The 144,179-nt window shown below is 42.8% G+C and overlaps 1 protein-coding gene across 2 annotated transcripts; it reads right to left on the reverse strand.

Moving 5' to 3' along the window:
- Positions 1-1,745: 1,745 nt before the first annotated feature.
- Positions 1,746-118,586, reverse strand: znf609a (zinc finger protein 609a). 2 transcript variants are annotated; one of them, XM_072672231.1, is made up of 9 exons: positions 118,162-118,586; positions 82,197-83,059; positions 24,108-24,333; positions 11,047-11,134; positions 6,905-9,308; positions 6,361-6,802; positions 5,936-6,271; positions 5,514-5,583; positions 1,746-5,265 (listed from the first exon to the last, which is right to left on the reverse strand). In XM_072672231.1, the coding sequence occupies exons 2-9, from the start codon at positions 82,926-82,928 to the stop codon at positions 5,256-5,258; spliced, it is 4,308 nt and encodes a 1,435-aa protein (XP_072528332.1). In that variant the 5' UTR covers positions 82,929-83,059; positions 118,162-118,586; the 3' UTR covers positions 1,746-5,255. The 2 variants fall into 2 exon arrangements, with proteins under 2 accessions (XP_072528332.1, XP_072528333.1); XM_072672232.1 differs by having other exon boundaries at positions 5,505-5,583.
- Between the last annotated feature and the right edge of the window lie 25,593 nt (positions 118,587-144,179).

Genomic DNA, 144,179 nt, shown 5'->3' on the forward strand with positions numbered 1-144,179 from the left:
ATGCCACATACGTGGTAGCATAACACCACTGTCAAAAGGAAACCTCTATCTGCTCTGTAGATTGGGTGAATTCTGTTTATTCATTCTGATCAATCATTGGGCCAAAAGAACTGGTGCAAAATGACTTGCTTAATTAACAGTTAATAACATTTCCCTCTCCTGTGAAGTTACTAGTGGAGATGTGAGGTTATACTAATACATTTGGCAATCTGGACAATGTCCGACAGTGTCTGCCACTTTTAGAAGTCTTAAGTGAAAGAGAGCTGGATAAATGTAGAGAAACATTATTATAAGAAAAAAAAATATATACAGGGTTTTAAGAGACAGGTTTCAACATAGTAGTCTAGTCTTGGGTCATTCAGAGTTTCATTTTGGCCATCCTTTCATGACAGATTCCTATAGTTAGATCATAATGATTATCTTTTTATGATAGGCGCCTATGAATAGAGCCTTCTGATTACACTTTGTTAATGGGCTCCTATGGATGGTGCCTTCTGGTCACCTTTTGCCAGATAATTTACAGGAATCCAAAAGACACATTTTAGCATAGTGGTCTAAAGTTGAGATTTCCTTTGGGTCATATTTTAATGGCAGCTTCCTATGGTTATCTCTTTCTGGCCATCTTTTCCTTATCCTTTCTCTGTGTGCTCCAATAGGCTCCTTTATAACAGACTGACATCTTTAACAGTGTGGGTTCTGCATCAAACAAGCTGTTTGTCACACAGAGATGTATCATCAGAAAGAAAGGTAACTGTCTACAGCTTGTGTGAATCAGTGTCCTGCATTGTTCATCCAGCAGTCGATCATTTTAAAGCCTTCTCAAAGCCTTTCGGCAAAACAAGGGTAAATGGGTATAAGTCCGTGCTGGGGAAGCGCCCATCATTCCTGTACATCAGTAGTGCTGTAGATTACAACCAGTCATTTAGAATTTGCTACAGATTTATTCAGGTCATCAAAATATTGCACCATCATTAAAGCAAATGACAACCAACAAACAGATTGATTATGATGGGCTGTTTTTAGACCAATCTAGAGTACTATTGAGTGTTATTCTTACTGACATTTCATTATAATCCACTGCATTCATCAGGAAACCCCTCATCATTTGAACACACCAGCTGCTTCCCACATTGTGTGAAATGTCAGGATGAATAGATAGGATGAATAAATAAAATCTCTTTACCTTAATGCTTGTGTCTGTGAAGATGCTATTTTGGAGATTAGCTTTAGATTAGCACTAGGCTAGTGTATTCAACATATGCTTTTCTAATTCTTAAACAAACTGGAGCTGAAGGGATTCTTTTAAAAACCTCAGAGTTGGTTCCCCCAGGTCAGTAAGCACAGATTTGACTCTATCATAACATTCACTTACAGAACGCCTGTCAGACATTATGAAACGCTTTGTACCTTGCTTTATCAGAACATGCGTCTCCATTTTTGTCCATTTTAGTTTTCTCCATGGTTTAAACTCTGTAGCTGCTACTGTACACTGTGTCAATAACTCTGGATGAACGGACCAATAGAAATGCCTTAAATGACTTCATAATAAACTTATTTTACATTTACGGTCATTCAAAATTCAGAACAGTTTTGTGTTCTCCTGTAAAGTCACTGTTTTGAACATGTACGTTTTTCGTTGGACACTACAATATCCTCAAAGCAGATTCTGAACCAACAAATGGATTATTCAAACAGGGCATCGAAATCCAACTAAACCGGATACAGACCAGGCAGAGCCACAGGAGTGATTGTCTCATAAAAAGATTTATTTTCTGCCTAAATGTACAAAGGCAAGTTACAATATTGTATAAAAAAAAGAAAAAGAAACAAAAAAGAAATGTGGCAATGTACACTTTACATACGACAACCCCAGGAAGAGAGTGAGGGACGGAGGCAGAGGAGGAACAATACAGAGCTCAGAGACGAGGGGAAAGAGGGCGAGCCAGGTTTTACGAGAGAAATGCATCCAAACATAGACATGAACAAAAGCTGTAAACATCTGTCTTTCAAGTACCAATGAGTGATAGTGAGCCACAGCTCTCAGACTGAGAGAAACAGGACAAAAACACTCCATGTGAGAATGGGAGAGGCCCAAAAAGATCAGGAAGTAGAACTGAAGGGGGGGGAGGCAAGCACATTACATCCTCCCTTCGAGGACTGCAAGGGGACCAGCCATAGTAGCACCGATTGAGACAAACATTAATGTCAGGGGAAAAAAAAAAAAACAACAACAAAAAAAAAAAAAATCGGCCGACGTGCCTCACTGGGGACGAACACAGAAAATGCCTAAAAGAGAATAACTTAGAACAAGCGCTTTTTCCTCAGTATCATGAACCATGTCACCAGACAGCACAACACTACTGGTTATACGTTCAAAGATAAAATAGTTATGTGATATTACTACTATTTATGAAAAATCCCTCCCCATATTTGACCCAAGCGTGTACGCACAAGTCCCCCTTTTATGCTGATCTAAGTCCAGTTTGCTGGTTTCTTCGAAAGGGTTAAGGTTAAGCTCTGGGTTTGGGACAGTGGTCCTACATCAGCTCAAAAAGGAACACTTCTACCCTGAGCCACAGAGCATGTGGGATCAAAGTGTTCTTCGCAATCGTCTCCTGATTGGGTTCAACAGAACATTGTATTTCTCTGCGTCGGTGTAGCTCGTTCTATTCAAAACAGACAGTAAGCTTTAAAAGGAAACTCCAAAGAAAGGGAATATAATGCACTACTGCCAAAACTGCATGTCCTTTAGTGTTTAAAATGGGACTGAAACAAAAATGCAGACTCTGCTAAACTGAACCTCTGCCTGTGACAATGGTTTCACCACGTTTCACCTGTATACTGGTTTAGATAAAAAGAAAAAGCTACGCAAGCTGTGATTTTGTAATGTTGTGCACCTGAGGGATGCAGGTAGCAATGAAGAGCTATGGCGAGTTGGATTAACTACCTGACATTAAACAGGATGGGCAAAACAAACTGGGGTGGGTTGAGGGTAGCAGAAGCCGAACGCCTTTGAGAACATGATTCCTGTTAATCTATTCGAGAACCTCTGATCTGGATTTACCTCTTATGCTAGTGCAGATTGGGACAAAAAAAGGCCCTCCAAGTAAGCAATTATGCTATGATTTGATATATGTTTTTAGTAGAAAGCTCACCGAATTGAAACCGAAGTGTGACATGCTTGAAAAAAAGATGGTGGTTGATGGTTTGGGAAGAAAAGACACCCAAGTAGAGAGAGAAGTGGAGCAAGAGAAGAAGGGTAGCATGGGGCGGGGGATATATCACAACACTTCAATTATAAAGCCGTTACACCAGCTACATATTCATATTATATCAACAATAGTAGAAAAAAGGCTAACAGACAAAAAAAAGGGGGAAAAAAGAGTAGGAAATTCCAATAGCATCCAACAACCTTTTTAAAATAATTCCTCTGTACAATATATACAGAAACCACATAGTGAGTGCATGTGGGAGAGAGAGAGAGAAGGGCAGCAAGAGGAAGTGAGGCAAACGTGCACAGCTTGCCTTACTCTCTGTGTTAATGTTTTTTCTTTTTTTTTTTTTCTTTCTTTCTAGTGCTATAGTACACCATGCAGATACACATGACAGAGTGGAAGGGAGAGGGAGTCGGGAGGACATCCGGAGAAAGGAGCTCCAAAAGTGAACACCGAACAGCACATGTACTCCACTGTCAGGTATACAGTAACTCTACACATCAATGTATTCAGACTGGGATCCAACTAGGGAGCTTGCACGGTGGGCCACTCTTGGGCCTCTGCGGGGGCTAAAGTGCCCGTAGAGATCTTCTACCATAGAAACTCTTCGTGCCTTAATATATGCACTTACCCCAGGGCTTAAACTCTGATCCATGCAGATTGGCATGAGACTCTCAAGCAGCAGCATGTTGGACAAAAAGCATGGGCGTGTGTCACAGTTTGTGACCAGGCAACCTCGGTTCAGAAATTCTGGTCGACCTCATGTCACACGCACCCGCACGAACATACACCCCTCACACAGATGACCCCCTGTCGCAGTTACAGAAGCGAGGTCTGGGGAAAAAGCTCCAACGGGAGTACCCACATTCCTTCCTCCCAGCATGGCTGCTGAAGGGGTATTGGTAGTATTGCCACAAAGAAAGGCACTACTCCAGTCCAGCCTACAAGCAGTACAGAAACACTCCTTCCTTATAGGGAGTCCTTTGCAGCATGTTTGAGCAACCTTCCAAAGCAGCCTGTCATTAGTAGTCCTGTTAAAGATCCAAACCATGGTGTTGAATATGGAGCAGGTGTCTCAGTAATGCTGGAGAAATGTGTAACCCCTCAGAAGACCACTTGACCGTGCTGCTACTTGTACACACAAGCCAGTGTAACGTTCCTTGCATGAGCCGTTGATGGAATCGCAACGGGAGACGTGTTTGCTAGTCTTCTTTTAAGAAAATATTTAATAATGACGGCGTCTTACCAACAGTGAACGACACAGGCTGATTGTGGGAAGTGCGTTTTAAATGCCTTTAACAAAACTACTACTATGAGCTCAAGTAAGTGGATGTCAAATGTTCACGACTGAAATCATCAACAGGAACTCTAGCTACTCCCCTGAATCTGAACTGAGTGAGAGAGATGGGCATCATCAGCTTGCATAGAGTCCAGAGTGTGTGTTTATGTGGATGTGTGAGTCTGGACAAAGAGAAAGGAGATCAGAAGAATCCAGAAAGAAAAAAAGAAAAAAGAAAAAATATCCACCAGTATGTGTAATCCTTATGGCACGTCACAGGAACAGTTCTGTGAAGTAACTGTTAACCCTTCTCGCCAAAGCCCAGACTGGTCAACAAAGCAATGTAGTGACATGACGTTTCCATACTGTCCATAATCTCAGTCCATCATCCACCATCTTCCTTAAACCAAGGTTGTCTAATAGCTAGCACAACATTTGTAGTCTCTCGAGACAGGGCTGGAGGTCCTCCTCTCTCGCGAGTATGTAGCCTACGGCACTGAGGGGCTGGGGTGGTCTAACTGCGTGCTTGCAGGGGGGCTGGCGAGGGTTCCGCACCCACTATCCATCTCCGGTGACGGGGAATGGCAGGGCAAAGACTCCGGGATATCCGGGAAGAACAACCAAAAATTCAGGAACACCATTGAACTGATGTCATAAACTGCACACACTTTTCCTCATGTGATCTAATCACATGGCTGCAGGCAAGCTCGAGGTCCACAAGTCACCTTTTCCCTGTTGGAGAAAAGAAGGGAGTCTTCACGTCACGTGTGCCTACAAGAAAAACAAAACGAAACAAAGAGACTGATGTAAGATATGAGCAGACACTGTCTCAGAGAAATAATTAAGATCTGACATTGTTCTGAGCCATGTATTCAATATTTAGGAAAGAAAATGAACAAAGAGCTATTCCACTAGAGGGCAGCAAAGACCACATCATATTCCTGAAGAATTCTGTCTACTAAATATTGGACAAGTTTTGTGCTTGAAGCTATTAGAGAATAATAACTTACCATTCTCACCTCCGTGCTGGGGGGTACAGTGAAGGGGCAGAGGCTTGCTGACTGGCAACAATGGCTGATGATGAGATTCCTATATGGAGAAAGATAACTGGTCAAGAATCAAATTTGAGACATCACAACTGGCAGAAGATTTACATTTAGGACTGGTTTAACCCCACACTTCTGTCACTCCTCTAATGACACTGCTATCGTGAGTAACATCGGCCCCAATAGGCCCCATCATAGGCCCCAAAATTGAACCCTGTGGGACTTTACAAGATATGCTAAAGCTAATGACCAAAATACCAAATCATTTACAATGGTTCACACATTAGGATTAATAATTGAATAATAAATCTAGGGTTCAAGGGGTTAACAGAGAACCAGTGATGGCGAGTATATTACAGCATTTCTGTTAACAAGCAGATGGTTCATTCACTCACCTGTGGCGTAAGACAAATCATACTGTCCAGAGAGTAGAGGGTACCCCAAGTGGTGATGGGAAGGCATAATTCGCTGTGAAGGCGAAGATCGCGGCCGGTCGCCTTCTCGCTCTCTGTCATTTCCACCCCGCTCTCTCTCATGGGATGTCTTCTCACCCACTGTGGGTGATTTGCTCTTGTATTGACTGGCATGCTGATGCAGGATGTCCAGGGCTTTAGACTCAGAAGCAGACTTGCCAGTCACTGTAGGACTGGCGCGGGCCTTCTCACCTTCCTCTCCCGGGGGAATCTTACTTCCATATGGTGAAAAGGAGTAGCCTGCTGACAGGTAGGACCCTGGAGAGAACATTTGAAATTATGAATATAAATCCTTTATTTTCAAGTAACATCAGAATTCTGTATATTTGACCTCATCATCATCTTACCTGGGTAGTTTTGCATCATGACTGAAGGCATTCCTCGGTATCCTGGGTGACTGGGGTCATATCCCTGGCCATATGGGTATCCATGCATGTAGGGCATGTAAGATTGGTGTTGAGGCAGAGCTGAGGGGAACTGCATATGGGCTCTGGGATCCTTACTTACTCCCCTATGCTCCTCAGAGGCTGTTGATGTGCGTGGCTCAGCCCCCTCTTTGCTTTCTTCCTTAAGAGGAGTGTCTTTGGGACGAGGCCTTTCCTCTTTGCCTTTCCTATCTCGCTCCCGGTCTCGATCTCTCTCTCTGTCCCTGTCCCTGTCACGATCCCGGTCTCTCTCTCGGTCACGATCGCGCTCTCGTTCATCTTTCCACCTCTCTTCATCCAGCTGTTTTTGGGTTTCAGGGTACTTACTGGGGTAAACATAGGGCCATAGTCGAGAATCAGGTTCCTGTAAGAGAAGAACACTTTAATTTAGAATTCATACAGGAAAAAGGACATTTATATGATTTGCATATTTAAAGGAATGGAAGAACAGGTATGGTGTCCTAACCTGTCTGTACATGTACATAGCCTGCTCCATGGCAGATGGCCTCCCAGACTCTATACTGGACTTTTGTTCCTCTTTCCCATGGTGTCCTTCACTTAGCTTCATCTTTAGCCCTTCTGTCTGCTGGCCTAGTGGCTTTCCATCTTCTCCCTTTGGGATGATAACGGATTTGGCCGGCTCTGAGGGTGGATCTTTGGGCTTGGTCTGAGGCAGGGGCTTACCGAGGTCAGAAAGGCTTGGAGCTTTGGAAAGGGTAGGGGGAACTGATGCCTTTTGCTTCCACTCCTCTGACTTCATGGAGGCTTCTCTGTCTTTCTGAACAGCCTCGGATTTCTTCTCAGCTGCTCTGTGCTGCTCAGCAGCCTGCCGCTGCCGTTCCTCGCATTGTTGCCTGTAAGCTGGATTAGTATTTAGCAAATGATTATGATAAGCCTGGTCTGGTGAATAGCCATAAGGGGGCACATAGGCATATTGATTGTAATACAGCGGCTGCATATACATATTGGAGCGTTGCTGGATGACCGATGGTTGCTGCTGCTGCTGTTGTTGTTGTTGCTGCTGCTGTTGTTGTTGTTGTTGTTGTTGCTGCTGCTGCTGCTGCTGCTGCTGCTGCTGACTAGAAGTGCTAATGTCTGGTTTGCGATCTTCAGACTGTTCTGATTTACCCTTCTCATCCCCTACTTCCTGTTCTTCTTCTTTCTTTACCTTTACAGTACCGTCTTGCAATGGCACACCAGTATTTGAGACCCCTGGGCTGGGGTTAGGATTGGCGTAATTGGGTGAGTAGTATGTTTCGTAATTGGGATAGTATGGAGATTCTTTATTAGGAGGTTGATTTGGGAACAGAGCCTTTTTGGCCCCTTCCCTGGTAGCCTGATCCTCAGACTTGACCTTCACACCTTCCACTTTGCCCTCCCCATCTTCACCTGCATCTGAAATGTCAGAGTAGGCTGGACTGTTGGTTTTAACCGAAGAGTTATCGGCTCCATTCTGGGTTACCACATGTAGAGGGGTGAGAGGTTGGGCCATCCCTCCACTGTCTATCCGGCTGGCTACGCCAATAGAGGGACTGGGAGCATTGTCAGTGAAGCTGTAGATTTTGTCAGCTTCAGCCTTGATACTGGCCAAGCGACTCTGGTGGGGGTCTGTTGAACCATTGAGTAGGCCATCACTTTTGCTCCCAGGGTCTGAGGATTCAGAGTAAGGACTTTTTCCTTCCTCTGACTTCCCTCCCTTCCCAGGGGCTTTCGGGCTGTCGCTCTCCTTTCCACCCTCCTTCTTCTTTTTGTCTTTTTTCTTCTTGTCCTTGGAACCACTTAAGGCTGGGTTCATAGAAGGGTCACCCATTACTACAGGCTTAGGCTGGATGGCTTTCAGCTGGGGGCTTTTGGGAATAGACTGCACCACTGTGCTCACACCCATAGAGGAGCTTGAGTTAGGGGCTGGGAAGCTGGACGCTTGTAAGCTATAGAGCTGCTGTGGTGGCATGGAAGGCACAACAGGTCTTCCGGATTTCACACCCTTCTGAGACAGCTTATCTGCTTTGGAGCCACCTCCAGACTTCTTTGCCTTGTCCAGACTTTTCTTATCATCAATGCCGTCATTGCTAGCCTCATCTGTAAGACATGGGCCATCTTCACAGCCGTCTAAGTGCACTCCAGAATCATGGTCAGCCTCTGGTTTCTTTTTGGACTGCTTGGAGGCATACTTGCCTACTGAAGGCTCTGGGCTCTGGGCATCAAACCCCCTGCCTTTTGGGGTAATGGATCGAGCTGGAGAGACGCAGCCCTTTTGGGCAATAGAGGCTCCATTGCAGCTGCCTGGTTCTGGATGCAAAGTAGAATCCTCCCCATATTCACTGTCCCCATCCATGTCCAGTTTGATGTCGTCATCATTATGGGCACGAGCCTGGTGGTATTTTAGGCCATTGATGTGCTTGTATTTCTTGTTGCAGTTGGGATGGGGGCAGTCAATGAGCACTGGAGAGGGGCAACTGCGGTCTAGGGAAGGGGGCAGAGGCTCTGCTTTGATTGTGGGGATGGGAAGCACAGCATGAGGCATTCCGCTGTTTGAGTTTGTACGCATACGTTTGCTACCTTTTGTGTCCTCTGAGCTGGAATTAGGCTCCATGTCTGAGGCAGGTTTATTCTTGCGTTTGTTCACAGATGAGGGGCTGGCCTTGACATCTTCAGTGTTGCTATTGGGTGGTGTGCGACGTTCAGAAGAGTTCTGACTGCCCCGTCGTCCCTTGCTGTTAGATGCTGCTCGGGTCTTGCTGCTGTTGCTCCCCTTGTTATCGGAAGAATTGCTGTTCTCATTTACTGGAGTGTTGCTGTTGGGTCTCATTCTTTTACCCCGACCTCGTCCATTCCTCATCTCCAAATCACTTGTGGGCGACTCACAAAACCTGTAAGAACAGAAAAGAAGTGAAAAATAAATGATCAGCTCGCGGTAGAAATCACATGGAGAACTGACCCAGCAATGCAAGGTGAAACTCTCAGTCATTCATCATCCCAATTGTGGACAAATCTGCAAAAAAGCAGATTTGCTAGAGTGCAAGCCCTTTAAGGTACATTGAATTGTCTGCCTAAACTCTTGCACACTTATCTGCACCCCTCACAGGACACTAACGGTGCCAAGAAAGACACTCAGATGAGTGATGGCCTCTCCTGAATCATGCCCCTCCATTCTGATTCCATAAGTGCCTCTCCGGCGGCCCCGAGAGAGACGTGCTATGGGTTTTTATCCTCTTGTTATCCCTGATCTCGACAGCAGTGCTTGTTCTGACGGATGGCGCACAGCAGCACAGTCCTGCAGGATTAGGCCAGGGTGACCTGGCTGCTGATTAGATATGTGGTGATAACATCCTCTAACAGACAGGGCATGAGCTTAGGGGGGTAAGAGAAGCCAGAGAGCTCAATCAAAGAACAGGTCACACCCCTGTCACTGGCGAAGGCATAAAACAATGTAGTGTCTGCAAAGCTCTGTAGTGCTACTGAATCAGAACGACCGGAAAATGCTGTTAGTGAGGCTGAGTGCATTCAAGACGACGGCATGCAGAACACAGAGCTCAAAAGAAACACCCAGCATTTGAATCTGTGCCCAGTTCTGCAGAAAAATATGCATATCATATGCATAGTCTTGCCAGCCATACTGCTAACGTATTAGTTTAATCAGAGAGCTGGATGTAGCGTGAAATGCTTTCCGTTATCACACCTGCCATACAGTGGAAGCAAAGCATGAGTAGCAAACTGAATTGACTGAATTCTACACGGACAAGAACGCTAGTCGGTAAAGCACAACTCTAAACTAGACACTCCTATATAAACCCATAGCGCTCTCCAAGGACAGCTGTTATATGTGTATTGTTAGCTTGCAGCCTCCTGTAGGCCTCAGATAACAAGTTCCACAGCAATGCAGTCTTTCCCAAAGCTGTCAGAATAGAAAATACACGGATGCCCTTGTGGCAATGCTACTCAAATGTATACAATAACATTACATATGGATGGCTTGTTACATGTGACCTTGCACAGGACCAATGAAGTGCTAAGTCAAAGAGAGTTTGTACAGTGATGGGGAAAGTATTACAGCATACTGTAGCTTCCTCAAAACCTTCACATATCGCCAAAACAACCTGAAATGTGGGTCAAACTGAAAAACGTGCAAGGCACTAGGACCTAAAAGACACACGACTGAGCAGTGGCTCCCTAACATATGCTGAAAGCTTCAGCTTTTGATGCCTTGGATCGATGAAGAGGAGGAAGAAAAGAAAAATCAATTCCTCCCTGATGTTGCCTTTCAAAAGCACAATGTCAGCATGAGAAGGGCTCTGAGATATTACCCTCCGCTACATCATTCATAATGACGAGAGTGGCACACTTGCAGAATGGGAAAAGAACACACAGCCAGTCATTTGTTGCTTATTTTCTCGTTAGTTAAATTAAACGATGATTGGGAGAAAGCAAAAGCAGAAATTCCTCAGCGTACAAACCACAAATCACCAATTACAAACAGCACAAACTGCAATGTGCAAACATGATTAATTATATCAAATCCTGCATTAATGAGAGCAAATGTTCATTAGTCATGAATTCTTACTATTTTCACATTTACTTGCAATAATATTTGAGTGCTGGCTTCCTTACCGTGGAGGCGCCCAGTCGTGCCGAGTGCAGTCTAGAAGAGTGCCCACATAGGTTTTATTCCTCCAAGTGACATTTACTACCAGCATACCTGTAAAACACAAAGTAACAGAAAGGTTTATGAGATACAGCAGAAATAAAGGCTCAGCTTTCAAGATGACTTTTTCATCATTTTCATTTTTTGATATTATAAACCCACACTAATGGTTGCAAACTGCTAATTTGCTGGTTTATAAACGGAGTCAAATTTATTTGCATTGTGATTTTTACAACCTGATACTGAGACAAGACAAAGGTCACAGTGGCAAGAAAAACTCAGGAAGATCCAAAAGTCAAAAGGGGAGGCCTATTCTCCTCTGGTCAAAAGCACTTATAAATGACTGACAAACTGCATGGTCACCTTTATACCACATATATCATTGTTACACATGTTTGCACTGATATGATCATTGTATTGAATGTGCTTAGCAGAAAAAGCAGCAATAATAATCCTCAATCTGTCCCTAGTATATCTGGTATATCAGGATGACACAGAGATGTAGGTGTGGAGTGTAGCAGATGCCTGGAATTAAGGGTAGTCTATAGGAAGAACAATCGAGATAATCAAGAATTTTTATTTGACCATTTGAGCATCCAACAGATTAGCTTTTTTCACATTTGGGATGCCAGTCGAACTCCTTTCTCACTTCCCAGTGAGCAGTCATCAAGTGTGCAGCAGCAGAAAAGCAACCAGCCTTCAGTATGTGTGAGAGTGAGCGAGAGCAGAGTGACAGAGTGAGAGCGAGAGAAAGCATTATTTTTCATTGGTCTGCGTATGTCCTCCACCTGACATTGCTGCAGCTGTGAAAAAGCCCTCTATTTTTCAAGTCAGGCACGAAATAGCTGAGGCAAGTAGAAGAGTTCCTTCACTCCTGAGTGCTCCAGTCTGTTGACTACAATTTATCTCTCCAGTGATTCGGACGTCACGTGGCCGGCACCACTGCTGCGCAAAGCAGCGGAGAGAGAGTGCTACAGCGAGACTTCAGATTGAGAAAGGAAAGCAACAGGGAACAGGGAAGTGTGAATGTGAATGAGAACGAGAAGGACGAGTAGAAAGAGGGGCAGAAGAGAGGTGGAGGGGGACTCGAGGTTAAACTGAGCATAGCTAACACAAGGTGGCAGCAGTCTTCACTTTTGGAGATTCCTTTCTGAAGATCTTATCAGTCATGTTGTATGGCGCACAGTTTCAGGGGATTCCACTTCTTACTCAACCACCACGCAGCTGACCTCCCTTACAGTCCCACTGAAATTCCTTCATGCTGCTTTGACATTCCTGTCTACATGATGCCACTGGCCAAGCTAGCAAGAGATAAATGATTTAATGTAGCAAGGTGCTATTCATTCAAAAAGTGCTTATCAAAAAGCACCAGGCAATAGAATCCCCCAGCTCTTACAAGCAGCGAAGCAAGCAGTTCAGTGTTTGGCCCTGCCTGTCACGCTACGTTTCCTTGACAACCAGAAATGTCTGCGAGCCACCGCAACAAGCCTCATTCCGTTTCTGTGACACAAGTGGGGGAAATTGAACAGATCACTTGAATCATGCACCCGGATGGACAGCATTGTTGCTTAGCCTGCTGTGGGATAGACACACACACGCACACACACACACACAGAGAAAACCCATTACATCTGCAAACAATTAGTATGACATCAGATGTTGTTGGAACGGTAATTGTTAGTCCTGAAATTAGACCCGGGACCACCAACCGGGCAAGGTGAAAGAAAAACTGAGCAGGCTGCCAATTCAATTTTAGTCCCTTAAGCTTAATGCTATTTCCAATGGCACACACCACCCATGAGCTGGAACCTCATGCCTCATAAAAGAAGCCAGAGTCTGAGCCAAGGCATTTTAGTTTGAGTCTCTTTCAGAGACCATTAAAAACAGCTCAAACAGTCCTCAGCAAACCAGTGCTGTACGTGCCCTTCCAGAAATTATATGAACTGCTACAGGTGGGTACCCTGGGGCATGAACCAGCTCGCTCAGAGATGCCTTTCAGCTGAGCCATCAAGTGTGCAAGTGTACATGTCCCCTAAATAGCCTCCCCTGACCATGACCTCTACGTGTCAGCCAAGCCCTTAGGGGTAACCAGAGCATGAGTCATCGGCTTTGAGGAGACATGTGCACCTCAGCACAGGACAGCGGTCTACAGCAGACTAATTCACTCTTCATAGGTCAACAGGGAGTGCGGGAGGCTTCTCGGCTTTCACGGCAAAAAGGAACCACCCAATCTCCCTCTTACATGCAACAAATACACTCTCTCTCTTTTGGTTATTCTTGCCAAGAAGAGCGGAGGCTTGCCTATCGGGCTCGGAGCGCTTCTATATCGCCTCCCTTCCGGCTCCGATTTCTACAGCAAACAGTGCGGAGAAGAACTGGAAATCGCAACGTGCTCAAACCAGCTGTGTTCCGACGGCTGATGTTTACCAAAACGCCTCCCCACCCACAAGCCAAGTCAACAGTCTCCGTTTGCAATCGCACCAAAAACATCTCCATTCAAATGAACAATACTATGATTACCAAACGTTTTTAAGACTGTGGTTGACAAGAGGCCTGCCACAACACACCATGGCCTTTCCCAGGCTTCCAAGATCTAAACAAACGCCTTAGCAACAGTTCGCTCTACACCACGTGTATTCGTTTAGACGCGGTTAGTCACAGCAAACATGAATCAGTCCGTGGCCTAAGCTTTCTCGCAGGTTCAGACTTAGCCAGATTAAGAGCGTGTTCCTCGCTGATGCAGTCAGGGTGGTGAGATGTGGTTGGGGGGTGGGGATCGACTGTTTTGTTGGCAGCCTGCAGACAATAAGACATAAACCAAAGCGTATTTCCATCTGCTCATAAGGCAGTCGTTTACTCGGAGGAGGAAAAAAAAAAACAAAAAAAAACAAAACACACAAAACAAAAAGAAAAAACAATCATTAACCAAACTCGCAATCTATTCTTCTCTCTCCAGAGAGCAAAGCCTGAGGCAGTTGGTTCCACTTATCTGAAGACATTGCTTAGATGTTACATATTTCCTAGGTCTCTGGCACATGCGGATCGTTAAAACGTAGGCAATCTGTAACTTCGCAAACCGCCAATCTACAATGCAGCCATAAGAGACACGCTGAACACACATTTACTGAAAGATCAATTTTTAAGCTTTATTAAAACCCATTTTTTACCACAATAGGCTCTAAAACTCTGTGTTCTGCTGTACTAGGTTATCAGCATATTCTGGCTCTACCACCATTAAAACCCCACCAACACCACTAATGAATAAATAAAGGATCACAACAGAACAAACCTCAGCCTCTCCAAACCTAAATATTTCCCAAAGAACTACAAAGTCCTGCAAGTGCATGGATCACAGATCCCTAAAAGCCAGCAATGGAAAAAATAAAAAAAAGAGAGACGGGCTAACCCACTTGCTTTAGTAAACCCCACTGTGGAGGGTGGCTCATTGTGCTAGTCTTGGCTGTTTTTCATGCTTGCGGTGTGGGACTCTCCACGGCTGTTTTGCATACCTCTGTGCAGCCTGGCTGCCAAGAGCAGCAAATTGGTGCAGCAGACAAGCCCAAACTTAGACAGAAGGCTGAGACGCAGAGCTCAGAAAAGAACTAACTAGCACACAGCTCTTGGCAGCAGACACAAAAGAAAATGATTGAAAGCTGAAGCTCTCCCCTTTCCTTCCAAAGGGCATGTCACATTCTTTTAATAGTTTACACAAGCACAAGTGCTTCATGTATTTTTATTAACAAAACTGTCCCCGGAGAAGAGGTGGTGTAAAAACAACAAGGCCTTTATCCAAATGTAGAGAAAAAAAGGAAGATCTTTGACTCAGTCCAAAACAACTTTTTAATACATCATAGTGAAGATAAATACTTAAAATAAATCTACCTGACATAAGTGCTGCACTTAACTGATTTTCTTAGTGAACACTTACACTTACAGAAATGTCCTGATGTGATGGAAAGGATCGCACATTAGGATTCCACTGTGTTCACAGGCAAGTAGCTGCCAAACAATTGGATTGTTCAATCAAACTGGGCCATAAGTATAATTCTGTGCAGATTATAACATTGATGAACCAAAGAAAATCTACAGTGCTGCACTAAAACCTAGCACTAATTGGTAGAGCGTCATGCGTTACCCCAGTTGTATCGCAGCGTTTATAAAACTCTGCCATTATCAAGATCTAGATGGGGTGGGGACTTGAACACAAGTGGCCACGGACGTCACAAAAACACGCACACCAAAAAACCCCCCCACAAGTTTGCCAACCAACCAGCAACTGTCTCAATGTACTACTAAACCCAGTCTAGCCACACTTGTCGCTTAAGTGAACTTAAGTCATGCTGGTATTGGGGGATGGGGGCAGTCACTCTCAGCCTCTTTCCTTCCACAGTGTATTAGACATGTCATCTCATATTCCTTTTACACCCACTGCCTCTTCCACCGCCAAGCAACAAAGGGGCCACCTCCATCGCCATGGGGCCTTTAGTTCATCTTCCCCCTAAACCCCATCAAAGAATACCCTAATGGCAACAAAGACCTGACAAGCAGGAAAGAGGAAGGGGGGCAGGTGCCTCCCTCCCCGTCTGGGTCACCAGTTTAATTTTCCCACTGAAGAGTTGCATTAATGGGCAAGCTTGGCCTCAGTAATCTCCCCCCTGGGGGTGAAGTCTGCAGGGCTGAGGGGCCCACAGGCACTGACCTTGCGCCTCTCGCCCATTCTCATTTAACTTGTCTTTTGGTCCAGTTCTCCCTTTCACCAGCAGAAGGTCAAACAGGCCGAAGCAATGGGGAAAAAGCCATCTCAATGCAATGATGGAGACAAAGGGCCTGCTATGGTTTCCCAGTGAGTGCACTGGCATTGCTGGCAGTGTGTCTCTGCCTTTCGTTATATATATTTTAAACAAATTACTGAGTCAGATTTAGATCATTTGTGGACAGGTGACCGTCACAGACAATAAAGTCAGTGGGTCTCATTCACAAACATCTTCTCAAGAACTTTCAGTTGAGAAATTGTTGTTGAGAAAAGTCCCAAAAATGTTTACGTCAGATTCAAGATGATAAACTGCAGAACTGTTCACAGCTGTGCTCTTATAATGATGGACACCACTGTCCTCATACACTGAACAAATCCCAAACAAGAAAACACTGGGGAGTGTCAGAATCTTTGTGAGGCTTAAGAAGACATTTCTTCGGTGAATGAGGCTCAATGCTTTTTACTTTGCAAAAATATTTTAGCAGAATTTCTGGCCTGGAATATTCAATGCTTGAGTTTATAATTAAAAACCACTAGAATAGTGATTTATAATGAAATACAATTGAGCTTTTTGAATCCACTCTAAGGAGAAAAATACAAATATACAAGTATACAACTGGGATCAGATTAGTTTTGGACTACAAGTACTTTAATGAGCTACGTTTAATGACGCTCTACCCTTTGCCACGCAATATTTGGCATGAAGCTAGCCTCTAAAAACGTACCCCACAAATCATAGAGGGAAAACTACTTGATACCGTTGAAACCCTAGGAGCTGAGTCCAGCCCTGCCATGACACCCATTAAAGGCAGCGAGAAGAAAACTGGCTGTTAGAGATGTGAATTTTATGAGGTTTTGATCTTCCAATGTGTTCACTCTGGTGGCCGCCTCTTCTGATTATACGGGTCACGCGAGCAAGGTGAGCACATCCCCGGGGAACGAGAGGGGCCGGGAAGAGACGGAGGCGAGGCTGAAGGCCCCTCTTTTGTAATAACCACACTAGTGATTTAGCACAGCTGAGTGACTTGTGCTCAATAGAGAGGTTACAATGCTCCCCTCCCCCCCTCCGGCCTGCTTTCTCTGGGCTCCCAGAGGAAGCAGTATGGCAGCCAGGTGGTGCCTATAAACCTCGGAGCGAAGCAAGAGAGGAAGCAAAGAAGCGATGTGAGGAGCCGAGACAGAACACACACCCTGCCATTCAGTGGTGGGGAATAAAGGGGATTTTAATGCTGGCACCCAGTTGGACACCCTTTCAAACGTTCACTCAAAATGAAACAATCCAGCAGTACAGACTACGGGTATTCAACACTTCCACAGCCTTCTATACACGTCAATACTGAGGAGAGTAGGCAGAGCAAAGCGCAATATTGCGTCGTCATTATCATCATGTCAAGGAAAGCTTTGGCATGTAACTAAATCAACTACACTGGTATTTATACGCAAAAGGAAGCATCCTGGATTTTTGAACATACTTTTGGTCCAAACTAAGGGTCATGTTTTTGTTCAGTTGAATACATTTGATCTGGTTATGCATATATAGTCTATATAGAACCATATAGATCCATATGGTTTTGGCTACACTGTAGTTTAGTGAGTGTACTGAAGAACTCTGCATATCTATCTCCCATCGCTACCACCTATGCAGGCTGAGCCACCCTATACTAGACCGCGACTGGTTTATAGAAGGGCGTGTCTGACGTCTGCATGTTGCCAATTTGGCGGATAGCCTTTCCCGGAAAAAACAAAGGCAAAGATTTATCTTGATGCCACTTATGACTCGAATGAACGTGCTCGTCGTGCAGCAATTAAATCATTGCCGGCAGATATAATCATTCCCATGTGCTCATTTTTTACTTCTCTGGTTCTGTTTTTGCTTCAAATGTGTAATTGGTGATGACACCCTGATTTAATGTCCTGCGATTGGTCTGAAACAATCCAAAACACTAAAAAGGAACTAAACTATGGTTTCCCAAACTTGGTCCAAAGCACATTTTAGTGCTTTAGAACCAAAAAGAAGAAAAAAAAAAAAAAAAAAAAAAAAAGCACCTTCAGTTCAGTAGGTGGGAGCAGTACCTTTCACTTGTGTACACTGTGAGATCATAAGGCAGGCGATGCAAGTGTAAAAGATGAATGGGTGTCAATTGATTGATACCTTTATTAGACCTCAGTGATGTCACACTGGAGGACTGTTTGCAAAGCTTTGGAACAGGCAGCAAAAGCTGGTGCTGCTAAGCACTTGGATAGACACAGTGCAACAAACACATGGGTGTAACCCCTGCTAAATTGTGTGCATTTCTGTTTTTGACAAATTTGCCATGAATTTCTGGATCTAATAACTGCACCAGTAATGATGAGACCCTTTCCATCAACAATTCCTTGGGATTTTAGGACTCTCACTGGCTTGCCATGTTTACAGCTGTTTCAGTTTTTAACATGCATACTCTCACGCACCAAAACCAGGCTTTCATGGACAAGCCAAACACCTTGGGTGGTTTTAAAGAAACAGAACTGGATGTCAAAGAAAACCATCCTCATGGCCAAGAAAATACACATTTTAATTCCATGGTTGCAGAGTGTTAGTAAGGTTTGAAGAGACAATTTATAAAGCTCAGATATTTGACAGTTTACATTTGCACTTGGTGAAATCAGAGGTGTGGTAGTAAAACACCGCTTAAAAAGAAATCAGTGGCCTGCGTTTACAAAAAAACAACAACAAAAAAACAACTTATTGCTATGAAAGAGAGCTTTTTCTTTAAAAATTAAATAAATAAATAGGGTGTTTCTACAGTTATTTTTTTATAAAGAGAGCAAAGTTTTCCTTAAAAAAAACAAAACAAAAAAAACAACAAAACTGAGTGGCCCTTTCGTGTACTAAAGAAAAATATTTTGATTACTATGAAGCCACTTGGGCAGCAAGTGTGATCATTACTGTTCAAACCTGTCTCTAACAGATAAAAATTGTTACATCAAAAAATAACAAGCCTGACAGTATTAAAATGGACGCTAGCCAGACTGGCTAAACACAAATCCAGCTACAAAAGTCAGTCAGTCTGTGCCTGAGTAGTTCTGCCACCACAGCTTTGGCACAATAACAGTGGGCCATCAAGGGTTCAGCCCTGGCACAGGCTCTGCTGCCTCACCCAGGGAGTGTCGCGCCAGCCTGCTATGGGGGAGGATTTTCTGGGGCGGCACTTCAGGAGCAATAAACTTTTAGAGGATTTGGAGCTGACATTTCCAACTGTCAGCATGTGGGAGAGCCGCGAGAGACTGCAGCTCTGCTGGCCCGACCCCCGGGTCACTGCACTATCACCAAGCAGGGATTTGTGCCCCTGCGTCACCTTCAAAATGCCACTCATTTTTCCTGCGAGTGTATCTCGCTCTCTTTATCCTGCTTTCTTCAATCAACCACTTCTCTTTTCTTGTCATCCTTCACCCAAACCTCAGTCTCGCTGCTTTCAACAAATCCTCTGGCTGAGCCTCGTTGTCATTGTGGCTCCCTGTGTGAGCATGGTGAGCTGTCAGGCATCCTGGGCTACTGATTGAAGGAGGTCATGGATGGCAGGTCAGGGGTGCTTTCTAAACCCTCCTCAAACTTCCCCCATCCCCCCACCGCCACACTTCACTCCGACTGCCCAGCGTGAGGGCGTTCATCGATCCACACAACTCTCTCTAAACACTCCACTGCGAAAGGTCAGCATTTGGTAGTCAAATTGCACCATAAAAGGTTGCCCTGCCTTTGGGTGCAAATGAACACGACTTCAATTAAGGAGGAAAACAGTTCTGGGTGTGATGTGTGACAACATCCCAGTAATAAAGCAGATGTAAAACAGGCCATCAATACAAATGTTGTATATCAACACAACACAACCTCTGTTGACTGGCGATCACTTATAACCAATACCATAATCTTGACCCAGGAATCATATATGCCTGATTAAAATATCATATGTCAAAGGTCATGATGTTCAAATCAATTGAGAACGGATTATGCCATATATTTCTCTACTCCACATACATCAACATAATTAATCACAATTGTAGCACCCAAAACATCTGCTCTTGCACAAAATTAGAAATCTATTTTTATGCCAGCAAATAGTCCAGCTGTCAAATTCAAACTCTGAATTTGAATATATGTAAAATTCACAATTCACATCATAATGAAGGGGTTTCGATTCAAATAAAAAATGGAATATGAGGAAAACACAGAGTTTAAACACATCATATGCATACGATCAGAACAGTGGGATCTAAAGACAGTACAACACTGCTATCTAGCGCAAAATGAACTGCTGTCTGCCACCAATCTTTACATATAAACTATTAATTAAAATCAATATTGTGTTTATTGTATCATTTTGCAATATTTAGGCCTGTTGCACTATTTTTTGGGCGATGTATTGTCCCAAAAATAACTGCGATAAACGAAAGTCATTATGTGACTGATACAATGATCATCTAACAACAGAACACAGTTATAAAAGTTAACCCTGTTAAGGAGCAATGAACTATAATTATTAAGAATATTATTAAGCAGCACTAAAATTATTATTGGTTATAAATGAATGAATGAAGATTTGAGGGAGAACCACAGCACCACCATTTCTAGGACATTTTGCATTACCACATAATAATGCACTTTACACCCTTTTAAAGAGCAATGAACTTCATTATTAAAAATATTATTATTAAGCAGTATTAGACTCATCTCCATCAGAGAGCAGACGAGGGAACAGAACAGCAACTAGCTAAAATCAGTGTCTCTGACAAAATACACAATACAATTTTTTCCAATATATGAATCTTTTCTCACACACTGAAACTGAAAGTATTAAGTTAAAATAAATATTTTGCAATTGTCCTATTTGTGTATAAAATGCCTCTAAAAACCCAAAATCTGCCTGTGTTTTTGACTCATATGTGAGTAACACACAAGACGTTCAGAAAGCTTCGCAGCGAATGCACTCGTACTCACAACAAGCCTAAACCTTAAGCAAGCCCAACTTACTAACAAATTGAGCTGCTCCAACACTGTGATGGCTCTTGAGATGATTGCGCTACTCTGACAATTTCATTAGTCAGTTTATGGGCACGCAAACACGTCCATTTAGCCACTGTGTGAAATAGGGCATCCATTATGTTTATGACTTGATAGCTGAGATTGAATAACTGCCTAGACCTGGCCCATTATACAATCCTCAATTAGAAGCCAAACCCAACGAAATCTCAGCAGCCCCGACAGACTTGTCTGCAACAGCTCTACAGCTCTGGGCTTCCAGTGGCGAGGCAGCTCTGACAGCGCCAGCACACTCTCTGGCTATTGCTCATCTCCTCCGTGCTCTCTGGAGGCTGCTTTAGACTTTTCTCTGGCTTATTTTCTGCATTTGTCAAGCAGAGGCTGCTGCGCCATGATGAGACCTCTGGGGCTCAGGCACTACTAACACTGCATGAGAGGTACTGAAGTGCCAGAAACGAGGCACTGAATCACCAAGGGGCCACAAAGCAGAGGCGCTAGAGCAGGAGAAGGAATGGGTAGGAGAGAGGGAGGGAACAAGAATGCGAGAGAGAGAGAGAGAGAGAGAGAGAGAGAGAGAACGCTAGTCATACATCCTCCCCGTGCCACTGTCAGGTTTGCCTAGAGGGGTTGAAATGTAGTGCACTGCAGTTAATGGGATGCGTGGGAGCCTGTGAGTATGCAGGCTGCATAATGTTTAAAACCGTAGCCATTTTAACCCGCGCAGCAATGTGAGCAGTCATTATGGGTTCCCACATGAAGATTTGAGGGAGAACCACAGCACCACTGTTTACCTGTGTTAACCACATAAAAATGGGCTTTACTTGCCAAAGAAGCAGTGAGTGGGTTAACACAGCCGCTACAGTAGATAATTGGAATTTTCTAGGACATTTTCCATGATTTCCATACATGACCCCATATGAATAACGAGCATATTATAAACCCTGCAGTACAATATATATATATATATATATTTTTTTTTTTGAGCTGCCCTTGGAGATAAGACAGACTAGTGGTATTTTAGTGGAGTCCAAACATGTCCAGATACCATTTAAAGCATGGCCTTGACCCATTTAGGTGACTGAAAACAACCTTTTTGAACACTTTTTGAGAGCTCTGTTTTCAGTGTTTTTGTGTGGATGGGCAAAATGCAGCTGCTTAGAAAACATTAGGCATGTTTGTGATCTATAAATATATATATACTTTTTCATTACACTTTGACAGAAAATACTTCACATGCATTTGGGAAAAACTACAAAAATAGTTCTCTCTCTGTCTAACTCTCTCTGTCTAACTCTCTCTGTCTAACTCTCTCTGTCTAACTCTCTCTGTCTAACTCTCTCTGTCTAACTCTCTCTTTGTGTGTCAATTTCAAGTTTTTTATAGAAAATCTAAAACAGCTCTGACCATCTTTGTAAAGCTTTAGGGTCCTATAGTGGGCTGGCATGCTTATGCCAGAGTTTTATGGTAAGATAATCACTCATCCATGTGAATTAACTAATAAAGGGACTAAAAATAATTAATCTTCTCTTTTCTCTTGGTTGGTTTGTGTTGTCATGTGGACAGAGAGATTTTCAGAAACACTGCTTGAGATGAAATGGACAAACCTGTGTTTTCAAAAATATCCAGATACGTGTATACGGGTCTCATCCAGAAAGAAAGTCAAGCTGCATGTTAGATAAGTCATGAACACAGCAAACATTTTTTTCTATGCCTCATTGCTGATAAATGTGCATAAACAGTGCCTTGCATCCTCTTTATTTGTACATCCGTCATCAATTTGGGAGCCTGGCCCAGTTGAGCCGACTGAAGCTAGCTACGAAAAACAGTTGTTTCTTACGATTAACAAGAGTGTTAATGTCCTATTCATCAGCGGCAAGTATTTGTACACTGAGTAGTGTCATACGTATCCATATATAACATTAAACACAAAGACATGATGGCAGTGTAATATATGTAGTAGGGCTTGGCAATATGGTCATCAGCAATGTGAAGGAGCCCACTCATCCCTCACATGGACTTTTTTCACTGCCGCTGTCCGGCAAAAGGTACAGGAGCATCTGTGCGGTCACGCGCGGTTCTGCAATAGCTTTGCCCCACAAGCAGTCAGACTTTTAAACTCACAGAGACTAAACTAACCCCCTCACCCACCCCCTGACCCACGTCAAAGCATGTTAATTTCTCTGCCCCTTATTAATCTTATTTATATATTCTATACTTTTGCATATATGGTCATGGCATGTAAAATGTCCATGCACCTTATACTCACTACGGTAAACATTTTATATCACAATATTTAAATACGTTCATCACATTACATGAAATGTATCACAATATTTAGTGGTCTCTGAATTCCTAGGATGCGTGGGAATCCTATTTTGGCTCTCTAATTTAAAAGCTGGCTCCCCATACTCATTTCTAATCTTAACCATAACATGAAGCACAACAACAACAACAAAAAAAAACATGAAACTGATTGCAGAGCGGCAGCTAGAAGCAAACCTCCACTGGAAATCGGGAGTGGGCTGCTCGCAGCAGCCCTCGTTTGCGGCCTTCCAAAACCCCATGCTGGAGGCTGACTGTAAACAACACTGTTTACGCTTTCATTACTGTTAGCGCCCATCTCAGCCTCTCTCAGAGTTGAAGCAAATTAACACCCCTGCAGTGGAATCATGTTTGAGCATGCATGTGACGCAACACAGTGGAGTCTAGTGGAGGTTTTCTTCCAGTTACCTATCAGCATGAAATGGAGGATGAAAAGCAGCACAGCACGGCTGCAGGTTTTGCGGACATACTGCCTGGTTGTTGCCGCCACAGAAAACGGCGAAAAAGGCAGCACTTCTGTCAAAGCCAAGTTGGCACTGCAGTAACTGTCGGCCTCTCTTGCCCCAGATTAAAAGCCTCCACTGTTATGGGAGGACAAAGGGCTGTGTAACAACCCAAACCCTTTCTTTAAAGCCTGCACATTGTCTGCACTCCAATCCTACCATGTTACAGAAGCCTGGACATGAGAAACTAAACATTGGGATAACAGTAAATACTGGACGGCAGCATTTTATATAATCAAAAATTAAACAGGCCCCAACAGATGGTTTAACACCGGTCTTTACTTACACATGATGAAATTATTAAATAATGATGACCTGCATCTGAAAGGCTATAAATTAGTTATAGATTTTTCTCTGACGAGCGTCATATCGGTAAAGCCCTAATCCAGAGATACAACTGGATGAACCACTGAAATCTCATGAAGTTCTTACCATCTTCCGTTTCTTGCCAGACAATGCCTTCCAGGTTGACGCTGGTGCCAGGCTCACACGGGCCTAGACATTCAGGCTCCGTGGCCAGAGCCACATCTGTTGTGTTGACTGCCACGGAGCGCGTACGGACCATGATCTGCTCACATGGCGAAGATATCTCACTGCTGCCAACCGGAGCCAGGAGGTGAAGAGGTGGGGGAGCCGGTGTGGAGACTGGTGACTCCATCTGTAGGAGGGGAAAAAAGGGGAATGGCTACTGTTAGGACTTCAGGGAACAAATGACAAAACTGCAGGCAAAGGCTAATGTAGCCTACCACTGTATCTACTACGGACAACCACAGAAATGTGACTGCACAACAATGTTTGCTATAATCGGACAACAGCAATGGTTGTGTTCTCACCCCTTCTCACAGAGAACACACAAGGACACAAGCTATGAAATTAAAACCAGTCAAATACGCAACATTAAGCAACACTGAGGCAACGTTAGGCTCCATCACCAGGCTTCCCCTATTCTCTAGCCATTATGCAACTGCTAAGGGTGACATTTCAAAGTCAAACGCAGACACGGCCTTGTGCATTACCTTAGATTTATTCAGCCCTGATGGCATCGTTAGCACTCTGTAATTATTATTCACGGCAGACAATGCTTAAGTGTACAGCATGATTACAACATAAGCTAGCAAGGTAAAAAGCCTCTACAGCTGTCTCCCCATCCCCCGTTTTATTTGGATTTCACAAATGTTGGTGCTTATTCTGCATTGGGGAGTCAATTTGATAATCTAATTAGAGGTTTTAATGACTCTGCTTACATTAGGCTTTGACTGAGAGATCTCCTTAGCCTCTGAATCAAATACAGAGCCGTGAGAAGCGTGCACACACACATTTATATACACACACCCCCACCCACCCAACCCCCTTTCGTATTTCACACTGGAAAGGAAATCTGTGCTAGCCTAGGGGGAGATCACATTTTCTACATGATAATTTAATTTTCCAGAGAGCCTGCAATAAAAGGTGAAGAGGTCACTTGTACCATCTGTAGAGCAATATCTCTATAATAGGACTCACAGATAACTGCTCGAAACATAACAGGTATAGTCTCAGGTCCTGCTCTTGAGATTTCAAGGGCAGCCATGCAGGATTCCTCAGTCAAGATGAAGCTTTCGGCTGTTTATTTAGAGGTCTACATAAGGACAGAATAAAGCCCGCACTCTGTAACGAACACTGACTCAAGCCTATTCCAGACATGCATCCACAGGTTCTTGACATCATTCCTAGGTTTGATGGAGCTCAATCTCCGATTTAATATTTCATATTTAAGAGCATTACCATGATGTGCCTGATATTTACTACGTCAGCGCAGATCCTCTAGAGCTGTAGCAGCAGATGGAGAGGAGCGCTGCAGCAGAGAACAGGGTCATTCCCGAGTAAGCATAAAATTTGACTCCACGGATGGCCTTTTCCAAGTCTGGACATGACAGCACGGATCTGTCTTAGATTCCAGACACTTCCTCAGAACAAGTTAATGCAAGTAACAGCCTGATCCCTGAACTGCAGCTTTCCATTTCTCTCAGCGTCTCTGAAAGATGGCTCAAGAGCCCTACAACCGTTCGGCATCCGTCACAGATACCTCAAGTGAAGAACATGATGGTAAAGGTGAAACTGAAAATGTCCCTCTTCAGCTACCTACTGAACCTTAGCAGCACATTACTTCACATCATGTGTGGTTGGTGTGGCGCAACGGATAACACCACTACCTGCCACTGAGCTAAATGCCATAAATGTAAAAGCCTGTTTCTTTGAGAACAGACTGTACCTTATGGGTAGTCTGACTCTTTTAGTGCAGTTCAGAGTAAGTAACAGAGTCAGCATTTCAAAAAGCACTGTCTACAACTGCAGGCTTCTAAGCTGTACTGCTCTTACATCCGCAATATAGATGGAGTGGACATGTTAACACTTAAAGCCATAAATGGACAAATGACACATTTATAGGGTGGCCATGATTATGAAATCAAATTTAATTCATATTCTACATCTACAGTATTTTTAATACTATAATTAGTTGGTTATTCATAAAAAAACCCAGCCCTACATACACAGATGAGCCATAGCATTAGCACCACCAGCCCAATTTTAAGTAGGCCCCCCTTCTGCCGCCACAACAAATCTGACCATTCACGGCAATGCACTCCACAAGACCTCTTAAGGAGTCCTGTGGTCTCAGGCAGCAGATCCTCAACATCCCGTATGTTGTGGGGGGGCTCCATGGGTTGCATAGATCAATGAGCTTTAGGTGCCCGTTCACGGGGTGTCCTTTCTTAGACCACTTTTGGTGGGTGCTGACCACTGCATACTGGAAACACCCCACAAGGCCTGTCGTTGTGGAGATGTTCTGAACCAGTGGCCTAGCCATCACAATTTGGCTCTTGATAATGTATCGCAAATTCTTCTGCCTGCCCATTTGTCCTGCTTTTAACAGCCTTCATCACCTTCAAGAATCGACTGATCACTTGCCGCTTAATAGATATATGGTGCTAATGTTATGGCAGATCGGTGTATAGTCTTTTAAAAAGGGTCTCCTTCCATGGCTCTTCAGGTAAAATCAATGTCGAGTGGAACCATGAATGCACAAATGGTTCCTTCTCTGGTTGAATGGTCCTTCATATAAAAGGAAAACCTCTTGGTGTGTATGACGGTTCTACGTAGCACCAAAAAGGGTTTCACAATTCACTATACAGAAGCCTTGTTGCTCAGAGAGTACGTGAAATTCTGGAGTGTCATCAAGAAAATCGATACGGTAATGATGTTATTAATAAAGTGTCAAAGCCAGGCCAGGAACTGTCAGATAGAGAAGTCTTTGGTGGTGTACAGCTGTGTAGATATTCAAGGTACTCCGGGTGAAGCCATGGAAGGGGTGGGGGGTGGGGTGGGGGGGGACGCGTGGAGGAAATGACAGTACATGTGGCTCATCAATGACGAGATCACAACAATGTGACAAAGCATGCCGGTCAGCAGTGTTAGGACAGCACAACAACAGATACTGCAGCAATTTGCCGCTCGATTGCCCATCAGATCCACTGAGCACATTTGTGTAAGAGAAGGCAGAGGAGGGGTGCTAATAATGAGGCATGCAGCAAGAGAGGCAGCAGCTTTCTTTTTTTTGGGGGGGGGGGTTGTTGGTGACTGGCTGCTTTTTCACCAGAAGCAACAAGCTCCCAGCTGTATTGAGATGAGAGAAGAGGTCTGTAATTGATGAGGCAGCTGGTGCGCTCAACAGACGGAGGATTTCTGAGAACACCTCATGAGGCTCTTACAGTCAAGGATATTATTGAGCCCATGGTGCCTAAACAGATGCCTGCACTTGCAAAAGGAGAGGTGGCCCACACAGACATACACACACACACACACACACACACACAAAAGAAGCTAAATTGTGACATTTAACAACATATGCGGTATAATTTATGTGGTGCCTAAATATAAAGGAGCACAACATGAAACTAATCAGAATTCTCAGCCTTGAACAATCAAGAGAATCAAAACCAAACCTGACCATTAAAAAGCAAATTATTATACAATCGACTTTTATTTGATTTATGAACTCCTCAAATCATTATGCCTTCCATTTCCTCTTGCCTTCCCATCATGTTGTGACAAAGCTGCGATACTGCAATCAGTAATTCGAACAGTCAGAAGGATCATGTGCACCATATAAATACACTGCCGAGCATGACTGAGTGTTGCGAAAACTTTGCTAATATGTAACCTTATATTAGTACTTTGACATTTTATATACACACACACACATACACATACATACATCATACATATATATATATATACACACATATACACACACACATACATACATATACACATATATGGGCAATATGACTATAACTGATTAATAAATTTAGGTATGATGCACAATATACTTATCTAAGCATACCGTAATGAATGGGCCAACATAAATGCTCCAAAATTACTATTATGTTTTTTCTATTTGTCATTAGAGTTCTTAGCTTGCTTTGAGATATATGTTATCTATATATAGTGTCTATCTATCTATCTATCTATATATCTATATATATATATATATATATATATATATATATATATATATATATATATATATATATATTAGTCTACACACAACCACACAAAATCCACTTTTAACATATCCAGGGTGTCGAATCTGCAACCCTGGCACCACTGTCCCTACATTACATAACCTACTCTCTCATTTTTCCAACTACATGTTCACAGTATGGATATGTTCACAACAGCACCGCTAGTGAGGCATGTGCAGATCCACACACTTCACTTTCCTATACCCGCTCTGTTCGCCTCACCACCAATCCCTGCAGGGCTCTCTATTCCTTAAAGGCACAAAGGTTTCAGTGAAGCTGAGGGATGGAGCTGCATAATGTTAATCTTGTTGAACAACAGCAGGCAGCAGTCATTCTCCAGCAGCTTTTTTGTCCACAGCGAGGTGGAGGGTGTTCCCAGTAATTCTCCAGCTAGTCAAAAATGGGATGGACACTTTGGACTATTTGGAAGGGTGATGCCCATTTCACGACTGATACAGTTAACACATGGCCTTCGTGTCAGAAACAGCACAAGATGCAGTATTATATAGTGTTTTCTCTAAATCTACAACAAACATCTCAACAAACAGCTACTTTAGAGAAAGAAAGTGCATAACCCATAACAAGCAGCTAGCTACTACTCGATCCGGTAACAAAACTACTAACAAAGCTAGCTAGCTAAATCAAAAAACACGAGTAACAGTCAGGAATAGCCCATTTAAAAAGCTATCCTTAAACTTTGTCTACATGAAGCTCTTTTAACCAATGCATGGACAATAAAGCCATTTGTAGCTTGCATTCCCAGACACCGCTTTTGGTGGAAGCACAGATAAAGGGTTGCAGTGTATAATTGTATAACTAGCAATGCTCCCAACACTAGACACAACGCAAGGACTTAACACAGCCAATTAGCATGGTCAAATACACTCACCTAGACTCCGGCCGCTGATGGCAAAGCGGCATTGGCTCAGGATTCAAACTCGCGGCCTACAGTGGCAGCGCATTAGACCGCTGAGCCCCTGACCTGTTAACACTACTACACCCATGCTGAAGAAGAGCACACGTATCCAAATTGGCTTGTTTCAGAACAGACACAGAGAGAGCTGGAGAGAGAATGGAAATGGAATTGGTGTGATTCTCAGCTTACAGAAATCAGAGGAGCCCATTCAATCCATCTGCAATAAAGCTGTTACATTCGTTTTAATTGTTGCATAAAATACAGAAAAGGAACTTGAGATGGAGTATCGGACGGAATTGTCGAGAGATTAGGCCAACAGTGCTCATTCAAACACCTGTCCCTTGGAGTACTTCTTTCAAGTAGTGTTTGCATAGGTACTATTACAAGCTGTTTCAATAGTGGAGGGCAGCGGAAAAGGTCATGTGAAATACTTGGCTGCAGGCAAGGCTTGTGAAATAAATGCAGGGAAAAAAAAAAAAAAACCCTGAGTGGAGCTGCTGAGCGCATTTGGCAGTTATGCGATATGCTACATTAAACTGCCAGTAAAAACAAAGTGGACCTGCGAACAGTAACAGCACGGACCTCCTACAATCAAAAGCACGGTGCTTGCAGAGCAAAAAAGCTAGATTGTTCCAAACCAAAAACCAATGCTAACAACAGTTAGGAAAGACCACCACACACTAACCATAAGAGAGTGTGCTCTGGAAGAGACATACCACCGAAACCCAAAGTCACTGCGTGCTTACAGATGCACAGCCAAAGGCAGTATACGGGGGAACAGCTGGAGAACAGGCACTGGAAACGAGAGCTAAATTAATACAGAACCGTAGCGGGAGCGACAGCAGCGCTCAACGAAAACAAAGTCCGCTTCCTGGCTCGGTTTCTCCTTTGTGGTTTTAAACACACCATTAGTGGTTCAGAGCTAGTTTTTCTTCAAGCAGCCTCAGTTTTGCCAAGTTTGCGTACACTGGCCTTGCACTTCATCCACACCCTGGATCTCTAAAGCCCTGCTTTGTGGTTAACACACAATTGAGATTTTCAAACAACTGACATTCGAAGCCAAAAGGCGGCTTATGATCTGGATGGGTGACAAGTCCCGTAAGCGGCCAACAGGCAGGACGTTCTGCATCGTCCTTGAAGGGCTACATCGACTTAATCAAAGAAACATCAAGTTAATACTACTGACGTCTGTCGAACCCAGCACTGCTCGCCATTGTTTGCCCTGAGGATTGGGATGTAGAACACACAGGCAGCTGACAGTATGAGTAATGTGTGGTAAATTCGATTTCATTTGCACACAATACTCTCCCACAGAGGTTTAACTTGAATTAGACCATTTTACTCTTGAGGTTGGAATGTGGGAAGATTCAGTGGGTTAATCAGAGGATTAAAACACATAACTCACCAATCAAATCTGACAGGTTGTGGTTCTCAAGGCTGGACTTTTGGCTTTTTCGAAGCACGGAAAGGTTGAAATAGCTGAGAAATGCTGACAAGCATAAACGCTCTCTTACTGCAAGTAACTAAAGCCTTGGATGCACTACAGGACTTTTAAAGTCACAGCGGATTATAAATCACTGGGTCTCTCACACTTCCACACATGGACTTTTACAAAAACGTCCATTGCACACTACTTGACTAGGGATCACCCACTACACGACTTCAACCTGTTGCTGGACTGAAACCGAACACGTCCCAAAACACATGTGCCTTGCGTTACCCAGGAGATGCAGATTGACGCCGCCATTTGCGCTAACCCTACACAAAAACAAGCGTGAAAAAGCCTTTGGGGGAAAAGATTAGCATGGTCTGTACAGACTACAGTTGGAGTTTAGTAGCACAGCACGTATTGGAGGCTACACTACGTATAAGATGGATGCTGGTTTCTTATACAAAGACATTTTTTATCTTAAATGATGCTGCGGTTTACGCAGTACGTAGTACACATATAGTAGAATGTAAATTTAACATAATTAACTGCCTAACAACTGCCTGAAAACGGCACTTTTTGTATGCACTATTAGATGACGCTCAGGTTTAAAAAATATATGTTCTGACTGATCTGATTTGTCAGCTCTTAAACAATCTGATGACTGAAGCCAACCAAACCAGCACAGACTCAACCTGACTGAGAATTGGGGCTGAAACTGGGGCAAAATTGCACTGTGAAACCCCGGCTTCATTCAAACAGCTATCTAGCTACTGTCTCAGCATTCCTGACCTTACCAAAGTCATCGAGGGTCAAGGGCATGGACCAGCACCAAAGTGTGGTGTGTTAAGAAGCACGCACAATAAGCTGCTGACTGTGTCTACTGTACAGAGTGCTAAATTACTGCACTGAATTATGCTAATCTGTGGATATTCTGTATTTCTGTATAGCACTAGTTCTCCTGGATTACTGCAATTATGCCTCAGTTCTGATAGTCCTGATATTTATTAGATTTCCTGTGTAGCTCCAGGCTGTAAGCGAGCACTGCTGTATTTAAATGCCGAAGGTCAGCTCTCTGTTCTCCACATGGATCTACAAGTCACAAGTGAGAAAACTGCGGCACTTCACACCTTTCCTGGGCAAACAGACTTCCATATCATACCATATACACCACACCCTGACCAAATACTTTTCTAGGTAAACACTATTAACCTTGGTTGACTGTCTGTTGGAAGACATACTCATACATTAGTCGTAAGTCAACAGAGAATTCAAGCACGGACTGAGCCTTTGTAAAGAAGCTAGAGGCTACTTCTCTCCAGAGCTGTCAGGATGCAGGAATAAGCCTAATTACTCAATTTTTTAATTTCCTTCTGGACAGTGACTGGTTAGTAATTTGCATGATAATACATATTTTAAACTTTCCTACTGGTACAAGGCTTTTTTCTTTTTCTCTTTTTTTTGTTGGATACACTGTGTTTTTGGGGAATTCATACGATCATTCAAAGCACAGTTTGGTAGTTTGGTAGTAGAAACCATAAAATCTGTTCAGTTTCAGTTTGTAAGATCAGAAAACAGGAGAAACAGCGGCCACTCAGGTTACTGCAGAAAGAGCGTTTTGAAAAATGTAAATTATGAGTGTGTCAAAATGACTCATTGCATTACTCATGTTAAGATCACTAATCTAACTGGCAGTGACGACCCTAAATTCCTGATTGCCTGTTTGAGGCACCAATCATTAGGATTTCAACACTCCTCCTCAAGTCTGGAAAACATCAAAACTACCACTCCTAGCTCTGTGGGGTACAGAGCCCTGAAACCCCATAGGATAGTGTTTCACCACCAGAAACTGATCTCTCCAAACCTTTCAAAAGGGGAAAGAGCAGACCTGGAAAAGTCCGGAAGCTGAGAGGGGGGTATAACCCGAAAGGAATCTTCCCCAATGGTAAGGGAAAAATAGACTTTGGCTAAGAGGTGGGTGTTCCAGCTTTGACTCCATTGAGAACATTCCTGTAGGTCCCCACACCCTCTTCTCCACAACGGAAAAATCATTTCAAGTTCAGGACTATTCCAGACATGCACTGCTGCATGAGCTCACCTTTCCAGTGCCCTGCGCTGAAGGGCAAAAGCTTTGAAAAGGGTCATTTGACCCCTCTTGGGAGTTCGAGTCAGGCCCTGGTCAGCCAGAAGAGTTCAGGTCAGGTCACATGTTTCTCTTAACCACTACACAGCTCCAGAGGGAGTGGGTGGGGGGCACATCTGCTTAACCAGTGTCCACATGTTAAAACTGAGAGACCACATGCTTTACCACTATGAAACAAAAGAAATAAAAAGCCAGAAATAAAAGCAGACCAATAGGAAGCCAAATTGCTGAGTGTTGCCCTTATTAACATGCCCAAGGAAGTGGGTGGGTTTGAAAGCTTTACTAGGCCACCAAAATATTGTTGGCGCTAATAACCATAAAACCTTGGGCTGTTTAAAATTAAACACAGAAGGGTGTGTCAGCTTTCAATCTATGTAATAATAATAATAATAATAATAATAATAATACAGCCAAAGCTGAACCCATGGTGTGTTGGGGGACGGGGGACAATACAGTCCCTATGATGTAATATCGCAATACTGATATCGGCATGCTATAATTCACAACAGAAAATTTTAAAAACTAACAAATAAGCATTGTATCCAATGTCTTTATATCCACAGGCTCTTCTTTACATGTTACCGTAAGCTTTTATGCAAGCAGTTAACAATGCAAAGTGAATGAAACCTTGGGTGTTCTGCTTTATTAGCAAATCAGAGATCAGATCTCAGGTCTCACCATAAAGAAATGATGCACAGATGTGGTTTGTTGATCTGAAAGAGGTAGGCGGTTTTTCTAGCTCCTGTGCGTCATCAGCACTCGCCATAGTCAGATGCCAATGTGCCTGAGCTAAGCTGAGCATGGCATGTTGCTTACTTGCTAATGGCTTGCAGCTTTAGGTTTCCAGGTGGAGCATTCATCAAACTACTGTGGCTCGTGTGGCTACTGTGCTTTCTCAGCATGACTGCAGTAGATGAATTATTACTACGTCAATAATCAAAACCAATTCCGAACCTCTAATCAACATCATTTTTTCCAGGTCAATTTAATATTGAAAATTTAGTTCGTACTTTCCCCGCTGTGTGTTTATGTAGTGTCCTGTAAAAAACATGCTACAGCGTGACCCCCGTGTGACCCTTCCAGTCCGCGACATAGAGGCATCATTGAGTGAACTCCAACAACGAACCAACTGAGCAACTCGGGCAGCTTATATAATGGTTGGTCAATCTTAATCGAGGTAAAATGCTCACTTAATCATAATCATTAATCATTTTCTTCCATTTCTAATGTGTAGAAATTGTGATATTAGGTCTCTGTATCCGACTACTCTGCAAAAAACCACTACATGAGCAGGTAAAGGTTATATTCTAGCTGCTATCTGATGAATCACCTTGGTGAAATCTTCAAGACAGGGCTAAGATTAGCCAAAATGGCAGACACCTCTCAGCAAAGCAGACCAGCTATTAATCAAACTCGCTCATTCAACTTCCTCCCGATGTGTGTTGGCAGAGTTTAACTAATGTCATGCTATGTTTAGAAAGGCTCCACTCCAAACAGCCTTCCAGGTTAATGTTGTTAATCTGAGCTGCATAAGCAATAGGCCACTAAAGGTTTTAAAAGGCGAGAGAAACCCGAGCAGAAGCAGGGGGGAAATGGTGTTTAGAGGACTTTAAAACATCCTCCCGTCAGACTCGTATCCTGAATAAAACAATGCTACAGGGGTCGGCTCCGAGGACGAAGGCGGCTAAAACGCTGCTTTGCTTTTGTTCCAACATTCCAGCACATGTAAAAACAGTGCCTGAAAGCCAGTTGACGGCTGGAAAACAAACCGGGGAGGAGAAAACCACTTCTTTGACCATTAAACCAAAACATTTTCGCACAGCTAGCCAAAACAGACGGCTTTAGGGGGTCGGTTCTGACTCCGTGTACTCAGATAACCGAAAGGTGTCAAGTGCACAAGCAAAGCCTTCCTCCAGTGGTTCAGAAACGAGGGAGGAATGTGCGGAAATCTAGCCAACGAGCTTGCTTGTTTTTAAGGCAGCCCATGGTGATTATAAGAGTCTGTAGTAATGCTAAAAAACAGGGAAATGTAACGATTTAGTCGAAAGTGAGCCTAAATCAAGACCAGATGTTGACCAAATTGTTCCAATGAAAAGTCAGATCTGAAGGAAAAAAAAAGGCTCATATTGGAAAATGTAAAGGAATGACCTGCGTATGGAAACACAGGCAGAAATCAGGCTTCATGCCATGTCAAATACTTTTGTCCACTTTCTAGATTACAGTAAGAGATACAGTATCAGAAACCAGAGATTACTTAACACCGTGACACAGTCCGAGTATGTGATTATTTGGACAGTCTGTATGACTGCAGCTGAATGGTAGTAAAAGGCTGCTTTAGGCCTATAGCTTGGGCGTAAACCTAAAGAAGCAAACCCCTGAGATACCCCAACCCATCCCGGCCAATCCCGAACGCTCCTGTGGAACCTAGTCTTTTTCATTAAACAGTTCTTTTGAGAACGTTCAAGGCTGCTTTGCCAGTTTTGGCGAGTAGCTGGTTCGTTTGTGTTGAGCCCTAGTTGGCCAAAGACCACAGCGCTCCGAGTACAGCAATACCTCCGAGTCATAAAACAAATCGGGCAACAAACTGGCCTGACCTATAATTAGAGAGCAGGAGCCACTGAAAATCTGATTCATGGAAACCAAAAGCTCTCTGTAATTTGAGTTCGCTTGGCCTCTGGAAGCTGCTCTGCTGACCACATTTGAGGTGCTAAATTAGTAGGTGTGGAGACGCCAAACCCTGAGCCTTACAGTTGGGGGTGGCGGGTCGGGGAGCGAGGAGTTCATGCCAGGCTATTGAACGACGTGCTGCAAACACGCTCACAAAAATAAACCACTCTCAAGGATTACACAACTGCTAACCACACGTCTCCTGTGAACCAAATGCTATGGAAACCCCCCCCACAAAGGGTGCAGGTTAATACCTCAGGAGGAAACGAGACAAACGAGTCATCCAAATAAAGTCGTCAAGCCAAAGGCCTCTTACTCAGGGAAGCCAGCACAAGGACAAGCCTTCAAGAGCCAGAAACCACGTGAGGAAATGAGCAAAAACAACAGCATTTCCACAGTCATGAAGCCAGCGAGACCAGGCTCCTGCACTGCAGAAATGTGCCAAGGATTCTTCTTCTCTCAAAAGGCAGAACAATGTGTGTGTTAACTCGTAGCTGAGGACCAGTCGCTTTAGATGGGATCTATTGGCTGCATTGAGGGAGATGGCTCACCTTGCTTTTAAGATAAACATGGCATCAGGGAAAGAAAAAGAAAAGGGTTTTTTCTAGCCGTCGACTTGCGCTCGACTCCCTGTGGATTTCTAGTTATAGTCTTGTCAAGATGAAGAGTGGAACTAGCCTTTCTAGCCGCTCGCCGCATTCTCTGACTGTGAAAGTGTGGGAGCCTGCAGCAGCAGACAAGAGCCAGACAGGCAAACAGGTGAACAGAAAGCAGTGGGCAGGAAGAGCCTGTCGAGGTAATTTACGCATCACAGAAAACCTCGTTACCACACATCAGCTAACAAGCAGCGCGAGCATACGACAACAGGCAGAGCAGCTTACTTGGTGTAACGCACATCACAAGTGTTTCACAGCTCTGCTTCAGCTCAATTTAGGAAACAACCATCTACCAAATAGCACCTGTGGAGGCTGCCGTCTGAAGAGAACAGCCAACGGAGATAAAAAAAAAAAATGTTATTCCAGATCAGATCAAATCACAATCAGTATGCTTCATCTCACAGACTAACTCGATGCCCGTTATTGATTAGCCCCGTCCCACCAAATCACATTAGGAGCTAATGATCATTTCAGTGCCAAACAGACAAGTCTTTGGCAGCCTATCAGTTTCATTCAACACCTGCTGCTGAATGAAAGGGTTGGGGAGTGAGCACGAGGCACTGTGGGACACGAGCAGGCTGAGTGCTTGGGTGGGGCCCAAAGCTTCAACCCTTAGCAACAGCCTCAGGGAGCCAATCACCTGTTGCTAAGATGAGAGCGAGCCACACATCCCAACAAGACAAAGAAACAATGGCCTGAAAACCAGCTAATAGAAGGCCTATCAGCAGGAATAAAAATAAATAAATAAATAAATAAATAAAATAATTGAATAAATAAATAAAGAACACAACCTTTACCTGAAGAGACCTCCCTGCTTCCAAGTGACGTAACAACCGTGGACCTGCCTCCCTCCACTGTCGCAATCATGACCGTTCACCTTTGAGAGGTTTTGGCATGCTGTATGTGCGTGCGCATGCGCATGTCTCTCTTTGCGAGAGAGAAAGCAAAAGGTACTGAGGGAGGAGAGAGAGTGAGAGCGAGAGAGAGACGGAGCGTGAGAGCGAGAGCGTGAGTAAACAAGGGAGAGTAAGAACGCCTGGGAGAGGAAGTAAGGAGTGGTAACCTCAGTGACACCTGCGCTCTGTTGCTAGCAACCAATCAACAGTCTGCTGTCTGCACATCAGCCAGAGCTCAGGACTACACTGAACCCGACAAAGAAAGAGAGGCAATGCGAGGTTACACTGCGGTCTACACTGATACCACCATATCTGTGTACACATTTATTAGATTAAGGAACATTTCCAAAACATTTAGAACTATCGTTTTATGATCACTATTAATATTATTAATATTACTACTCTGACTACTACATTTTCACCCTTAGTATAGTACTGCCAATTTACCCACCTATTTGCACTATCCCATCTCCCCATAGCACTAGCAACATGCTATCCGCTACATGCAAAGCCAGGCAGCCAACATGCTCGGAGGAAAGCGCCAGGTCCAGTTCCACCACACCAGCTAACAGACGCCCGCATCGCTTTAAGAATGAGAAAGAAAGAAAGAGAGAGAAAGAGAGCGAGCGAACGAGAGAGCAAGCGAGAGTGTGAGAGCGAGAGAGAGAACGTCATCTATCCACTTGGAGAGAGCTCAGCCAAGACTGATGGCAAAACGCCATGGCTCTGGATTTTAACTCGCAACCCCCAGGCCATAGCGGTACCGCACTAGACCACTGAGACCCCCCCCCCGAGTGACAAACTGATATTTGATGATTTACAGTCTTATGCAAATGTTTGGGCACCCCTGGGCAAATGACATGATTTGCCGTTGATCTAACTGACTAAGGGAGCACACTTGTGCACACTGTAATGCATGATTACCGTATTCACGAAAGTATAAACCATGTTTTAAATCAGAAAATACACTGAACTTGTGTATTTAGACTTGGCTCCTATAGAGGGTTTCTACACCTATTTTTAATCAACAAAACTTTTTTTTTTTTTTTGCCAATAGCATTATTTCTGTTGAACGTCTATGCTGGACTACTGCACTAAAACAGCTGCATTCTACTCATTTTAGCCTACAGAAATAAAAGGTTCTCTGTAATGGTCATCCAATTATACACGACATATGAAAAGTACATGAAAAATATTCTCAGAATCTCAGAATTCAATATTAGTGCACCCCTTGTTGTTGTCTTTGTCAAGAAAGATCTTTAAATGCTCATTAAATGAAATGCCTCCTTCCCTAGCCAAGCCAACATCCCACAAGAAAAGGGTTCATTTACGAGAGGCCACTGAAGAATCTCCTTAAATGACCATTCAATGAATGTGTTCCCAATTAAAGCTTTTTGCCCAGGCCAGGAACCCTTCAGGAACCTCCAAGAGAGAATATTTTTGGATGACAACTCCAGCAGTGGCCTTTCTCTTCTTTTCTCCATTTTTCACACTGAGAGGCATTATTTTCCCCTTTAGGCTTGCAAAGCAGCAACAGAGCACTATTCAGAGTTCTTGCCACGGTTTTTAAGGGGATTAAGGGCTGGACTGTTCCAACTTCCCTGTTGAAAGGCAAACCTATACTTGCAGGTTGCAGGTTCGATCAAGCATCACTCATCCGTCCATCAAACAAACATAACCATCCATTCGGCTGAAGGGGAAAAAAAAAACAACAACCAAAAAACATCACAGCATCACACCCCACCTGCCATGTGTTTCTGCAGTCAGTCTCACAGCAGCATACCTATGAAGTGCTCTTGTTGTCTGGCAACAGTGTATGATGGACTGCCCTGAGCAGAATTGTATCACAATATGTTGACATGCTAGGAAAATGAACTAGAAGTGCCAGAAAAAAAGCAGCGGTCAAAAACCTAATAATAATAATAATAATAATAATAATTTGTAATCAACATTTCCCACCCTGCACCCAGATACTGATAACAGATACTGTCTCTATCCTCAGAAATGCTTCCACTCCATCCAACAGAGAATTCAGGAGATCTATAATTGGCCACAATGATGAGCTCATCTGAACATTGTTAGTCTTGCCGTTACTCTCAGTGTTTCCGCTACATATATTTAATAAAACCTATAAAATTACTGCCTTAGCTGCTTCCGAATTGTAAAGAAATATCATGAATTCAAACGTACAAAAACCCACACATGGGTATTAATGGACGCAAGTAGCAGAGACGTATGATGATGACCAAGTCAGGGGTGTCATCAAAATCACTGACCCTTATAACAGGTTTAGGCTTATAGACTATTTTTCTCCTTAGAATCTTTCCTCGTTTGATACACATGCTATATTTTGATGTTATAGAATTTGATTATATGCAAGAGTTTAACATTTTAATCTTGAAGGAAATTCTAATTTATAATCAGAGATCATGTGAAAGTCACTGGGCCTCATTCAACTGTTCTTAAGAAGAAATGTCCTTAAAACCCACTCGCGCAGAGTTCTCTTATTTATTATATCTTATCAAATTTAAGAAACTTTAATAAAGGTATTGGTGAATGAGGCTCAAATGTATGGAATGGCATTCATTTAACATTTACATTTAAGGCATTTAGCAGACGCTCTTATCCAGAGCGACTTACAAAAGTGCTTTGCTATTTACCCAAGAAAAACCTAAGCTAGTTTGAATTGACTAATAATTCAAAGATACCTCTAAGTTTAGACACTGCTAATCACAAGTCAGTAAGGAGATCACTTTGCTATTTGCATTCTATACTATTACAGAGTACTACACCACTGTTTCGACTCATTACCCATCTCATACTCCATCAGTTCTAATCAGTTCATTTTTGGTTTAACAACAAACATACACCCTGAGTACCCAACCTTAAGCACCTGCAGATGCAGGACACAGATAACAGCACCGACTTTCCTGTTTTAATCACATGAGTGGCTCAGGAGCTAATCTTGCGTCACATCAGTCTCGTCTATCTAGCATAAAAAATAAATAAATATTACGATATTTAGACATTTTATACGATTATTTATCGCAATATTTCTAACAGCGTAAAATGATTAAAAACCGCTGTCCAAATACTCTCTTATACTGAGGACTGATTTTTACTCAAAATATGCTGCACTCCATTGAATTAAATAAGACTGATTACACTCTTTGTAATAAAATGTGCAGTTTTATTAGTGATCTTTAAGCACTGCCGATACTCATAAAAGCATATTGTGTACCTCGATAACAAAATCTATCACAATACGATAAAATATTGTCATATTGCCCAGCTCTACTTCTGACCAACATGAATTCCTCTCAGCGCAGATCTGAAGGAGTATTCATACACACATCAGACAACAGCGGTTTAGCACCAACAAAAGGCAAAAGCCCTGAAGCAGCAAACAGACTGTTAAAGAACAAAGAGGAAGCTAAGAGAGCAGATGAGAGAGCAACAATATTAATGAACTCCTGAAGTCAGTCTTCATTGCACATTACTCCACTGCAGACAGGGCAGCAAACCACACAGCGTTTAAAAATAACAGCAGGGGCAAAAAACAACAACAACAAAAAAAAGAAAAGTCAGAAAGTAGGCGACACCTTTGGCAGCTTTGCTAACTAAAAAGGGAGCACCAGACAGGTGGTAAGATTTAACTGATATGTCAAACAAGTATTTGTAGGATGCATTTATTGAACTCCAGATAAACACAAGGTTAAATTTATGCTGGACTGCTGCAGTAACTGTACTTCTAACACTTTACACATAACCGCATTTCTCTTATGTGCCGATCCAGATGACTTGGTTCCAATTTCTAGACTTTATTAATGTACAAATGTAGAGCCACGGAGCACAGAGTGAGAGCAAGAGAGAGGGAGCGCGAGAGTGAGAGAGAACAATAAACACAGTGTTGCAGTGCTGCAACTTTAACTGAAGGGCTGAAGAGCTCAGTGACCGTTATAGGATGCCACCTGTGCCAAAAGTCAGCTCGTGACATTTCTTCTGTCCTGCTAGATCTGCCCCGGTCAACTGTAAGTGCTATTACAGACCCTGATCTCTCAAATGCTCTTCAGACCAGTGGGCACAATTCCTCACAGACACACTCCATAGTCTTGTAAAAAGCCTTCCCAAGAAGGGTGGAAGCCGTTATAGCAGCAAGAGGAGTGTCAGATCTATATTAATGCCCATGGTTTGGGGAATAAAAACTCTAACAAGTTTATATCGGTGTGATGGACAGGTGTTCACATTCTCTGGGCCTATGACCAAAAGGCAGATGTCACTTTGGTCCCTGTTCCAGTTGTTGTGACTGGAGCTCCTGCCTTTCACACCCCATTTATGAATTTCTGTTTAGCACAGAGCATTGAAGGATGTTAACTGCTTTACTGGATCATGCAGTATGGCTGTCTGAAAGCATCAGCACTTAACCTGAGCTTCACCTGCGTTCATTATTTAGAATTACGCTCCCCCCTACAGTCAAGAAGTGTAGCGCTTTGAGCCACCACTGAACTCACATGCAGGACTCATGCATTTCTGGACAAGCTGAGAAACACAGCATCATCATCAGAGTATATGTATATGGTATATGCATGCAGGCGCTTCATGTCGCCAACACTCCAACACCAGCATTTTGACAGTTCTACATTCAATTAAAGCCATTTTAAGACCACAGTAGATCAGATGGATGTTACTAAATGTTACATACCGTTGCTATAAATTGAATATTTCTTATACTCATCTCTCACTCATACATGGTAATCTTAACCTGCCTCTATTTGTTTGCATATCCTGATGCACTGCGACTGTACTGCAGGTTCACACAGATTCCAGGTATTATAACAGAAGCCAAAACAATGTGTGTTTATTTTACCTGATGATCACGACAGTAGAAACAGCACTCATCCCGTTCCCCCGGCATGTAGATGAAGTGCACTTTTAAACACTCGAGTTTAATGCCAACCTGACAGCTACAATAAGTAAGCAGGGTCTTGCACAATGATGTATTCGGCCTAGTGGGCTGGCCTGTGGCTTACTGACTGTCTCTTCCACAGCAGGTGTGCTCCCTTTTCTTCGCCAGGCCACATCACACTGCTGCCTATAGACAGCTCTGTACCTCGTGTTGTCAAAGGAGGCCTGATCTCTTTCGGCCAGCTGGGAAAAACCAGCACAATGGAGCACCACAGGCTTTGTGCGGAGGCTGCCATGAAAGAGTCAGTCCATGCCTATTAAGCTATTTGACAAGAAGAAATCCAATGAACTATGAAACTGATCCAATTTGTACAAAGCTTCAGAATCCTCGAGCACCGCTGCAGAATATTTGGACTCGTTTGTCAATCTGTCACAGCTCAGCTCAACTCCTGCCATTTTATGCATGAACTTTCAATTGTAAGTGGCAGATCACTCACTACTATTACTAGCGTCGCTGTATTCCCACGACTAAGACTAAGGAGCAGGCCAACCAGCATAGCTACAGTGCCAAAGGAGAGAAAGCCATGAGGCCTAGTCCAGGTCCTAGAATGTCCAACCACTATTATATAGCAATTAAGAGAAATAGTTAAAACTGTCCGTTAAAGAAGGCATATCATGTTTTTTTTTTAAATATTGGGATAAATGTACTTACTGAGATTAGCAAAGCAATTTTTTTTTGTATCGTGATAAATTTAGTTATTGTGATAATATGCTTTTCTAAGCATATTGAAGATACTGTTAGTGCTTAATAAACACTGATCAGCTGCAGGTGTCATTACTTACAGTGTAATTAGACTGGTTTCATTAGATGAAGTGCAGCAGATGTTGATAAAAAAAAATCACTATTCAGTACAGGGAAGGATCTGCATAGAAGTACATAAAAAATTTGTCGCTACTGATGTATTTAGTCTGTGATTACATGTATTGTGATAAATATTGTGTAAATATTGTAATCTAGTATTTTTACCATATCGCCCCACCCTAACTGAGATACACAATATGCTTTTCTCATACTGAAGATATCAATTCTTAAAGAATTGAATGTTTAATTGCATATTAACATGATCAGTCCTGTTAAATGAGATGGTTTTAAAATCTGATGCAGTTTCATTGTCAACGTATCCTGATAAATAATGTCCATCATAAAACTGTTTAAAAAATATTGAAAAATATTTTTACCACATCGCCCACCTCCTGTGCCTTGTACTAAGGCTCTGACAGAAGCATTCTGTCAGTAAATGTACTGCTAAATCTTTCTTCCTATACCCAGCCTAAGATTTCCACTGGAGACTATAAATCTAAAGCTGGAGAAAATATGGCTGCCATGGTCTTTTAGAAGAGTACATAGGGGAAAACGAACCTCTCCAAAAGCTTCCAGTGATCTATACCGCAGAAAGATGCCAAAGTGTTATGGATACTGCCAGAATCATGCTTTCTCCTCTAGAAACTGAAGCTCAAATACTCACTACCTTTTCCTTCATCGCCCGTCACCTCCCCTCTGCCTGCTCTCAGGACCTTAAGTCATTCTACAAGAGCAGCGTTTATTACAATAATAATTCACATTCTTGTCAAGGTCAGCCATGGAGGCAGTGGCAGCAGAGTGGGGGAGGAGGAGGGGGAGGAGAGGAAAGGAGAGGAGAGGAGAGGAGAGGAAGCGAAGGGTAGGGTGAGTAGAGAGAGCGAGAGAGAGAGAGAGAGAGAGGACAGAGATAAGAAGTCTCAAGGACAGAGGAGAGCTTTCCTGCTCAGCTCCTTGAAGTTAAAGAGCCAAAGAATGTACAAGGCCTGATGTGATCTGAGTAGCGCAGGACAGGTGAAGAGATCACAAAGAGGCACAGAGAGGAGCCTGGTTTCCCTTCTTCTTTGGGACATGGCAATATGAAACGTCCCATTACGGTTGCGCAGCTTAAGGGGTTCCCCACCTCCTGGTGAAATAGCTTTTGCTTGGTGGCTCCTATAGTATACCAGGTGGCTGCTGTGAGGTTGCTTGGGTTTTACTAGTATATTTGGATCATTGTGACATAAGGGTGCAGGTTTGCACCCCAGTCATTCCTATAGGAAAGAAAATAAATAAATAAATGCATAAACTAATTATTAGCTACACAGAAATCACACATCCAATCAAAAAGCTATACAAGCGTACTCGCACAAACCGACCAAACAACCTGGAGTTGAAGTTAGCTGGCAGGAAAATAAAACATTGGACGGCAATGTAGTTGATTTGTTATGTGCAACTACAGAAACTATATAGAAAGGATTCCCTGAATGTCACAACCACCTAATAAATATCAATCCATTATCCAATATCCAGTCTCATTATAGCTACCCACCCCTGAGGGAGGACTGTTTGCACATCACCAATACTGGGTAAACATAAACTGGAATCCTAACACCATCGCATTACATTCCATTAAGGATTTTCCCAAAATAGCAGCTGGGTCAACATCATTTCAAACAGGGTAAAATGTGAACGGTCAGTTTTCCATGGCTTCAACCAACAAAGTCCACCATTCAGTAAAGAAAATAACTAGAGATGTGAGGCTCTATCCAATAGCCTGGCTTTCCAAGCTGATTAGAATCTTCAGGAAAACACAACCAATGGAGTCCAAGTAGTCTAGTCTTCACGCTCCAACAGCAATCCACTGAAATGAAAATTCCTGGCCAAAACGGTACCTGAATTTCTAGACACACCTGGAGAAGCAAAAATGTCCTTCATACAAACCCAGAAACGGTTCTCGCGGCTGATTTCCCCCCGTTTTTATCGGCTGCTGTCACTTTTGACCATTGCGAGTAGCGGGAATTTGGGTGCATCCCTAGTTTCCGATCTCCGCTCTGTGAGTAGAACGCCAGCCCCATCAGAGTGAGAGTGTACAAGCTGTGCTTCCTCTGAGGCATGTGACACCTGCTGCGCCATCTCTCTGAACCACCATCCTCCCTCAGATGCTCACTGCCACCACACAGCCACATTCTCACGTCCCTCAGCGCACTTGGGGAAAGAGTGCAGACAACGGCACTTTACTGTTGCGTGGGAGAGAAACTGCACAACACTGCGGAGGCAGGCCGCTTGGTAGACAAGTTAACAAGTGGACTCTAGGTCAACAAATGACCCAAGATCTTGCCGGCGGAGTAAAAGAACACTGGTAAGCAGCAATACAGATATACCCTCTAGGCTCAGTGCTGATGGATAGAACAGACAGGTCTTACACATTGGTCATAAGAAGCAGCTTCTCTCTGATGAGCAATATGTGAACTGAAGTGTCTAAAAGCATCCTTCAAACGCAGCACTACGGTTTATGAGCAGTACCCCATATTGTGCCTTCAATATTGTGGATTCCATGCCAACAAATGGCCTAAACCCTGGCAGAGGGATCCAATAAACTACAACCTCCATCAGTCTCAGACATCCATCAAGTCTTGACGCACAGTCCGGACATGTCTGACTTGACATGAAAAAGATGGAGTCGAAGAATACGAAGTGCCATGAGGAGCCAAGGTGGTTTAGGCCAATGATGCAATCAAGGAAAAGCAGACCTTCATGCTTCCTGTCCTCTTGTCAGTTCCTTCGAGATCCAACCTCTTATTTCCACACAGCAGACACACACTTGAAAGTTCTTCATGCGAGTACAGTATTAGTCTACCCGTCAAAGCCGCCTGCAAACCACAGCCTTTCAAAATCAACTTCCTTTCTCAATCTCTCACAGTCTCCCACTCCATCTGCCCCCTCTCCTTCCATTTCGTCTCCTCCTACATCCTGAAATAACACACTCTAAATAATCCTCGAGATACTGATAACCTGCATAAGTGCAGAGGAGCACTACAAGGACGCTGATTGTCTACAAAAAGAAAAGCCTGCTGCTTGGTGTTTGTGTTCATTCTAGAAGAGACACAGAGTCCACTTGAAGTACTTCAGTCAAGGTTTGGCTATAGAGTAGCAGAGCAGTGTGGCTTGAGAGGCCTGAACCTTAAGTGTCAGAGAGGTAAGGAGGCACTGCATAGTAAGAAAGCGAGAGACGGCAGACATCCAGAACTGTCTGAGAGAGGAGGTGGAGGGGAGAGGAACCTCGAGAGACACGCAGACAGACAGGAGGCTATTTTTAATAGCTTGGAAGCTTTGAGCTTCCTCTCACTGATCAACACACCAGGTGGGCCCCTGAAAAAGGGAAGGGTGGGGGTCACAAACCGATGAAATAATAAATAATCCACCATTTCACCATTTAAGGGATCTCCACAAATTTCACCCCATTTCACACAGATGAAGCCTGGCAGAGGTCAACAGAAGGAGTTACACACTTTCCATTATTTCCATTTATCACAATTTCACAGGTTCAGGTTCATAGAATGTAGATGGAGACATAACGCCAGGGAGCCAATACATAAGCTGGAAATCGTTTTAGCCTAGGCTTTGCACGCTAATCTGGATCTGGGGAAAGTGGACACCAAAAGCTTTCTGGACAAAAAAACAACAACTAAATATTCAAATCAGGCTAGGGAGATATTGTGAATTCAACCGTTACCTGGTTTTGAAACTATGCACCCTGGCTAAGAAACTTCACCCTGCAATACTGAGCAGTAAATTTCCACATGCCTAAGTTCACACATTACATATACATACACACACACACACACACACACACACACACACACACACACACACACACACACACACACATATATTATTTTTATTTATATATATATAAACAGATGTATTCCATTGTTATGAAGACGGCAGTATGGAACTGAGGTATAAACCATTTGATAACCCATTTACAGCCCATCTAAACCACGTAAACACACTTGTAAAGCACAAAATGCAGCAGAGATGGTGGAAAATTCACAGTAGCTCTAGCTACTAGCGCTACTCGATTGGAGACACTCTTTAGCCTGTCTGGGAATGACACTCGAAATGTCATTAAAGGTCACAAAAGAAACCAAAAAGTGCTCTTGGGCAAACGGCCATTAAAAAACCACATTTTCTTCATAGGATAGTTTCTTAAAAAACGTTCTGCAACAGTTAAAGATCCACCCAGAAACAATGTCATGGGTTGGGGACGTGCTCTTAATTGATTAAATTCCACATTAAATTAAGATTCAAAAGTTGGAGAAGTCTAAAGAGATGAAATCCAAGTTTCCCTTTTAAACAACTGTGTGTACACTAGAATGATCTGAAAGGCCACCATTACAACACCGTTCTTCTCTATATAGTCTCTGATACTACAGCATCAAAACCAACCTAGCCTAGGCTACTACATTTTACAGTCATCCCTGCGCTCCTCAGCTGAATACAGGAAACACCCCAGCATGTTTAGGCATAAAGGGTTGTTCTGCCGCATGGCAAACTGCTATATTGCTACATATTGCAATTATATAAGAATGTGCTTTTGTAAAGAATTCACACACTGGCTGCTTTGAAAATTGGATCTGTGCTGCGTGGAGTGTGAATAAGAGTGTTATTAAAACCACTGCGAAACAGCCTCTCGCACCAAAAGCCCCAAGGAGACCTGAGCGTAAAACAAGCCTGGTTCTGCATCATTGTGATGTACTGAAGACACAGTTAAAAGGGAAGAAAGACAGATCGAGGCAGGAGGGGGAAAAAAAGCAAAACAGACAGCTTAAGACACCTCATTCACACCAGTATAAACTGTGGCTTATTTACACTTCAGAGTCGAGCCCTCCGTAACTGTGATGGCTTTTTACAACTATGTCAAATAAATATCATGAATAGAGGCGTCACTTCCTGCCATCTCTGCTGTTGAGAGTGAGAGAGAGTGAGACCACAAGAGTGAAAAACTGACTGACATGTAGCACAAACTGCTTCCAAGTAGGGGTTGGCAATAAGATGATGATATTTTATTGCATTGTGATATACATTATGCTTTTCTGTGCTTATCATGGATACAGTCGCTGCTATCACATTGCCTAACACAACACATTTCATTAGAGACAGTGTAACTAGTCCTGTTTAACTGGATGAAGTGCAGCAGATTCTGGAGAAAATCACTGTACTCAGTATGGGAGAGTATCTGAAAAGCAGTTTTGAAGAATATGCCACTACTGGTGCAATTTGTCTGCATGTCAAAACACTGTGATAAATATAATGAGGTTGTCCACTTCCAAGTTATCTAAAAACAAGAAAATCTTATTTTTATGCTGTAATTGACCTAGAATATTTTGCGATATGTGATAAAAATGACAGGCTATTGTTTACGAGAAGCTTTTATTGGTTGCTCAAGCTGCTAAGTTAGAAATAAAGCAATATTAAAGAGGCCTGACTGATTTTTACATCTACACAGACGCCAAGTCAAGGCCAACACACCATCTAGCTTACACTTATGACACAGACATTTAACAAAAACAAGATTTCTGTTGTTTTTATGACATGATCTCATAGGATGTTCTCTCTTATAATCGACATGGTGTTTTTACGACCTAATATCTCATAATGAGAAACTCCTCATTAAAAGATGGTCTGTCCAAAAGCCATATGTTTTACATCATATCAGAATACTCTTTTGTAATAACAGCATTTTTTTTCATAAATGTCAACATAACATGTTCATGCTGCCTCTATAAAACAGATGTAGGCAATAATGACGATATTTTATATCTGAAACAATAACTCCAATCTTCATGTTAAGCGTAGAAAAGCAGACACTGACAAATGCCACGTTTTTATTACAGAGAGTTCATTAACATTTTTGAAATATCTGGCACAACTAGTGTGCTTTGATGTACAGTGAAAATATGGTGATATATTTTGTACTGTAAAATTACATCATCAAATCCATCAGATATTCATTCATTAATATGACTAATATTCCAGAAGAGCAGAATGCTGAGCTACTGCATTTCATACATTTTACATTTCAATTATTTGACTGCATTTGTAACTCTCAGTAGATATATGCTATATTTATTCAGTAATGCTAATCAAGGTGGATGTCTATATTTCATAAATATTTATTAACATGTAGATGATAAATATTGGTCATCAGCATGGGCCCAAAAATTCCCACCCACGTTCCTAGTATTCCGTCACACTGTTTCCAGACACTGAGCTTGGAGGGCGAGTGAAAGCCCAGCTACAGTTCAGCCCATAGCCAATGATTCAGGGGAACATTTTGGGAATAAATCTGTCTAGCCTTGAGCAGGAACAGTTCGGACTTGCTCAGACACCTCATTTATAAAACTTGCACGGACCTAACCCCCACAGCGGACATATAATCACACCACAAAATGTGCATATGCCTGACAAAACGATTGTACAAATGTCTTATTTATTAATCGCAAATGTCTGAAATCATCTGCATGTGAAGGAGTTTAATAGCTCTGCCCTGTGCATGCCCTCAATTATCCTTTTATGGTAGAGACTGTATCTTTCAAATCACCGGGGTACATGAACTAAATGAATAATTGATGGGTTTTTCTTCAGTGAAAATGAGCTGAGAACTATTTTCATTCCGCTAGATTCCGCTGCACTCGAAGGTACAAGTGACACGGAAACAAGTAATCCCAAGTATGGCAATAGTAGCACATAAAAAAAACGGTGGTAAAAGTTACTGACTGTGCAAAACAGCGCTGAGCGTGCGGTGCTGCTGAAGAGCCGCATACCCTGAAATCCAATTTGTATGCCAGGTTTCATGAAATGTTTAACAGACACCATATGCTCAAATATATATCTGCAAACACATCAGCCGGCTCGCGGTGAACTGATCCAACACAAAGAGTGCTTCATGGCGAGAGCCTATTCGATTGCTATGAAAAGATCACCATTTTCAGCGTTGAAGCCTTGGCTTGTGCATGAACAGCACAGCGCTTCCAGGACTTGTGGTAGTGTTCAGAACGTCCTTTCATCAGACGGTTTGAAATGGAACAAACCATAGGCCTTATGGTCAGCAGGGAAGCCAACTGCATAGCTGGCGAAATAGCTTTGCACCTCAATACTGCTCAATACATCAAGAGCACTCATCAGGATAGCGTAGATGTGTACAGGCTAGCATCCAGAGGGCTCGGAGGGATCACTACAACATGCAAATCACTGATTAGCCAGGGAACACTTCAGTGAAGAGAACATCAAAAAAAAAAAAAATCTGGATAGAGGAGACTAATCCATACCAGAGTAATGGAAAGAGTAAAGCCTGAAAAAAATGATCATGTTCAAAATAATGGCAATAAATAAGTCAGCTTGCAAAGCTTTTACAAGCACACAGCGCTGAACTGCTTAGTGGTTGCCTGAATAATTCATGTAGAAAGGAAACGGCAGCTCGGAAAGGTAAGCTGATGCATCATTTAACAAATAATTTGAATCAGAAGATGTTTTTTTGAGCACATTAGAGGTGACAAGCTAGGACGTATCTTAATTCCATAAAAAGGGGAATTCCAGCATCATTTTTAGGGCACTACAATCTCCCCCCTAAATTTTGCCTCCCATATAATGCTCCAGACACTAGGAGGGTAAGTTCTTAACTCCCGTTTCCTTTGATATGTGGGAAGCCAGCCGCCGCCTCCTCTTTTCAAATTTTGCTAGGCAGCCGACGTGCTCGGAGGAAACCGGCGAGACCACAGCTCCACCGCACCAGCTAACAGACGCCTGTGCCATACAACATCACTTAAGAGTGATGAGAGAGTGGGAGAGAGCATGGCCTACCTGGAAAGCGCATGGCCAATTCTGCTCTCTCTGACTGTGGCTGCGGATAGCAAAGCGGCATGGCTCAGGATTCAAACTCACGACCTCCGGGCCGTAGTGGCAGCACACTCAGAGCCCCTAAAACTCACTGCATGCAAGCACACTTCAAAATCCTGCTAGGAATGACGTGGCAACTGATCAGCACAGGCCCTAGCACCGCTTGCAAGAGGGCCTGTGTGTGTGTGAACGGAAGCCCGTTTATGACGGCACCGCTGAGTAATGCACTGGCTTCTGATGATGATCTTACAGTCAAGCTTTCAGTCGTTTCGAGCGGAAAAAGGAGAGGAGAGCATATTCTGTATGATTGTAGTGGCATGTCGCTCGAGAGACGTGTGTGCGTGTGGCTGCTACTGTGCAATCTGGAAAAGGGCTTCAGTGTCAACTCCTACTTCAAATGAAACTACACAGGCAATGCCAAGGGACAGAATTCGTGAGCGCTGCAAGGAGAGAGGAGTGGTAGCTTCCCGCCGAACATCTAGCGGTGGATCGCAGGGCTTGGCAGCTAGAAAAAGAGGGCAATTTCCTCCAGTGAGAAGATCCTTATGAAGAACAGCAGTGTGTCTGTATACTCCACTACAGCTAAGCCTTTTCATCCAAAGCCAAGGGATCAATTTGCAGGGCAGAGAGAGACAAAAGGAAATGAGAAACTAGACCTGCAGCTCGCACTCACAGCGAGAGGAGTGCTGGGCTGGGGGAGGGGAACTAAATGACTGGGATTTGAACCGGCTTTGTCACTTTAATGTGCTTCTGTCGAGGTAAAGAGGTCAGGACGTGTTGCACTCTGTTGCTATTTTCAACTATTTGAGCTCTCTTCGGAAGGGAAAAGCTCCCACTCTCAGGCTGCCTGTCACAGTCACTGAAAGCCAAACATTAACTGCACAAAACCTGGTTAGGGACTGAAGAGGCACTTTACAGATTTTGGCTGGTTTGCTGATGGAACGCTCTAGACCTTTGCAATTTGGTGAAGGATTTTTGACAGTTATTGGCAGACCAACAGAGACTCGGTTGCTCAATACTTGCAAGGCATTTCCTACATGATCTACGGCCTTAGGCCTAGAGCTCTTCTAACTCCTGCTCCACCATCCCCCCTAATCCACATTCTGTCTAATCAACCACTTGACCTGCCGCTAAAGCCCACCACTGAATCACTAGCAATGGGTCACCAGGGCATCTGGATTATTAATGTTTGCTTTTAAACAGAGCTTTATTCATTTTGGTTAAATATGAAATCTGGAGGGTTTTCTGTTTATTTATTTACATAACTTGAATCTTTACATAATGTCAAAATGGACCAATAGAAACGTCCCAGAAACGACTTGGAGCTCCTTTAGTGACGGGCTGCTTTACCCCAAGTGTGCGTAGGTCCTTCCTTCCTGCTGCCGTCAGACTCTACGACCACATACACACACACACACTTAAACTACACACACGTGTTCAGCGAATAGAGGTCCCTCAATGTAAATAAAATACTTTATTATTTATATTGTGTATATATTGGTAATTTATCTATGTTTTGCATCTGAGTGTCTAGCTATCCCTTTGCTACTGTGGCACTGTGAATTCCCCCCCTGTGGGACTAATAAAGGATTATCTCATCTTATCTTATGATGCAAATAAACTAGCTCCAACCAACTGGCCACAAACTGCCCTTAAAATGAGCTAGCATTAGCAAGTCCCGGGCAGAGAATGACCCTCACGCCCAATGTTGATCACATTCCACTTTCAAAAATCTGTGCATTTACTTAAACACTGTGCATCAAACGTGCATTATATTTTAGAGGAGCTTTCTCCCCCAGCCAGTGAACCTGGTTGTAGCGTAATTTCACTTTCACAACACTGCCGTAAACACAAATCGCTCGCGCGCACATTTGCATTTCTTGACAGGCTAAAGTAAAAGAACTGTATTCCGCAGTTATACAGTAGAACCAAAGTTATACAGTAGAAGATGCCACAAAGCAACAGAACTAGATAACTTTGCTTTCAGTGAACAGTGTACTTACTGAATAGAGCACTGTGCCCATTCAGGACATCTGTGAACTCATTCAAGGCATAAATGCAAACAGTGAGTGTGCGCATTGGGAAGACGTGGCAGTGCTATTTGTGATATTTAATGGAACTCATTGCTTGAACACCAGAGACATTACCAAACAACAACAACAACAACAACCCCCCACTCCTGCACGGCCAGATCATGAGTCATGCTCCTCCATCCTCCTAGCTGTAGTCTCATTCGTAGATTACACCTCAACTGGGTGGTTTCAACTGAGGTAGCCATTTCATGAATCACTGCAATTCAAAAGTGTATCATTCACATCGCTCTCCAAACAGGCCGCACGGGATTCTCTGTGATCATTTTTCAACATTACTGACTGATCACTGCAGCCCTGAAAAGCAGCACAGCGCTTTAAAAAAAACTGATGGATCCAGTGAAAGATAAAGAAAGTGATTTTTTTCAGTTCTTGGCAGAAACTGAAGAGCTGGGGAAAAAAAAGTGTTGCTCTCCTCAGGGGAGCCTTTCACCTGTCTAAGGAAAACAGTGGAGGAGAAGAAATAGGAACCATCTCTCTCGCTCGCTCGCTTTCACTCTTTCTCTAATTCGCTTTCAAGCTCTCTCTCTCTCTCTCTTTTGCAGGTAGGCACTTTGAGAGTCACAGTGAGTGAAATCACACTACCTCTGTCTCACTTCAGATGAGTCCTGATAAAAGCAGCACTTGGAGCAACCCCTTTCTGCTGCAGCGGTGCTGGAGCTGAGCAGACAGGCTTACCTACTGTGTGAGAGAGAGCGAGAGCGAGAGCGAGAGCGAGAGCGAGAGAGAGAGCGAGAGAGAGAGCGAGAGAGAGAGCGAGAGAGAGACACACACACACACACACACACACACACACACACACACACACACACACACACACACACACACACACACACACACACACACAGTACACCTTCACCCACTTCCATTAGAACTGGCCTGCAGAGAGCGGTGGAACCACAGTACTGTGATGGGCAGAGAGAAGAGCAGCACAGTGACATGCATGTTAATGCAGCAGCAGAATTGCTGGCTGTTCTCAGCAGTAGCCGGAGGGGCACAATAAGTACAGCCCACTTCCCCCCCCCCCCTTAAAACACAACAGAACATTTTACCGGTCAGCCAAAAGGTAAAGTTGTGTGTATTGGTCGTGGGACTATGTACAGTGAAATCTGTCCTCCGCATTTGACCCACCTGTGGTAGTAAACACACACACAGTGAACTAGGGGCAGTGATAACACACACCCAGAGCCGTGGCCATCCAACTCCAGCGCCCAGAGAGCAGAGAGGGTCAAGGGCCCAACAGTGGCAGCTTGCCGAACCCAGGAATCGAACCCACAACCCTGTCATGAATAGCCCGAAGCTCTAACCTCTGTGCCACCACTGCCCCAAACGGTCATATGTAGGTTGTTTTGCCTTTATGGCACCATGCCAGCAGTTCTGTCAAAGAGTTTGACTTCCATAGTTCCCCTTAACCGCCATTGTTAGTGACGTTTCAGACAGCGGAGGTTGAGAGCCCGAAGAAGTGCTTCCCTGTTTTGTAGGCATTCGTTGCCCTTATTGTGAAACCTGAGTCAACTGAGACAACCGATCATTGAGTGTTTTGAAGGGTCATAGAGTTTGTTATGCTCTGGAGTGGTCATCAGCTGACCGCTCCTAATGACAACTCTTGACCTGCCAATCCAGACCTAACAGTTCTTTTATGGCCAACAAGTTTGTAACAAGTTCTAAGAGTCCACAACTGGAAGGGCATCCAAACATTAAATATACGGTTTTACATTGGGGAGGTTGTTTACAAAATACAGTTGAAAAAAATTAAGTAATAAAATAATCATGGTCATAATGTGAGAGGGAGAGGGCTGTAGGGGCAGTGTAGGTTCTGTTTTACCAAACTCTGTATTAGACTGTATTAGAAAAACACAGTACCAGAGCGCAGCTCCGCTTGCTGTCCACATTGACCAAGAGTCCTGAGGACGTGCTGAAGAGGCCCAAATTAAACCCTGCTGAGAGGGTAGAGGAGTGGGAAAGTACTGGCCTTGCCCCATGGAAAATACTGGAGGAATGCTATGTCGGTGCGATCGCTACCATGTCAAATGGAGACACAGCACAAAAGGAAGGCATTTCCCTGCCCTGAAACACATCAACTGGCTGCATTCAAACAGTGAAACCTCTGAGGCACGCTCTCTTTGGGAGAGCCTTGCTTAATGGCAAGTAGATCGTGTATCTAAATTCCACAACACAAAGACAACGACACCTGTACAACACTGTAGGATTAACCACAAACGCTCCTGGTATTTGATGAGGACAAATCCTTCTCATACCAGCCACGTCTGATAAAACCCAGGCACGTCAGAAATGACGTGGGAGGCAGCTCTGCTGCTTTTCAAAGCGCGTGCAACTGGGGGGGTGGGGGGTTGGGGGGGGGAGACGTAGGAGCGCTTGCTTTCTTTGTCCAAGGTGGGCAGAGTTTGTGGTGATTTGTGGGGTCAGCCTTCACCTCCTGCTTGGCCTGAGGCCCAGGCAGTGCTTCTGCGAATACCTCGTTCTCAGAAGAAAGGCCAGCTCTCTTGCTTGACTTTGAGTAAATAGGAGGTAAAAAAGACTGGAGTCAGAATGCTAACATAAGCTTTTCTGTCTCACCCAGCTCTCTTCAGCGGCAGAGCCTCAATCGAGGGTTTAATTCAGGTCTTCTTATCTGAGTCCACTGTAAATCATCTTCAACCAGCCTCTACAAACTTGCACCAAGGAACAAATGTTCTAAATATAAAGTCCAAGCGCTCGATGGAACACAGCTCACTGCTGGGCTCGAGGCGGCCCATGCTTCGTGCTTGGCCTGTATTTAATCACAGGCGTGTTTTTTTTTTCCCCCTCACAATGGCCTGATAGAGTTGCTGCAGACAGATGGCTGGATATATGACGTGGTGCTGCAAGCAGGGCTGTTCGGCTGGCTGCCTCCAGGAAACAGAATTCCAGGGCTCTGAGCCACGGGCGCTTTTAGGCCCAGGAATGCCGGCAGGTCCCTTGGCAAAGAAAACTAACCCAGTGTACGTCCTCTGAACTGCTACTAGCCGGTGGTCTAAATCAGGTAGTGTGTCTATCCCCAAGGACGAGCGACTGTGCTGTCTGTTTAATTTCTCTCCGAGGTGTAATCCTCAGCCCAAAGCCCTTTTAGGGTGAATTAAAAAAGGGGCTCACATGGACACTCAGAGCTCCATGTGGATTAACAAGGAGGGGGGGGGAACCTTTCATCTCAGATTGCTACTTCCCAACCAACTGAGACTCCAACTTAATCACATACTGACAGTCAAGCCTTTGTGTCGGCAAGCCATTTTTCTTTTACAACCAACCAATTTATCCCACTCTGTAGGAACAACTACCTTGTACTGACACGACTGGGCCATTTTTATGGTAAACATCTACCATTAGATTAGATTAGATTAGATACCACCCCAAGTGTGTGAAGGAGCGGTATCGCAGGTCCTTCCTTCCTGCTGCCGTCAGACTGCACAACCAGCACTGCTCCCAGCGGACCACATACACACACACACTTAAACTACACACACATGTTCATGTTCAGGGAATACTATGTGCAATACCCCCCCCCCCCCCCCCCCCCATGTGCAATTAAGAGTCATTTGCTGTTAATAATATTGTTATTGCGCTTTTAAATTCTTATTTATATTGTGTGTATATAGTGTAAATTATTTATCTAAATTTTACATTTTTGTAACTGAGTGTCTTGCTATCCCTTTCTGCTGTTACACTGAGAATTTCCCCACTGCGGGACTAATAAAGGACTCTTATCTTATCTTATCTTATCTTATCTTATTAACAACGCAACAATACCATGTGCTGCTGTGCCGAACTGGGTCTATTGGGTTCAATCATTTTATTAGGACTAGCATGTAGCCTTGTGGCTAAAACCTTCGCCTGGGACACTGCAGTTCTAACAGTATAATAATAACTGTCCCAAATAGACACATTTTATAAGAACCTGCTGATATGATTTGCAGCATGATATAGTGGTTAATTACTATTCTGGGATACTGTAGGCTAGGTGACATTGCCTTAAAAAAACACAAAAAGGAGTGAAATCTGACATTCATACACTACTGTATTTATTTCATTCACAGAAGAAGAAAACAAAGAGAAAGGTTTCAGATCAAGGTCTTCTTAATAATAGGACGCCAGCAGCAGCAGTAGACAAGTGTTGTCCAATTTCTCTCCTTTTTGATTGATTTTCAACAGATTCAGCAAATGAAAAGTCATGGTGTGTGTGTGTGTGTGTGTGTGTGTGTGTGCGCAGCATGTTGCTTTTTGGTACCTTTTATACACTCAGAACAGTGGGATCTCCTGAAGAACTACAACACTGCTATCCAGCAGTCGGGGTTTAAACACAACAGAACATGAAGCACCCTCTGACAACCAAGCTTTCCATTGATGCAAAGGTTTCATACAGTATTAGGGGTGTTAGAAAATGCCAATATAGCAGTCACTCTATTCCTACGGATTCGGATGGTGGATCATTCAGCATAGCAGTGACACTGACCTGATAGTGTCGAATGTCCCAATACGAGGGGATAATTGCATGCAATAATTGTACTGAACCCAACACCCAAAAATGTCCAACCAAAAGCAGCCCTATGGTCAAAAACTGACCAAGATCTAGAAGATGACCGACAGCATGTGCATCGACAGAGGTGTGCAGTTAGAGATACGGTGTATCGACAAGGTACAGGTGTTTAGGTATATGATACTATGGCTAGTAAGAGAGGTTAGCTACATGGCTGGTGAATTGTCTGAACAGCCAGACCTTAACGTCACGTTCTCGTCCAACATCAGCAGTTGCTACGAAAGAGGGCATTCGTAGGCCAGGCGCCAGAGAATAAAGTATAAAACTCTTGAACCTTTCTCCTTGACAAATGCGCACTGCCAGGGTTTCACAGACTGCGGCGCTGAGCGCCAAGGTGTGAGAGTGACAATTCCGCCAGGCATTACCCAGGCGGTGACAGAACTGCTGTCCTCTCTGCAGAGTGGCAGAGCCTGAGAGCCACCTCAGCACATGTGCTGGCTTAGGTGAAGGGCGGAAGAGCAGGAACAGGCCGGCCTGCATGGAGGTCCTGACATACGGGAGAGATAAACCCTGCACCAACGACACATTCCAACACCACAGGAGCCACGGGGAGACAACTGCTAGAGCACAAAAACAGCTCACAGCCAACAACAGCCAGTCAAACACACACACACACACACACACACACCGAGGGGACAGAGAAAAGGGGGGAGGGGAGGGGTTTAAACCAACACCTCATAAATCTCCCCCGCCTCCTCTTGTCTTTATAGCCCTGCTTGTACAATTAGCTGGGCCAGGAGAGAGGGCAAATGGAGGAAGAGAGGACGAGTCGGTAGTTATCAGTTAGCAGGGAAAGTGATTACGGCCATCTTGAGACCGCATGCTTTTGCTTGCTGACACACAAACGCAGTACGTATTTTATACACATTTTTTTAAGAGCCAGGCTGCTAAAGACAAGGCTTAACAAGCCATCAGAAACCAGACACTGCGAGAGAAAACAAATCGGAGGCACGGCCGAAGTTCACAGCAGAGAAGAGAAAGTGAAATGACGCTTAGCCCCGGTCTAACATGCTGCAGTTCATCATGGGAAGCCTGTATTCCCATAGACAACCCCCCAAACCCCCACGCGGTCTGCGCTATGTGAGGGATGAGGAATTCAGCCACCCAGATCCAGACCTGAGAGAGAGAGCTGTGTTACACTGCAGGGAGAGGCCAAAGCTGATGAATTTACCATTTGCAAAACCACTCAGAATGCCTGCCTATCTACGCAAGCACTTTGTCAAAAAAAAAAAAAAAAAAAAAAAAAAAAACACATCCAAAACACAGCTCCAAATGCAATTTAAAGCTTTTAAGCAAAGCAGACACTTGGAATTTCCAACAGAATGACTACTTAAAGTACTATTTTGACTAAAACAATCAAATGTGCATAAATCTGACACAGAACAGACTTGTTTATGTGGTTTCTGACACTGTATAACATGGTCACCCATAAAAATGAAGAAAAGTGCAGAGAAAATTCTCACTTCCAGATGGCTGCCGATACTGTTTTTAGCTATGTGATGTGCTTTGGTCTATCTTGAGGGATACAAGTGTGTCAGGAAATGTCACAAACCACAGAAACAAGTCTGTTTAACTACGACAGCTTGGCAAAGTTTGGGGTAAAAGTGATGAGAACTGTTTCTTTAAACGGTTCTTTTTCTGGGATACGTCGTTGTTGTTTTTTTTGTAATAGTTCATTCTATACCCTATTTGAAAGGGCAATTACACAGTCCTCGGTTAGGGCAATGCTCACTAGCAATACCCCCAACATCAGAAGGGTGAAGATGTCTGTTGTGTGAAGCCTGCAAACCACCTCTTTTCTAACTGCACCGAGCTCCTTTGGACTTTCCTGTGTGTTGGTGAACCCAATAAGTGCTGTCAAACAAACTACGTTGGCACAGAGAAGCTACCAGCTGTAGTCAATCATGATCACTCACAGGAAGGTCAGACGGTTTGGAACCTGTGTGGATTTCAGGAAGCCCCATATAAGAAAATATAGCACCAAACTATAGTTGTATTTATTGTTGTTGATTAAAGATGTATGCTGTATACTCACGGAAAGCCCAACATTGCCATGGTATCTATATCTATATATATATGTATATTAGTGTATGCAAACTTCCCACCACAACTCTAAGTATGTAGTATGCATGTTAATAAGTGCAGCTAGAGGCTTTGTAGCACAAGTACAAAACCAAGTTGTACAAATCAGTTGTCTCTGACAGACTAATGAACTCCAGGAACTGAAGCCACACAGAAAAAGCCCAAACTACAGAAATACAGAAAGATGCCTGCATGCAGCTCCTTCTTCTTTCACTCTGCAGAAGTTTTGGGTGGCTGAAGTTTCAGGCTTGCTGCTGTCAGTGGAGTTGAGATGGGAGCAGCAGAGAGCTCCAGAAAGCCTAATCTGAGATGGCACCTGGCCTTAAACATTTATGCCCGATGCATTTTTAAACTGCTAATCTAAAATAGACATGACTTGCTTGTTTTCTCCCTACCATCGTCCAACCGTAGACACGCACACACTCGCACTGTCCCCTAGCTGTCAGCCCTGCAGGTAGTCTGTGTGATCCTCTGCACCTAACAGAAGGCTTGTTGCTCTCTGCGTCTCCGGTGCTAAGAGCAAAGCAGTGGAAGGCACTGTCACAGGATTTCCAGTACTGTGAGACGTGCACTCCTGCCACCAAATCACATCCGCTCCATCCCAGCGCTCTTTGTTCTGTCCGCTCTGCACTGATCCCTTCTAGACATGGCGTGAAACCACTCTGTTATGATACAATACCAACAGTAAGGTTGTGTCAGTATCACAACCGAAAACTGAACGGTGCTTTCCTCAGCCTCATACCTGGGTCCTGTGTTGGAAACAGTAACTTGCAGTTATCGTTTCGTGTCAGACTCAATTTTCTGTGCTGTCGATATCTGAAAACTTGGGAGGCGGAAAGTACTGACAGGGTGTGCAAGCTGTTACAACAGGCACTTCAGGTGTCAGTACTGCTTATAGCTCATTGCATTTCCTTTTATAACCTTTTATAAAAATCTGGATTTCACACAAAGGCATGCAGTCTTTTTTTAATTATTCATCTTTCATATCAGGATTACAGCTGGAATATCCTGTTGGGGACAGAAGTTTGAGCACTAGCAAAGCCAGAGATATGTGTCAGAAGTTCTGAGCCAACTTGCAGTTCATAGCTTGTAAAGCTGAAAGTTAGACAAGAACAAGAATATTAAACATAAACCTCAGCAGAGGATGTATGAACAGGGTTTGGCAATCAGGCCTGGTTGTTATCATTAATCTCTGCACTTAGATACTGCAGACGCAAAACTGCCGGTTTGCTGTTAAGACACTGTTTCACCGGTGTACTCTTTGACTCCATGAGTTCAACTGAGGTACTGCAAGCTATTAAGTAAAGAACTTTGCCTACATGCCTGATATGTTCTTTAAACGTCTGCAAACAGCATGCTAGCACCAAGCCATCACAAGATCAGCATAGAACTAACGTAGCTGCCAAAGCACTATTTTTAATATATTTTGTTTTTAAAGGTTATAAGGGAACAAGTAAACAGTACACATTCAATACAATGAGCTTCTCTGTTGACCGATAGCATACATATACCAGCAGTGAAGATTACTTTCATTCTTTTTTTCTTTTGTTGAATTATAATAATTATAATAAAATAATTAATAATTAAATAAACACAAATGTCAATTTTTTATATTATCCAACCCGTTCAGAACTCCTATATTATCCAACCCCTAGAACTAGCAACACTCCTGACACTAGGAGGGTAAGGACATAACACATGTAAAGCCAGCCACTGCCTCTTTTACAACCTCTGCCAACCTGGCATTGCTGGGCAACGGACACAAGCTAACTCCGCCGCACCAGCTAACAGGCGCCTGTGCCGGCCAACATTGCTTAACGAGTGGTGAGGGGAGAGAGCAAGGTCTACCAGTTGTGCTCTCTCAGACTCCAGCTGCTGATGGCAATTTTGCTTATTGTCACTTTTTTGCATGTTACAGAGTAACCAACACTTAGCCTCTACCCTCTTCACTGAATGTTCTGTCCGTAAGTGATAAAACTGCATCATGGAGTGTTAGAAGGAGGACAATGAAAATGTGAACACACTGAAACTACTTAAAACAAAGCATTCAATTCTATTATAAAGTAGTTCTGAATAATTAAAGTTTTCTTTGCTACCAGATCGTATACGACTCTCTTATTTTCCTCCAATATGCAAATGACCTTCCAGCATTTTCAGAAATTCAGCCTGTTCTGCTGGTATCAGCCGGTGGGATCAGTGCCATGTATAGTTCTTTCTGCTGCAGTGGTGTAATCTCATTTAATGAGTCTTCCCTAGTACACCGACTTCATCAGCGTGAGACAGGTCGACCACGTGAAGCCACACAAGATAGCCGCCATCCTGTCAGCTTACCTGTCACAGGAGCTGCGGAGAGAATGAACACGGCGCCCTGGGGCACTCTGTCCCTTTCCTGCACCTCCCCGACACATGATGGACAAACAAGTGCAGAAAGGCAGGAGAGCAGGCCAGAACGTAAGCTGCATATCAGAAAAGAATCTAGCCTGCACTGCTCCAGTAACCAAGCCTGGCCAAGGTGATCTCCAGTAGCACGACTTGGACACACTGCACCGCGAAGCTTCCATCAGCTTCTTTCAAATACACGTCAGTCGATTTCTTCGCAGGGAATTAAATTGGTCGACTACAGAGCCGTGACAGGGCGAGATTAACAGCTGCCAGTAAGCCTTTTTTCCATCATTCTTCGTGAACTCCACCAATACAATTCGCTCCACTCTGTAGTTCACAGTGAAATTACGGCAGATTCAGAAGTCCGGCTGGGTGGAACCAAGGCTACGGTCACAGACAGAAACCTTATACCAGCGAAGGGCCTCTAATAATGCAGTCCATCAACATGGACAGCATTACGCATAGCAGTGCAGATGCTCCAGCTTGTTTGTTGAGGTAATTCGCAATACAACTGAAACCAGGTCAGGTTCCGGATCTCGCATGAGGGTACTCATTGTGCCTTTGCCAATTCACAGCCTTAAGGCATTGGCTTAGAATTCCAGTACGACAGCTCCAACAATGAACCGCAGGGGGGCCACATTTGTGAACATGGACAAACCCAAAATAGCACAGTTTCCCAGCCCATACAAACCGCCAATTGTTTACTGATGTCAGATTTTCGATTTCAGGCAAAGAGGCTTGCTAATCACACAATAATCAGCTGCTTGCCTAGTTGATGGTTATTCAATGACCTGATCGGGACCAAAGTCGTTACTGGCTAACGCTAAAACAAGAGGCTAGGCAAAACCGAGCTGACATTTATGACACCACCGCGTATAAGCAGAAGTATAGCTCCACAGGGACCTTCTGCATTTGTAAGAAAAACGTGACTTTCTGAAAGAAGCTATTAAACACAGCACCATGAAATGTTAGCTACTCGCATCTGCTGAATTTAGATGGAGCTGTCACAGGAAAATCTTGCCGGGAACTACGAGGAAACCTGATTTTTGCACTGCGGCCCTCAGGCTGGTGTCACTTTCAAATTGACACCCACGATTCGGCCTATGCGGAAAGCATTACTGAGTCTCTCTGGAAGTATTTGCTCCACTTTTTAGAGCTATTAAATCTATTAGTGTTATGGCATTATGTAAGCTTGTGAATATTGCTTGAAGAGCTGATCTTTAAACTGCTTTGGGCATTTCCGTTGGGCTTTCGAGGAATTAGATTTGTTTATCTGCTTCATGGGTCTGCCAATAAAGAGTGGAAAATCCAAAAGGGTCTTGCGAGAGAAGTTACTCATACCTTTGTGAGACTACACTCACAAAAATAAAAAGGTCCTTCTCTCACTCTCCCATCTCCATCTCTACCATGTCCTGTCACTGTAGCCCAGGGCAAGGCTCACACCAGAGTGCGATAAAGCTTATGAAATAAGTGGTTTAGCCCCCCTTGTATGCATCTGCTACCTCTATGAAACAGAGAAACAGCCAACATAGATCTAGTTCCTCATATACACTCTTTAAAATAAAGGTGCTTCACATGGTTCTTTGGGAGAGACCTGTGGGCTCTGTGCCAATTTAAAGGTTCTTCACACTCTTCTACATCTCTATTGCAAGCATGCTTCTTTATGAAAGGTCTCGTCAGTCTGGCCTCTACGTCGCACTCTGGTGTGAGCCTTGCCCTGGGCTACAGTGACAGGACACGAAGGGTAGAGATGGGAGAGTGAGAGAAGGAGATGAATAAACAATTGTGAGTTCTGAAGCCTGACCTCAGTTAACACTTGCTTGTTTACAACATGAGAACCGAAAGCCAGTAATGTGTGCATACACACGCAATGCAAATTATAGCTTACGGCTCCATTCATAGTAGATAAGGACAGTTATCAGGCACTCCATCATGTATGAAAATACAGTAACAGACACAACCAGACCAAACGGTCAAATCTCACACTATCAACCACAACAGACATTTTTGAACGTACAGTAATGTGGGACAGTCTACAACCCCTCCGGATTACTGAATAGCTCCTACTACATGATTTGTTTTTAAGGCTTCGAAACCTTACTCATTTAAATACTACACTATTCTGGGATGGCATTTTTTAAAAATCTTTTTATGGGGTGCCATTTTTTACCAAGGTTTCAACAATGAAGGGCACTGAGAAATCATTTCGGGTGCAAATGTTCCACGCTATTTTGGACCACTGATCTATGCAAAGCTGTTCATGTATAATATGTGATGCTTGACGTTGTGTCTTGATTAAATTACAAGCTTTAGAGCATACCAATGCATTGTTGCATTGATTGAGCGCAGGATTAATAATTTCTTTTCTGCTCTTACTCATTCACTGATTCAGCTCAGCTGTGGCCTGATTTAAGTTCTACTACAAAGCACAGATGAATCTGAAACCCATGTATTCTGAATCCCAGGTTCAGTGAGAAAACTGCATCAACTAATGCATCAACTGATTAATCAGTATTCCTTAATTTCGCTTTGAAGGAATCTGAAGCTCTTTTAAAGACGCTATGGCTGTATGTTAAGTCAGACTCTGGTTCATTATCAGCCTTGATATTCGGTGCAATTCGTTTGCGTAGGTGTGAAAACAACCGCACAAGAGCCTTGAGAAGAGGTGGACCCTGTCTAATCAGACAAACTCTAATCAGGAAAGTTTCGTTTGTGATCTGACCTCATTCTGACCCACTAACTATCAGATGTATTCTACAAGTCTGAGCTAAACGGCTCCCGTGGCCAAGTATACTGCTCAGACAGTCGCTAAAGCTATGAACAAACACCATCTCTGCTGTTGCTCCATGTTAAACAGCAGAGAAATATTCACTAGTCCAGAACACAGGACCTTCTGCCTGTATTTACCATCACAGGTCTGATCAGTAAGGGGAGGGAACTTTCTCATGTGGTTTGTTGTCAAGCGTTCTGGCACACTTGATTTGCCCCCCGTGAAAATACAAACCAAACCAAGGGGAAAACGCTCCAGTTTACAAACTCTTTAGCTGATTCGGACCAGAGCAAAAGAACGAGGCATACGAAAGCGGCCTTAGTTAGATCATAGTGAACCTCTTTAACGTGCTTGCATGTAGCTCTTAGTGTTTTACCCATGTTTACAGGACACTGTTTGACTGTTATTCACGACTATAAATATTGCGTGCTGCTGTGATACAAAACTGGACGATACTATAAAGATTTTAGGTCCGCTAACCCTTGCATTCCAAAGCTCTGCTGCTGTTCAGCTAAGAATACATTTCTGGAGCAGACAAAGGAACCCGTAGTGAACCTTACACTGGGGTTAAGTGGAAAACTCAGCAGCAAAGAATTTAAAGTGTCTACACCGAACACAAAACACTCCACTGGAACCTTTGAGTGCAGATTCTGATTTTGCTATAATGGCCTATAATCTGCCACGGACATGCACTATATGGACAAAAGTATTGGGACACCTGCACATTCATTGTCTCTATTGAAATCAAGAGCATTACAAAAAGAGGATAACCTGCTTTTGTTGGAGTAACTGTCTCTACTGTCCAGGGAAGGCTTTCTACTAGATGTGAGGATTTGATTGCATTCAGCGACAAGAGAGTTAGTGAGGTCAGAATGTTGAATGATCACCAGCCCACCTCATCCCCAACTCATCCTAAAAGTATTGGATGGAGCACAATCACACCAGAGAACACCTTTCCACTGCTCCACAACTTAATGGGGGGGCATTATAGCCCTCAAGCCCATGCCTGACATCATGTATGGTGCCAATAGATTCATGTTTATCTATTGCGGAGTGCGCTATTCTATTGTCAGTACTTCTTTACAGGGATTAGACTGTGTGTGAGCATTTAGAAGCTGAAGAAGCTGTATCAATAAAGAGTGTCCCTTAAAGCAGCTAAATTCAGTAATTAGATGGGGTGTCTGGACACTTTTGGATATATACAGTGCATCTCCAAGGATTGCTGTATGGGGAAGGACGCTACAAGGCCAGGCAACGTCACACTTGTTCTTGTAATATATAAACTCACCACGGAGGTCAGCTTTAGGTAAGGTCTTATTTGCCGCCTTCCTTTTCAACCCTCGAACACATCAGCTCCTTCTCATTTTGGCTGAAGACAGGACAGCATGGGCGTTCCTTGGCCTGCCCACTGAGCAGAAGCTTAAAATACCCCAAAGCAGTGTTCACAAATTGTGTGGCCAGCGAATTTAACAGCCTGTACATTCTGAGCTGAGCACTGTGCCACAGTCACATAGGGTAGAGAGAGAGAGAGGAAGGGTAGAGAGAGAGAGGAGGGGTGGAGAGAGAGAGCATGAAAGAATGAAGGATGATAAAAAGGGAAAGAAGGGGGGAGGGGGAGGAGACAGATTGATTCATGTAAACAGAAGTGAGGATTTATGGAGATGGGTGAAAAGCTTGCGTGTTTGTGAATGGCCAGCGGAAAAGGAACAAAAGGGGTCCAGGCACTCGGCTGATCAAGGGGAAACCTCGGCACAGCGGGAGAGAGGAGCAGAGCATGAGAGCAAGCATGACACATTCCAGGAAAAGTTAGACGACCCCCCCCCCCCCCAACTCCTCCTCCTCCTCTAACCACTCTCCCCCTGACCACCCGCCCTCCTCCTCCTCCTCCGGACTGGGACAGCTTTGTTCTAATGGAGCTCAGGCTTCCTGGCCTCCGTCAACTCTGGAACAGTTTCAGTGGGAAAGGAGAGGCTAAACTACTTCTCCCCGATCAGCAACCTAGATAGCTCACAGCTTTGCATTTAATCTCAATCTCTCTCGTTCTTTCTTTCACTCTCTCTCTCTCTCTGGTCTTCTCTTTTTCTCCTGCCGTGTTTTGTAAGCATCCCTCTCACTTGCTGTGAATTCAGATAAGCTGTTAAGTAGAGAAACCTCCTTCTACTCTCACAAAGGCAGGCGCCAAAAAGCTACTGAAGCACCACTCTACGTCTGGTTCTTTAAAGAACCCCATGTGTAAATGAGATGCGTGAGGGTGAAGAACCTGTCTGAAGTGTTAAAGAACCTCCACATATTCTACACCCTCTATAGCAGGGACTATAGTCCATTGACTGCTACTAAACTGCCTTTCTTCCCCCAATCCCCACTTTCTCCTGTAACATGGCCTCTTCAAACATGGCTCTCATTCCTTCCCTTCGCACACTCACTCTCTCTCACACACACACACACGTATATATAGACTACACCCGGAGCGCCATTATCACAGTAATGGCAAAGGGAGAGAAAAAAAACCCTATTGACCACCTTTTCCCATAGCAGGCCCACCGCACAGCGCAGAAAGCCATATTTCTCACTGACAGCAGTCACAGCTTACCCTCCTCCCCTCATCTCTCCTCTCCTCTCCTCCTGCAGTGCTGGTGGGTGCGTGCCTCTTTTTCCTCTCTTCCTCTCCTTCCCCTCCCCCTCCTCCTCCTCCTCCTGCTGCTGCTGCTGCTGCTGCTTCTCTCGCTACTCACGCACCGAGACACGAAAAGAGAGAGGCGCGCTGGAAATGTGCTGGCTGACAATGGAGGACAGCTGCTCTGACTGCACACAGGGCTTTCATGGGCTGAATTAGCAGTGCCAGCAAGCTTCTCTCTTTCTTTCTTTCCCTTGCGCTCTCTCTCTTTCGCTCTCCCTCTCCCTCCCTCTCACTCTTACTTGCTTGCTTGCTTGCTTGCTTTCCCCTCTCCTTCTCCCTCACTCTCTACCCTCCACCCCCCCACTGCTAACTCCACAGTCATCCAGACACACACACACACACACACACACATTCACATTGCTCGTAGAGAAAGCCGCTGAGAGACTGAGAGAGAGAGAGAGCGAAGGAGGGAGAGGGAGAGAAAAGGCAAAAGAGGGAGGGGAGAGACAGGGGCGGCCATGAAAGGGCTTTGTTTCGCAGTCCTGTGATCGCTTTTACAGGCCTATCAGGCATGCCCCATGTCCTCAGCCATTCAGCCTGGTCACGCTCCGGCTCCAAGTTGCCCTTTCATGCTCCGACAGGAGCAGCCCGCGCTCCCCGAATCCTAACCTCAAACGTTATAAAAGCAACAGCATGACTCGTCCCTGACTCGCTCAAAAGAGCAACATCTACCAGCACCTCTCTTTTCCACCTATTCATCCTGTGCCAGTGCTGCAGCACGCTACGAACAGGTCATTTCCGACTCCGTCTGGAACACAGACACCTATAAACATGGGCAAAAGTGGGCTCCAAGATGGCTGCTGCTAGTCTTCTCAGCTGGGTGACGAACGCTTGTTCACTGTATGGATTTAGTCTCCGTGTGGAACAGGAAAGTGCTGTATCTCCAAAACGGGAACTTTTAAGCTAGTCATGCTGTAAAGAGAATAATATCCAGCAGCCCTTCTCTTTTACCACCTTTGCATTCGGAGTCAGGGCCCCATAGAAACAGGTTATTTCCAACACGGCAGGAGACACGGATACTGTACGTATATAGAAATGGACCAATACAGGCTTCAACATGGCTGCCGCTAGTCTCCTCAGCTGGACGATAGACATATGACTGTCCGATTTCACAGGAGAAGAAAACAACATTTACCTTTAATAGACTCTGACATAACAGATCTCAACACAACTCTGACATAACAGATCATAACACATCTCAAGCGTATGAGATACATTTCTAGTGGTGCATTCATTATGAACCTATGACACAATATAAAGGGCTGCTGGTGCAGAGTACATAAAAAGTCCCTAAAGTGATGTCAGAAACCACAGTGTGTGTATATATATATATATATATATATATATATATATATATATACACGTATGATATGAAGTGAGACAGGGCTGCCACGATTAGATGACGTAATACTGTCAGCTGACGCATCGTTTTGTTACATTTTTGTTGTTTAAAATAAATTTAGTGTTATAGATCTCAGATACTTCAGTTCAAATAATATCCTCTTTAACACTGTGTAACTGCTGCAGGAGGTCAGTCATTTCTGGCTCCAGTCGTAGGTGGGCTCCATTCCAAACACCCAAGATATTTAAAGTAGGGGAGGACTTGAAATTAGCATGAAACAAGAAGGTGGTTTGTGCAGTGGGCAAAGTTTCAATGACATACAGCAGACAATGCTAACAATTTTGATGCCCCCCGTCGGTCACAGTCCCTTAGAATACTTCCAAATTCTAATTATTTTATTTTGACCATTATTTTAAGCACATTTCTTAGTGTAATGAATGCCATAAACATACCAGATCACATACACTTTGATAAAGGGTTTAAACACCTCACTGTTCTGCTGACCATTACTGGGGCTGAAGTCCTCAGTTTAAACTTACAGTTTTACACTGAAATAAGTCCAATTTTGTGTTGTATCTTTTGTTTCATGCTGTTTTATATGATTAAAGTTTTTTCATTTTAAATGTTCATTTTAACTTGTAACTCGTTCACATAAGACAACCCAACTTAATTGTTTTCATTAATCAACAAATCGATAAAACAGTTGATTGATGAATCAATAGAAAAATACTGGTTAGTGACCGCCCTGATATAATCCAATTCTGTGACAGCATGAATCATTAAAGGAACTAGGCCTGTGTCTGGGTATGGTTAGCAGGGTTACCATGGTAACAGCCTCCAGTTACAGCTGCAACAACTAATCAATATTATCAATAACAAGGTCCTACAGTGCAATGACGGAGCACCAGAACAACTACTGACCCGAGTACACTACTTCACTGACCCCTACTTCACTATGCGTGAAACAACATGTGCAGATGTTCGTGAAAAAGGCAGCGGCAAGTACATCCTTTACAGCACTACACAAGGCAGCGGCATGACTTTAACCAATGAGCCATCAAGGTGCGTATGAGTCACCACTCTCACTGGCCACGGCGTTTCAATTTTCGAGTGGTACACGCCCTCGCACGCCAGCCTCCACGTCCAGCCTTTTCGTCTACAATTCTATTACTTTGGCTGCGTGCCCTATGGTGCGCCCGTAGTGGTAATGGAGCAGCCATTAGCTGTACTATCTTTGTAGATGACATTTTAGCTGCTGTACAGTAGTAAGAAAAAAAATTTGTGAAACTTCCATTTTCATTTAGGCGTCATGCTTAGAACATCAGAAAAAAACGGTCAGTTCTAAGATCTTGTACAAGCTAAGCAGTCACAACCCGGCCGTCCTTGAATGGACCTTGGATACACCTGGAAGTTCTTACAGCATTTAGAATTCTGCTCCGTTTTTATTAGAGTAGGGCTGTGTAAATGGCCACCCAGCCCGACTTGTTGGAAGATTGCCCGCTGATGTCCCCTCTACCTGTGTCAGACCAGCTGCCACCTACCGGTCCAACCAGCAGGCCCCGCCCCTACCACCACCCATAGCAGACCAGCGGTACACCCTCCTACCACTGCTACCTGTCTAATGAGCATGTTAAAACCTAATTGGACTCTTAACTATCTGCCACTATTAATATCACCACTATTAACTAGCTGTTGTATCTGGTTTGGTCATTTTTATCATTAATGTTTAAATAGTTGACCAGAGGAGGATGGGTCGGGTCCCCCTTGTGTCTTGGTTCCTCCCAAGGTTTCTTCCTCCAGCTCTGCGGGAGTTTTTCCTTGCCACTGTCGTCGTTAGCTTGCTCACTGGGGGTCTTTGATCCTTCATGTCTTCTTACGTTATTTCTTTTTTTCTGTCTTTTACTAATGACTAATTATGTAAAGCTGCTTTGTGACAACAGTTGTAAAAAGCGCTATACAAATAAATTTGACTTGACTATTGGCTAGAACCTGGTGATATGCATTGCGATACAAGGGTTACGATTCAATTTCTTGCAATACTGTAAGCAAAGCAATAACTTGTGATTTGTTATTAGTTTCGTATTAAAATTTTAGGAAAACTGTATAAAACACCACTGTATGCAGATAATCTGAGTTAAAAAAAAGCAGACTTTTTATGCAGTCAGAACAGTGGGATCTGCTGTCTAGTGGTCACGTTTTAACCCCTTAAAAAAGCCTATGGACCACCGGCAGGCCGAAAGTATTATTACAAACTTCTGTTACCAAAGAATAGCCCCACCAGTTTGTACAGAAGTCCCTGTAGTTGCTGAATAATACACCACAGTGTGTGAATAATAGCCTTGGAGTGTTAAGGAGTTAAACACAACACAAATGAACCACTCTCTGCAATGAATTGTACATGTAAACTATTAATGAAAAATCAGTACTGTCTTTTTGAGTATCAATACAGTATCGCAAACCGAAATATGGTGATACTGATGCATCGATATTTTCATACACCCCTATATTAGATTTATAGTTTAGTGACTAGATTTAAGACCACTGTATTCCATAACCACAACTGTACTATTTTACACAGGTTTTTGGTTTGTTATTTACTTTACAAGGAAAAGTGTTCTGTAGCAAAGTGTTCTCTAGAAACACAAAATCACCTCCAGGTTTTTAGAGCAGTTATTTTTCCAGCAGTTATTTTCCATTCAGTTAACGGAATAAGAGGATTCTGTCTCCAGCCCAGGCCTAAGTAGGGTATAAACTTCCATTATTTGTTTGTAGGGGCGCACAATCGGGAGAGGCCAAGATTGGAATCTGCCAAGTTTTGCTACAAACAAGTAACCACCTGTAGGCTGGAGCCGAGTCATTTCTTTTCTAAAGCCTCCTGGAGGTTTCCTGAAAGTTTTGCTAGCACAGGTATCCCATGGACTGTTTAACAGCTTGGAGCTTGGTCTTACTTTGAAGTACAATTGTGTTTAGTTTAGGCTACTGTATATTATTTTAGCTATTTATTTATTTATTTTCATTTTTTTGCTTTTATTATTTAGTTCTCTTTATTGCCACTATGTATGAAAGGTGCTATGCATAAAAATGATAGCCTTGCTTCTGCCTTAGCTCTTTATTTGATTTCATGTCACTTAAAATAGCGTCTGGTTAAGAATGGTAATTATCAGTTTGGCTCATTAAAGAGCAAATGTTGTTTATTCCTGTGACTAGCTTATCGAAAGTACTGGAAATGTGCTAGCGTGTCTCATGTTCATTTAGTTCACGGTTAGAAAAGCCCCTATTTATTAAAAAAAAATAATAAATTGAAAAAAGCAACTGTATACAAACAATTTAGCTACAGTCAGCAGATTCCCGTGCCTGTAGTAAGGTCCCGGGCCGTGCCTGACTGGACTTCAGAGTAAATGAACGCCCTCAACAGGCCATCGTCAGAGGTAATGGCTGATTGTGGTGGCGAGCGCAGTCAAACAAGGGCCTCTTCTCGATGTGCGGGGGGAGAAAATGAATGACAAACAATTCTAAAAGCCATCAGGCTTCTCCAAGCCATCATCGCCTTCCCCTGCTCCCTCGCTCATTTCAACCCCGCGAGGATTCATTGGCGAGGACGCAGCAATCGCGCACATGCTAAACAAGCGGCTGATCATGAATCTTTCAGAGCGTGCCGGGTGAAGAGGCTGAGAGAGGCTCTCCTGAACCACACACTGATAAATAGAAACCTAATCTTGTTGTTGCATGTCGGCCGGGATTACGGCAAACTATAGGCTTACCGAGCCTCCGAACACACTGCGATACAGAGATTACCCTCGGGCACATTTTTCTCCCAAATAATTAAGTCTTAGGAAACGTGAGAAAAACAGCATCCTCTGGACTACTGAGAGACCAGGCCTGCAAGGAGAGGCAGGAGACAGAGGTATTAAATATCTGCTTCCTTTCAAAATGACGGAAAGTGTGTCAGCGCCTGTAGGATGACTGCGAGAAGGCACAATACTGAGCGTTAGCAAAGGAGCATTGTGTTCTGTAGTTATTGCAAAGCAGACACAGTCACTGAGCTATTAGGAAGGCCTGTACATCTACTCAGTCATGCACTCATCTAATCAGCCAATCATGTTGCAGAAGTGCAGTGCATATAATATTGCAGATATAGGTCGTGTTCACATTACCCTTCAGAGTATGATTTTGAGTGTGCCAGGACTGGCTACGGCAACTCAGAGAACCACCGTGTACGATAATGAGGGGCAGAAAAACAGAAGCTACAGCTGATCAACACACTGGGTTTGACTTTTTTCAGACAAGAACAGCAAGCTGAGGCTGCAGTTGGCACAGACTCCCCAAAACTGCACAGCTAAAGACTGGAGAAACGTAGCCTGGTTTGATGAATCTCCATTTTTCCTAAGGCATACAGATGATAGGGTCCGAATTTTACACCGATTAGCATGAATCCATGGATCCAACGTACTGGTCTTAGCTGGTGGAGGTGGTGTAATGATGTGGGGAATGTTTTCTTGCCACACTTTGAGCCTGTTAATCCAAACCAACCATTGCTTGAATGCCACAGTCTACTGGAGTATTGTTGCTGACCATGCACATCCAGTCATGGCCACTGTTTACCTTCTATTTATCTTCTAACGGCTACGGTGTTACAAAGCAAAAGCCACCTCAAACCGGTTTCACGAATATAGTAGTCTTCCCGGTCTCTGAATCTGAATCCAACGGAATATCTTTGGGATGTGTCAGAATGGAAAATTCACAGCATGAAAGGACTTCTGCCTGAAATTGTATCAAAATTGTGCCTCAAAATCTTGCCCAATCCACACCATTAAGAAGTGGAGAGGTTCTGAGAGCAAAGGCGGCCCTACCCACTATTAGTACAGTCTTCCTAATAAATTGCTTGGTAAGTGTTTAACGCAGGCCGTTTTCAGCTGAGCTGGTAAAACTAAACGGAGGCATTTTCTGAAACCTAAACCAGCTCTCAAAATAGCCATAAGAGAACCTGTGCTGCGTCTCAGGAGGTTTAGTGCTCGCATCATTAAATGCAAACAGGCCAAAACTCATATGGGACAATATATCTATATATCTGACTTTAGGCTGGCATGAAGAACGAGCCATCTAAGGAATTCTACTCCGAGAGCTTGATTAAAATAGGAGCTAGAGGACAGAGGATGTGCTTTACCACATGCTTTAATTAGGCCTGTCTAAGCATGCATTACTAATCTCTCCGCTTTGCACAATACTGCAGTTACAGTCCTTCACGGATACAGCGAGAACTCACAAGACAGGTCTCCATTTTGTGGCCCGCTTTTCAGAGCCATGAAAGACAACGAAACCTCAGACATTGTAGCGTTCCAGACCTTTCACTCGGCTTAATCTGGGGAGACTTTATTCACTGCCCGCTTGGCAAATCCACTGGGCTGTACACAATGGCAGCTAATTCCCCCCACTTGAGCTAGCAATGAGGAATAACAGGGTGTGGATTAGGGCCAGCCCACTTCAGGTCAAGCGTAGAGCCGGATGCAGGACGGCAAAGTTTATTACCAGCTAAAATCCCAATATTAAACATGTATACACACACATACATACCTTAAATCCCTGACAAGGATTTCCTGGATCGCCATTCAGCGCAGCAATAAACCTAGCAACTCAGGTCAGGCTGAGCCCTAACCGAGTAATATGATCTCACCGCTGGATCAACTTTACTGCGTGTAGTGTGATTTGAGGTTTACAGGCAAAACGTAATTGATGTATTGATTTGCAACCAACAGTGGAAGGGCAGATTAAACTGGGCCACAAGGGAAAAGTATATTTCCACAGAATATGCTGAGGTGTTGACAATGCTTACCCTGGTCAGGCAAGTTTTAGTCAGGGGTGGGAAATACCATACTAGGAAAGGTGTTGACGACCCAGGTCACAATATGTTTTGCTTGTGTGTAAAAGCCTGTTTTTAACATTTAGAGACCGAATCGCATCCAGATTTTATTGTCCGCATGAAAAGCCAGGCGTAAACACCTCCAAGATGAGAGTAAACAGGCTACAAGATACATCATCAAGTCCTAGCACAATTACATTTCATTTAGAGCGGCACTATGTCCAACAACCTTAAGCAGCTATGTGACCGCATTAGGGATGCCTCAAGCCGATCCAGTGGGTAGCTATAAATACAGACATATGTTAAGGTACCGGTTACAAGCTGTTTTAGGCCAGACCCAGTTCTGATCCTTTGTTTTTACCATTCCAGCAGGCATTTCTATGGTTGTATGGGTTCTATATAGCAATGGCTCCCAACCCTGGCCCAGCCCTACACATTTTAGCGTTTACCCTGCTCCCCACACCTGATCCAGCAAATCAGCTCTTCCGGAGTTCAAGCTAGTGTGTTGGAGCTGGAAAGGGGTTTTCTAGGAGCAGCATTTGGAACCACTACTATATAGAGCCACTGCCTTTACCCAAGAGCCTCCTTTTTAAAGAGCATATCTCACCAAAACTCAAAAATCAACTACAGCACATCAGGGTATCATCACTGCAGTCCTGAAACTGTGGTTTACTCTAATCATCCCTTAGACAACAGAGGTTCTCAGTCAAGTCCACAAAGGGGCCACTCATGAGCCAGAAATGTCAAGTCAAACAACAAGATTTTAACCATGAGAGAAAGTGAAGATGTTTTCATCATCAAGTTAAAATAGAGAGAAACCACAGACACAAGGGAGCACCAGGGAGGATTAACCAGGATGCATTTGGCCTAACTGCTTCCAGAAGCTGGCAGTGAAAGGATGCGGTACTTCCAGTACACAATGACGCATCTTTGCAACCATCCGAAGCTCTGCCGTGAACGCAAGGTGAAGTTCATGCGAAAGTGCCTGTGTGCTAGCTGAACGCTGCTCATGTGAAACAGGCACGAGTTGTTTCATTAGATTACTAATTCCATTAAGATTACTCATCAACTCTCAGAATGCAATTATTTAACTCAACATTTCATTCATTAACACTGAGAATCCGTTACTGCTCAGGCCAGGGCTTTCACAATCCCCAGCTAGGGCTGTACATATTTAATGTGAATTCATACAAGAACAGCACTGATTCTGCACACTGTAGCATGGCTGTAAAGCATGGTGATGGTCATGCAGTGCACTATTTGATCATCATACCTGTCTACATTTTACTTACGTAGTACACTGTGTACAGAGGAGAGGCCATTAGGACTCTAACAGTCAACTAATGCACTTAATGTTTCATAGGCGCACACATACATACACTATATGGACTAAAGTATTGGGACATTCATTGCTTATTCCGAAATCAAGGGTACTGAAAAAGGGTTTCCTGGAGTAACTGTCTCCTACAACAAAAGTCAGGCGTTAGTGAGGTCAGGATGTTGCATTATCATCACTCCACCTGATCCCCCAATTCATCCCAAAAGTATTGGGGCGGCATCATTCCAGGAAGCACAGTTCCACTGCTCTACAGCTCAATGCTGGGAGGCCTTCTTCCCCTTCAGCCCACGCATTAGAGGCATTATGGTTGCAGTAGATTTACATTTATCTGCTCTCCAGTCTTTCCTATTCTATTGGCAATACTTCTCTACCCCCCCCCCCCCCCACACACACATACACACACATACACACACATACACACACATACACACACATACACACACACACCACTGCTCAGAAAAGGTCTGCCAGCTGGCTAGCTAGCTAGTTTGTGCTGATTTATTTGAGTACAAATTGTTAACCACATTATTACAAAAGCCCAGCTCACATTTGTGTATCTAGAGCCCTGTTATGATTTGTCCGCAACAAACAAAGAACAGCACATAATAATCTCTTACTTTGCTAGTATTTGACTTTGCGTCTCAAAGCCTGGCTCGAATTGCTTTTCCATTTGGGGTTTGCAAAACCACAAAAGCAGTCACTTAACAAGCCTTTTCCTTTCTTTCTTTCTCCTCATGAAATACTTCAGCGCTCGCCAAAGAATGATAATGCTGGAATGAGATGGGCACTGATGGAGACGGTAATGCTGAGAGGAGAAAGGGAAAAAGGAAAACTTGGCAGCTGTAAAGCCTGAAAACTTGGCAGCTCTTAGCACTATCCATCCATGTTCTCAATTATCCACCAGCTCATTTCAAAGGAAGTCACTACCACTTAACTTTGAGAATCGCACGCACTTCAATGGCTCCCATTCAGAACGGAGCAGAGCCTGCAACCACAATGGACGCTTGTTTACTCCCTGGAAATCCTGCAGCATTAGTTTGTAATCTGGGAGCATGAGTGCAGCACTGAACGAGACAAATGAAAAATGCCCTTCTCAGACTCCAGCACAGACTTTAAGGCCATCATTCTTTCACTTTCTAAGACGCTCTGACAATCACGTATCACCACAAGCATGCAAGATTGTTATTACAGCAGCGGCTGGGAGAAACGGTGCTAAGCGTTATCATTTTATGGCTGAAAAGATCAGAGTTACAAAGAAAGATGCAGCGGGAACATCTCTGCTGAACTGCTTACGAGCTTCTAATCCAGCTCTGGGGTTTTAGAATGGGTTTAGTTACTCCAAAATACTTTTTTTTTTTTTAATTATTATTAAACATCCGTTTAGTGCAAGGTGCTGAGAAATAATGACTGTATTAGCTTGGGCTGGACAATTCATTAAAAATTAATCCGCATTCAGAAGATTTGACTGATCATGCCATGATCAATTTTATTTTATTTTATTTATTTTTTTTCCTTCCCTGTGTGTTCAGTCTAGTCACATGACTCCACCCTGTCCACTCTGCAATATGGAGAACTTAAAGATCAAGCCAACTGAGCATCTTGAGTTAATCATAATTGAGGTGACTACTAGCACTACCCAGCACTACTAGGAGGTGTTACAGCATGGATGGCATGATTCAGGTCATGCAGTTGCACAGAGAATTCACGTTACACTTTAACCAGTAAGACCCAGTGGCCAACGTAACAAACAAAACATAAAAATAATAATAATAATAATAATAATAATACAAAAAAACAAACAAATAAAATCACACTGAACGTGTGTGACGTGGGGAAAGAGCGAGTCATCTACCCACCCAGAGAGAGCAGGATCAGTTGTGCTCTCTGGGGCTCCGGCTGCTGATGGCAGGCAGCATGACCTGGAATTCAATCCAGCATTGCATCGCCTCAGACCACTGGACCACTTGGAGTCACTTTATATAAAAGGTCCTTTTATTCCATGCATTTAACAATTCAACAGAACTCAGAAGACACCCATTGGCTTCTACTCAGAGAGTGCTTTGAGCAAGTACAGGGAAGCACACTGAAATGATTGTCCATGGTAATTGACAGCCTGACAGAAATGTAGGTTGACTAAAAGCTGAAAACTCCTTTCCGGGAGGAAAAGAAAAAGAAAAGTCTGTGGTTTCTTTTCATGATAAGGAGCAACTGCCTCACTGAGGACACCACAAATTGACCTAACTGAAAGGTTTGCTCCTTAGATAAAAGCCAGATGCAAATTCAATTAAATTAGTCAGAATGTGTGTGTGTGTGTGTGTGTGTGTGTGTGTGTGTGTGTGCGCACACATGTGTGCCATGCTCATGGATGCCAGTCTGGCATAGAAACCCAGCCTGATCCAGCAGCTCCACATTCCAGCGTGGCCGAGCGAGGTTTCTGCGGGGAGAGAAAGCATCCGTGCCGACAGCTAGCTCTACTCCGGCTGCACCATGGGACGTGGAAACCATAAACCGCTTTGGAGAGAGCTGAAAAGCAGGTCTGCCTCCCCTCCCCGTCACCCGATAGCATCCGCTCGCACCTCAGGACCTGTTTGTTCGGGGCCCTGATGAGGGAAGAGATTTCGTGTTTTATTTCTGCCGCTGCCACTCCTCCTCCAATGCCCTGAACAAACCCCTCTGTGCTTGTTTAAGCAATGCGTCAGAACACAATAGAGTCAGTCAGAGGCAGCTGCGATTGGAGAGGACTGGTAGCGGAGTCTCGTGAGAATGTTTTTTCCCCATGGGGAACGGCTCAGCCTTTCTCTGAGCGAGCCGTTCACTTAAACCGACGAGAGCGGCTATACGCAACGCTTTGGGCAGACAGCTCCACTTGGCCCTTAAACACAAGCAACCTACATTTTAGGCTTTTTTTGTCTTACGTTATTAGACAGCACAGCCTCAGGGCTTCTTGGAGAACCACAGGGGACATTCAAACAATTGTCAAAGCATCATTTAAAAAAAGAAAAGAAAAAATAAAAAAAGCCACATGCATATTCAAGGCTAAATATGAAACACGAACATCAAGAGAAGGCAAGGCACAGTCACATCCTCAGCCAAGGCCAGGTTCATTTAGTAAAAGATCAACAGAAATGGGCTAAAGCTACCTTTTTTTTTTTTTTGAAGCCAGTGCATTCCTCTTTCCACTTCTATTTGCCTCAGTGCTGGAAATGAAACAGAGCAGAGGTCTAACAACATTACTTTTCAGAGGTTCCTGAAGGAGAACAGGCCTGGCAGTCACAAGCAGTGTGTACAGCCTAAATGAGATCCAGCCTTTTAGGCAGCATGTAGCCTGAGTTCCTGACCCAACATCATCATAATCATCATCTGGATACACAGAATAACAGATGTGTAGTTACTCCTCCTTCTTGAGGGACAACAGTCATTTTCACAAGTCCATCACAGCCATGAAGGGCAGAAATGTTAAGCAATAAATAAAGAAATAATGACAAACAAGGCTTTGAGATTCAGACTGGAACTGATGTGGTGTTTGGTAACTAACTAGCTCCCCAGTGCACAATCAGCAGGTTGCAACAAAGCCACTGCAGACCATGCCTGTTGGATCCAGCTTTTACAACGAGCCACTGGTGGGGCTGGGGAGCGGCGGCAGCGTCGACATTACGATATGGAATCACAATAGAATGTTTACAACACGGCAAAGAGCAGTCCATCAAACTCCAAACCCAAAACTAACTGCCATGCTAGCTTGCAAATCTTTGGGATCACATATAGCCATATAAGGCTTGGTGACGTTACATTGAAAGGAAAAATGGTCCACGAACAGGCTTTATCCCCGTCCAGGAATCAGGCCCACCCTGTACATAAGTTAGGGGCGTATCGATAAATCGATGTATATCATGATAATATGCTTTGCAATACTGTATTGATTCTCAAATACAGTATCGATGTTTAATTAACTATTTACTGCAGAGGTCGGTGGCACAGTGGTTCATTTTATACTGTTTTTAAAACCCTGAATGCTAGATAGCAGTGCTTTTAAGATCTCAATATATCGCAATATGTTGAATCGTAACCCCTGTATCCAGATACGTATCGTATCGCCAGATTCTTGCCAATACACAGTCGAAACTCAAACAAGTATATGTAGTCCTCATAAAAAAAGTAAATACACTCAAACTCACACAAACCTGCCCTGTGTTAAAGATTCATAAACATCCATTGCCAAGACAGTATTGATTCTTATATGACCTAGAGCTTGCTCATGACATTTTATTGACCTGATATACTGAACTTGGCCCTAGCCATTGGAAAATGTTATGTAGCCCTTTTTCTGACATACCAGAGATTGGAGCAATCGCAAAGAAGCAGATACCAGCATATTAATTTTTATGGTAAAATATTGTCCATGGCATTTTCCAGTAACGTTATCCCACTGGGTGTTGTTTGTTATTATTAAATAATAAAAAGCCTTGTTAGAAACTCACACAAATTGACACACGTTCCCAGACTTCTACAAAAGTTAGTAGTTTTCCCCTTCAGCAGTCTCCCAGAGCTCTGACCTCATCCCTCATTATTACTGCAAGCTTGTTCACACTGCAAGATACTGTGAAGTGACATGACATTTTGATGGATGGACACGCTGCTGTTGGACTAAACCACACACTGTGTTCCACCTGTTCGCAGCGCACTTCAGTGTACACCGAGATTGCTGTGGCAAAAGCGTTCATTTAGGACTGTTCTCAGGCTACACTCTCTTAACACAAGAGTTCCCCTCATCTCACATCTGAGCGCTGGGTGTTTTCTCCACTGGCTGTCCGACCCACATTCCTTAGGCACACTATCATGAGAATGACGTGAGAATGAAAAGCTACTGGTTGTTGTTGGAGTACAAAGGAGCTAAGAAGCTTATAATTATGCCAGATACACAACCATAGCTTCCCATTGGCTGACAACTGCCACAACATGCTGGCAGGACAAGATACCCGACACGGACCCTTGATCCTACTTTTGTCACAGTGGCTCACACCAACATACGATCTACAGAAGCCTTTTGGAAAGAGGGGCGTTCAGGTTTCACCACTCCCACACTTGGCCCTAACTCGAGCAAGAGAAGAAGCACAGCCCTACATTCTGAACACGCACACACAGCAGAAGCACTGCAGATCAAAGACACACATTTCACGTTATACTGGCCAGTTCCAACCCCAGACTACTGGCAAAAAATATAAATAAATAAATAAAATTAAAAATCATAACGGTAAGCATCAAACCACACATAGCTCGCAAGGAGATCTACACCACAGAGAAGCAGAAGATGAGCTCATTCCTGTGAAAACCCTACAAACTAACTCTTTCAGAAGAAGCTAATTTAAGCTGAAACGCTACAAGCCATGTAATGGCGAGCCTCATGTATGCTGCTGAAAGTCCGTCAGTCTATTTTCCTAAATCCCTTTTGGCAATATAATCTGCGTCACTGAACAGAACATGAGACAGCCGTGGTAAGCATGCCTGTCTCCTTTTTAAAATGGCTCAGTGCTACAAGAGAGAAAGGCAAATCAGCAGGGTGGTGGAGTGGAGTTTATGTTGAGTGGTAACTAGTCTCACAACCAGACGCCTAGAAATCCAACAAATTCCTGCTGAAGCTTTTTTCAGGGATACTCAGATGGCCGGCCCCTGTAGCAAAAAACTGTTAGCTTTAATAGACATAATAAAGCAAAGACTTTTAATCAATCATTCTTAAGTATATTACAGAGCATGAATTTGAGTCTGGAGCATGCAGGATACGTTTGGCGGACTCACTAAAAGAGATCAGGGAGAATTATTTAAGGTTGCTGATTTTCAATAGGGATTTTGCCTGTTAAACCTTCACCACAGGCTGTCAGTTATTACAAAACACCAATGCTATAATTGGTCATTCATTACAAAGGCCAAAAAAAGTGACCTATGTCAGTGGCCTACATGTAATTTCTTTGCTAAAGCAGTGCTCTCTGCAGCCATACGGCCAACATACCCAATAACCATTGACTGACGGAAGACACAGCCACTATTAAATTCAGAAGCTAGCATTATCGATTTATTTTATTTAGCCATTTTTCCAGAACATAAGGCAAGCTGCACTTATGCAACTGGGAATCAAACAGTGGTGAATCATTTGTTCATTTTTCAATCCTGCAATGACTGTGATTTACTAGAAATGGAAAAAAATGACCACAGACCCTCTAGGCCGAGCAACGGTTCTATAGATCCAGGCAATACTGAAGTGTATGGTCTTAACAGACAGACACTTGTTCATAACCAGGCTCTGAAAAAAGCACCAAAGCATGAAACTGTCTTAAGAGCAAGTTCTAAACCGGTTTGCGTCTACATCCTTATTCCAGAGAAACACGGTTCCCAGAGCTGAGGTGGAGGAACCAGTTAAAAGGTGGAGCGATACAGCACACCCACAAGGCAGCAGATTTACATTAGATAAAAAAAAATGAATGCAAATACCATGCTACTCACCTTTTCACTTTTTACTTTCTTCATGTTCCTACAGTCATTATTATCAATCTCCTCAGGTTCACTCTTAATAGCCTGAACTATTCCAGCAGGGTCGAGGGCAATATTCCCAATTTGATCACATGATAGGTCTGCGTTTTGCCTCCCTTCAAAGGGGGTATTGCGGGATGGTCCCAAGGTCAATACAGGAGCTGATGAGTCCTTGTCGGTCGCCACGTTTCCACTCGTTACTCCTTCGCTTTTGTCCTTCTTGCTTTTGCCAGATCCCCCCTCTTTGTCCTTTTTTCCACCTGGAACATTGCGGGTCTTAGTACTTTTATCCGCGCTTTTGCCAGTGCCGGCTAACGCTGCGGAAGCTGCGCCCGCAGCCGGCCCTGTGCCTTCGTTTTGGGTCCGGCCCTGGGCCTCTTTCTTGGCTGCATCTGGAGCCGAGGACTTGCTAGTATCCTTTGAGTTTTTGTTCCGTTTTGATTTCGACTTACCATCTTTGCCCTGGGCAGGCACAGGGCTTACGAATTTAATATTGTCCGGAAGAGCAGCTACAGCGCTGGGGGGTGCAGCCATTCCTCCCCCGTCCTTAGTGGCAGACATCTCGAGCTTATCCTTCTCTAGGTCGGCGTCAAGGTCGATGATCAGATTGCCAACACCAATGTCCCATTCATCTCCGCTGTCGTAAGTGTCCACCGCATTCGAGTCCACACCTTTCCCGCCTGCAGTGCCACTACTTAGGGACATCTTATTGCCAACGGCCCAAGCGTGCCACAGGGTGGTCTGACCTTCTCAGACGACTGGGGAGGTGAGGATCGCCGTTACAGTAGCCTTAGGGTTGTCTTGGTGTCCCCTTCCCAAAAGCCCACATTTTTGCCCTGGAAACAAAACCAAAGAAAAACAGTGTAAGCTTCGTTCATACGGGTATGGTTTACCAACAGACAACTTGTGAACGTCTCTGTGAATTAGGCGTCGACTGTTGACTAATTCAGAGAGAAATCGTATATATCGTATTTGCGGTTTCCGTGTATAATCAACAGTACTATATAGTCGCTGTAAGACTGCGAGATCTCATTTTCTACCCAAATTTGGAAGGCCAACTGCCCAATCCCCGTTCATGCGAACTCCCCCGATCACGTGCAATACCCCAATACTAGAAATGAGAAGACTAGCAAGTCAGCCACCACCTGTTTTCGAACTGCTGCTGATGCAGCATTGCTAGGTCACCAGATGCCTGTTCTGACCAACATTAACAGTAACCCACCCCTGAGAGAGCAGGGGACATGTGTGCTCTCTCTCTGACTCAGGCTGCTGATGGCAAGCAGCATGAACCAAGACTTGTGCTTTTCCTTTTTGACTTGGTTTGAATCTGGCAGTCTTCATAACCAATTCATAATAATTTAATCATAATTTAATGATGCAGTGCTTTCAATAATGACTTCATCATCATTATAACTCCAAATTTGGGGGGGGGGCACATGGGTTTTTTCTTGATCGTTTAATACAGTCATGTAGACAAATGAATGCTGTGGAATGGCCATGTAGAAGCCACTAAACTGCCTCTCAATCAAAACTTAATCGACTCTAGCTTGTCAGCAGAAATCGTCTAGTAGTGTGTGAACTGCTCCATTAATAACAGATCTACAATCTACACAATCTAATAACCATTACCAACAGCCAACTGTGAAGTGAGCCAGCTTTTACAGGTAGTAAAAGACAAAGTTCTTCATTTTCTAGATAAAACGAGAAATACTGAAATTACAGAGAGAAGACCAATAGTGTTTAATTGGCAAATTTGTTTCATTACAACCTACAGCCTGTTCTGCTAGTGATATTCTGAGCGCGCAAAGCGGAATGTGTGATAAAACAGATCATTTGAAAGTACAAAAAAGGCCAGCTGAGATTGTTCCCCGTAATCATGAGATTGTATTTACGGCTGAGGCAATTATGGTGAGCCGTCAGAGCGCCGAAGGGTAATTGCTTTCATCACAGTGAGAGCAAGTTTCACACTGGGCTGTGACAGACAAATAAAAAAAAGGAAACAGGACAGACATGTTATGATTGTTCGACACTGAATGACGTTTAATCAAAAGGCTAGGGACTGATCGTTCGCCGGGACAGTCTGGACGGTTCGGATTAAGCTAGATTCCGTCGTCGTCTCTTAAAACATGGTGTCTCAAATATGACTAACTTTACTGGAGAGGGAAAGAAACTTCAAACTACATATTTAATGGAGGTCAAGGTAAAAGGATTTAGTGCCAGGTCCTTTTTGAGCATTTCTATTGGTCATTGAGACAACGTGAAGAACGACTGCCAGATTCAAAAAGTCAAAAAGTGAGACAATTTTATCTTATGATGAATTTAATCATCATGATACACAAAATGTTTTTGAGCACACAGTCGGGGCTTAAAGAACACTGATCAGCTGCACATTTCATTCAAAAGGAATTAGAAGAATTAGTCAGGTTAAACTGGATATTGTTTTATTGGATTCAAGTGCAGTGCATTTTTAATAAAAATCACCGTACTAAGAATCAGATTAAATTTGTCAAGTAGTTTAAGAATCTGTAGCTACTGGTGCATTTTGCTTGTGTTATTGCCCATTACAGACACAATTCCACTTCGTTAGGGCACGAAACAGAAGACGCTCCATCTGCATTTCATTACAGCATTTCAGACAGGAGGTAAAGACGTTTCTTAATGTCATCTTTGAGGTATGTATCTTTGCTACCTAATTAATTGTTAATTATTATTAATGGCATCAGTTCGGTCTTGCCATAAAAAGTCCCCATTCCAAAAATCACTTCTATCACATTTAGCAATGCAGTCAGTGGAAATTTCACTTTTTGCCCGTTTGTGAGACAGCTCTTCATTCTCTCAAAACGCTCGGTATCCGACAAACTACTTACCGTTATTAATTAGAAAATGCCGCAGTGATTAAAAAGATTCAAATTGATAAAGGAGGAATACGACGCTTTATCTACTTCCAAGCTCATTATTTTCAACCACGCTGCACAGCCCTGCAACTTCTCATCTAGTCTCATCAACAGTAAGAGACTTAAACAAGCCGGGAAATGAATGTTATAGGAGGAGAACCGTCATGTTTAATTAAATAATATTAAACACAAAATGTGAATCCAAAATTCAATCGCAATGAGAGGCGATTACTTTAATCCACCCAAGTAAATTGAGTGCTGAATAATGCAAATCTTTTATTTCAAGCTAATCACCGCTCACAGTCGACACTGGTCTACGCCCAACTGCCAGTTCATTCATCTCACTGCACATACAACTGCAGGACACTTCTGAGACCTTAGCGGCATTTAGTGGAATGATATGCTTAGTCCTGGACGTGACATTTTCAGTGTTTTAATAAACAAATGAAAGAGGAACAATGATGACTCTATCTAGGTTACAGTGCAATCCACTAGACGACTAGATCAGCTGGGAGTGGTACATCACCTGACTGTGTGGGAGTGGGTGGGGCAACAGACCTGGGCAAGAGGGTGATAAATTTAGATGTTTGTTGTGATAGTCCTACTTGGGCTTCTTGTGATGGGTCTCCAGCTAGCTGTTAGTCACTTCAGTGAAAAGATACTTCTAGTAACATGCTGGCACATCGTTCACTGAGAAGCTCCAGACTGCCCATTAGCACCCATTCTTTCTCTAGTTATCTGTAGGTTTAGCTGAAGTTTAGGTTATGATGCAACCTCCAACTCGTCCATATAGACACATTCCACCTTATGAAACTACTGAGGTCCAGACCTACTGAGGACCAGACCTAGTGAGGACCAGACCTACTGAGGACCAGACCTACTGAGGACCAGACCTACTGAGGACCAGACCTACTGAGGACCAGGCCGTGGTCATTTGTTTTTTAGGTAGTTACCTCTATTTAACAATTTAACACCACATCCTATTTTCCCTTCACATGCACCCCCCCCCCTCCGTTTTCCTGTCCAGCACTGACACAGTGGTGCCAGCAGTTACTTTTAATGATGTTGAGGCTTTCCCCCAAGCAGAGAGATGGATTGTACACTACACACACATAAGGCTGTAAACGGTGCGTTAACCTTTGAGCAGATGCTGGTATCCACAGCAATTTAAGACTGTAGATCAGTAGTGTGTGGAGTCATGTAAACCATTTTTTATTGAGAATTTATGAACTTCTGTTTGTGTTTGACAGAGTATTCTGCTGAACACATCAACGCGCTTTCCTTCAACAGAGCTGTTAACATTTGCTCTTTTTAAACTCCCCATCGCTTTGCCCAAGAGACGCAGCAGAACAGGCGGTGGGAGCCTGCAAGTAAAAGGTTGAGTTTCTGAAAGACGAAAGGCGCGGATGCTTGATCATAACACCAGATGCTTGATCATAACATTGCAATATGATAAACATTGTTAAGCATGAACACCCACTCTCCCAGATGCACCATGACATCTCCACTATGCATACAGTCACATTTTGTGCATTGGAATATCATGATTGTTCAAGTTACACTATAGTCAGTGTAGGAGATGGACATGTGGACTGCTAGCTCAGACCTTTGAAGCAGTATTAAGTAATTCTGCCAAGATGCTTACTTGCCAAATTGTTCTTAAGCAATAGTCTCCATATGAATTACTATTATTATTATTATTATTATTATTAATTCCCCTCACTCAAGGTCACTGAAAGACAACACATTGCACAAGAACATCAGCAAATAACATCAGCAAATGCATGAGAGTCCTGTATTGAAGGAAAAAAGCAACAGTAACATCCACTGGAGTCATGCAGAGAGAAACACTGAGAAAAGAAAGGTTTAAAGCTGGGCTCTGAAGCAGGAAAGTGAAGGGCAGACCTCTGCCATTAACAGAAGCTTCTTATTAGAATAACCGCATGGAAAATAACCACACTAATTGGTCAAAACTGGGTTCAGGGGAGGGGAACATTTGCCTTGCTTCATCCTTTACTTGACAGTGATAAAACTACAAATGCGACAGCATTACTGAGTAAATCGATAGTGTCTGGGCTGCGGCTTAACGTTTTGTCACACAAATCACCACAAACACTTCAGTAAAAGCTGTGGTTGTAGTACATAATCATCTCTCATTTGACCATGAAACTGTACCTGTTCCAGTGATAGTCACGCAAATCTAGGCTTAGTTTCTTCTCTGAAGGCTTTTTACCCCATACCAGTAGAAAACAGTCAAGGTTCCATTCCCTTCTGTTCTATAGAAATTAAGTCAACACTGTTTGCAATGTTGGCAAATTTGTGACCAGAGTCTAAGCAGTAGGGCCCAGAGAGACCCGCCCCCTTCTACCAGACCAAGTGTGTCTCAGACCGCCTTCACTGAGCTTAAAGCACAGAAGTAAAGTGGATTTTTCCCTGGATACCCAGTTTGTCTAGTGAGTGGAATGTTTCAACACTAAAAGCACAGATCAGTTAAGTTCTACTACAACTCAGCCAACAGAAAGGGTGCGATGCAGGTCCTACAGATGGTATCTTCCACACCAGGCTGTCAATCACTTCACTCCTGAGGGACAAACACTGTAGCCTGAAGATGTGCCAATATGTGCCATTTGATTATGTACTGTTATTGATGATTATGAAAGTTGTAATCTGTAGTTCTGTATTACTATTATGAGGTTAAAGTGGATCTGCGCCGGTATTTACATACACCGCTTACAATACTGATTTCCTGTTTCACCCAAATGTGATGGAATATTCCTTCTGAATATGTCAGGGTATAAATACCAAAAAAAGAAGAAGAGGAGGCTTGCCTATTCAAGCCATTCGGTCACATGAGACCTGACCAATGGATGATATTTTGCCTTAAGAGAGCGAAACTCGAGGAAAGCGTAAAACACTCCATTAGCAACCACAGCCCAAGGGCTGAACTCCTGTGAAAGTACCCATCATCGCCTTTTTTCTACAGGATTGAGTAAGTGATCTCACTATACTGTGTGAGCCACTTCCTACCTGTTCAACAGGAATCGCACGAGATCGTAAATCATTGAGGGGGAAAAAAGCAAAAACAAAAAAAACTTGGAAGCGGCAGAACAAAACCTCCTTTCAGAAAATTCCAGTCCAGCAGAGGACACGCGTCCGATACAGCTTTCTGCCTCATGACTGGAGAGTGGCTGTTAGGATACAGGGAAACATTAATAATAAAGTTTGACATGTGACAAACAGCACCTTAAACAGAGTGCAAACATAAACAGATAAGAGCTGAAGGTCTCATGGGAGCTAGAGCAACTCTCCACAACGCAGCATCTTGCCCTCACACGACCCAGGAGTTTAAAAGTAGGCTGAGGTAGTGTTTTTTACACATATGACCACCATATCCGATCTTCAGGCGCAATACTAGATGGTCTGATTCCATCGTTCCAGACGACACCATTTTTCAATAATGGAACTATAGTTTCACGGGCTCATCTTGTGAGCAGACAGATGGTCAAAAACAAATAAAATTTTGCCAAAGACGAATATAAAAATATTCAGAGGAATATTTTGCTCATTCTACCCAACTCAGGGGGGACAGGGTTGCTTTTTGCTCACAGCACACAAGGTCTCCCATCCCCCACCCAAAAACTTTATATGGCTGAGCAAGGGTTGGCAACCCAAAATCAGAGGAAGGATGTATAGTCGTCGTGGCAGCCACAACTTTATTGGTGAATATTAAGCACTTTATTGGAGTAGTACAAGCTTCTCAAGCAGGCTCGTAAGCTCTAATGACAGGCCAAGACAAGGCAGTCAAAAAAAATAAATAAATGGACAGTACTCCAAATGCATACTTGATCAGTTCAGCTTCATTATGACTAATGTTCCTTCGCATGTCTGAGCCCAGGAATGCTGCAACGGCAGCAGTCCTACTATAAGGATGATTGCATCCATTTATCTACAAAGCAATGGATCTGCAAACCAGGCAGCACAGCATTGCATCACACTGCATAGCAGGCTACATAGGATGCATGGACCACTCTACTTATACAGAGCTAATAAAATAAAACTGTCAACATCATTCGGTGTCGGCTAACTAACTCCAGAGACGTTATAAATGAGGGGGCCGTTCACTGGTTGAAATGAACGGGTGTTTGAACACTCAACAAGGCGTCTGTTAATGGATAAAGCCCCGCTAACCCTTAATACGCTCACTGCTCCTAGCTAAAAGTTCTGAAATCCAGCTACAAGGTCAATTTAGCTTATCTTAAATAAAATAAATAAATAAAATTAAATAAATAGTCAGTGAAACGTTCCAGCCACATAGGATTGATGGTATCTGAATGCATTTTGTTCTGGGTTTGTTATGATGCAATAACAGTAAAATTACTGGTATTACTGGAATTCCCAAAGTGCCTCAGTGAGCCAACGCCAAGTGTTGTGCAGTGTGTACACTTTAATTAAAAAAACAATACATGTGAATTTCCGCCTGCCGCGTAGTGCAGCGTGTCCGGCGTGCAGTGACCTTTAGGTTCTGTGACAGTCAAATGGCGCAAACTGTTTGAACCGTTTGCACCGTTTGCTAATTATGCAGTGGGGCAGCAAAAGAGAACAGGGAGGGCTGCAAGGAAGGCTGTCGACTCCTGGGGGTGGAGAACGTGACAAAACACTTAATACCTCCAGATCTACCTTGGAGAATGGCTCCATTTGATTCCGAGGTCCCTTCAAGAATGAGGTGCATATGAACTGTAACGGATAACTGAAATGGATTACGCCAGCCTTTAATCACATCTTGTCAGGGAGGCCGCAGGGCATCGTGACTCATTAGTCACTATTAATAACGTCTCAAAGTCTGCTCCACTTCATTGCAACAACAAGCCTGTCAATGCATATGACAGCAAGTGCCTTTAGAAGCATGGTGCCCGATATGCTATTTTCTGAATATTTGCATATAATGGGAACCTGTTAATGATCAAGAATAGGCATCTGGGTGCATCCATCACACAAAAGTGGGCCTGGAGTGGGAGGGGCTTATGATTATGCATGGACCCATTCTCAAATGACCACTACCACTACTACTACTACCACTACTAACACCACTACTAACACCACTACTAACACCACTACTAACACCACTACTACTACCACTACTACTACCACTACTACTACCACTACTACTACCACTACTACTACCACTACTACTACCACTACTACTACCACTACAACAACAATCTAGGGCATGGTTGAGGAACCAGCTCCTTGGTGTAACACCAGTAACAAACCTTGCACTTCAGGACAAGTTCAATTCTGGAGGAATGGAGTCTTGACCTTGAAGACACAAATCCTAGCCAACCTGAAGCAAACCTTCCACCCCTAGCATGCAAGCTTTGATACTTGTTCAGAGAGCAAGCAAGTCAGACGGAAACCAAGTCAAAAGGCCATTGACACTCTACAAAGAGTGCCTGACAAGTACGTTCCATTCCATATGTTATTATGAAGGACACATACTGTATTCAGTCTGGTACAGCATTGACTACCCAACTAGGAGAAAGCTCAGTCACAGAGAAAAACCAATTCCCATTTCCCCTTCTTTTGAAGGCCTGGCTCTGCTTCCGCAGAGATGGCAGAGCGGCGGGCAAAATATATGTGCCTCCTCCGGTGCTGCAGATCACTGCACACCCACAAACATCCCCTTCCCCGCTCCAGCAGCCCTTCAATAGCTCTGGAACAGGTTGTCCTCTTCATTACAGGCGCAGATAAACCCCAGCCTCTCAGTGTGCGAGCTACTGGTGCCCTTCCAGGGGCTGTAAATAACGGCTCTAAACTAATTTAGCTCTCCCTGCCACATGCCAGCGAGCGGTGGGAGAGCGCAGGGAGGAGAGTTAGCGGAGAAGCTGCTGAGCAGACTGCCTTCCTCTGCTCTCCGCTCCGTCCCCCTCCCCGCGCCACACGGGCCTAATTAACACAGGCATCCACAGCGGACGCCCCTGCCGCACCACGAAACGTGAGCGGAAAACGAGAGAGCCGAAAAATAGGCAGGCAGCTTTGCAAACACCACGCGGAGATGAAAGGCCTAGCGATCAATACCTGTCTGAGCTCTCTGACGATTTCAAAGAGAAAAAGCTTGCCCATGTTTAACAGAAAAAGAAATAATGACGAAACGATGGCGATTAAAAAAAAAAAAAAAAAGATGAAAAAAAGAAAAAGAAAGACAGAAATCAAGTGCCATTACACAAGAGGGTTGGCAACCCAGACTGCAGAGAGCTTTTTCCTTGCCTTCATCGCCTTCGCCGCCTTTCATAGTTAATTCCCCCTTCGCTGCAAAGTAATTGACAATCTCTAATAAAGAATGGGTTTCAAAGGCTGCTGGCAGGGAGGGAAAGTGACAGGCTGCTCTGTGTAAATCAGCTCTCTCTGAAGAGCTCCGGCTGCGAGGGGAGGGGAGCCTGAGAAACGTCCCCTCGGTTAGATTACACACTGCATCTGATGAAAGCGCCCGCCACTTGTTTTCATCTCTCCCCTCTGGATTGCTCGCGCTCTCGCTCTCTCTCTCTCTTACTGCTTTTAATTCACATCGAGAAGCAAAGAGATGTGGGAGCAGACACGAGTGACAATGGAGGATTTATTTGGAGCTCCCGCGCTGAAATGATGACACACTTGAGCAGCACGGATGGCCTCTTGCCTCCCGGTGCTGCCCACATCTCTCCGTCGGAGGCATCGATTGCTCCGGTATCGACACAACTGTGCCCTCTTACATACCCCCCACCCCACCAATCTCCTCCTTCCCCTCCTCCTCTTGGTCGGAGGATCAGCCTGGGAGCTGTGCCTGCATTTCTCAAGCACTGATTAGGGCAGGAAAGCAGCTCCCAAATGGCCATCCAAGCTCAGCCTGCCAGCCTCATGACTCGCAGCGATTCACCATCGGCCAATTCAAACAGAGCCTACCTCCAGCAGCCACATTAGCACCCATGAGGAGACATTCGATCCCAGCAAAAGGAGAAGCGGCGACGCAGCTGGCCGGGCCCAGCCTGATGGGATTGGGTTGCCCTATCGTGCTACATTTAAAAAAAAAAAAAAAAAAAAAGGAAGGCGCGCTACCCGTCTCAATAATAGCAGAGTAGTGCTTTTCAAACAGGGCCAAACTTGACAAGCTATTCAGCACTTCAGTTGTTCAGCCTTAAGAATGAGTTCTTCATAGGTTCTCTAGTTACAAGCAATGGCCGTTCTCTGCATTTGAGTCTTCTCTATGGTGGAGATTAAGAAGCTTTTTTTTTTCCCCCTCAACCTTCAAACTCTCAAAACTCAGACATTTGCACATGGACCATACATCTTCACCACTGTAGAAACCAGCGTTGTACTGTACTGTAAAAGCCATCATGTGGTCTAGATGCTAAAATGGAAAAACACCAGCGTTCGCCACACTGTTGCTATTTTTGTATGTGCCTCCAAAGTAGAAAACACCATTGCAGAAAAAAAGGACATTTTTGACATGCTGATGAATTTTCTATACAGCAGTATGGCATTATCTTAACATCAATAAAGCACTGTGTCCACAATTACCCACACATCCCTCAGCCATCTGCACCATAGCAGCAGCACAACATCCAAAATAACTGCTGTAACATCTGCTTGCTCCATCTCAGTCTTCTACATACCACATTAAAATCGAACAATGAATTAATATGATGGCCACGCACCTATTAGTGATGATATGGAGCTAATGCCATGGCCAGCATAAGAACAGCTGTTTGACAAAGGGACGGCTAAGTATTCCAGAAATATACTTCAGTCGTCATGCTTTAAGGTCTGTGGACAGTGGAGCAGGTTTGTGAACAAGGGAGCGGATGAATGTCTGTGTTACCTTCTGGCTCCCTCTTTAGTTAGGCTATTGCAGTCAGATCTGCCAGTAGCTGTTTATGATAACTTCCCTCCTGTCTGACCTGACAATGGAAGACTGACTGTCGGGCTCTCCTGCTACCTACGTCAGACCAGCTGTCCACCCTCCAGCTGCTACTATCTGTCTTCATCTAGTTACTCCTTACTGACGACACTGAAGTTTACATAGACTTTAACCATTTGCTACTATTCCTATTATTAGCACTCCCATTAACCATCATTTCTTTCATTATTGTTACCATCACTACTATGATTAGTAGAGCTGGGCGATTTCATAAAAATACTATAATAACAATATTTAAAGTCCTTTTCTTAAAAATTACTATTCAGATACTCTCCCGTACTGAATCTAGTGATTTCATTGAATTAAACCAGTCTAATCACGCTGTTCGTAACGAAACTTGCAGCTAATCAGTGTTTATTAAGCACCAACAGTGTCCTTGATATGCTAAGAAAAGCTTAGTCATTACGATAACATTCATCACTATACGATAAAATAGTCATATTGCCCAGCTCAAACAATTAGTTATATTATGATTATATCAGCAAACCTGAGCAGAAAAAGTCGGTGAATAAGTCATTTTGGAGAATGGAGGAGGATGGGTGCCCCTCTTCATCGTCTTATTACTGGAATCCTGTAAAGCTGTTTTGAGACAATGGCATTTGAGCATACATGAAACTGATAGAAAAACTGAACGATCAGCAATAAATCTTTTTTACGACTGAATTTTGAATCGTCAGTGCAATTTACTATAACCTAACATTCTGGAAGTAAACACAAAAAAAAAAAAAAAAAAAAAAAAAAAAAAAAAGTTTTTACCAAGCTCCTTTACAATAGGAGACCACCGGTCAGTGCCTACTACAGCGCAGTTCACGGTTCCAGTCCATGGACTGTACACCTGACTGTAGAGGTGAAGTTTACAACCATACAGTGACGCATGTTAAACAATGACTGAAATAATAAACAACAGTATAATGGCTTTGCTAGCAAAGCAATGCAAGTCTGCCAAATAAGCGAGTTGCTATTCACCAATGGACCACCCTTACATTCCTATTTGCTTTCCCTGTAGAACGCAACAGCATGATAGCAATCTGTTTTTTCAAATCATTCAGTTTCATTGTAATAAAAGGTGCCATTTATCAGAAATGAGAAAATGTGGACACAGGTGTAGAAGGAATATTAAGAAAAAAAAAAAAAGCTAATCACTGTGTTCCTGGAAGCTTGCAAAGAGCGCTCCACCACCAGCGAGCTGTCATCACTGGCGATTTTATCACGAGTAAACCACTTCTTTGTTTATTATTGGTGCTTCTTGAACAGCATACCACCACCCATGGCGACAAGCGGTCAGAGCAGCACCAACGGCGAGCTGGTGACTTATTTACAGGGACATTCCACTCCTCAGCCACCAATGACACACAGACATTGACCATCAGTTATTTGACTAGGGGGGGGGGGGGGGGGGCATGGCTTCCACCTTGAGAACCATATTTGTAGTAGAGTGCAAGTGTGAAAAACATTTAAACTGGTAAAGAACCTTTACGTCAAAAAAAGGTTCTTCACACTTACACTCTACTACTACTAAATATGCTTCTCAACGTGGCTGTTCTATGGCATCCCTCAAAGGTAAACCAATATACCCTGTAGTACAACACCGTCACCACATGTAAAAAGATCCGTTCAGGTTTTTGGGCTTGGAAGCCATTCTAATGAATAGGTGGAATTCCGAATTTTTTTTTTTTAAGAAACCAAAAGTGTTTTTTGTGTTTGTTTTTTTTCCCTATGCCATCGTAGTACCATAGTTTTTCAGCAGAAGCACCTCTGTAACAGCAATGTTTCAAAAGGTGGCAACCGCCAAGAATTTTAACAGCAAAAGGTATAGCGACTTCATCCAAACAAGCAAGCCAACACAGATCAGTAACGATCCCCTTTTACAGATGTGACCAATACCCCCAAGACAGTGCCAAAACGAAACACACCACTACATTATAGTTGAATTGGTCACTTTGGACAACCAACTGTTCTCAGCTGCTGATAACTGATAACTACAACACGCAGAACCAAGGTACAACAAGCTTATTTAGTGCTAACCCATTTTTACAAGTATAAATTTCACCTTTAAAAAGGTCATTTTGTTCTAGGATTGGACCACAAGTTTCCCAGCAAGCACAACGATTTAGTTTGCTGAAGGTAAAATATAAAAAAAAGGACACAACCTCTGTAAGAGCTGAGGTCGTTTCCACCTTAAGATTCTTCTTCTAGCTCTGTAAAATATCAACGAGTTCAGGCCCTTAATTACAGGAGCAAAACTTTCCTAACAAGCTATTTCTGAGTGGCTGCCTGGCGGTGAGAGGCTGGTTGTTCTATGTGGAGAGCCACACCGAGGCCGGCCTGTGTAATTGGATTGTGTGCTTGAGCTGCTAACTGAAATAGAAATTCACAGGGAGTTCCAAGTGATGGGAATCAAGACTCCTGAGAGGTCAGCCAGGCTCCATCTCAGCAAAATGTCAGGAGCGGGGGCCACTCGGAAATGCAGGAGGGCTTCGATTTGCAACGACGCGCAACGCGCCATTTCTAGGATATCCACTCCCCCTCGCCCTCCAAGCCCAGACCGCCTGGCCTCTGCCGGCTGCCGGGCTGTCGATTAAGTCCAGCTAGGTGAGCTTTTAGCACAAGCAGACATTCGGAGAGCCGTGTCCTGAAGTCTCGCTCTGTGGCAGACCTTTACTTCGGCTTCACTTGGGCAACCTTCCAATCAGCATTCGCTGTGTGAGCCCTGCACCGAGAGTGCTTTGATACCGCCCTCGCGCACTCCGATAAGGACCAGAGAGGCAGGAATGAAACATTTCCGACTTCTTTCATCTCAATTCCCATGACACACATCTGAATAACGCAGGCAGGCAACTTGAGTCACATTTAACTTTGTCCACTGAGCAGCAGAGAGGCGAACGAGGAGGCTGGATGACAGACCCCGCAGGACACGAATTCTCTGAGAGAGATAGAGAGGGCAAGATAGGAGGTAGAGGGCTTTATAGCCTTCATGTCACAGAGCATTTCCAGCCGGTTCAGAGAGAGTGAGGAAACAGTGTTTTCAAGAACCTCTGCCCTTCCAGAAGCTAGACCGAGTTCACAGAGTTGAGATGATACAGCTCAGCTACACACTTCTTTAGGTAGCTCAGGGTTATATATATATATATACACACACACATACATATATATACACATACACACATATATATATATATATATATATATATATATATACACACACACACACATACATACATACATACATACAAGTCAAGTCAAGTCAAGTCAAGTGGGTTTATTGTCATTTCAACTACATACAGAGTACAAAGTGAAACGAAACCACGTTCCTCCAGGACCATGGTGCAACATAGACAGTGCATACAAAACACAAGTGCAACACAAACAAACAAGTGCGGACAGACAACACAGTACAGACAGAGGATAATAAATAATGACTGTAGTGTGCATATATATATATATATATATATATATATATATATATATATATATATATATATATATACACACACACACACATATATGTGTGTATATATATATATATATATATATATATATATATATATATATATATATATATATATATATAATTTATTTATTTATTTATTTATTTTTATTAATATTTTTTCCTAAAATTGTTTGATAACTGATAAAAAGCATTTCAAGGCAGAGATTAGCTGGAGGAGTTTCTAGGCACCGCTACACTTTATAGAGATGCCACAGACTAACTATTTTAAGCTCCGTAAAGAATCGTTTTTACAAAGGAGATGTTTAAACCGAACCTTTACAAAAACGGTTCTTTACTAAATCCACGTGGTTCTTCTATGGATTCGCTCAAATAACCCTTTGTAACACCTTTACTATTAGGAGTGTTTGTCTCAGATTGTTTAGATGACCATGTTAGGATTTTCCCTGTATTTGTCATGTGTCTTCAGGGTAATGTTACACATTTATTTTTCATAATAACAGTATTTACCAACATATGTGAGATTCTGCAACTCCAGAGTTCAATACTTAAATTTGACTCGTTTGACTGTTAGAGGAATATCAGACAGTTCACCAAGGCTGATGTATTCAACAGCCATACTACTACATTTCCCTTAACAGCCTAAGCACCTGTGACCAGGCAATAATTTAAGAATGATAAGAACCTGCATTCTCATCTGTAGATTAACGAGTACATTTAGCTAAAATATAATAAATCAGCATACAGAGAACGTAATAATAGATTCCAGCAAAACCAATAGGATTCAGAGGAATTCTCCATGAAACGTGTCCGAGCGCCAACATTACAACTGAACCTCTGAATCAGTTGCTTTTCTTATAGACGCAAGAACCCCTGGTGCACAGGCTGCAGTTTAACCGGCTGGTGTTAGACATAATGTACTAAGTATGTGCTCCTTTGACCCTGGACTCATTTTTCCCACCTCTGATTACCCAGACATGCATTTCAGTTAGAACTCTGCTAATGCAACTGTGGCAAATTCCCAGGGCGGATTAGTCAATTTTTTTAATGCTGGTGTTCTTCTTGATAAAAGCATCTCTGTGACGAACTGTGTGGTTCACTCAGATTATACTCCATCCCTGCTCAGCTCTGTTCTACAGGCCAATGGGTCTATAGCATACTCAGGAGGAAACACTGAATTAGTACACCAGCTTAATGCTCCTTAATGGGTTTCTGTTTTTGTTCCCCACACCTGCACAAAGTTCCCCACAAATTCCAACTTCCTGATATGACCAGTTTCAAAATAGAGATCTGATGTGCAGGTTTCAGAATGCTGCACTTTAAACTAGAGCTGGGCAATATGACGATATTTTATTGTATTGTGATGAATTTTGTTATTGTGACACCCTCGATATGCTTAGAGAAGCATATTGTGTCTATCATCAGTGCTTAAGGAACACTGATCAACTGCATGTTTGGATAAAGTGCAGCACATTTTGGTTAAAAATACCTGCACTAAGTATGGGACAGTATTTGAACAGTAGCTTTTAAGAATCTGCTGATACAGATACGTGTCTGCATTCACGTGTATCACGATAAATATTATCGAGTATCGTGAAAATGCTTTAATTATCATGATATTTTTACCACATCGCCCAGCCCTACTTTGAAGTCTTGCAGTGCAGAGAAATTACACCATCGGAAACTTTTTTAATTGTTTAAAAGCATGTAAAACTAACACAGGATGTAAGTACTGTACAGTAGAGTATAAAATCCAATGCCATGAAAATGATATTCCCTTAAAATAATGCAGCTTAAATGTTTTGCTGCCCAAGATAAAAAAAAAGAGATACTACATTTATCTTTTAATATAAAAAAGTCAAACATACATGCCATCAACCTACCATGCTGCAGAGTCGGGCTATTAATAGTTTAATATTGTTGCACCGACATTTATTGTATTTGTTTACTGGTACTGCTGATGCTGATACTGATACTGACAGGTTTACCTAGGCTTACATTCAAGCATGGACGATAACAGATGAACATGCATTATAATCAATCTCAGCTACATGTATGAGGTCTCGTATCAGATAATAATACCTGGTAATTAAAATGGAATGAAGGATATGAACTATGAGCATAGGCAATATTAATAATAGGCTGCCTCTCTCAGTTTATCATTCAAAGCTTGGGAAGGAGGGAAAATATCTCTACACCCAGAACCAGGAGAGCATCACAAACTGTTTTTCACTGACGTTACAATAAAAGCCTGACATTTTACTAAAGAGTTCACCACTGATATTCCAGCACTTAATGTGTGTACACAAAAACTCCTGAAAAGCCTTTAACATGATCACAATAAACTACACACTGGAAGATTTGGAAGCTATTAGACTGTATATTAGAGGCACTATCTGACCAAATGTTCCCCCTCCTTCTGGTCTTTTGGTCCAAAGCTACACTTCTTAAATCACAAGACTGTTTCCTTGGCAACGATTATTCATCAATTAAACACTTAAACGAAGTCAAGAGCAGCCAGCTCTCAGCCCTTCAGGGGCCGGACTCATCCTCAGCTGATGTCCCAATGAGCACAATTCAATAAATCAGCTTTAATAGCTCGACTCATCCCCCCCCACACGCCACGTCACTGCAGAGGACCCCACACAACAGCACAGTGAGAACTGGGAAACACCGCCATTTACTAGGTAGGTCACACCCAAGAAACAGAGGCAGAGAGAGAGAGAGAGAGAGAGAGAGAGAGAGAGAGAGAGAGAGAGAGGCAGAGGCAGGCAAAGAGAGACAGAGCCAGGCAGAGAGAGACAGAGCCAGGCAGAGAGAGGCAGAGGAAAGAGGCAGGCAGATAGAGAGAGACAGAGGCAGGGAGTGAAGCAGAAAGGCAAGCAGAGAGAGATACAGTGGCAGAGAGAAACACAAAGAAAGAAAGGGGCAGAGAGGCAGGCAGACAGAGGCAGGGAGTGAGGCAGAAGGGCAAGCAGAGAGACGCTGACGCAGAGAAAGACAAAGGCAGAATGACAGGCAGAGAAAGAGCAGGGAGACACTGAGGCAAAGCGGCAGCGGCAGAGAGACTGAGGCAGAAGGAGAGGCATGTAGACCCAGGGAGATTTTTTTTTATGGTCACGTGTTCTCCAGAACTTCATCTGCACATGAATAAGACGGCCTTAATTCCCATCTCTCAGCCCCTCCGTGTCTCTCAGGCTTTATGTATGCTGATAGCACAGTGTTCCCACACCCAGCAGAGCAGAGGACCAACTCTCAAATTATGTGGAAAGTCACACTGTGTTCCAAAACATAAAAATGAGCAGTAAAACGGCATCAGGAGAGTACTTGGATTATAGATGCAGTTCAGCAGGTTCTGCCATTAAAAAAAGGACAGTTAACAGCACAGTGGTTGGAGAACATTGTAAATGCTAATTAGTTTCTAACAGAGAAAGCTTACGTGAGGGTTTTATCCCCATTATTCTTTAAAACACTTTAACCAGCATAGGTTGTAAACATCTCCACCAATGTAAAAAATTATAATAATCATAAAAATATGCAGCAACACTGTTGTGCTAACCTCCAATAAACAGATCAATCGACAGAAAAAGCTGAAAAACATTGACAAATGTCAAGAAACTCAGACAATTTGTCTCCAGGTAGAACAGGTCAGATATAGTTCAGAATATTAGCAGAAGGGGCATGTTTTACTAAATGCTTCAACTCAAATCCATCTGCCTTGAAAAGCTACTACTTTTGTTTTACTTCAGCCCTCCAAATCAGCAAACCCAACAAATCAGAAAAGCACCTCCCACCGACACACGAAGGATCAAAAAGCAGGGAATTTCCATGGTACAACTTTACAAAACACAAAATAGCGTTCAAGGATCAATGTCTGCTAGTTCTCAGGCTCACACCACAGCCAGGCCTCTAGCTCTGAACAGCCTAAGCTCCCAGCTTTTCACTGGCACGCATGCAGCCCTCAGAAGAGAAAAGCATTCGTGTACTGAGGAGTGAACGGAGCATGAAGGGTTTCTGCAGTGCACGAGGGTGAGCAGAGGAATGTCTTACATCAACATTGACAAGAGGGGAAACTCTCAGAGCAGATAAAACAGGCCTCCTCACAGTCGTTATTTAGATAACCAATGCTCTGGGCCTCATTTGTCATAGTTGGCTCATCGCAGGCTTCCAATATGAAGCTGTAATTGAGCAGAACCTATAAAATCCTGCTAAATCAGTTTAGTTTTTTCCAAAGACAACAGCTCGTCTGTTTAACTGGAAAACTGGAACGTCAATTTTGACTACCAGGTGATTTCAGACAGATAGTTATGGCAGACACAGGCAGGGACAGGTTGAACATTAGCCTAAAATGTTCAGCCCTCAGTCTGGATCTGGCTTTTGTCAACAGAAATAAAAGAGCTAGTTTACCTTACTGGTCTCTCTTCTTCATTTCATATTCATGAATTCTCTTGAAACGTTCAAGCGTTTATTATTATTTTTTTGTTAAATTAAATCTGAATTATCTTTGCCTTCTGCAATGCCACATTTGTTCGAATGCAAACTATTTGTCAGAGTTTGATTAATAAGCTGCACCTGTATGGAAAACCAGCGTACCATCTGCTTTAAATCATGGTCACATGCGACAAGAGCGTCAAGACTGAAGTCACTGTCTGAATGCTTAAGCATGGGGGCTTCGCCTGATCGGCGCTAATGGAGTTATTAATCACCCGGTGAGCAGACAGCAGACCCAGAACTGAACACAAACGCTAGCTACAGTCAAGAAATATGGATGTCTAAATCTAACTTATTAATTGATCTATCCATGCGCTGCATAATGCGCATAACAGAAAACCCATTCAAGCTAATGGGAAGCCAGTGCTCAGATTGTGGGTGTCAAAATATGGCCATTCAGAGTATGTTCCCTATTTGAAGTGGTGTTTATTATGCTATTTAACAAGGAATACATAAACAGAAGTTAACGCTAACCACATCTATGCAGTTCCAAATGATCTGTGTGATGCACATTACATGGCCCAGTACATGGGAGTACCCTCCCCCCCCACACACACACACATATAATAAAAAGAACCACAAACTATTTAATCATTTCTGCTTTAAAAAAAGTATATATTAAAATTATATATATATATATATATATATATATATATATATATACATATATATATATATATATATACATATATATATATATATATATATATATATATATATATATATATATACATATACACACACACACATACACACACACACACACACATATATACATACATACACACAATTTTTTTTTTATCCAACTACCTCTATTTCCCCAACAGAGAACAAAGTATAGCATATTCCAGCAAGTTCATTATTTATTTTTTATATACCATAAACACTTAATTAAAAAGCATTATTTAATGCAAACACATTCATGCCGAGTAGTCTTTTTGTCCACATAAGGCTTATTGACCCAGTTTACTTGAGGGCCATGATCATATCTGGAGACACAGTTAAAACAGTACAAATCTGATTACGCTCACCACTTCAGGAGGAGGTCTGAGAGACATCTGAGCCACGTTCCAGCAGTGTTAACCCATCTGTCCTGCCAACATGCAGGACACATGAACCAAAACCTCCCAGAGCCTTCCCCGTACAACCGAAACACCAGCAGTGACTGCCGCATAACAAGCAACTTTGCATATTCCGAGCGAGTTCACGATCCGGATGTTTCAAGTATATAGTCAGCGGATCACATTCACAACAGTTACTTTCAAGGGTTAAAGAGACGCTGCATCTCATTGCAGTGGAGTTCAGTTTTTGGAACCAAATGTTTGTTGTTTTGTCTTTTTTTGGATGCCATTCAGAAGGTCTGATATCCATGAGAGGATCTCTGATAGAGGGACTTTTCCTAACAGTAGGTGACAATGGCCTGGAAAATCACAGTGTATGCGGACGGGACAAATGTTATTAGATTCGGATGAGTCACGGGCCGAGAAACATACACAGACATGACAGATCCGGACAGAAACACAATCTAAAAGGTGCTCCTGCTAACTTGAGAAACATAGCTGTAGTGTGTTCTTACCATGCTGCAGTTTTGCAGTGGATCCTTCAAGAAATACGTCGAGCCCCTCCAGACAGAGCCCCTTCAGACCACAACCCCCTCAGACCGAGCCGCCCCCCAGACTCTCTTTGAATCATGAATAATTCTGAACAGCCCCAACATCCATTAAAAATGTGTCTGCCCTTTATACAGCACCAAGCTTATTTCAGCACACACTGCTTAACTTGCATTCGTGCCTTAATGCTTTAATCTGCAAATGTCTGTACTGCAGAGGACCAGAAACACCACCTTCAGTGATGACTGGAGCACCCTACAGCCACTCACTGCCCTTCTGGAAGAACCTGAAAGACTCAAAATATTATTAGGACTGTCTTCAAATTAGCAGCACGTCTCATTGCACGGTTCATTTGCACGGTTTCAAAGATTGCAACAGCATGAGTGACTTTCATTAAGTGACGGGAGAAGGGCAGCAGCTAAGTGACACAGTACACAAACAAGCTTTCCAAGAAATGTGAGAGGATTTCAGAGGTACCATTTGGCAGCTTCTCTGTCTGAGCAACCTAATCTCTGATGGTCTGATGAAGTCACCAGTGGAGGTATCATTAGTCTGTCATGAGGCAGGCCTACAACCAAAGCAGCTCTTATGTTCACGTTTGTCAGCAGACAAAACCACGACAGCACTTCAATTACCAGCGCCAGTAACCCCTAATAAGAGCCACAGATTTTAAAACATTTAAAAACAGAATTTGGCAAAAAAAAAAATCCAAATAGAGTCAAAGGATTCTGTAGTGTTGAAGTCTGTACCCTGGACCAATTCTGGGCTGGTTTGGGAGAGGGGCTCATTATCACGGATTTCCTTTCAGACAGAAGATCCCATACAAACCATGCAAAGACCGCACAATTCCAAATCTCACTTGTCTGCACATATTTGTGCAAAACAGTAGGACCTAGGTTCATCCATTTATTAGACTCATCATCAATTTCATCATGCAGGAACTCCCGAGAACAAGGAGCCGTGTTTGTAGAAGTAGGTTTTAGCCATGCAGGCGATAAGTCGAAGGCATGACACAAATGAATCAATCAGCGAACCCCAGACTCCCAATTTCAGGAGGACCAGAGATCAGTGTTGTGGACCACTCCTGGCTCGAAAACAGCTTCCACATTTGACCAAACAACCCGAACTGGCAGAGCAAGTGGACCTGGGTCCGGCAGTAAACTCCAATGTCCAAGCTCCATATGACATGACTTAAGAACTCAATGCAGCTAGAAGATAGAGTGTGTTGTCGTCCTGCAGTTTACAGTTGCTGAACTGGGCCAAGGGGGAGATATTGCTGAGTTTGAGGTTTTGCCAAACTACTGCCTTAAGGGAATTGAAAAAATATCACAATTCCCAAGCAAACAAGCTCCACCACAGCATTCTCTTTATGGAGGGAAAAGTGAGAATGAAGCAGCACTTATCATACCAGGAGATCAGGGAGCTGATTTATGGCCTCATTACAGGAGAGCTGGACATTTACTGCTATTAATCATGAATTAGAGTGATGGGGTTTTAGAGGGTTCAGCAGTCAGCACCAGCACTGAGGTGGACAGAACCACATTTGGTTGTGGAAAGCATGCGGATGACTTCCAGCCAGACAGGCTCTCTCGCACTCAGACACTGAGCAGCTCCTGTTGGATGTATTGCGGGTAGCTGTTACAGTTCTCAAATTATACTCACAATCGGAAAACCTCAATTTACGAACAGTCAAGAATCCAGCCACCACTCAACTTACTCAGACTCTGCTCAGGAGAATAGGAGCAAAACGCCCTAAAGTTACACTACACAGAGACTTTAGTGACAAGGCCAAAACCAAGGCAAACTAATCACTGCAAACTATGGGGTTTCCAAAGGTCATGGTTTATCCAGGCACATTTTAATAAACTGGTTCTTGGCTATTTCAAGGCTGATCCAGGTATTATCCTTTGGAGTCCTCTTGGGGGTTGTGAGCGGGTAAAGAGCAGTTCTGAAGATGGTCCAGACAGCAGACACCTGACTAATTTTTTTTTTAATGCTGCTGCCAATTCAGTCCCATTTCAGGACTAAGCAGCCCGGATTGATAAACTTTACAGCCTAGTGCTGAACATGTCTGCATGAACATGTCTGCACCCCAAGCGCATGTGACTGGTGGGAGCCATGCTGGCGATTTCCTCCAATTAAAGCCTCCCCTTCAGGCAATGAGACTAAGGCAGTTCTCACCAGTCTGCCATCTGCCTTAGAAATCCACAGCAAAGATCTCTCCAAGAGGCAACACATGAGCATGAGCACAAACAGGAAGACTCCCGTGTTCTGCTGATGGCTTCCCACCAGGCAGTGCTCAGGCCACACTACTCTTGCCTCACCATGACCCAGTTGAGAGGAAACATGTAATTGTCCACCCCACTGGGAATTCACCAGAACAGGAGAAAGCCTGCCCACATGAATAAGTGACGGAAGCAGAGACATCACTCAGGATTACTCTACTGAAAAGGGGGCATCAATTACGCGATGCCGATTTAAGAGCACAGGGGGAAAAAAGGATGCCTTAAGAGCTGTTAGGAAAGAGTTATAGCTGGAGGCTAACAGCAGTTGATGAATATCCGAACGTCTAGAACATGCTACAGCTTAAGACACAAGCGATTTCAGTCCAGGGCTGGTCACTGATTAACGTATTTTCCCCCCTGACTGTGTGATTAATGCTTTGGCACTAATGGAGTCTAATGAGCTACACAATCTCAGTAACATATTCTAATTGTTTGGAGTCACTGTAATTGTTGTCAATTATAAAACATTAAAATAATGTAAAGCGCTGTACAGTATTGACAGACTTGGAGATCATGACACTTTCCATTGTGTCACTATATCATGGTATCAGACAAGATTTAGGTTTGCCTTTGTTAAGTCAATGAGGACTTTCTAAGCACTGTTCCTCTATACTATAAAACATGAAAATTGAGGCCGAATCCACAAGAATTAGCGGTTTTCATAATAATGACGTACTATAAGCATACTATATATATATTGCTAACTGAAACTAAAAGCTCCATCACAGAACGTCAACATCACAGCATACAAACATACGGGTTCAGATGTTACAACACTTGGCTCAGCACTAGTAACATGTTTGCATGGATGCAAATATCTTTCCATTATACAACATAAAGGGTGACTGTGTCTTTACTCAGATGCCCTTCCACAAACTAGAGTTGCTGCCTGGGAAAGGCACTCAACCCCAAACTGCCCCAGGGTGGTGCAACATAACACCTCATCTACCCTCCCCCACACCAAGAGCAGGTTTCATTACAAACACCAGCTTTCCCTGACTTCAGAAAAAAGGGATTTCTTTATTCGTTTGATAAAGGAATCACACTTCCTGCCTTCCTGACATGCCCCAGTGGTGACTGGACAGTCTGGTCAACAGAAATCCCAGTGCGCGGGCAATATTAACCCCTAGGATTCAGGCCTATTATTCCTTGGTCAACAATAAAGCAAGTTGGTCTTTAAATCTACTTTCAGATCTGCTTCAAAACTCACTGAACAGCATGTGATGCACACTTCTTTTTTTTGGCTGCACCATTAGGGGCTATAGTACCTTGTGAAAAGCTGAGGTCAAATTGTTGAGGTCATTTCGCAAACACAAAAGGCTTGTTTGACTTAACATGGCCCAGCAGATCAACACTCAATTGTCTGAAGTTTTGTGCATACTCAAGTTTAGTCTTGGTCTAGACTATATTACAGCGTTAATTCAGAAGGGATTTGCTTTACATGAGAAGGTGGGGTAATGTAATTATTAGCAGAGTTTCTCAGCGATTTAAAGGGTTAACTGCAGACAGAAAAGGGGCTCTAAATAGAGACAATTTATTATTGCTTCCAAAATTCATAAAACATTAAGTAAAAACATCTAAATTACCATCTGGTTTGTAGTTTATAAGTTTATAACAAACAGTAAAGTAAACAGTGGCATGTAAAGGGTTTGGGCATCCCCAAACTAATTATTAACCTGATCTTCAATAGGCCTGATCGATGCACCGCTGCACTTTACAGCTGAAAAGATGTTCTTTCCGTGGATTTCTGCATTCATTTTGCTCATTTTCTTGTTGGAATATCGAAACCAGCTTGATTTAAACCTCCTTAGTCCTCAAGTCCTTAGAAAACCTACTGAATTTTGTGGTTGATGAGGCAGGGAAAGTGTTGCTTTTGACATTTCTTCCTATGAAAAATAATATCTGTGCAGGTGTCGCTGCACAGTAGAATAGTGCACTACCGCTTCAGTCTCTAGTCAATCTTCTTGAAGGTCTTTTGCAGTGAAAGAGTGATTGAGCCGTTTCCTCTGAAAATTGTTTGGTCTTCCACTTCTACTTAACTATTCACAGACAGATATTTAGACCAGGGATGCCCAAACCTCAGTATTCCATTGCATATACTTGCATTAACTAGGTACACGCTTCCATAGCTGTCCAGCATAACCTGGGAATGATGGAGTTTGCCAATGTTTTCTTAGCGTTGGCAAATATGTGTTCCAGGTGGTAATCTCAGAAGCGTTTAGCTTTATAAGTTGACGAGGCCTGACTGAATGCTCTGTGAGAGGAAGAGACAGATAAGCTGGGAGCAGACAGCAGCCTCAGCAAGATTTCACACCATTTAGACAGAGAGGCAAATCGGGAAACTGCCAAAAAAGATTTAAAATATATAGCAATGGTGGGTGAAGGAAACCTTTCAGCCTTTTCCCCTCATGACAGCAATTTCTTCCCAACGTTGGGAGACTTGGAGAAACTCCTTATTATGCTCAAATGTCATGCAGCCAAGCCAAAAATCGCAAGTGTAAGACGATCGGCTGTTTTAATGAAGCTGTAGCTGACTACCCAGCCACTCTGCCAAGTGAACTTTTTTTTTAGATCATAAAAAAAAGACAGGTTTCTGACATTCACTGGACCGTATTTCACCAACCCAGTCGATGCAAGTGACACAGATGGAGGATAAAATCAACCACTCAAACACTGAAGCTGGAGTTTAGGAAGGATTCAACCAATCTTTCTTCACTTTAAAAAAACAACCACCACCACCATCACCAAGTGACAACACCACAGATTAGAGAAGAACATCCTTCAGTGTGCAGTGTGCAGGTAATATAGCATTCAATATTTTTCCAAAAAATACTCATGTCTTTAAAAGCAGAGTGTAATCTGAAACCGAAGACCCTAGAAATATCTGCCCTTCCACTCTTCGTCTGCCTTCTCTCTCTCTCTCTCTCTCTCTCTCTCTCTCTCTCTCTGTGTGTATAGCTCCCTGTCATTCACTCACCTGTCACCAAGCCGGTTCAGCTGCAGGTCAGCGGTTGCAGCAGAAGCACATTCAGTCTAACTAATCTGACTAAGAGCCCAAGAATCAGCAGCCACTTTAATATCGCACAGCAGCCTGGCTTTATCTACATTATCCTGTACTGAGGGCTGAAAGGCCAGAGGGATTTAACAACACTAATCCGGCTCCTCACAAAGCCAGGACACAACTCCACACAACTTCTGATCAAGTTATGCGAGAGCTACAGGAAGAGGACTTCATTTACCCAAACTGCTTGATTCCATCAAGCTCAATACCTCAAAAAACATGACTATGGTAAAGGGTAAAGGGCTTTTACACCACAGTTGTCTGAAGGATGTCTACTCTTATTAGCTGCATGGTGGTCATATTTACAAGTTTTAAAATAATCATTCATAATCATTCATAAACTCCAGGTTCGGGCTGCACAAGAATATCCACATCACAGGTGAAAGGTGGTATTAATTTCATTGGTACAACTTCTTTGCTGCTTGATGCTAAAAGAAAATTCCCACTGTTCACTTTCGGTGACCCATCTACCAAAGGCAGATTATAACTGCCCAGTATCAGTTATGGTTGGTCAGGAAAAACACTGACTTTATCCACTATCTAACAAAAAAAACAACCACCACCACCACACTAGAGCTGGGAGGCAGGAGTTGCGTGGAGCATCACATGACCTTGCCGTAGTGCAGGGTTGTTATCACTGTTAACAGAATGTTCTGTTCCCTGCACTGCGTTCAATACCCAGGCCTGCTTAGCTGCCACTGTTAGGCCCTTCAGCAAGGTACTTAACCTCCTCTGCTACAGAGGGGACATAGCATGGCCAACCCTGCGCTCTGCCCCCAGCTTTCCAAGCTAGGATAAGCAAAGAGAGCACTGTGGCTGTGCTGTACAAGCAGAAATGACTAGGTGTGTGAATCTCTAGGCACCTCGTGATTTGATTCGATTATGACTCAGAGCTGAGATGCGATGATTAAATGATTAATTGCTGCATCTTAATGCCTCCTTTTCCATACAGGATTTCCCTCTCCTGACTGTACTCGGTACTTTTAAAGGAAAGGAACTAATGACTCATAATATCTTTTACTAATAAAACAAGGTTTAGCAGTGAGGCTACGGTGGAAAAACACCACAATGTGCAACTTGAGCACCCAGCGAGAGGCCAGGTTAAGAATGTGGTCGTAGCATTTCACACGCAGGAAATTATCCTGTTCAGCAGCGGTGGCGGCGGTGGCTGCCATGTTGGAGGGATACTGGTAATGAACACCAAACCTCTCTTAGTGATCTGCCATTTCTAACAGCCATTTCTGCACCCGTGTGGCTCTCATTTACTGCTCGCTTGGAGCACGAGACACTAGCTGTGATAAAACGCGCAGTTATGGTGACATAAGATTCTGAGGTAATGGATCTCCAGGCATCACACGTTACAGCTATTCAATGGGGGCTCTGCTGTGCTCAACACTGATCCTTGGCAATAAAAGTTTCTAACACAACATGCGACTGATTCAAACTGAACTAGAGCAGTGGTTCCAAACCCTGGTCCTGAAGGCCTGCATGTTTTAGTGTTCACCCTGCTCCCAACAAACCTGATCTGGCTAATCCAGCTCATTAACAAGCCCTCCATGAATTGTGCGTAAAGTAGTAGTACACACAAAAACACGCAGGGCAGGGAACCCCTGAAATGCATGTACATCCACCCATTCAAAGAAGGTCTAAGCCTGAAGCAGCAGTGTTAGGAAGCAAGGCGATGATGGATACTACTCATTCCTACACAAAACACTTAAAGGACTGGTCAGAGGTGCAAAAGCAAACGCTAAGGCCTTTTTTACAGGAGCTCTGCTTGTGAATAAAAGCTGCCTGGCTGGGATGAAATGAGAGCAAGTGAAAGGCTGTACTAAATTGAATTCTTAGCTCAGGTCAAACACCCCTGACACTGCAGTTTAGTTGAAGGCTGGGCTTAATCCAGGTCTGCCTTCCCCGTTAACACTCCTCTTTCCCACTGTCTCGACAGAAAGTGCATTTATCGCTCCTTCCACGGCTCAGATGCCTTGGCTTGCTTCTCATCACTGTCTGCCTGCGAGTCAAAATACAGGAACATGTTGACAACAGTATGAACAGTGACTGAACACACACTACTTCAAGGTAAGTCAGCCTGACAGACGAAAGGAGCGCCTCGACGTAGGACTTATGCATTCAACAAGCATTGTAAAGATTCGGAAGCCAGCCTAGTCTAATGCCAAGTAGAACCAAGACCATGTAAATGTCACAGTTCAACTGCCATGGTCCAACTAAGCTCTTTAGACAATGGAAAATGGAGATGGACACAGAAACGCTCCAGTGACTGCGGTCTTTGCGACATTTGGCAGAGTTGACAGTAGTGTTACATTTGTGATCACAGAGTTCTGACACCGAAACGAACATAAATAACAAGAGGATGAAGAGCTCACTTGTGCAAAGAGAAAGAGAGGTTCAGGTTAACATTAAACATCTGGCCAGTGATGGACACTCTTAGATATTCCAATAGAAGAAGAAGCCTTCAAATAACCTCCCTCTAAAAAATCTTGAAGGTTCCTAAAAGCACCTTGAGAAGTTCCTCCCCAGTTTCCACAGTTAAATAATCCTATAATTGTCTCAAGAAACTCTATACTATGCCACTATTATATTCACATACTATTAAACTGGTTTGGTCTTGGGTGTTCTGTTGAAGTTGCTACTCCTACCCAAGGTCAGTTCAGTGCACTGCAGTGTCCGCTCACATGTACACTTGCCATTCCACTGATAAACATAAAGCTTTAAAAGCAATTAAAAGCATAGACCTATTTTTCCCACAACTTCATTATAGTTTATTCTACCAATAGTACAGTATAATTACAGTATACAGTAGTTACAGTACAGTTGGTACAGCCTGTAAAATGTAAACTTTAGCATGTTCGCCATCATAGTTCACTGGGAACTGGTAATATTCCCACAAAGCTGATTTGAAATAAGCTACGTCTTCCAGCTACCATCATGTGCACTCGCCATAAGATGAGATAATCCTTTATTAGTCCCACAGTGGGGAAATTCACAGTGTCACAGCAGCAAAGGGATAGCAAGACATGCGGATGCAAAATGTAGATACATTACCACTATATACACACACACATACACACACAATATAAATAATAGAAGTAAAAAACTATATTATTTACATATAATTGTAATTTAAAAAATAATAAATAAACAAATAAAATAAGAAACACACAGGCTACCGAAAATTCTTTAAATGACTGTGTGCATCGAGCAGTAATGTCCGCGCTGCGCCTTAGCTAACAGGAGGGAAAACGAGCAAGGATAAACGGCATTACGGATGAATAGAAATATATCCATCCGGTGGAGAAAAGAGAACTGTACCTTTCCACAGATTCTTACAAGGACGTTGACTGAATTAGCTGGAAGATACCAAAACTGCATCCTGTGTTCTACTAATATACAATTTGTTACAAGGAATGTAAAAAGTGTAGTGTACCACTACCTGCCACTGAGCTACCACACCACGTGGGAGACTAGGGTTCGATTCCCAGTCTGGGTGACTATGCTGTGCTACACCAATAAGAGTCCTTGGGCAGAACTCCTAACACTACACTGACCCACCTCTGTAATACGAGTTACCTTGTAAGTCGCTCTGGATAAGAGCATCAGCTAAATGCCATAAATAAAATGTTTTTGGCATGTGATTGCTGAAATATCCTAACCTTAAATATATAAAACATACATTATGACCAGCAGTGGTCCAACATGACCATCCTGAAGGCTTTGTGACGCAATGCAACAGTCCATACGAACATTTGCTTACTGTTCGAACACGATACAACAAAGAACCCAGACAAGCTATTGTACGCATGTTCTTCATGTTACCAGCCCCAAACCCTGTGGAAAAAGACGCTCGCATTCAAGTAACCTTTAACGTGCTCAATATCGCTGTGAGAAATGTCTTTTCACCACTTTCAATGTCACCCATCTTTAGCAAAAATGACTGCAACCAAATGTTTCCAGTGGTTTTCTGTCTCACTGAAAGAACTGCTGGCCTATTCCCCCCACCACCCCTCCCCAACACAGAAGAGCTTCACAACAAGAGGGTTTTCAAACTGTTTATTTCATGGCCTGCCAAAGAAGTTCATGTTTGAATAGCCATTCTAAACCTTTGAGCTGCTTTTTCTCAAACCATTCTTTGATGACTTATTTATGTGGTCTAGGTCATTTTCGAGCAGCAAATAGACAACAGAGGCACCTTTCACTCATCCCCACCATTCACCACCGCAACCCACAAAAAAAACCTGAACAGGAAAAATGCACAAAAACCAAGCCAATTAAACATGGAGCAAGTGCTTTTTCATGCCCCAGAATTTCAAGGCAAACGTCAGGTCAGTCAAGGCTGAGGAATAAAAGGAAAAGCATCCAGAACTGTCCGTGAGCACTGTGCACAAAACCTAGCTCTCAGCTCAGTGTCAAAACCGGCACGCTGGCAGATCCCTCAAAGTAGGCAACTCGTTCCTGCAAAAAACACACACACACACAACGTCTGGGGGGAAAAAGGACCACAATGTTTCGCCTTGCTCCTCCACTGCACCAGAATCCACTTGGGCTCCAGCCAAATAGCAGCATGATAACAAAATGTCAGTGCGCGCAAGAGAATGACTTAGCAGACCTTATCCTCAGATCACCTTGCTGCACTCAACAGCATAGCAGAAATCTGCACCAGGCAATTTATCTTCAGGAAGCTTTGCTGGGTAAACCGGAGCCGTAACGCAGCCTAATGCCAAAATGATTTCGGCGACCCATCAAATCTGACAACTAACTGATGTAAATAATGGTACTCTGAATGTTTTCCTACATGAAAAGCAGCTTATGACTGCAGGGTTTCTAGACATCAAGACAGTCTTCTAACTTCTTTCTTTTGGAAATGTTAAATTGCCTACAGCAAATCGTCCTATAAAACCTGAGCACATACTGCAGTTTGACAGATTTTACTGTAGCACCAATTCACACATACTAGATCCAACAGACGCCTGCACTGGCTAGCACTGCACCAAATGACGGGGCCATGATTGACCAACCCACCAAGGTCAATCATGCTCTCTGGGACTCTTTTTTTTAGTGCACCTCTTTATGAACTACACAGAGTGAAAAAACTACCACCATTTTTTATTTTATACATATGGCATTTGTGTATCGCATCAGGATGTAGCTAACATCAGCTGGAGCAGATAAGGCAATAGGGGTGTAACAGTACGTTTTTTGTGAACATACGGTACACAGTGAGCTATGGACCAAGCAGCCACACGGTGGACAAACATTGACCAAAGTCATGTGGAACCAAATTCCACAAAAAACAACAAAATTTGACCCAGAAACCCTAAGAATAACTAACTACATTCATGATCCTCAATTAACCTGTACTAACTGCAGTCTACTGTACTATGAAATATTAAGATATACTGATATTGTGGCATGTGGCGCAACAGATAACACCACAACCTGCCAGTGAGCTTCCACACCCCGTGGGAGACTGGGGTTCGTTTCCCGGTCTGCGCTACACCAATAAGAGTCCTTGGGCAAGACTCCTAACACTAGATTGGCCCATCTTTGTAATACGAGTAACCTTGTAAGTCGCTCTGGATAAGAGCGTCAGCTAATAAACAGCTGATAAACAGTCCTACTGCTCAGCTCTAGCATCCTGTATTGTATTCTTCAATGTGAGCCTCTCAATTCAATACACGCAGGGCATCGAACAGTAGATTTAATAGACTGGAGCAAATACAGGCCTCGCTTTAATCCTGATCATACTGCAAGTGTAATACTAATTAAACAAGCAAACCCATAATGAGGATAGACAATACATCTCCTAGCAGGAAGGAAAAGCTAAGAGCTAACATATTAGCTCAGGGCTGGCATATCATTATAAAACCATGCACTTCTATAATGTATCACGGTTAGGGCTGCGCAATATTGGAAAAAACGGACACGGTGATATTTTGTTGTGCTGTGATGCATATTACGAGATTAAATAAATAAATTTTCAGCAGACTTCTACACAAGTCAATGATCCAATATGATATTAATAATGCCCTCTGTGTATCAAATACATAATATTGGGCAGATTTAATCTAGATTCTCCTGTTGTATCAAGCAAACATGACATCTATAATTTAAGTTGTTTAACAGGACATTGCACATCCTGCGATATGACTACTGCGCATGTACACATGGCAATGACGATGGCGAAACGATATATAGTAAATCGCTGCATTAGCAACTGGAGGTTGGTGTGGTGTAGTGGGTAACAACCCTGCCAGTCCCACAGCAGAATGGAGTTTAATTCCCAAGCTGGGCAAGTACACAAAGCTACACCAATAAGAGTATAACTCCCAACACTACATTCACCTATACAAGCACCTCAAATGACACTGAGGTCATTAAGGAACAAGAAAACACACCCAATAATTATACAATACAGACACTTTCAACATAACCTACATCAGAGTGAAACCGGCCTTACTGCACAATGAGAAGCAGAATTTACAAACCACTACAGTGCTGCACGTCTACACCATACAGTAGACATTAACAGTGCTGCTGGTCATGATATATAAACATCACAACCATATACACCAAGAAACATTTCATGCTTAACATCTTTCCAAAACAGCGCTGCGATTTTACACAAACCATATGCAACACATGTGGTTAGCTTTAGCTCCAGGAATCTTGTGTTTTGTGCATTTTCCTCCCACTCAATATTCCACCATGATGAAGACCAGGCTGAACCACCCAGTCCTACATGCATTACCACACAAAGACACAAATTACACCTTTGTGATAGTCCCTGCATTTCACAAGCTGCAATTTAACAAACTTGCGTGTAATTTAAAGCGTACTTATCAGAGACGGCAGAAAGCACAGGCAATGACCTAATGGATGCATCGCTGCTCACAGTATCATTTGAAAGCAAGCATCTGTCACCTTCATACGCCTGCACATAAGACTGGCATGAGTCTGTTAGCGAAGGAAACTGGCCTTTGAAAATTCAGACAGCGTTATGACTGGGAAGTCGACTTGGAAGGACCATAATTACGAGCTTCTTACTGGGGGAAAACATTCAAGTGTCACCATAATGACCGGCTTGAACGTTCCTCAAGAAAATGTCATTCCAGAGGACGGAGTCTCTTGTGAGACCATGGGTTGAAAAACAGTAACCCTCTGACTCTTTCATGGTCTTTTTAGCTTCATCAGAGAGCTGTATCTGTGATTTCATGGTTTGGCCTGAACACTATCATGGTTCAGTCACTGGCTACATCCAGGTCTGTAGCTTTTCTGGCAGCCACATAAATCTACAAGCTAAAAGGCCTAAAATTCATTCAAGAAGAAGTGTCCTTGATATTTTTAAGGCACTCCTCATGTCCGAGGTTTTCCAATAACAACTACTGAAAAGAGCTAGACCGATATGGTAATTATAGGCCAAAGCCAAAATCCAGTGATATACTTACTTGGATTAGCTTTCCAGGTAGTGTTTATTTATTGTAGTCCAGGACCACCTAAATATTCTGATCTTCCAAATTACAACAAATACAACCTACATCATCATCACACACCAATCTATCACACATCCCTGTTACTGACCTGTCACTTCCCCCCACCCCCCAGCACTGTACAGTCATGTAACCATCACCAGCTTAGGAAATGAGCCTTTGCCAAGACATGTAAGGTTCTGGAGAACATCTCAACTACAGCTGCAACAGAAAGAGCGAAGATAAAGACAGCAGAGATGACAGCACCTGACCCAAAAAAGTCAAAAATACGGAAAACATTTCACTTTCACATCACTTTTTTTTTTTTTTTTTTTTTTTTACAGCAAAGGATTGCTGTAAGATCCAGCGTGAGTATCTACAGAACACCAACACCACGTCACATGATGAACCTTCAGCACAGTGAGTAAACGCTAAAACTGCTGTCAAACTTGAAATATGTGAAATATATTGCGTCATCCATTCCTCAGCTCGGTTTTTGCTTAGTAAATACAATAAATGCAGCTGGATGAAGAGATGAGCTGTATGTTTTACACGTTTTGTCTAAATTCTGCAGCTAAAAGCTACTGCCCATCGCCAGTAACGCTGCTAGCGCTACCAGACTTTCCTGCACACATGGATATGGATGCTGACTGTTTTTTTCTTCAAAAGGTTTTGACCTCTCGGCCAGAAGAGAAGCTGTTCTCCAGTTCTCCTGACTGGCTGTTTCTGTGCTCATTAATGTCAGCATTGATTTCATGACATCACCAACAACAAAACCGACCTAATTCATCCTATCCTTATTTTATCATTAGCTGTAAAATAGTTTACACAGAAATCCAAAGTTCTAGCAGCATCAGCAGGTCTCCTTACGAGCACTTGGGAGTGTCAGGCACGACTGGCTTTTGTTCATTTCGCTTCTTTGACACGACATAAAGCAGCATTTTCCGGAACTAGACGAAGACTTGATTACTGTACCTGCGTTATACAACCGCACAAAATGTGTCACTCTAATCTGAACCCAGACACACTCATTCAAAAACTCTTCAATCTGAAATATACAAAACCAGTCACCTCAACTGAGAAAAGACGTTACAGCTCATTGGTTTTATGGGTCAACAGTGCTGAGTAACAAAAGAGGTGGGGGGGGGGGTGAAGATTACTCACCCTAATGAACAATCAGTGCCCAGCTCCATAAAAACAAACCACACACACACACACACACACATACACACATACATAATATACCCCAAACTACAAAATAGTGACGTCTTCGAGCTTAAAGTCTTAACATTTAATCAGCCAGATTTTTGCCCCTTGCTGTGACTGAACTGAAAACAGGCCTGAATGTGAGGGCCTGCAGTTTAAAGACACTAGAGCAAATAATGATCACAGATCCATAACACAGCCTATAGACGCTATATCTGTCCCTATTACATCTGCACATTGTTCTCCTCAGATATCTGCAATTCACCTGCATGTGAATATATTTATGTTTCTTTGCAGGTCTGATTGCTTTTCGTTGGCTTGTACTTTCTGTACTTTCTCAAAGACCAAGCTGAAGCTAATCTAATACATTCCAAGCAGATGGTGAGAACACGTCCACCCATTTTTGAAGGCAGGAAGGAGGAAAATCGTCTGGGAGAGACAGGGTTTAACCAGCTCTTATAAGCTCAGCAGACGACAGCAGCAGTGGTTCGTCTGAGCTCCTCAGCATGTTCAGCTGAAGCTGTGCCTCGCCGCTGCTCTGGGGGCCTCGTTAGCTCGCCTGATTACATTCAGAGGGGCATGCTAGTTAGCTGGCTAGCTGTTTGTACAGGAGTCATCGGGGTCACTTCAAATAAACCTGGAAGCTGTGATTGTAAGCAGAGACTTTCAGGTCACAGGTGAGCCCAGAGTTGAGGAGGGGGAGGAAATCACTGGGCATCGGAGCAGCGAGCCGCGGCTGCGGTGTAAATCAGTGCAGGCTCTGGGGAGCTAACAGGTTGGACATGCACTCCTCGGCTCTCCGCTGTACTGAGCAGCACGCGCTGGCTGGATGTCCTAGCAGAGCTAGCTGCGGCTAACTCAGCCATAACGAAACGTGACAAAGCCAAGGGCAACTGACTCCCCTAACATTAGTCAAACCGTCACGAAGGCTGGTCCTCGCCGCGTTTACACACACATACATATACACACACACTCTCTCTCTCACACACACACACACACACACAGCCAACTGAGCACCACAAGTAGCTAGCTGCATTTTAGCTTAGCCAGGCTGAGGCGTCAGGGGATAAGCCGCCGTGTGTGCCTTTATTTTCCCGCAGCTAGCTAACGTAACAGACCAGCCTCTCTCTCTCTCTCTCTCACACACACACACACACACACACACACACACACATGCAGTGACATTAAAGGCGTCAAACAAAGATGTTAGCCTTGACGAACACCGCTGACCAAAACCTCAGCGCAAGGACGCACACACTTCGTCTTCCTGGTCAGAATAAGAAACTCTCGCCTTCACATCAAACAAAGGCTTTTTGAACGAGACAAAAACATGAGGACACAACCGCTGCCAGCACGTATCCCCAGCTAGCCTGCTAGCGTGCTAATGCTGGCTAGCTTGTTAGCCAAGAGCAGCTAGTCGGCTAACGATTGTTAAGCAGGGCTCCATCGCCTAAAAGTGGGAGAAAAAAACACACACATTCCTGCACACAAGATCCACCAACACGGCTGCTTACCCCGAGTGTAGACCCCGATCCAGCGACTGTTTATGTGCACTCCATAGATCCTGGTGGTGAAGGGAAAACGGGGATAAACGAAGCTCAAAACGTGCTGCTTTAATCAATCACCGCGCTCAACGCAAATCCAGAGAGGCAAGGCACGGCAAGGTCCGGGCAGCGGAAGGGCCAGTTTACTGGAGCGCGGCCATCACACGCTGAGACCCCGTTGAAAACCGAACACCGCCGGCTGCACCGGGCATTTCCCGTCCAGCTCCGCTCCGAGCCCGCTTCCAAAACCGCGGCAGCTCACCTCTGGGTTTGGAGGGGGGTAAAATCCGCAGTTTCAGGAGGCTTTCATTCCGCTGGATTCCTCAGCTTTTGCTTTTCAGTGAATCTCTAACATGATCTTAATGGCTGTTTTCAGCTCTCAAAGGCGAGAGATTGATACAATGTAAGCAGCAGGGCAAGCAGGGGGAGCTGGAGCAAAGCCTGGACTGAATCCGCTCGGATTGGACTGGGAGGAGCGGAGCCCCGGACAGGACGACACACTGCGGAACCGGATCACACCGGGAAGTGTGCTCAGACGACAGTCAGCCAGTCACACAACTATTCAGCCACCTAATCAATCAATATTTTACCTTTTTTCCTTTCGTTTCCTTCACTCCAATCTTGTTTTCTTTCCCTTCTTTTCCTATTCCCTTTGTTTCTTTTGTTTACTCAGTCACCCTTTCTTTCTTTCTTTCTTTTGTTTCTTTTTTTCTTACTTTTTTCTTACTATCTTTCTTTTGTTTACTTAGTTTTTTTTCTTTTTATTTGTTTACGTAGTCTTTCTTCATCCTTTTTTGTTTACTTGGTATTTCTTTATTTTTTGTTTAGGTAGTCTTTTTTTCTTCCTTTTGTTTACATAGTCTTCCTTCCTTTCTTTCTTGCTTTGTATTTGTTTACTAAGTCTTTCTTCATCATTTTTTGTTTACTTGGTATTTCCTTTTTTATTTAGGTAGTCTTCTTTCTATTTCCTTTTTTATTTAGGTAGTCTTCTTTCTATTTCTTTCTTTTGTTTACTTAGTCTTTCTTTCTTTCTTTTGTTTACTTAGTCTTTCTTTCATTTGTTTACTTAGTCTTTCTTTCTTTCTTTTGTTTACTTAGTCTTTCTTTCTTTTGTTTACTTAGTCTTTTTTTCTTTTGTTTACTTAGTCTTTCTTTCTTTCTTTTGTTTACTTAGTCTTTCTTTCTTTCTTTTGTTTACTTAGTCTTTCTTTCTTTCATTTGTTTACTTAGTCTTTCTTTCTTTCTTTTGTTTACTTAGTCTTTCTTTCTTTTGTTTACTTAGTCTTTTTTTTCTTTTGTTTACTTAATCTTTCTTTCTTTCTTTTGTTTGCTTAGTCTTTCTTTCTTTCTTTTGTTTACTTAGTCTTTATTCTTTTTGTATACTTAGTCTTCATTTTGTCTCATTTAGTCTTTCTTTTTGCTTACTTTGTTTTTCTTTCTTGTTTTCTTTTGTATACTTAGTCTTTCTTTTTCTTTATGTAGTGTTTTTCTTTTCTTAGTCTTTCTGTCCTTCTTTCTATCTTTTGTTAACTTTTTCTTTGTTTGGTAACTTAGTATTTCTTTCTTTGTTTACTTAACCTTTCTTTCTTTTGTTTACTCTCTCTTTTTCTTCACTTAGTCTTCAGTTCTTTCTTTTATTTCCGTAGTCTTTAAGTCTTCTATCTTTCTTTCTTTTCTTTTGTTTAGATTTTTCCCCTTTTTTGTTTACTTGGTGTTTCTTTCTTTATTTTGCTTACATAATCATTCTGTCTTTCTTTCTTTCTCTCTTTCTCTCTGACTGATCCACAAGTAGTTTTATTTCAGGTCTAAATATGATAGGGATGTTATTGCTGTAAAAGCTATCCAGCTGCACACTGTACACATGTTCAGCTCATCAATGATCCAGTGATGATCTAATGACGCTTTTATGCTCTTTTCATCCATAAAAACTATTTCACTGTGGTCGTTTTGTTAGCTACCCAAAAACTGCATGTACTGGAGAATATTGCCAATATAAAGACTCTTATATAATATAAAGAGTCTTTTCCCCATTAGAATGAACTAAATAAGCTGTCTTAGCTTCCTTTTCACAGACACTCACAATGCTGGTGGGAAAAGGCATCCAGATTTAATGGCGAGAAAGCAAATGATGCAGATCAGAAGTAAGCTTTGAGGCTTTGACAGAGTTGAAGATAGTCTATTCAGCAAGGTTCTTGTGTGAAGCGAGCGTCATAGGAGGTCTTTGTCACAAGTGAAATCAGCCAGCAGCTGCAGGGGAAGCAAAAGAACCTTTCGTTATGACAAGCAAACATGTCATACTATTTGTCATACACCAGGAGAAGATAAACTCTCGTGTTTACTCTGCTTTTGTGGTGAGGAAGCTGCGGGGAATTGAGGCATTCTGAGCTAGTTGCCTGGGCAACCAGGATATGCTAATGTCGGCTTGCCATGAAAGAGAGAGAGAGGCAGAGAATGAGGGAGATAGAGAGAGAATCTCTGTAGCACTCGGGGACGGAGAGGCCAAAGGAAACTGAATTAATGAGATAATTTTCACACAGCAAGGGTGGCAGTCAGGTCCACCACTTCATCTTCCCTGTGCCTCCACACTTTCACACTGACTTAGCCACTCAGTCACACAGAACCCTCCTCCATTTCTAAAGTGCCGTCATTTTCCCACTGTGCTAAGCATAGGGGCTTGGAGCGGAAAGAGAAATAAATATTCGAGCCTATTTGAAGCCATCACACCTCAGCAGATTTGAGAATGTTACTGTGGGATCAGCACAGCTGGGCTCCTGCATTTCCGTCTGCTGCCCATCAGCTGCGTTATTTATCCTGCCTCTGCGCTGTGGGCTTCAGTCAGCTTTCACGCAGCTCTGCCTGCTATCAGAAGAATCTATCTGAAGGTAAACGAACTGCTTTGTCAGTGACATACATTCTGCTATTGTGATTTTATCGAGCCGGTGACAGATCTAGGAGCTTGATTCATGGTGCCAGTGCCTCTGATTTGAGCCTGAGATGCAAGGAGGCCTACAGAGAAGGAACAAAACAATAATAATGAATCATTTTTTATTAAAGAAACATCCTGCCGAGCCAGTGAGGGCTTTTCACCTCATTCATTCATTATTTTTTTTTTTCTGATTGCATTTTTAATCAGGGCATGTGTCACGGCCAGGCAACGGAGACACAATTTACATTTTCATTTTTATTTCCTCGGTCAGGCAGGCACTTGCTATGCTAATTAATCAGTAATTGTAATGAGCTGTAGGAGGATAAATTCGGAAAGACTAATGAAGTGGGACAAAGGCGAACATGCGCTCTCGAGTTGCCCCTGCCTTTTGTGCCATCTGCGGATGCATTCTCATGGTAAACCGCTCCATTCGCACTGCACCCTTTCCTGAGCTACATATACGTTGCAGATGTTCTATTCTGTCGCCCCTCTCCGGCATAATTTGACGGGGAGGCACAACAAAGGCTGTAATGGCATATTCCGCACGCTGTTTACAATGAGGGAACACCAGGATGAAAAGCCAATCAAAAGCAAGCGGGGACAAACCTCCCATTACTTTCAAATTGCTCGCTGTGGTGCCGTGCATGAAACCCACACTGTGTGTCTGACTTGGAATTGTGCCACGTAATATTTAAAGGCCCAGACAGGTGTAGGTACAGAATGTGCCTTTATACGTATTATGCACATGCAAATAGGACCTAAATAACCCGTTTGGACAGCAGTGTGGCTGCAGAGAAAGGCTCTGTAAAGAGAAACAGGAAACATGTATCAAAGGCAGATGTGACGCATCAATGGTGTTTTTTTTATAGATAAACAGCCCTTTTACGTTTAAATGAGAAGTAAATGAATAGCCTAATTAAAAGGCTTACAGACATTGTGTTCAGAATTCATTAGGAGATTGTAGTGATTTGTTTTCATAAGTCAATCTCCTGGCTCTTTTTTTGAGCTACAATATAAAACTCACGCTCAGACAGACTGACTGCAACTAATACAAGCTATTAACAGAATTTCTACCACATTTAATCTTTGTGTTCTTTAGATCAGGCTTTCTGATCTGAAGACATTAATTCCTTCAAAACTACAATCAGGTTAGAATGGGAATAGATTGGGAAGGGGGTGTTCTGGTTCTGTAAACGTGGTGAATTACATATTATTCCTAGCAAACTGACCTACAAATCGTTTGAGTCTCTGATTTCATTTCTTTTAAACACTGTTTGCAGTGGCAGTGGCGTTCATCTATCTACTTATCCAACAATGTCAATACCTTTTCCACTATATTTGGTAATCTGGTACATTAAAATAGTAATGTTTCTATAAAAAAAAGTACACGTCTTTAAAACCAAATCACACTGACTATGGCACTTAATGGATTATTCCTTCACTGCACTTACACTCCACTTCACATTCTCATTTAGAAAATGGCCATTATACGCCAAGGCTAAAGCACATTCGGTCAGTAAAGTAAGCAGAGCCACGTTTCTTTCAGAATGTTATTTAGGTGATGGGAGGATTTTTCCTTAGTTTGACCTCTGAAGAAAGGACATGTTTCGTTTGGCACTGTGAGAGTGGAGAGGACGTTGATGGTTACTTGCTTGATTCATTTGTTTGACCTTATTAGAAGTCCTCTAGTATTGGAAAGCGCAGGGGGCGTTACTCCAGGCTGATTAGTGCGGCAGAAACTGCTCTGGAATCAGTTACTCCACTTATATCACACTCTAAACTCTTCCAGGCTAATGAGAAAACTGCTCTGAGGTCATTATGTGAATGGCGTAATTGTTTTTAACATCTGGCTGCTAGGTGAAGCGTAGCACGAAGGGGTGTGTGTGTTAGAGGGGGGGGGGTCAGCAGGTCACTGTGCTGTACAACCTTCTTCCTGTGGTGTGTTTAGAAATTCTAGACACTTGACCAATCGCAGCACAAGAGTATGCAAACGTGTTAACAGATCGAGCTGTCAGTTTGAAGAATAGCAGTGGAAGGCCAAGGACTTCTGATTCCTCAGCTGTGTAAAAAAAAAAAAAACTGCACTGCGAACACACACACACACACACACCTGCTTTTGTACATAGAAACATAAACAGTGCCCTCCCTAATGTTCAGCACAAAGGCATATTTTTTATATTTGCCTGTGCACTGTGTTCAGTAATTCGCATGTAGTTACAGGGCATTGTTACACACTTCAGTATACATTGTACCATGATGTTTGGGACAGAGAACTTCACAAGTGTTTGTAATTACTCCAGTGCATTTCATTGCTTCATTAGTGCAGGTATAAAGACGCTTTCAGCATCTAGTTTCAGCCTTCTAGGCATTTGGACACCTTTTGAAGTCTGTTTTTGCCATTTGTCCAGAACTGTACTATGAAAACATATATTTTGTCATATAAATATAATAGTAGTGAGGGGGTTTCGGGTGGTCAGCTGCCACTATAACCCGAGAATTGCGAGTTTGAATCCCAGGTCATGCTGCTTGCCATCAACAGCCGGAGCCCTAAAGGACACAATTGGCCTTGCTCATCTACTCGGGTGGGTAGATGGTTTTCTCTCTCCCCACAGCACTTCAGTATGATTACGCATGTGTCGGGGGATGCATGTGTCAGTCTTCACCATCCCAATGTCAGGGGGGCAGTACTGTCAAGTGGGTTGAGTAATTGGCTCAAAAATCTGAAAATTGGGAAGGAAAATGTATGTATATATATATATATATATATATATATATATATATATATATATAGCTGGTTGGCTTAGTAAAGGGACTGGTAGGCCAAGGAAGACCTCCACAGCTGAAGACAAGAATTCTCACCATAATGAAAAGAAAAACACCATACACCTGCCCAGCAGATCAGAAACATTCTTCAGTTGGCAAGTGTGGATTTGTCAGTAACTACAGACTTCATGAATAGAAATAGATGGGCTGCATTGTGAGACGCAAACCAGTAGTTAGCCACAAAAACAGGACAGCCATGGTACAGTTAGCTTAAATAACTCAAGAAAAAAAAAGATCCTGCACAGTTCTGGAAAGGCTCATGTGGGCAGTGGGGACCAAGAATAACTTCCAGCAGAGTGATGGCAAGAGCAAAGTGTGGAGGTGAAAAGGAAACGGCCACACATGTTCACTGGTGATGTTTATGACTGTGGCAAAATGTAACATCCTTTCAGCTGACATTCAGGAAAATGCTTCCAAATCTATTGCACAGAGCTTCATCCTACAGCAGTGCAGTTATCTCAGACAAACTGCCAAAGCAACAGAGGAGTAATTCTTGACCTGCCAAGTTAGTCACTTGATCTGAATGCCTCTGTGCAATTATGTAGAATATCATGTAGCATTTACAGTAAATACAATGTATACAAATGTGTAACAAACTGTGTAATAGGTTCGATTTTCCAGTCCTCATCATTCAGAACTTTTTGTTGGCCTTCATATTGTATAAACACACACCCTTCTTCAGTACACACACAGTTTAGAACTGTTTCCACTGAGCTGTCAGCAGAGGTGTTCAGGTATGTCATCAGCACAGGTGGCTAATAGCTTTGGCTCTTAAACACCAGCACACACACAGTCTGGAATACATAAGGCACCTAATGACATTCAACTTGGGCTGAGAGAAGAATGAAAACATATGGGTTGAGAAAGACTTTGTAAGTGGTGTGAATTAAATCAGCACCGTTTTGGTGTTATGGCCCTAATCCCCCTGAGATCAGTATGGCCCACATATTACCCCAATTCTGTTCTCTCTCCCTCTCTCTCTTTCTCGCACACATACACTCTCTCTCGCTCTCGCTCTCTCATTTCCCCAGCTGCTGCATTGTACAGAGCATAAAGTGGTCTTGTCAGATAGGAGAGCAAAGCACAAGCCTGAGGGAGCCAGACGTTCAAAAGTTCATGAACTCAACACCACCAGTACCATCGACACGGCCGCAACAATAACATCACAGCACAGTGGAGTGGAGGAACTGAACGCGGTCGCAGAGCCCTGTTTACCACCTTCTGCCAGCAAACACCGGGAGCTTAAGGTCACCAAAGGTGGCTTCGAGTCTTGTCTTGTTACTTCAGAGAAATAAGTGTTAGGAAAAGTAAGCCAAAGTCCGAAAAACACACTATGCAACTGTGTAACTTATGCTGCGCTCCATTTGAACTGGGATGCCGTATTTTCCAAGTTCCAAGTAAGAAATTTACAGGAACGCCCTACTTGGAAATTGAAAATCCAAGATGGCCGCACTGCACAACAACAGTAATAAAAGCAGTAGTGTTATATAGTTTATTAGCACTGCTATCTAATAATGCCTCAATAAATCAGTCATACATACATGGGGTCAACTAACTATCTGTGCACAGGTTTCCAAGGTGTTTGGATATACAAAATACTGCAGAATGCATCAACTGGTATTGCTAACCATGCTAACCCGGGACATAATGGGTGGGTCATATTTTGGTTAGATTCATCATAAAACACTGGTACAGGATTGTCTAACCAGCTGTGGTCAACTCTGAAGTCTTTGCGTAACTGCCTTTTTCAGAACTGTTCTAATATAATGTGCAATTAATGGAATGTTTAACTGGAATGCTGTCAACTGGGGTGTGTCACTCCCAGCTCTGATAAATGAATAAATGAAATTTAGCTCTGATAAATGAATAAATGAAACACACCATTATAGAACTGCAGTGTACCTTCTTCATAGGAACTGAAGTGTAGGTCCCTATTCATTTTAGTGAAAATCCTGGAAATGATTCGATTGGAAGGAATGAATCCTAACGTTGGTAGACGCCTGTTCATCCATTGTTTCTTCTTGAGGCTTGGTTGCCCCTTTTACTTTCACAACAGCTGCTTCGACTCTTCTGAGAAAGCTTTCCATTCGATGTTGGTGAGGATTTTGATTAGTATCAGTAAATTCAGCTAGTGATGTTGAATGATTAATTCTGGATCAGAAACTCCAGCCCAGCTCATCACTCCAGAGAACACAGTTCCACAGCTCCACAGCCGTGACCTTGGAGCCATGTGCTGCAATTTTAGAGATTGTTTTTCTGGGTTCTTTGAGGGAGTGCTATAGAAGAAGGTTTGTGAGAATGAAGAACCAAAAGTGGTCCTTGTATGGCACCGCTCAAAGACCAAAACCTTTTGAAGTAGCTCAATTCACTCATTTAAAGAGGTGTCTAAATACTCGATAGTGTACTACGCACCTCAGAGCCACGTGTCTATAACGCTACGACAGACACAGTGTGTTTAAGCCCTGATCTGAGAGTGTTTATTCTACACTTACTGGAGTTATTCTTCTTATGCCTCACATAAACACAGCAGCTCTCTCTCCCTCTTTTTCACACTGAGCTATTGATGAGGCCAAGGACAAACGGCAGCCTGGAGCACTACACAGAGAGAGAGAGAGAGAGAGAGAGAGAGAGAGAGAGAGAGAGAGTGTGTGTGTGTGTGTGTGTGAGGTTATGAGAGAGGGAAAAGGAGAGAGAGAGAAAGAGACTGACTCACTTTGAAGTTGTTGATATTAGCACATCAAACAGCATTGCTATTCAGCCGCTTTCTTTCAGATCAGAAAAAAATCTTCTATGCAAGACTCGAGCTGAAACACTCAAGATCCAGTGACAAATCCCTGAATCCCTCATTTTCCTTTTCCTAGCTCTCTCCCCCCACCCCTCTCTGTCCTCATCCTTTCCTCTCTAGCACAGTTTCAACATCTTCATTGCGCTCAGTGGGAGGTGAAAAAGCCTTGTGGGTTTTCTCCTCTCCAGTCTAATCCCAGAGTAAGGGACATTTCCTGCTGCACTGCTCTGCTGACATTTTGACCGCACTCTTTGTAGAGGAGAGCCAGAGCTATAAAAGAGGGGGTAAAAGCCACCCCTCTCTCTCTCTCTCTCTCTCTCTCTCTCTCTCTCTCTCTCTCTCTCTCTGCTTTTCTCTTCTCTCACTCTTTGTTTCTCTCTTCGCTGTCTCTCATCCCCCTTTCTCTCTCTGGATTTGTCTGTCTTACTCTCTTTCCTCATTTCTTTACACTGTTCCCTCCCCCTCTCTACCTTCCATTACTCGTTTTTCTACTCTGTATTTCTTTGTTTCGTTGCTCTCTCTCTCTCTCTCTCTTTCTCTCTATCCCTCTCTGATTTTTTCCTTCTGTCTCTATTTTTCCCTCTACCTTCTCTTGCTTTGCTTCTTTTTCTCTCTTCTCTGCCCCTCTTACCTCCTTCTGTTCTAACCTCTGTCACCATCTTCTTCATCATCTTCTCTATCTATCTATCTATCTATCTATCTATCTATCTCTCGCTCTCTCTGAATGGGGGAAAGGCAGACAACTGTAAAAGGGAGAACAGGCTGTAATGAGAGGCTCTTCCTTTAAACATTTCAAAGAAACATTTTCTATAAAGGGAAAAAAGTTAACACAGGAACCAATTATTCATTTAGAGAATGTTCCTAATTTGAAGGTCTCTTCAGGGAATGTAAAAGCTTCTTCAAAGCCTCTCCTCTGAAGTTCTATAATATTCAGACTTCAGGATAATCAACGTCGACACTTCTCTGGAAAAAGAATAAGAATGACTTTCAAGTGTGCACGAATCCATAAACCTCACACTTTGGAACGGCTTATTTTCATCCCACAGGAGAAAACACAGAGAAGGAAATTGCTGAGCGGTGACCACAGCATGTCTCACACTCCACTGGTGGCTAAACAGAGTTTCCAATAGACTCATGGCCCATACCCCATGTCCAGCTCTGCGGCCAATGGCCGTAAAGAAAGGAAAGAGAAAAGGCAGCCTCAATGTCATCTGAAAAAAACAAAAACCCAATAACGCCGCAGAGTGACTGCGGCACTGACACTAATTATAGATGGCAAAACCAAAAACCCACTCATGAGTTTAGGATATTGGCTTTTGAGCAGCAACATGCTTTGGGTCAAATGTGCATTTCGGCCTTCAGATTGGGGGATGGGTTAACAGTGATTTACGTCTTTCCCAGACAAAAGCACTGTGTTCAATGGGGAACTGTCTCCGTCCCCCAGCTTTCAGTTTGGGAGAAGAATCCGTATGCTAAAAGAAGATTGGGCCTCATTTAGCAATATCCTTATTCAAATGTTCTTAAATTTGTTCATGAGAAAAGTTCTGTGTTTCATGATGTGTTTTTTTAAACTGCAGAGCTGTTCACTTATAATGATGAATCCCATTGTTCTTGTAAACTGAACAAATCCCAAACAAGATGTTCCAAATCCTCCAAAGAATGGTTGGTGAAAAAGGCCCATTGTTCTGAAAGTGTTCCACACATTTTAATGCACGAGGAGCTATAAGAATCTGAACATTTACATGGTAGTCTACAATGAAACAGGCTGTCCAGGAGTCACATTTACCAGTCCAAAACCTTAGAAGGCCTTCAGAGGTTTCAGCAAAGCTCCTGCATTGTTAGTACAGAATTAGGACTAACAATCCTCATTGCAATGGGCTGGAAAACAGCTTCCATCCTTCACTGCTAGTGTGTTACGATTTCATTAGGGATGAAAAATGTACAGAGAAATTTAGAGTATGAAGTAAAAAAGTCTGGCTACTGCTTCAATATCCTACTGAGGTTAAAGTGGATGTATCAATCCAAAAATGCTCGACTGAAGGTACAAAAATGTTGCCATCAGTGTTTTAACTCATAAAAGTGGTGAGTGATGTTGTGCTAGTCCTCACAAATAGATAAATAAGTATAATTGTGGTGAGATTCAGTTTACACTCATTTGAATTTGGTTGAATGTTTTAATGTTTTAATAAATTGAAATGTGCAGGAAGTTCACTGATTGTCAACAGAGAAGAGGAAAATATCCTGGACTCAGAAATGTGTTAATTGTGCTCTGAAGGCCTAAAATAAAAATGTAAGAAGTCTTTTTTTTATTCTGTTGGAACTGAACAAGTACTCTTTAATACGCTTCAATAGCACTCAAGTACAGTGCAGATTTCCCAAACGATGACACTTAAGAATAACACGAATAAGAATAGTCAAGAAAAGTGTTTTACACTCATTTTTTTTACATGGAATAGAGGCTCTTTATAAGTTCTTTAGTAAAAGTAATGGTTCTAGATAGAGCCATGTCAACTCAAAGAACCATTTGAATGCTTAAATGATCCTGCCTGGTTAGCCCTTTTGTTGTGTTCATTTCAGGTTACCTAGTTTTGTGTTCCCATTCAACAATGACTGCCCCATTATAGCTGATTTTAAATTCATATTAATACAGATATTACCCCCCTTTGTGTTGTGATAAATCTTTTTGTCAATATATGTTCTTGTGAACATTACATGTTCTGAACTTCTATTTGCCAATAATGGCCTGTAGGCTGGAGCTCATGCAACTCATTTCTACATAAAAGCATCATTTTGTTTTTACTATAACAGGCACTTGTTACAGATTACTTTGTGTCAATATTTACAATATTTTTTAGTAGTGGCACAAAATAACATATTTTGTGTTCCTGGTATGATAGATGATAGTAAATAAAGGACATGGGCCCAAAATAACACTTGGAAATGTAACAATATTACAACATTCATGTGTCATCACATTTCCTGAGGGACAAGCCGGCAGTAGTGGCTGCAATGGAGTTGATTAGAGGTTGCTAGGCAGTTGCTATGCTATACCTCCTAAATGGTTGCAGTGGTGTTTTATGTGGTTGCTCAGGTGTTGCTAAGTAGTTGCTGTGGTACCCCATGTGGTTGGTTGGGTATTTCTATAGTGTATTTATATCACCTGCATGGAAGTAGCATGCACACATGTGCACTCTGTTTATTCCTATGGGGAAAATCTTTAATAATCCTGAATCTTGCAATGAGACTGACCAGTCTGGAGTTGGAACAGTATCATTATCTCAATCTAATCTAATCTAATATCATCTAATGAACTGGCATGCATCTGAACCCAGTAGACTCACCTATTAATGTCTAATGGCTTGGTGTTTGGGAACACCAAGATGTTCAAAAGCTAATAACTTAAATGATACTCAAAATTTTATGAAAATTAATTCTTAGTATTGTGTGTTTAGATACCCGGTGTGGACAAAGTCATGGAAGCTCATAACAGTTAGATTAAATGAATGCATTTTTCTGAGAGAAAACTTTAACTTAAAGGATTTTTCGTATTTTGTCTTGCACCAGAGCTACAAGGCTAATGTAGCCAACGCACTGCCTCAGACAGTGCCGAGCTGGTAAGTAATCTCAACCAGACTTGCTTATGTGATTTCTGACACTTTACGACCCACAGTAATCTTTAAAAATGGATAAAAGTCAGGCAAAGTTCAGACTTCCAGATGGCTGCTGCTGCTACTGTTAGTAGCTGTGCTACATTTGAGTGTCCTTAAGACCTCGACATGATCTGAGGCGAGGGTGTGAAAATGAGTGGGCGGAAGAGTCAGGTTAGAGCTCTCCGCCGGTCTCACAGACATGCAAACACAAATTCAGACACACAAACACACACACACAGAGACACAAAGAGACACACATAGATACACACATACACACACGCGCCTCTTGAAAGCAAGGTGATGCAAGCCCCAGGTGGTAGTACTTGTCTGCCGTGTTTGTCGTTGTTTTTTGTGTGTGTGGTCTGTCCAAGTGCAATAACGCACTCTTCAAGCACACACGCACAGAGATTCTCCTGGGTAGTCACGGTTCAGCCCCTCTGGGCAAATAGAGCAGAACAGCCTAACCTCAGTTACTCCTTAAACGGCACCTTATGAAAGAGGCTATTTGGCTGTGTGTGTTACAACTGTGCAAACTGCTCCCTAAGATATGCATGGAGAGGAGAGAGGATTCATCGACTCATTGCTGCAATTTGCATTCAAAAAACAACAACAAAAATACAGAAATACAGTGTCTATAAGATCCACCTCATTATTCAATTTAGTTCATGATGCTTTACAGGTATGACTGTTTTTAAACCATGTTACCAAAGCAGTGGCAAGTGTGAAGCAAAGCAAATTCTCACATAAATAAAATACTTCGCATCAACGCTAGTTTGTTTACTTGCTTTGTTTACTTACTTATTTTTTTTCCGCTTATGCAGTATAATATACAATCTCAATATGTAAAGAATGTACACATTTTAATCAATTCCATTCATCTTATTTCATCCATCACATTCAGCACATCACATATAGTCATATAAAAAGGTTCAGGCACCCCATGAAAACCTTAGTTTTTAACGGAGCTATGTCATTAATAAAAGTCTGGGAGAAGGACCACGCCAACCCTCCTCTCCATTACCATGCACACTATAAACCCCTCTCCTTCTCGTGATGAAATGTGCACCCCACCACTGGCCCTGCTCCTCCTGATAGTCCAAATTATGCTCAACTTCTGCTTGGCACAGGGGGGGCCTGGCTTTGGGTCCCATCAGCTTTTTCCCCTTCCTTGCCTCTGCCAAGCAAGCGTGGTCTGCACTTCACAAAATATACATTTTAAACATATGAACATATTTATTTTTTTAAATATTAAGAGATGTAGGTACTGTAACTAAACCAATAAAACTGAAGAAGTACATTTGTAAAATATAATTAATAAATATTCTATTTTATGAATTCAAATGCCTACAATTAGAGTCAGGTTAGATTTAACAGATCAGCTGGGATTTTAAAGGAGCCTGTCGTATTTAAACCTCAGACATTTAGTTTGGTTTGCTTTTGATTGTTGAAGTGAGTGGGATCACCATGGTGAGGCTCTCAGAAAGAAAGTTGAATATGCATAGGAAGTCTGGAAAGGGACTTAAGAAGATCTCAGAACAGTAAGAAATCATCCGTTCCACTGTCCGCAAAATAATTAACAATTGAAACAACCGCCAACATGGCCAGGTCAGGCCATCCTAGCAGCTTCTGTCTAAGAGTACAATGCAAAGAAGTCTCTAACAATCCTAAAATGTCCTCAGTAAACCACCTACACAGCTGAGCTGCGTACATTTACCATCAAAAAGAGACTGCACAAGCTTGGTGTCCATGGGAGGTGTGCAAGGAGGAAACCCTGCTGTCAAAAAAAAAAAAAAAAGAAAGAAAAAAAAAGAATCCAAAGTAGAATTATTTGGACACAGTAACAGAAGACATGTTTGGCATAAACCAGACACAGCATTTGAGCACAAGAACCCATATCAACTGTGAAGCATGGTGGTGGAAATGTCATGGTTTGGGGCTTCTTTGCTTCTTTGCTTCTTTGCTTGGGTCTGGCACACTCTCCAGCATCTAATCCACTATGAAATCGTCATTGTATCAGAGAGGCATGAGGAAATTGTAAGACCATATGTACAAAAGCTGAAGCTGAAACATCACAAGGCTGAAAGAATTCTGCATGGAGGAGTGGGAAACACTTTCTCCCAGTCTCCCAGGAAATGTGTAATTGAGGTTAATTCAACCAAAGGGGCAAAATACCAGCTATTCCAGCTATTTTCCTTGTGTGTGTGTGTGTGTGGTGAGAAAAAACATCTTGAATTATCTTGATCGTCGATCACTTAAACATATGGTGAAATCAAATTGTAGAAAAACAACAGTAGACAGTAGGGATATGTTTAAATGTGAAGGGAACTCGAGGGATTGGTATCTAACAGCTGTGTAGCCTTAAGAAAACCACTTAGTCAGTACGGCTAACAGGCAAAAACTGCTTCAATTTGCTAGGGAGCATAAAGATTGGACTCTGGAGCAATGGAAGAAGGTCAAGTGGTCTGATGAGTCCAGATTTAGCCTGTTCTAGAGTGATGGGAGCATCAGTGTAAGAGGAGAGGCGGCTGAAGTGATGCACCCATCATGTCTAGACTGTACAAGCCTATGGAGGCAGTGCTTTGATCTGGGGTTGCTGCAGTTGGCCAGGTCTAGGTTCAGCAACGTTATGTGCCCTAAGAATGAAGTCAGCCGACTACCTGAATATACTGAACGACCAGATTGTTCCATCAATGGATTTTTTCTACACTGATGGCATGGGCATATTCTCTGTGACATTTCTTTAGTCTTATTTGTTTAGTTATATTACCTCCATCTCTCAATATTTTAAAAATGATCCAAATGATGATGTCCATATGTTTAAATAGTTTGTAAATATTGTAACATGACAATGTTATTCCACATGACATTTACATTTACATTTAAGGCATTTAGACACTCTTATCCAGAGCGACTTACAAAAGTGCTTTGCTATTTACCCAAGAAAAACCTCAGCTAGTTTGAATAGACTAATAATTCAAAGATACCTCTAAGTTTAGACACTGCTAATCACAAGTCAGTAAGGTGACCACTCTGCTATTCGCCCAAGTACTCTTAGAAGAGGTGGGTCTTCAGTCTGCGTTTGAAGACAGCGAGCGACTCTGCTGTTCAGACACCCAGGGGGACGTTCATTCCCCCACTTTGGTGCCAGGACAGAAAAAAGCCTAGATGTTTGCCTTCCATGGATTTTGAGGGATAGCGGGTCGAGCCGAGCCGTAGTTGAAGGCTTTTGACCATTGCCATCAAGTACAGAGGGGCTGTTCCGTTCTTGGCTTTGTAGGCCAGCGTCAGGGTTTTGAATGTGATGCGGGCAGCAGCTACGGGAAGCCAGTGAAGAGAACGCAGCAGATGAGTAACATGGCTGAATTTAGGAACGTTGAAGACGACCCGTGCCGCTGCATTCTGGATAAGTTGCAGGGGCCTGATGGTGCGTAGAGAGAGACCAGCCAGAAGGTATGACTGAATCATTCCTGTGTATAGTACAATGGCCATTTCTTAACATTTGGGGGCCTTAAGCATCATAACCCTGCTGAAACATCCAGCTCAAGACCATTTATTTGGTGACTGGTTTTGAATGGTCTGAGGTGGTTGAAAAGCTTGAAGGTGAAAACGTACTCTGTGTTGGTAAGCTAGCTGGTTAATCAGCATAGTGTATGTTGCATTTGATTGTGGTCATGCTGGTAGACCAACCTGGTGATGCTGTTCATGCTGGTCAACCAGCATGGTCAATCTTGGTCATATCGGTTGTCTAGCTTGGTCGGTTGGTTGTGCTGGTCGACCAGCCTATTGAGACTGATCTTGCTGGGCCAGCTTGGTCATTCTGGTGGTCTAAACACTCTGAGAGAGATTTCTGTAAAGCTGCTGCTTCGTTGTGAAAAGCCCTGTATGAATAGATGTGAATTGAATTTAATAGCAAATAACTACAAATAAAATAAATGTGTGTTTCAGCTGAATGTGTCTCATACTCTTTTCAACTGCGGTGTTATACAACAAATGACATACAAGAAAACTTGTTGGGTCTTGTGTGGCTTAGGGGCACTAAGCAACTGCTTATTCAGATAAAAAGGCCCTGTCTACTGGTCTATTACAAAAAAAAAGCTGAGACTGGACAGAAGTGAAGATATTTACAGAAAAATGGAGCAAAGATAAGTGAAGGTAAGTACACATCTTCTACAGAGAACACACATTTAACACCCCATTACTGTTTATTTGCTTAATTTAACTTATTAGAAACAATGCTATGGTGCTCTTTATGCTGTTTTAGACTACATATTGAAGTTTGTTCTCTGCAGTGGATCACAGTCAGTGTTTGTGGTGTTTTTCATGTTCTTCAGTTCAACACTGTGGTCACTTTTTCTTCTGGGATTTTGAGCAGAGTGCCAGTTTGGTAGTGGGGCTTAAGGAATGATAGTATCTTTATTTGATTTGCTGATTTACTTCAGTTATAAACATTTCAGTGCGTTTGAGGCTACAGAAACATGGCGTTTCTTTGGCTTTGTTTCTGGCAGAGGAGAGAGGGTTTAAGGTTGCATGGTCAGTGTGAGGTTGGGCTAGTGTGTGTGTGTTGGAGGGAGAATGTGGAGGCTGGCCTCCTGCTGTGTGAGAAGCCCACGGGCGGTTTTTGGTGCTGGTGCCCAGGCTGTGTGTCTGTTTTAGAGAGCAGCAGGCATTCTCCTTACAGGCTGGGGGTCGTTGATTAATCATCAGGACCTGGGTGGAGGTGCTAATGAGTTTGTACAGGGATTTATATTAGTGCGCTTTAATAGAAGCTTTGACATTTACGGTGTGTATGTGTATGTGTGTTGTGGAGCGTGAGTGATACTTGAAATTTGTGTGGGTTTATGGACCAAAAGCAGTCATAATTCATTTTTTATATGGCCATTTACCGACCTCTCTTTATGCCTTAGAATTAAACAGGCTGCTACTGCGCCTTTTAGACAAATGCATGTAACCTTTCAGATGCGAATATCCTCTCTTTTCTGAGCCTAACTTCGATGTAAATGGGCTTAAACAGGCACATACACTCAACAAGCAATTCATTGACGCTCATTGAAACTCATTTACGCAATTATCTAATCAGCAAATCATGAGGCAAAAAGCATAAGGCATACAATCATGCAGCTTCAGGTAATGTTCATCCATCAGAAGGGGGGGAAATATGATCTCAGTGATTTAAGCGTGGCATGATTCTTGGTACCAGACAAGCTGGTTTAAGAATTTCTAAAACTGCTGATCTCCTGAGCTTTTCTGCACAGTAGTCCTGGAGTTCACTCAGAATAGTGTAATAAAGAAAAAACATGCAGTTAGAGGCAGTTCTGAGGATGGTCAGACCGATTTGAGCTGATAGAAAGGCTACAGTAACATCTCAGAGGGCACCGGATCTCTGAAACTGGACTGCTGAAGACTGGACAACTGATGAATCTCAATATGTGCAGAGGCACACAGAGGAGAGGGTCAGACTTTGGCGGCAACAGCAGGAATCTATGGACCCAACCTGCCTTGTGTGATCATTGCTTAAGTGCCACAGACTATTTGAGTATTGCTAAACATGTGCATCCCTTTAATGGCCACAATTTACTCATCTTCTAATGGCAACTTCCAGCATGATCACGCACCATGTCACAAAGCCAAAGTCATCTCAAACTGGTTTAATGAACATGAATTCAGTGTCCTTCAGAGACCTTCACAGTCACCAGATATGAATCCAATGGGATGTGGTAGAACGGAAGATTCACAGCATGAAAGTGCTCCTGGAAAACGTGCAGAATTGCATGACACAATTGTGTCAACATGGACCAGAATCTCAAAGGAATGTTTCTTATATCTTGTGGAATCTGTGCCACAAGACTGTGGCCGTTTTGAGAGCAAATGGGGGTGTGTGTTTTCCTAGTGTTCCTAATAAGTGTTTAAAGAGTGTACTGGATGTAAATGTTTTGATGGCAAAAAGCTTTATTTTATTTTATTACATCTGTTTATTTTTCTATTTTATTTTGATCCTGTTCCTGTTGAATTCTTTCCTTGCTTATTATCTTTGTTGTTTCATATGTGTGGCCAGTTCTTATGTTTCACTACTAGCAGTACCATGTATTACCGTGTTTTCTATACTATATATGTGGCAAATAAACTTTGTACTCTCTTGAGCTATCTTGAGTTCTAAGAACTTAATCCAACAGAGATCTGCTATTGGCAATGTGAATAAGTGACATTCTGTAACTGGTTGATCCTGGAGCTACCTCACAGGCAGGCCTGTTCAGACTGACCTTGTGTTACAGTAGCTTTAAAAAAGTGCTTCTTTAAGGGTACTTAATACAGGCAATGGTTCTACATAGAACTGTCACAACTCGAAGAACCATTTGAATGCTTTTGTAATACTTTGTCTGCTTAAATGTTCTTCATATATGAGAAAAAAGGGATGCGTACATATACATAAAGAGGGTTCCATGATTATTAAGAATCAAATAACATTTTTTAGTTCTATAAACAAGTAATAACACAATGATATAGATATGGCCATGTGTACTTTATTATTATAGTTATTATTTCTGAGTGTTAGTCTCTTAATACTGATGTGAATACTACATTATGAAATTCCATTTCATTTGAGGAACCTGCACAAATGATTGATCTTCTCTGATAAAAATAATCTTAATTAGTGGCAGATTGTATTGTATTGTTATGACTTTTCTTCTTTCCTTCTGCACCAGAGCAGGGAAATCCTGTCTGTCCTTGATTCACACGGTTCTGCTTCTAACCAAAAACTTCCTAATGACTACAGCCAAGCATCTTCCCTCAAATCAATAAACTCATGTAACTGCGAGTATGTTTCTTCAGTGCCCCGTGACTAAATGACTAAATGGATCAGGTCTGCAGGTGGAAATGATTAACTGCCCCCCCCTCCTCTTTTTTCTCTTCTCGCTAAACTGTCTATTGGCGTTTTTAGTGATGTGAAGACTGCAAAGTAAAGCCAAGTTTGTTAAACATGAAAGAATAAGAAGAATCCTATTGTCCATTTGTTACAGTGCAGAATTGACCCTGACAGAACTTACTCTTACAGCAATATTCCTGGATAAATCATCTTTGTCATTTCTGGCGTTAGATGCATCTGAAGATGGCCTTACACCAAGTGACTTTTCGAGCCATTTCACTGTCGCAGATATTGGAACAAAATCTTGTTAGAGTTGTAGTGTGCTCCCATCACCTTGTTCGTTTGGTGTAAGGTGGTCAGGATAGCTGTCTTAACTCTTGAGTTTATTTTATGGTCTTCTTATTCCAATAAAATCAGCTGTGTTTATTAAATTATGAATAACCAATAAGTGAGCTCTCTCCATCACCAAACAGGAATCACCATCATCATAACTGTCCCCATTAATTTAAACATGGTTGTGTCCACGTTCTGCTCTGTCTTTTGTTGCTCTTGTTTCTGCTTCATTGTTGAAAATTAATTTCTTGTAATTTCTTGTAAATTATAAAATTATAAAAGCGTTTTATAAGACAGTCAAAAGACAAAGTATTCACCATTTGTATCAGAAACAGACACCTTTAATCCATCTGTGCAGTCAACAAACACATACACATTAGTGAGTAAAGACACATAGTGGACAGTGAGCACACATGTCCAGAGCAGTGGGTAGCCTGGGAAGCAGGCCCTTGCTCAAGGGTCCAACAGCAGCAACCTTGCAAACCCAGGTAATGAACCCACAACCCTGCCATCAATAACCCAGCATTCTAATCACTGAGCCACCACTTCTGCATTGTTTCAATGTCTTCCAGTGTATGGTTGGCATTAGCTGCTCTTTATGAATGGCTAATACAGTAATCCATCACTGTTAAAAAAAACACCCAAGCACTTGAAATTATTCCACTGGAGATCAGCATAAGCTGCCCATTAACCGTAGGATCAGCCTAAATGATCATGCAGCTTTATTTAGATTTGCCGATCTTGGCTGTTGAAAGCAGGCCCACACATTAAAGTGTGCATTGTCTCATGGCTCACATTCTGGCAGATACTTTGTGGTCGGTGGTGTTAAAATGATTAGTAATGTCAAAACACACTCGCTGCTGGAATATGAGCAAAGGCCGAACGTAGGATTTTCCCACCTACCCATAGTAACAGCAATAATAGCATTCAGTGCTTCTGCTGGCTGAGGCTCATTGCTATTCAGTAGGAGGGGTGACATTGATCCCCCTGCGCTCTTCCATCCCTCTTTCTGACAGAGGCAACCTGATTGTTCATAAAAATGGAAATTGAGCCTAGCTCTCCTACACAACACTGATGCTGACTGGTTGGGGGGGGGGGGGGTGCAGTGATAGAGAGGGATAGATAGAGAGAGACAGAATAATTAGCAAAGCAAAGCCAACATGAGCACAACCAAACTTTCAACACATGAACACTAAGCAACCCGCAAATATTTGGATCCTCTTTTTATTTACCTTTTGTAGCTTTGGCTCTGTGCTGCATCTCTATACAATCAGCCCATTTTTTATATAAATATGGAAGTTTTTCAAAAAAACAAAATGATTTAAAACATTTGTTTTCTAGAAGGCTGTTCTTTTCATCTGTAGCCACAGGACAAAAATGTCATTAGGCTGAAATCAATAAGCAATGCAGTCATTATCTAAATAGCTTGTGACAAGGAAAGATGTAAGCAAGCACAAGCAAGCTCTAACAACCTGCTATACTAAAAAAGACTAAACGACTGATGATGAAGGAATCACAGCTGAAACCCCTCAAATGACAGTTTATGTGCATCATGCAGGGGAAGCATCGCTCCCGCCTCCAGAACACTGGAGAACTTCACACCATGTGAATGCTCTTCTTACCCTCAAATATTTAGAGGAGCTAGAGGAGCCCATGACTGCTCTGAAATTTGCATCCCTTGGCTTCCCCTAATGATGATAGTAAAAAAAAAAAACTGAAGCCCTAACAAGCTAATTAAGAGCTCAAATCTCTTGGGGTTCACAACCTTTGCATAATGCTACTTTCATTTTTCACCCTCAAATCGTACAAAAGAGTAAAATGATGAAAAGAATGTTTTAATTGATTTTTTGATGCTTTTTGAAATGATTCCATATTCTGCTCACAAACATATTCACAGTAACAGAAATCTTCAACAGGGATGCTTAAACATCTACATGTCACAGTTACCTGCGTCCTGCAGTTTTAACCTTAAAGTGATTGCAGGGTTTAAGGGTTGCAGGGTTGTTTAAGCATAAATTTGAAGTGTATTTCACACCTTAAAAGCCTTAAATGCAATCTTGTCATCCTGTCGCATTTGCCACCATGATGTCCATTTTATGTCCAATAGGCAAAAAAAATGTGTGTGTGTGTGTGTGTGTATAAACACAGCAACGTAATGTTATAATGTGACATATTCACCAATGAAAATTATGATTTAAGCATTTTTCCACAAAATCTCATTTATAGAACAACTACTGTGTTCCCTGGCCAAACAGCTGTGAAGCAGACCCCCAGTGTCAGACCCATCTCTGCCATGACTCCAGAGTGAGATCTTCACACACTCCATGCAGAGCCTCAGGAAGACTAGCCTGTTCATGTGCGTTCCAATCTGCTTACATTTCACTGACAGACTAAAAAATCCTTCTGCTGGACTGAGGAGCAGGAAATATGGTGAAAGGACTTTGATTTATGTCTGGGGGGGATGGGTGGTGAGAATCGCTTTTGGTTGTCATGTACATGGTGGAAGCTCTGCTTTGACTTGCTTAGAAATATTGGAGAATTGAGCAGATAATTATGGTAGTTGACTGGTTACTCTAACGATTATACAAATGACTATTGTGTGTTCTCAATGACCCTGTTTACACCTGGTCACTTCATGTATGAGTATAAAGATTGGATAAGGCCAAGCCACATAAAAACGCAAGTGTAAACACAACCAAACGCTTATTTAACCAGAAGAATTTCCCTACTGTGGGACTAATAAAGGATTATCTTATCTTAGATACTGATCCAAATGACTTAAACCACTTTAGGTGGTGGTCTGAGACGAATTTGAGCACACAATTTGACACACACAACCAAAACTCCTCGCAGTACAACTGAAACACCAGTATTAATAACAAACGGATTTGCATATGCCGCCCCACACAGCAATCAAATTGCAGTAAGAATAACCGGAGACACATTATACATTATACTAAGTGTAAATGCAGGTGGCTTTTGTATGTTAAACTGATACATCAACTGACTTTTAGCCATAAAATACTCTAAAGTCATCTCCTGTAGAATACCTGTCTCATAAGCAAATTCTGTCTGTTTATTATTATTATTATTATTATTATTATTATTATTGGTACTTTATTTTTATTCTCTGGACATCTCTCTCTCTAAGAGCTGAAAAGAAGCAGAATTCCCTTTAAGAACCCTTCTCATCTTCTCGTCAGTCCTGCTATACATCTCCACCATGCTATCCAAATTATTTTTTCTTAACACTTCAGATGAGGACAAACCGTATATACACTAAAGTAAAGCCGGCATTAGTTATAGATTCGACATGTTCATTTCCATAGCCTGTATCAATCCTTCAACTTGAAATCAGTTATATGGAAATGTAGCTAACGAGAACATGTTTCTAGAGAAGGAGAGACTTAGACTGAATTCAGATTTTTGTTGGTAAACAAAGGGCCTCAAGATGCTTCCATGTGGATTATGGTAAGTAGATGTGAGCAGCATAAAGCACTGAACACTGGGACATTTTCTCCATCTGTCAGGTTGTTATCTGCTCAGTCTCTCTCTGTATTTTTCCGAAATTTATGACCTTATCTCACTGATAGGAACAACACCTCTGTATGCCCCTCAATTCTCACACAGCACTCTGAGCTAACAGTAATCTTTTGCTCTCTCTCTCGCGCGCCCCTCGTACGCTTGCATGGCATAACTGTCAACATACATCTATACAAAGCTTTATCAATACTGTTAATTATACTGTATAACAGGTGTCCTCGCTAGCTGGATCTGACAACCCATAGTTAGCTGTTGTCTGCTAGCTATCTGGTGTGTTCTGGGCGGCTGCCTAAAAAGAAGATAACTATCTTACATGAATCATAAACATTACTGTATCAATTTAGATCTGAAATGAGGACAGACTGCGCCACTTTGTAGGGGGAACTGTAGTACGACAGCTGCTTTGGTGTTAATAAACTGTTGTTCATTGTCAGACAAAAGACAATGTAAGACAAAAATAGACACTGTAAGAAATGACATCATTTTATGGTGTTGAAATGAGATCATTTAATAGATCATTTACAGTTATGAAAGTTTAAAGTTTGGTCTGAGGCACTAGTATGAAGCATCCATCCATTTATTCATTTTCTGAACTATTCTTTCCTGGTAGGGGTCGCAGTGGGTCCCGGTCTGGAGTCTACCCAGAATCTACGAGTGCAAGGCAGGAATAGAATGAAGCATTTGAGTGATATTTACTCAAATATCAAATATTTACTCAAATTTACTCAAATGACTCAGTACTAAACATGCAGATTCTGCAATGTTCCTGTAATGTGTATAATAGCCCTAAAAACCATGAAAATCAGCCACATATTATTCTATCACATACAGTGAAAACACCAGCTACCCTGTAGATCTGTGAAAACTTTATGATGAACAGATCAAAACACTAGTTTACATTTATTATTATTATTATTATTATTATTATTATTATTATTAACAACAATAACAATAACAACAACAACAATAATAATAGTAAAAACTCAAAATGCACTCTTTTAGAGATATGTTTTTTTGGGTTGGGCTCCTCTGAAAGTTTTCTGTGGGAAACCGCATCCAACCTACTTGTTTTTGACACTCTGACAAACTGAGCTCATTTAGAAATGCAGTAAACAACAGATACACCCTATAGACAAATGTATTGGGACACCTGCTCATTGATTGTTTTAAGAGTACTAAAAAGAGACTAATTTCTCCACCGTTTATTAATTTCCACTTCCCACTGGACTAGCCACAAATTTTTTTACCACTTTGCTCCTATCTTTTCCTACTTCCCCTATCCTAAACCAGAAGCAAGAGGAACAGAGAGAGTGAATAGTAATCAAGGACACGGAACAGCTGGCCCACTTTTGTGTCTGCAGAATCTACCGATGAACTCACAGCGTTTACTAGAAAGCATGCCGGTAGAGAATCACAGCATTACAGGTCCAGCCTTTATACAATTCTGTGGCCTTTACCTTCATTTCGGTGGCCTTTTTAAATTTTATTTCATATCAAGTACAAGCCTAAAACACACAAATTACAAATAATACACAAACACAAAATCAACAGATAGCTGGCCTATTTCACGTTGTCTGTCCTCTCTGAGTGTGCCTGCAGAGATGTGACTCAAAAAACGTCTCGAAAAGACTTCCTGGGTAGCGTACACTCATGTATTCTCTGCTGGAAGCTGCTTCAGCAGCTGTTTGAAGCCGCTTCTCTCGCCTCTTCTAGCTTTTGGACAGCGTCACGAAATCAGTTTCTGGGTCACAGAGGAGAGGAGGAGGATTGGTAAGTTGTTTTTTTAGAGTTTCTGGATGCAGCACGATGTTGAGCTGGGAGGCTAGGATGTGCTTCTTCCAGGACTGCTGCTGCTAACTCAAAATCTTTAGATTACTGAACACGTCTGAAAAAGAATGCAAATTCTGTAAGTATTAAGAAACTAACATCGTGCCATGGGTGCAGAAGGAGGGCCACCTAGACAGAACTAGCCCAATTATGCTCTCTTGGCCTTGACCAGGGATCTAACCTACTGTCCAACCAGATCTTTTAACATTCGTACATATATGACTAAATGTGTCCCCCGAGAAAAGATACATATCTTACATATTTTACAACTTACACTACAGCTCTCGACCATTGGTGGTGCTGTTTTGCTGGTTGCCATGTTTGGGAAGAAGAATTGAGAAAACAGTATTTCTATAGCTCTGTTCATGCTGCTTTCCTCCATTATGGAGAATTAATAGACAAAAACTGGACAGTACCATTTTGCTATGGTTATGTTTAGGGTTATGGTTAGGGTAAGGGTTAGGATATGTTTAGGTTAGAGTTAGAATTAGGTTTAGGTTAAGGTAGGTTAGGTATAGGTTTAGATGGAGGTCTATGTTCAAGTAATACAATAACATAAGTCCAGTTAAGTTTAGGTTAGGGTTATACTTAGGCTTAAGTGTAGAACGTTAAGTTTAGGTTTAGATTAAGGTGTGTGTACAAATCCTGAAACGGGCTTTAAGAATGTGTTTATTCTCGTCAGCTTTGGTTTGATTAAGACAAACCCTGGTGCAATTGTTCTGCTAGTACGGTTGAGTAAGTGTACTCTAGTGCAGTTTGTGTGAAGTATGACCATAACACCATAAGAACCAAAGGCATCTAAGCAAACCAAACGTAGAGTTGTGTACAGAAATGGGTTCACTCCTGCCTGCTTGCTCCACGAACACCATGCTGTCCACATTTGCCCACTTCATCAGGGGTGAGTCTCCATGCAGACATGCCCTCATTTCTATTCTATTAGTTCCCACACTAATAGACACACACACTCACCAATAGAATTGCATTCATTAGCAAAATCGCCTTGTTAAAGTAAAGTAAAGTAAAGACGTGTGTGATTTGGGATGCAGCCACAGTAATGTTAAATTTTTACAGCTTTAGCATATGTTGTTCCGTGGCAGTACACAAATTAGCATGTGTGCATTACACAAAACCGTGGTTAATGCTTATAAGACAGGTTTAAGGGTCCAGGGGTTAGTTTTAATTTTTTTCTGCTAGTTATTGTGTGGATCATGCAGGACTTAGGTACACTCTAAGTTCCAT

This window comes from Salminus brasiliensis, chromosome 2, assembly GCF_030463535.1.
Source record: "Salminus brasiliensis chromosome 2, fSalBra1.hap2, whole genome shotgun sequence".
In the NCBI taxonomy this organism is placed as follows: Eukaryota; Metazoa; Chordata; class Actinopteri; order Characiformes; family Bryconidae; genus Salminus; species Salminus brasiliensis.

What these genes read in the sequence shown, in the direction of transcription:
- znf609a (XM_072672231.1), bottom strand. Translation starts at nt 82,928, where the DNA reads ATGTCCCTAAGTAGTGGCACTGCAGGCGGGAAAGGTGTGGACTCGAAT. An exon ending in CATGATGCAAAACTACCCAG is followed by an intron (nt 6,272 to 6,360) that starts GTAAGATGATGA and finishes TGTTCTCTCCAG; the next exon opens with GGTCCTACCTGTCAGCAGGC. An exon ending in TGATTTGTCTTACGCCACAG is followed by an intron (nt 5,584 to 5,935) that starts GTGAGTGAATGA and finishes TTCTCCATATAG; the next exon opens with GAATCTCATCATCAGCCATT.